This window comes from Ascidiella aspersa, chromosome 1 (genome assembly GCF_963924565.1).
Source record: "Ascidiella aspersa chromosome 1, kaAscAspe10.2, whole genome shotgun sequence".
Classification (NCBI taxonomy): Eukaryota; Metazoa; Chordata; class Ascidiacea; order Phlebobranchia; family Ascidiidae; genus Ascidiella; species Ascidiella aspersa.
In genome coordinates this window covers 37,365,298-37,509,476 of record NC_139447.1, presented here as the reverse complement: position 1 = coordinate 37,509,476, position 144,179 = coordinate 37,365,298, and the positions used below count along the sequence as shown (strand labels likewise).

Below are 144,179 nucleotides of genomic sequence, written 5' to 3'. Positions count from 1 at the left end.
TTTGCTTAGCGGTCACCAAAGCAAAAACCTAAAAAATAACCTACAAGTTTAAGTTTTATGTGCAGACGTAGGTAATAATAAATGGATTTAGGAACACTAAATCGTGTTTTGATCCTGTTGATTTTGAGGCAATTACAACCCGGAAACACAAGTAAGATGTTCGTTTAAAGTTTAAAGTAATAGTTTGCATTAATAGTGCAAAGCTTCTGTTTTTTATTTGATTTTCAGATTTTTCAGAATTTCGCCACAGAGTTACACTAGGGCGACAGATAGGCATTACTAAACAACTTATTATAATATATACATATCTATACTATATAGGAACGACAAAAATATCCTCATCAACCAACAGAAATGCATTTAAAGAGGGTGAAAGTGTGAGTCTTTATTGCAACACCAAGTACCAACAGGAACTGAACGCAACATTTACTTGGACCATACCACGTGCTAAATAGGTCAACTTTGTTCATGGAAAAAGTAACGAAATATGACGGTGGAAAATATGCTTGCCACACTACTGATGTGTTTGGAAAATACAAGACTGGAGTAGAAATTGATATTTTATGTAGGTAAGCTATTATGACTTTATGTGAGTGAACAGATAACTATAATGCTATTTAGTAAATACACCATACAAACAGGTTATATCGGTACTCGTCCGATACCCTGCTGCTATCGGTGCCGATTACACAAGTTTAATTTCTTTATTTCAGCAAAGGCTAGTGGTTTAACTCAGCGTTTTTACGTTAAAAGGTATATATATTTTTTTCTGGCATTTTAACAGTTAAGGGGGAAAAGTTTCCAAACGAAACTTAGACAAACGTAATATTTTAAATGTCTATTTTACAATTTGGCATTATTTGTTACATTTTGCACCTTTAGAAAATCCAATGTTTATTGACATTTTATATAAGTATATGCTTTTCAGATAATAACTGTTATCTATATTGCTATATTTGCTATACCACTAGGCGCTACTGACATCGTAACCACTTTCGTTTGTTCATTGATCTACTTGCTTCTTGTATGTAAAGCAACAACAGATTTCTTATCTAAATTCAACAAACTTACCGTTTTGGTAAATTTCAAATGTATTTAGATGGAGCTTTACAGAAGCCTGGAAGTAAAACAAATTGTACTTGGGGGGAAGTTACTTATAACCTGTGCTTTTTAAACTTCGATTCCAACCCTCCGACCCAAAACTATTCATTAACACAAAAAGGTGAAATTTCTAAAGTTCCTCTAATTAGTTTATACCGAGCATTAAAAAATATTTGGCTGTTTTGTAAAAAAAGAGGAACAATTAGTGATTTAAGCTTTTCAAACTGGCTGTCGTTGCGTGGTTTATTTCTACTTTACAATTTTACTTTTTAAAACGCTTTCACCAACTATACCTTTTTAAAAAACAGAGCAGGATGTGAGTTGCCCGTTGTGCCGATTTGATTCAACTGGAAACGAAAATGTGTCACAAAGATTTATATTTGCAATGAAGGTAAAAAATTGTGTAAGCCTATCGCGGATATTGCTTTGATGGACCCGAAGCAACCGGACAAGCAGTTCACGTGCAAGTGCAGAAAGCACCTATATAACACACAATATATATAGACAATCACAGATGGACAAATATGGTAAATTAATTATTTTTAGAATATTATACGTTGTAATTAGCCTTAGGGATGTCAGAAATTTGATATTTTATTCCGATAATTGATATTTTGAGCAAAACATTTCTATTGTGAGCAAAAACCGTCTGATGTGATGTCAAATGATGCTTTTACCGTGTTCAAATAAGAAAAATTAATCAAATTGAAAAGTACGATGCTAATGATTTTCAGGCTATTTGGCCGAAATTGGCTTTTGCACTTGCACGTGAACTGCTTGTCCTTTTTCTTTCGGGTCCATCGAAGCAATAAAGCCTATACCTATCGATTTTATCTATTTTGCTTTTTGGCCATAGTAATGACGTCATTTGGTACCGGTTTGCTTCGCGATTATTTTTGCTTAAAATATCGGCATCGGAATAAAACACTAAGTATATCATTATTTGCAAGAAAGTATAAGTTCCAAATCTTGTATTTGGAGTAAAGATAAAAGCTTAAAGCGGTTCTTTTTAGGGTGCCTCGTGGATATAATATAGACATCAGACAAACCAAAAACAGAAACCTTAAAACCCTTACAGCTAAGCAATTCCAGGTTAAGATTTTAAATATCTGCACTCTAATACAACTTCTAAATAAGTTTGACTCCCTGATCTATATTTAGCTCCCAGAATGAGTCGTTCCAATATGAATTGATTTTTAAAAAATTCGGTTTTATTAAACTTATGTAGATCTGCATTTAAAGTGCAAGTATCACATTTTCTCAATTCTAGTTAAATGTTTTATTTTAAAAACTACTACTAAATATTTTTAAAGTGTTTTACAATTAGAAAACATTGCGCTGGGAAACTTTAAACTCTAAAGTATGGTGTACATGAATTCTAGACTATCGTATATGTCATCAAGAATTCGATAATTTTAGAGAATAATATTAGTTAAACACTACATACACACTAACTGAGGAATTTGTTCTCATCCTTTGTCCCCGTGAATTGCTCAAAAAAAAAATAAAATCACCTTAGAACATTAAAAGAAACTAAACTACTAAGAAAAGTATAAGACTGCTAATCACCTTTCTCAATATTCTTTTTTTGAAAATTAGAATTTCAAAACGTAGGGAATATCCACTCGACAAGTTAAGTACATTTGTACTCAAGGACGATTATAATTATCATAATTATAGTTACAAGTAAGTAAATTAAAATTCGAATCGAAAATATCGTCAAAAGTGGAAAGGTTAAATGCAATACAAGCATCAAACTAAAGTATATTTACATTAATCGCTAAAACGTACACCCAAAATTGTGTGGATAAAAATTAATTTTACGAGCGATTATTCATTATAACGTATTTTTTTCAAGTTGTCTAACTACATCACGCAACTTTGTGAAGCTTTTTATTGGTATTAGGTCCTTCGGGTATAGTAATATGGAAACCTTAACCTTAACCTTGTGAAAAACATGGTTCCCAAACAACGGGCCTTACAAGTGGAAATTAGTTAATTCTTAGTACGAACCAAACTGATCGTCAGAGTTATACAATGTACAAAGTCCAAAAAAAGGGTTAAATCAGTGTTTCTTAAACAAGTGAATGGTTCACCCAGGATGAATAAAATTTTTGCAGGGGTGAATAAGGGCGAACCGTGAGAAATTAATGAAAACAACCTAAATCATTTTGTGCTGTTATATATAGACGAGATAGTTTTACCATATCATGAGACAAGGGTGAATGAAATCTGGAGATATATGCTAGGGGTGAACAAAACAAAAAAAACTTTGAGAAGCACTGGGTTAAATGCACCCGATCTAGTCCCACCTCGGAAGTTAGGCAACCTCGGGATTGGTTAGTTGGTTAGTACTTGGATGGGTGACCGCCTAGGAATACCAATAGTCGTAAGCGATATAAGAAAAAAAACAAAGTCTTAAATCACTGCCATTATGTGAGATTTACATTACTTTCGATACTCTAGCTTGACCACATTTAAAGTCCTAACCGAACTTATTGTCAGATACAGTTATACAATGTACAGGTACCAAACGCATAAATGTACAGGTACCAAACGCAGAGTCAAACCAAAGTCTTATCGATCAACCAAAGCCTTAAACCACTACCAATATGTGACATGTACATTAATTTCGAGCTTCCAGCTTGACCACGCACTCCCTTGGAGAGACAACAGCCGTCGCAGTTGGTTTATCAAGAGGTGGTGGGTTACTACCAACACTTCGCACTTTAAACTTCTGCAGAACCTTGACAAAGAACATAAAGACCTCGACCCTCGCCATGCTCTCTCCAAGGCAAAATCTTGAACCGATTCCGAAGGGAATGATCTTCTTGGAGTTTACAAACTTCCCGTTTTCGTCGATGTGCCGGTAAGGGTCGAACTTTTCGGGTTCTGGCCAATCGTGAGGGTCGAAATGAACACCTTGAAGGTTCCCGTAAACCTGAGCAAATCAAAATAACTGTTTATCCAAAAAAATCTCCTCGATTTTTTTATAAATGCGTGATGATATAGATTCGAAACTAAAACAGTTTACAGATACAACTAACACCTATAGAAAGCGAGTTATTTTTTAATCTTTATTCGAGTTAAGAAGATATTCTGGGCGATTAAAATGTTAAAAATACCTTGAAAGGCAGTTGATCCTTTTATAAGACGAAGCTAAAAAAGCCAGTTATTTTCATAAGATTTTTTGACATTGTTTTCCATATTACAAATTTCAGTTTGGTCATTTTTAAGGCGAATGACTGATAAAGCTTCTTTTAGTTTGAAGATGAACTGTTTATGTTTGAGTGGGTTCACACTATCAGCATGTTAAAGTTTATAAAGAGGACAGCGAAAACAACATATTTTTTACAAGGCACCAAATAGAAAGTTTTTATGGACCTTTTAAAAGTACTGGACCTTAATTTAACAAATCCAAATGTCCTATAGTTACCCCATTTGTGTTTAGCTTTGCAAATGGTTCGTTTAACAATTACTCACCGCTGTGTTCTTTGGAATAACATATCCGTAGAGTTCGACATCTTCAATGGTGAGATGTTGGGCAGCCAATGGAATAATTGTTCGGAACCTCATTCCCTCCAGAATAAAGGCGCAAGTGAAAGGCATTTCTGCACGTTTGGACATTGTAACGATCCCAGAAGAACCTGGAGCATTAACAAAAGTTTAAACAAACTTACAAAAATCGTTTTAAGCTCTCATAAGATAATGGTGTTATTTTTATGTAAAAAACTAGAAGTTTTCACGATCCCAGAACAGCTTGATACATGGACACAATAGTTTCCGAATTTTTACTAAAAAATATCAACATTTCGCTTTTTACAAACGTTTGGGCAATATGAGTCGAGTAAGACTACATAGAATTACCGAAGTCCTGAGTTCGACGTGCGCATGCGCAGTACCAAATTTGCTGGGTGAATTATATGACTGTCCCACCCTATGGAGTGGATTACTCAATATGCACCTTATTTTAGTAAAATCAATGGTGAAACACATGCTGTAGATTCGCAGCCGGACTCAAGACTCAACCAAGTCGCATATTTTGCCTGAGGCGGACTTTCATTTTTAGGCCTAAATCGAACTCTGGTTATTTGTAAACGACTCCGCAGCCCTGTACAGCAGATAAGCTAACCTACCTAAAACGTCGTTTATTTCTTTATCAATTTTCTTTTGGTGATCCGGGTGGTTGGTGTAGATCACAAAGAGCCAAGATAGGAGGCAACTGGTCGTATCCGTTCCAGCAATGAAAAAGTCCCGGCACATAACCGTCAACTGTTCTTCCTATGTAAGACATGAACGCGTTAAACAACTACAACGTATACAGGACAGGGGTCGCATTCTAAAAAGTTTTTGGTAAATAGAACTATATAAATCAATTAAATAACGTTGGCATTAGCTACGCAGTTGCAGCTCTTTAACGTGTAGGTAGAGTATCCTTGGTGGAGAATAATATAAAAAATTATAGATACTAAAAAAATGTTTTATGGGATCCAGAGCCGTCCCCCTCGTGTTTTTTTTCCAAATTGAGAAAACTATACAGAATTTCACGATGCGGCTGAGTAATACTATCCCAACACCTGGTATATACGATGTAAGTAGTGTTTTAAACTCTAAAATATAACTATAAGCAATATACAATATGCAAAAATGTCTTTAAAATAAATGGATTGTCAATAATTTACAGAATTTATTATAAAACGATACAATCTGACCTAATATTTTGATTTTTTGATTTTTTTGAGTCATTCTATGTAAATAAAACCTCTGGCTAACTTACATTAAAATCTTGTTCTTTCGGTCGATTTCCATGGTTCTGTTCGAACAGAAACGTATCAATGTAGTCCTCTACATTTTCTTTGTCAAATATTTTTTTATGTTCTGCTATCCTTCTTTCAATTTCATCTAAAATAGATAAATCATATCAGAATTAAAAATGAATGTTGCATATATGTAACAAACAACAGTTTATGTCGTTAAGATTTTGTTCACAGATTACAAAGTTACGTTGTAAGGCGGTGTCACCAAATTAAGGCAAAACATGAAGTTGCAATGAAGTTAACTTAAAAAAACCAAACAGTTCGTCTATGTTGTTAAAGTTTTATGTTAGAGTTTTTGGAATACAAAATCAATTACAAATATCTTATCGAAACAAAGCGCATATTGTTCAAGTTGCCCAAATTGTCATTTTCGGGTGCGGTGAGAAGCATGACGCCTTTGGGCTAAAAACGTTTAAACAAAGTGTGCTAAAAAATCCTAGATTCGCGCCTGTCCTTTGTAACATGGACTTTCATTGCATGAAACAAAATAGTTCTTCCCAAAAAACTTTACACAACAGTTAACAGTGGAATGCGTCAATTTTATTAGTCCAATATACCTACAGTCCTACATGGTTGTTCTATAAAACGGCGATGTTTCAATATGTCGCCAAGTTTCTACTGTCCGCTCTACATACTTTAAGCAGGTGTATTAAATAATACGTAACATTCAAATCGTGATGCATTTTGTCTACAAGTGGATGTATCTAAAACTAGTTCATACTTAGGATGTTCCTCATGTATCCTTCGAATTTTCTTTGAGCTGCAGCGAAGTAAGGAACATGAGATAAAAAGTTGCAAATAGACATGACGCTCAGCCTCGTTGCGATCTCTGGGTCGGCAATCCTGCGTCAATGTTCAAAAAAAATCTAACTAAATGCTGTAAAATGAATAACTTGGTTAACCAACTAAGCTAGGATATCCGGTGACCAGCCCTGATGAAGTAGTATTTACCAAGGATTATTACATACTTGGTTTGTTATGCTATGGCATACTATTGTTATGACGTGTTGCTTTCTCTTATTTTGAAGGTGAATTGATTTTTTTTTAATTTTAACAACTATGCTTTTTAGCGAACTTAAAATTCAAACACATATAATTACGCCTTACGTCTCATAAATATACCCGAAGTAATCGCAGACTAACCAAATTCATAAAAAACAAGCAAGTTTAGTAAGACGTGGTGGGAATACCAAAGCCCAACTGAATGTATGTTTTTTGTTTAGTTGATTAATTATTATAAATTTTGGGTAAATTTTGTAGTTAACATAATTATTGAAATTAACAAACAAAGTTTAGGAAATACATAAATGTTTAAAAATACTGCAAATTAATATAGTTCTATTGTGTTCCGTTTAATTCAAGTTTCTCGTAAAATTTGGGTTTTATGATTTTATTCAATTAACAAAACATATTTTTTACAAACGCAAAGACGTTAAAGATTCCGTAAGTATGACCTTCTTCAATTTGCTTCTTTAATTATAAACTCTCTTTTATGGCTGTGTTTAACAACGTTATTTAATTCAACAAAAAAACAATTTTTGTAAGTGCGAATACGTTTGAAATTCCATAAGTATAAAATAGGTTAAAATTATTTCGTTTATTATATGTTAGCAATTTGGAATATTTTTATCGTCAATCTAAATAACTTTTAATGTTGATGACAAACCTGTAAATCGACTTGGTTGTCAGAGTTTTGAACTTCGGCCAAATACTTCACGAACAGATCGCCTTCGTTGCCGATAAGAGTTTCCATTCTTTTGGTTGCAGCTCCATGTCTTAATAAAGTAACAGCCATTAACGCCTATATGGATTTTTATAAAAGTACGTACAACGAACGATTTCACTTCAGCACAGAAGTATATTCCGTGGAATGTATCTATCAAAACCCAGACAAGCCAATATTGTGTTTAAATTATAATCTAGAGGTCGGAAAATTATACCGCTACCGCTTGTAAGAACTAGCCACGAGGCCATTGCACATATTACTGTGGCTATGCTACGTTATCCATCTCCTACACTTTTGGCCTTTAAAGGAATTTTTGAAGCCTAAAATTGTCGTGCATAACCTAACTATATCACACAGCTTCGACAAATTAATATATCTCAATGGGTTTTATTAGGCTTCACATCGTTTCGTTTAACCCAGGAGTAGGCAACCAACGGCCCGCGGGCCCGCCGATGAAACTCATCCGGCCCGCCGCCTCTTTGACAAACTAGGCACGATTCCATTTCAAATACTTTTTAACTATTTTAACTAGGTGAGTGCGAAAACTTTTCGCGCTTCGCGCGAATGATCCTTCTACATTCGGTTTGTTTACGTTTTGACGCTGTCTTTTAAAATATAGATCAGCGTTTCTTTACCGTTGCGCCGTGGAAGGCTGCCAAGTGCGTCGCGAACAAAGGGAAAACGTATTCACAAATATTGGACATAGATTTTTTAGCATTTTTTTATTTTTTATTGTCGGCAATGTAGGCTAATGAAAACTTGCAAAAAATGGCGTTATACCAAAATAAAATCGCGCTCGCTGTGCCCGGACTTTAAAAGGTTGACAAACACTGAACTATAGATTAACTTCGTTTCCTCAAAGTAGTTTTATTACACTTCTCATTAGTAATATGGATGACGGTGTGTGGACTCGGACTTTAAACCAAACAAACGCATTTTATTCGCGCTTTGCGCCAATACTTTATTACTGCTTCCTTAAATGTAATTAAACACGTTTTTAGGCGCAAAAAGGTCCGAAGTCCGCCTGATTCACGGTAGTTTCAACATTTTAATAACATAATTCTTAGTTAACATTTTGTGCGGCCCGCAGAGACCTTTCTGAGGTTGGTTTGGCCCGCGACTACAAAAAGGTTGCCGACCCCTGGTTTAACCAAGTCATTTGTCCAAAATGCTTAAGTCAAGTCAAGTCAAGCCAAGTCATTGTAAAACTGCATTTAAGTCAAGTCAGGCACTTAAGTCATTACAACACTGTCATTATTACGTATTACTTATTATAGATTGATTTTCTATCAACTAAAATGTAAAGATGACAACAAGCTTACTCTCGTAAATACTTGAGGGCGAAATGTTTTTGCGCCTTAAAATCTTCGCCGTAGTTCTTAAAAATCAGTCCCTTCTGTTTTGTCAAACTACAGAACAGCTCAACCCATGGACGACCAGAGAATGTGTTTCCCTGCTTGACGAGTGCCTGCAATTAATTAATGAGGGTTATATTAACAGGTTAACAAGAACATTTAAATTAAAAAGCAAAAATATATAACTTATCGGCTTTTTGAACCGGAAAATTATTCGGGAAAATATAAATTTTTTTAAGTTTCGTACAACAAATAGTTATCGGTGATGAAGCCAGTTAAAGGACGCTGTGACGTAGCAAGCGGCCACTTGACTAATAAGCCGTTGTAAAATATTCACCCTTTAGCACCATCCATCGAACATTGATTGCTGCAAATAAGCTCCTTTGCACTCCTAGTGGTAATATGTAATCATTTTGTTCTCGGGATTAGTTAGTTAGGGATTTAATTAGTAGCAAAAACATCTCAACTACGCCATCTAGGGTACAACTGTTGGCTTAGGACCGTGTCTTTTGAAGACACACTTCTCTGTGAACTAAATTTCTTTTTCTCGACATGACGGAAAAACTACTGTTAGTAAATTTTGCTATAACCTAATAGTTTAAATAACTAAGTATGTTGACTTCAATAGAATATGCTTTATTTGTTTTACAGTTATGTACGTTTATATTTTTTCTTGAAACCACTCCTGTCTGCTTTGCGGAGTTTTGTTTGTAAAACCAAATATACGCGCATCGCGTCATCTAAAGGATCCTTTTGTATTTGTAAAATTAAATTTAATTGCCCGAATTTCTTACGAAGTAACATGAGTATCAAAATGGTTTGCTGAATTTGAAAATACTCATTTATTGCTAAAAGTGTTTCTTTAGCCCTAATATTATTTGTTTTGCATTTGACAAACCCGAAGAAAGGCGATTAATTAATGCAAAACTTTTCAATGAAAAAAAAATTAAAATCGCAAAATTATAGCAAATCAATCAACTTTAGAAAATTGTCAACCTGTGAAATGAGCTGGTACAATCTAGGCGTTTGTATACGATATTTTTACATATAAAACTTTTTCAGTGCGCTTATAATGGAGAATTTTAATTTAACAATTAGATTTATCAACCGTGACCGTATAGCAGGTCGTGCAGTATCTCCAAAATATGTTATGAGCAGCTGTAAGTATTCTCCATCGCGTACTATATGGACGTGTAGAACTATAGTGAAATAAGCACAACTATTTTGTGCATTGAAAAAAGGTAATGCGAAATAATAAATGATTGACCAAAATCCACTTTAATTAAACAAATGCACCTAACAGCAGTTTGTTTCCAAATACTTCTAAATAAAATGCTTTTGCAACAATCGGGCGGTTATACGTGTTTTTTTTTAGCAATTTTAAATAGTTACTTGATGTAAGTTTCATGATTCAATAATTTTTATTAGTACTTGTTTTTGGTTTATGAATAAAATTTCGTTGTTTTTTGATAACATTGCAATGTAGTATATACCTGTTAGAACATCAACAAAGTGCAGTTGTGTAAAAAATGGAAAATAGGCAATACTGAACATCTGCTCATTTGCGCCACTCAGCGGTTTGATGTTTTTAATCTTTAAAGATGAACGACCATTTAGCCCCACACTGATATTGTTGCAATATTAATTAACATATTGTTCCGTATAATTATCAAATTTTATTTGTTTGCTAAATATAAAAGTCCAGTTTGTAAAATGTTAGTCGCTTCCTGATTCGAATTTAGTTTAAAAAGTTTTTTAGAGGTAGTTACTTTCTTACAGCAGGTGGCCAATCTACTATACTTACATTTATTTGTGCATGATTTTTAAGTACCACTTAGGACAATTACAAATATTCAAATAACATTTTCACTTAAAAACAAAACAAAAAATTGTTCTTACCTTCGCCATAACACAGTGTCTTAACCAGGGTCCGTTCGAACCCTTGGGGTTCGACGCAGCTTTTTCAAGGGTTCGGCGAGAACGTCCTCTGAAACAATAATGCTGTTATTTCAAACTAAATTCGAATCTCTTTTATGCGCCAAGGTGTCATGTAACGTTATAAATTGAAAGTTTTGCCATTTCACCCCAGGGCTGCGGAGTCGGACTCGGGACCCGGGACTCGGGACTCGGGACTCGGGACTCGACGGAGTCGGTTTGTTTTGCCGGAGTCGGACTCGGGACTCGAGTAAGACCGCGTAAAACTACCTGAGTCCCGAGTCCGACGTGCGCATGCGCAGTATCAAGTTTTAAAACTGTTAAGGCGGCAAAATGTAAGTCATAAAGGTGTAGTAGCAAATGGAGAAATATTTCTAAACCATGTAATGCGGGTGGATCAATTATGACAACAATATGAGTGGATTGCAGAAAATCCAGCTTAATTTAGTTTCGTAAATGGGTAAAATACAGGCTGTAGAGTCAGAGCTGGACTCGGGACTCGACAAAATCTTACATTTGGCCGGAGTCGGACTGGGGACTCGGGTGTATTTTTTGGCCGGAGTCGGACTCGGGAGTCGGACTCGTTTTTTTTTAACCGACTCCGCAGCCCTGTTTTACCCTATACAAATGCAAGTTATAATTTAAATATGCCCAGTTTTAGCAGCTAAGAAATGAATACTGAGCGAAAATTTTGAGTTTGACGAAGTCTTGCAGAATAACATAGGGGTTCGACAGGTTACCAAAGGTTAAGAACCACTGCTATAACATTTCACGACACCGCAGTCGTTTGCTTTCAAGCAAAGTGCCGTTAACCTCACAAGATGAAAAGTGGTTGCCAAACTTGCCCGTAGCAAATCACGTATTCTGTTGATTGCTTGCGCAAAAGAATCGTTTATTAATTGACCGCTTAAAGAGTATTCTAATACGCCCATATGTAGGTTTAACATAATAACAAACTTTTAGGTGTTAATGTCAATAAACTTAAATGCAGGATAATGATAGCATAAGTGGGATAAGTATAACAGCATATCTCCACTAGAGTTAGACTTCACAGCTGAGCTTTAAACGCCTTTCAGTTGAAAAGCACTTTTAGCTTATAGATTTTCTAAAGCTTTATTAATTCTTGCAAATTTAATTATTTTTAAGCTGTCTATTCGAGTTCGTTTGCAGCTGTCGATATCTATTTTGCGAAACTTACCAATAAACCATAAGAAATATCCATGAGCCCTGTGGTTTACCGAAGCTCGGTTTTACCAAGTCTTTGACGTTACTCGTGCATAAACGACGTTAATTTTTAGAATCTTGTATTTGCAGTGAAGATAAAAGCTTAAAGAGGTTCTTTTTAGGGTGCCTCATGGATATAATATAGACATTAGACAAACCAAAAACAGAAACCTTAAAACCCTTACAGCTAAGCAATTCCAGGTTAAGATTTAAAATATCTGCTCTCTACAACTTTTAAGTAAGTTTGAATCACTGATCTATACTTAGCTCACAAAATGAGTCGTTCCAATATGAAATGTTTTTAAAAAATTTTGGTTTTATTAAACTTACGTAGATCTGCATTTAAAATGCAAGTATCACATTTTTCAATTCTAGTTGAATGTTTTATTTTAAAAAGTACTACTAAGTATTTTTTGAAGTGTTTTACAATTAGAAAACATTGCGCTGGGAAACTTTAAAGTATGGTGTATATTAATTCTAGACTATCGTGTATGTTATCAGGAATTCGATAACTTTGGAGAATAATATTAGTTAAACACTACATACTCACTAACTAAGGAATTTATTTTCATTCTTTGTCCCCGTGAACTGCTCAAAAAAAATAAAATCGCCTTAGACCATTAAAAGAAACTAAACCACTAAAAAAAAGTATAAGACTTTAACTATATTACTGCTAACCCAGCTAACAATTTGACGTCGCAGCGACGTAGATTTTTGGTTTAAGTTTGTTTGATAAGGCGTTGCAACCAACGTTATTTCTACGTAAAAGCGTCGACACTTTACGACCTAGATGCGACGTTGTGCAACTACGTTATTTATACGTTTATCATAAACGTTATTTTTACGTAGAAGTGTCTACTCCAGACGACGTAGATTAGACGTTGTAAATTACGATGTTCAGCGACGTTATTTTTACGTGAAAATGTGTGATCCGGACAAAGTTCATGCGACGTTCGAAACTACGTTGTAAAACTAGGTTATTAAAAGTTTTCACATTGTTATGTTTGCGTAATAGTTTGGACTCCATGCCCTACAAATTACGTTTGCAATGAAGTTACAAATTACGTTCGCAACTACGGTAGAATGCGCAAAAAAGAAACATAATAAAGATTTTTTGAACTTTTAAAACACTTATACTTGTTGTGACATATCTGACTGTAATTATTTACACTTGCAAATTCTTACTAAATCTTCTAAACAATTACCATCCAGGAAATTACAGAAATAATATAGTATTGAAGTAAAACAAACACGGCAGTATAAAAATATTGACAATAAAGAACTGTAAAAAAGACAAGAAAACTTAGAAAATTGGTCTGTGGACCTGCAAAACACACGAATTTTATAGTGTTACTTAAATTGCTCTATTACACTAACACAGTCTAAAAGACAAAATTTAAAAAGTTTTGCATTTCACAGACTATGTGTAAAACAATGCACATTGCACATTAAAACAGGAAAGTAACGTTAACAACAACAACGTATTGAAAAAATAAGAACAATGCAAATCCAGCGGTGTAAAACGAAAATCCAGCAGTTTAATCCGAATCTGAATGCGTGTGTGGATACATCGAGAGAGCTGTTGGCAAATAATATAAAAATTAGGGAATAGGGAAGTGACTGCTAGGGCTATAGGGTCGAACAGGGGAATATATACCTTATAAAAATGGCTCATGTGTTTGTCCAGCTAAGAAAAACCCATCCAACTTTCATCTGTTTAAGCTGCATTAACTGGGAAATGTGATTAATGACTACAAACATAACTTTTAACTTCATTTACCTTATGAAACAAAATCGAAATGAGCAAAGCCAAAAAAACTAATTGCAATGATGCACGTGCTTCTACATGGTACAATAAATGCCCAACTGGTTGCCTTAAACAAAAAATTTAAAATTACCTGATAGTTATTTCATGTTTTTGATTTTTTTATTATGTCAGCAAAGTGTTTTGTGATTAATTGTTCTCACTATTGGTAATATTATGATCCAGACGTTTGGAATCCTAACACAATTCAACCATAGTTTCAAAATTTAGATGTGCCATTTACTAATTTAGACAAGTACAGAAATTTTATATCACTGTTAATGTATTTTCTTGTGCAACCTGAATTTGTTTGGTAAAATTTAGTATCAAGAATTTTTATCTCATTTTTTTGCCAATATATCTCATTTTTTTGCCAAATAACATTTAATAATGAATATTAGTATTTTTTACATTTTTTAAACTTTGTTTTTATATTAAAAAATATAGACCATTCTTAGTACTAGTCAATGGTATAATCCCAATAATTCTGTCATATTATGTTTATTTTGCCTTTACTTATTGTGTGATAGCTATTTGTGCTGTGTAGCTTCTGGTCCACAGAATGCAGACTGGTCAGAAATATATAAAATTAAAATTCTGGACATTGTATAACTATCACTGGTAGGTTTTGAAAAAAATTGCTGCCCAAATAAAGAAATTTAAACGCAGCCAGGATACATTTTAAAGTCTTTGTTGTTAGCATCTAGGGCAATTGCAAGCATAAAACAAAACAGTAAGAGTCAAATAAATATAATAATTAACAAAAATCTTGAAAATATTAATCACTAATTTACCTGTAAATATTGATGAGCAGCCAAGTTCATGAGGAATATCTTTAACGTGTACCCTTCTTCAAATCCCACCTTGAACTTTTAATCAAGCCTTTAGTCAAGATCTTCAGTAATGAATTTTCAAGTGTTCATTTGGGGTTTTATGCATACCCAAGGTATTTACGCTGGCATGATACAAAGATCAAGATTTGCATTAAAATTGTCTAAAAAATTTGGGTGTTCACTCGCCGTAGAATGCAATTGGGCGCTGGTCTAGAATCCTACCACAATGATTAAATCAACGCACAATATTTGGGTTAGGGTGCGAGTTAGCGTTTGGGTGAGGGTGGGTGAAGTATTATTATATTTATGATTTAATACTTGACCCACCCTAATCCAAAATATTTTGTACATAGGATACATAATCCCGACGCATTCCTTAAAAGAGAGCATTTCTATTTAACGAAAATTAAAACTGGGAAAGTTAGTTTTGACGTCGGTAAACAACGTTTTTTATACGACACGTATGGCATTTTGATTCGATTGTACTTCAGCTCAGTCGAAAAAACTGTGTATGACACGCAAATTCGTCTAAAATTAGTTACCTTCAACGTAAGTAGGCTAATTGATGTTGTTTCTACCTCACGTTTAACGTTTTAATAGGGTTCCTTTGACGTTTGTATCAACGCTAAACAATATTAATGAAATGTTTTAATTTATGTATAAAATAGTCTAAAACGTTTAAAATTACATCCAAAACGGTCTTAAATAAGTTAGCTTTGACGTCAGAAATCACCGTTGATTGTACGTCACGTATGATTTCCTAAATTGGGTCCATTGTGGTTTCTCACGACAACGTATGAAATGAAATCAAGTTTACTTTGACGTGAGTAATTAACGTTGCATGTACGTCACCTATGACGTTCTAAATTGGTTACATTAAGGTTTGTAATAAGGTTGAGAAATGACGTTATTAAAACGTTAGAAATGATGTATAAAAAAGTCATAAAAAAATTATCCTTGTTACAAAAGGTAACGTTGTTGTTACCTCACGTTTTACGTTTTAATTATATAACATTGTAGTTAGTCAAAACGGTAAAATGACGTTATTATAATGCTTAAAAGGGCGTCCTGGTCTCCAAGAAATTAGCTTTGATGTCAGAATTTAATGTTGCTTGTACGTCACGTATCACGTTGTAAATTAGTTACATCAATGGTGGACACAAAGTTTAAAAATAATGTTAGCAAAACGTTCGCTATGACGTACAAAATAGCCTAAAAGAAGTTATTAGCCTCGAAGTAAGTAATTAACCTTGTTAGTACGTCACCTTTGACGTTATAATCAGGTTACATTGTGGTGCGCCACAATTTTTTTAAAGAATACCATTGAAAAAACGTTTAAACGACGTCAAAAGTGGCTGAAAAGACGTTAGTTTTGACGTCAGTAAACAACGTTTTTTGTACGTGATTTATGACGTTTTAAAATAAGTTGCATTTGGTTTGTTTCAACGTTACGAAAGAACGTTAATCAAACGTTTGAAGTTACGTTAAAATTTGTCTATAACAAGTTAATTGTGACGTCAGAAATGAACGTGAATTCTACGTCACGTATGACGTTCTAAGCTGGTTGCGTTATAGTTTTACGGAACGTTAAATATACAGCGTTAATTAAACGTGTAAAATACGTCTAAACCGGTCTAAAAATGTTAGATTTACCAAAATGATGTAAAACATGTTAAGATCGACGTCTGTAATCAACGTTGTTTGTACGTTACAAATGTCGTTGAAATTTGGTCGCATTGCGGTTTTTCTTAACGTTAATTTTGACGTTAGTGCTACGTTTTACATTACGTTTTGATAACACGGCCTCGACGTATTTCCTTAACGTTCGTTTGGACACATTCCCACAACGTTTACTTAGTTTAAAAAAAAAATCCGAACGTCGAAAAAACGTTTTGTGTTAGCTGGGAATCATCTATCTCAATATTATTTTTTTGAAAATAAAAATTTTAAAACGTAGAATTATTTTGGAATCTCCCAAATTAAGTAATCACTTGTAGGAAATACCATCGACAAATTAAAGAACATTTGTACTCAAGGATGATTAGAATTATCATAATTATAGTTACAAGTAAGTAAATTAAAATTCGAATCGAAAATATCGTCAAAAGTGGAAAGGTTAAATGCAATACAAGCATCAAACTAAACTATATTTACATTAATCGCTAAAACGTACACCTAAAAATGTGTGGATAAAAATCAATTTTACGAGCGATTATTCATTATAACGGATTTCTTTCAAGTTGTCTAACTACATCACCCAACTTTGTGAAGACTTTTTATTGGTATTAGGTCCTTCGGGTATAGTAATATGGAAACCTTAACCTTAACCTTGTGAAAAACATGGTTCCCAAACAACGGGCCCTACAAGTGGAAATTAGTTAATTCTTAGTACGAACCAAACTGATCGTCAGAGTTATACAATGTACAAAGTCCAAAAAAAGGGTTAAATCAGTGTTTCTTAAACAAGTGAATGGTTCACCCAGGATGAATAAAATTTTTGCAGGGGTGAATAAGGGCGAACCGTGAGAAATTAATGAAAACAACCTAAATCATTTTGTGCTGTTACATATAGACGAGATAGTTTTACCATATCGTGAGACAAGTGTGAATGAAATCTGGAGATATATGCTAGGGGTGAACAAAACAAAAAAAACTTTAAGAAGCACTGGGTTAAATGCACCCGATCTCGTCCCATCTCGGAAGTTAGGCATCCTCGGGATTGGTTAGTTGGTTAGTACTTGGATGGGTGACCGCCTAGGAATACCAATAGTCGTAGGCGATATAAGAAAAAAAACAAAGTCTTAAGTCACTGCCATTATGTGAGATTTACATTACTTTCGATACTCTAGCTTGACCACATTTAAAGTCCTAACCGTACTTATTGTCAGATACAGTTATACAATGTACAGGTACCAAACGCATAAATGTACAGGTACCAAACGCAGAGTCAAACCAAAGTCTTATCAATCAACCAAAGCCTTAAACCACTGCCAATATGTGACATGTACATTAATTTCGAGCTTCCAGCTTGACCACGCACTCCCTTGGAGAGACAACAGCCGTCGCAGTTGGTTTATCAAGAGGTGGTGGGTTACTACCAACACTTCGCACTTTAAACTTCTGCAGAACCTTGACAAAGAACATAAAGACCTCGACCCTCGCCATGCTCTCTCCAAGGCAAAATCTTGAACCGATTCCGAAGGGAATGATCTTCTTGGAGTTTACAAACTTCCCGTTTTCGTCGATGTGCCGGTAAGGGTCGAACTTTTCGGGTTCTGGCCAATCGTGAGGGTCGAAATGAACACCTTGAAGGTTCCCGTAAACCTGAGCAAATCAAAATAACTGTTTATCCAAAAAAATCCCCTCGATTTTTTTATAAATGCGTGATGATATAGATTCGAAACTAAAACAGTTTACAGATACAACTAACACCTATAGAAAGCGAGTTATTTTTTAATCTTTATTCGAGTTAAGAAGATATTCTGGGCGAATAAAATGTTAAAAATACCTTGAAAGGCACTTGATCCTTTTATAAGACGAAGCTAAAAAAGCCAGTTATTTTCATAAGATTTTTTGACATTGTTTTCCATATTACAAATTTCAGTTTGGTCATTTTTAAGGCGAATGACTGATAAAGCTTCTTTTAGTTTGAAGATGAACTGTTTATGTTTGAGTGGGTTCACACTATCAGCATGTTAAAGTTTATAAAGAGGACAGCGAAAACAACATATTTTTTACAAGGCACCAAATAGAAAGTTTTTATGGACCTTTTAAAAGTACTGGACCTTAATTTAACAAATCCAAATGTCCTATAGTTACCCCATTTGTGTCTAGCTTTGCAAATGGTTCGTTTAACAATTACTCACCGCTGTGTTCTTTGGAATAACATATCCGTAGAGTTCGACATCTTCAATGGTGAGATGTTGGGCAGCCAATGGAATAATTGTTCGGAACCTCATTCCCTCCAGAATAAAGGCGCAAGTGAAAGGCATTTCTGCACGTTTGGACATTGTAACGATCCCAGAAGAACCTGGAGCATTAACAAAAGTTTAAACAAACTTACAAAAATCGTTTTAAGCTCTCATAAGATAATGGTGTTATTTTTATGTAAAAAACTAGAAGTTTTCACGATCCCAGAACAGCTTGATACATGGACACAATAGTTTCCGAATTTTTACTAAAAAATATCAACATTTCGCTTTTTACAAACGTTTGGGCAATATGAGTCGTGTAAGACTACATAGAATTACCGAAGTCCTGAGTTCGACGTGCGCATGCGCAGTACCAAATTTGCTGGGTGAATTATATGACTGTCCCACCCTATGGAGTGGATTACTCAATATGCACCTTATTTTAGTAAAATCAATGGTGAAACACATGCTGTAGATTCGCAGCCGGACTCAAGACTCAACCAAGTCGCATATTTTGCCTGAGGCGGACTTTCATTTTTAGGCCTAAATCGAACTCTGGTTATTTGTAAACGACTCCGCAGCCCTGTACAGCAGATAAGCTAACCTACCTAAAACGTCGTTTATTTCTTTATCAATTTTCTTTTGGTGATCCGGGTGGTTGGTGTAGATCACAAAGAGCCAGGTAAGAAGGCAACTAGTCGTATCCGTTCCAGCAATGAAAAAGTCCCGGCACATAACCGTCAACTGTTCTTCCTATGTAAGACATGAACGCGTTAAACAACTACAACGTATACAGGACAGGGGTCGCATTCTAAAAAGTTTTTGGTAAATAGAACTATATAAATAAATTAAATAACGTTGGCATTAGCTACGCAGTTGCAGCTCTTTAACGTGTAGGTAGAGTATCCTTGGTGGAGAATAATATAAAAAAATATGGATACTAAAAAAATGTTTTATGGGATCCAGAGCCGTCCCCCTCGTGTTTTTTTTCCAAATTGAGAAAACTATACAGAATTTCACGATGCGGCTGAGTAATACTATGCCAACACCTGGTATATACGATGTAAGTAGTGTTTTAAACTCTAAAATATAACTATAAGCAATATAAAATATGCAAAAATGTCTTTAAAATAAATGGATTGTCAATAATTTACAGAATTTATTATAAAACGATACAATCTGACCTAATATTTTGATTTTTTGATTTTTTTGAGTCATTCTATATAAATAAACCCCCTGGCTAACTTACATTAAAATCTTGTTCTTTCGGTCGATTTCCATGGTTCTGTTCGAACAGAAACGTATCAATGTAGTCCACTACATTTTCTTTGTCAAATATTTTTTTATGTTCTGCTATCCTTCTTTTAATTTCATCTAAAATAGATAAATCATATCAGAATTAAAAATGAATGTTGCATATATGTAACAAACAACAGTTTATGTCGTTAAGATTTTGTTCACAGATTACAAAGTTACGTCGTAAGGCGGTGTGTTGCAATGAAGTTAACTTAAAAAACCAAACAGTTCGTCTATGTTGTTAAAGTTTTATGTTAGAGTTTTTGGAATACAAAATCAATTACAAATATCTTATCGAAACAAAACGCATATTGTTCAAGTTGCCCAAATTGTCATTTTCGGGTGCGGTGAGAAGCATGACGCCTTTGGGCTAAAAACGTTTAAACAAAGTGTGCTAAAAAATCCTAGATTCGCGCCTGTCCTTTGTAACATGGACTTTCATTGCATGAAACAAAATAGTTCTTCCCAAAAAACTTTACACAACAGTTAACAGTGGAATGCGTCAATTTTATTAGTCCAATATACCTACAGTCCTACATGGTTGTTCTATAAAACGGCGATGTTTCAATATGTCGCCAAGTTTCTACTGTCCGCTCTACATACTTTAAGCAAGTGTATTAAATAGTACGTAACATTCAAATCGTGATGCATTTTGTCTACAAGTGGATGTATCTGAAACTAGTTCATACTTAGGATGTTCCTCATGTATCCTTCGAATTTTCTTTGAGCTGCAGCGAAGTAAGGAACATGAGATAAAAAGTTGCAAATAGACATGACGCTCAGCCTCGTTGCGATCTCTGGGTCGGCAATCCTGCGTCAATGTTCAAAAAAAATCTAACTAAATGCTGTAAAATGAATAACTTGGTTAACCAACTAAGCTAGGATATCCGGTGACCAGCCCTGATGAAGTAGTATTTACCAAGGATTATTACATACTTGGTTTGTTATGCTATGGCATACTATTGTTATGACGTGTTGCTTTCTCTTATTTTGAAGGTGAATTGATTTTTTTTTAATTTTAACAACTATGCTTTTTTAGCGAACTTAAAATTCAAACACATATAATTACGCCTTACGTCTCATAAATATACCCGAAGTAATCGCAGACTAACCAAATCTGTCGATCAATGATGCAACCAAGGCAGACAAGAAAAAAACAACTAGCTGCAGTGAGGTTTGAACTCAAGACCTCGGGCATTGGAGTTTAGGTATATTCACAATAATTTAACTATTTCGTCTACTCATAGATTTTTGGTCATGATATGTTTTTTATACTAGTCAAACAAAGTATTACTTTTTTGTTTATTATACCAGAAAGATTACATTGTTTTTCATATAAAATTATAAAAATGAACTCGTTATATTAAGTATGCCAAGACTGGTTTACACTAGCCACAGCCAATTTACACAGAACGTATTGTCTACGCAAACGGCAAATTTCGTCGTGCCTAACTGAAAGCGTCAAGTTAAAATATTTCAGCTTTCCGAGACTGAAAGCGTTTTTTTACGCTTCAAGTGCCGATGATTATAAGTGTGAGCAAAGTTTTAGAAATTAAACTGGTAGACTAGCCCTGATAAAATGTCAAACTATATACTCACATTAATGGGCATATACAGTATTAAAATAGGCGCACACGAGATGCGTTTTGCGTTAACTAATAAACGTCAAAATATATATTTGGATATTTTTCTGAATATTTTTGCTTCGACGCTTTCGGTTAGGAGCGAGGAAATTTGACGTTAAAGCTGGCAACCCAGTATATGTGAATTGGCTGAAGCTAACGATTGGCGTCAGACAGTAACGCCAGGTTTGGCTCTCGTTTTTTACTCACAGCATAGCTATGGAATGCAGCAACTTGTTATTATCTGGGTCGTCGTAATCTTCTCGGGTTCCAAACACGGTTTGCGCGACGATGTTGGAGGTCACCAGATACAATTTGTGCTTCATAAAAAACAAGCAAGTTTAGTAAGACGTGGTGGGAATACCAAAGCCCAACTGTATGTATGTTTTTTGTTTAGTTGATTAATTATTATAAATTTTGGGTAAATTTTGTAGTTAACATAATTATTGAAATTAACAAACAAAGTTTAGGAAATACATAAATGTTTAAAAATACTGCAAATTAATATAGTTCTATTGTGTTCCGTTTAATTCAAGTTTCTCGTAAAATTTGGGTTTTATGATTTTATTCAATTAACAAAACATATTTTTTACAAATCAAAGACGTTAAAGATTCTGTAAGTATGACCTTCTTCAATTTGCTTCTTTAATTATAAACTCGCTTTTATGGTTGTGTTTAACAACGTTATTTAATTCAACAAAAAAACAATTTTAGTAAGTGCGAATACGTTTGAAATTCCATAAGTATAAAATAGGTTAAAATTATTTCGTTTATTATATGTTATCAATTTGGAATATTTTTATCGTCAATCTAAATAACTTTTAATGTTGAAGACAAACCTGTAAATCGACTTGGTTGTCAGAGTTTTGAACTTCGGCCAAATACTTCACGAACAGATCGCCTTCGTTGCCGATAAGAGTTTCCATTCTTTTGGTTGCAGCTCCATGTCTTAATAAAGTAACAGCCATTAACGCCTATATGGATTTTTATAAAAGTACGTACAACGAACGATTTCACTTCAGCACAGAAGTATATTCCGTGGAATGTATCTATCAAAACCCAGACAAGCCAATATTGTGTTTAAATTATAATCTAGAGGTCGGAAAATTATACCGCTACCGCTTGTACGAACTAGCCACGAGGCCATTGCACATAGTATTGTGGCTATTTAAACTAAATCTTTTTCCTACCTTATCCATCTCCTACACTTTTGGCCTTTTAAGGATTTTTGAAGCCTAAAATTGTCGTGCATAACCTAACTATATCACACAGCTTCGACAAATTAATATATCTCAATGGGTTTTATTAGGCTTCACATCGTTTCGTTTAACCCAGGAGTAGGCAACCAACGGCCCGCGGGCCGGATCCCGCCGATGAAACTCATCCGGCCCGCCGCCTCTTTGACAAACTAGGCACGATTCCATTTCAAATACTTTTTAACTATTTTAACTTCGTAGGTGCGAAAAATTTTCGCGCTTTGCGCGAATGATCCTTCTACATTCGGTTTGTTTACGTTTTGACGCTGTCTTTTAAAATATAGATCAGCGTTTCTTTACCGTTGCGCCGTGGAAGGCTGCCAAGTGCGTCGCGGACAAAGGGAAAACGTATTCACAAATATTGGACATAGATTTTTTAGCATTTTTTTATTTTTTATTGTCGGCAATGTAGGCTAATGAAAACTTGCAAAAAATGGCGTTATACCAAAATAAAATCGCGCTCGTTGTGCCCGGACTTTAAAAGGTTGACAAACACTGAACTATAGATTAACTTCGTTTCCTCAAAGTAGTTTTATTACACTTTTCATTAGTAATATGGATGACGGTGTGTGGACTCGGACTTTAAACCAAACAAACGCATTTTATTCGCGCTTTGCGCCAATACTTTATTACTGCTTCCTTAAATGTAATTAAACACGTTTTTAGGCGCAAAAAGATCCGAAGTCCGCCTGATTCACGGTAGTTTTAACATTTTAATAACATAATTCTTACTTAACATTTTGTGCGGCCCGCAGAGACCTTTCTGAGGTTGGTTTGGCCCGCGACTACAAAAAGGTTGCCGACCCCTGGTTTAACCAAGTCATTTGTCCAAAATACTTAAGTCAAGTCAAGTCAAGCCAAGTCATTGTAAAACTGCATTTAAGTCAAGTCAGGCACTTAAGTCATTACAACACTGTCATTATTACGTATTACTTATTATAGATTGATTTTCTATCAACTAAAATGTAAAGATGACAACAAGCTTACTCTCGTAAATACTTGAGGGCAAAATGTTTTTGCGCCTTAAAATCTTCGCCGTAGTTCTTAAAAATCAGTCCCTTCTGTTTTGTCAAACTACAGAACAGCTCAACCCATGGACGACCAGAGAATGTGTTTCCCTGCTTGACGAGTGCCTGCAATTAATTAATGAGGGTTACATTAACAAGTTAACAAGAACATTTAAATTAAAAAGCACAAATATATAACTTATCGGCTTTTTGAACCGGAAAATTATTCGGGAAATTCTTTTAAATTCATTTTATTTTTGGTAGCAATTGATTGTATTTATCGATAAAAAATACCAAAAGTTATCTGTGATTTCTAGAAAAAAACACATTAGGAAAAACATATCGTGACATTTTAGTCGAGTATTCACCAAACCGCTGTAAAGAAATTATTAGCTTTTTAAAAAATTAAAATGCTACTGATTGCGTTGAAAACTTGTAATTATGATTTGTTTCAGGCGGCCAAAAATATTACTATCCGTTATGGGTTTACATAATCAACGTCATCTTGAAGGTAACCTATAATTATTAGTGAAACGAGAAGTTGTGACATATAATAATATAGAACATGCATAATTCACTTTTCTATTCCTACGGAAAAGCGTGCTAAGAATAATTGATTATTAATAGCTCACCTGATTTACGCACTCAAAGTTGTTAAGAATGACACAACTATTTGTTCCCATTCGAACCGACATAACAGGTCCATACTTAAGACTCCACCTCTTGAAATCTATTCCAGGCTGATCCGATAGAAATGGGACAACTCCAACCAGAGGAAGTCCTTTAGGACCTGGTGGGAATTTGGGATGCGGAGTCCGACGCCAGTTTATGAAGAACAACACGCAGAAAATAAAAAGCAAATTCCAGGCGCTTAATGAGCATAACTGATCAGCAAAACTTTCAGCCAGTTCGTACAAGGCCATGTTCTTAGATAAATACAGCAAAGTTAAAGTTACCTATAGATTCGGAACTACTGGAATGCACTGCTCTATCCCGAGGCTGAAGTTAATGGTTAACAGCATTCATGTTGATAGGCTTAAACGAACTTGTGGAATGACCGAATGTTTGTGTTACACAAGATATATATTGCGCTGAGTCTGCACAAACTACTGGATACTGGAATCCACGGCTATATCCGGAGGATGCGGTTAATAGTTTAACGAGCGTCACGTTTAATCTATAAACTTGAAGCGTCGCCGCTCGTTTCTGCCAACTCTAACGATGTAACTCAAAATGAAGATAAAGCTATTAGATATTAGCACGAGACCATGACGCGCCCCTACCCATCCTCCAAGGGTATTTCTGCGCATATTAACTACGGAAATGCGAAATAGCCAAACGCTTGTTTCAGCTTTTGACTTTCAAACCCTGAAAGAAAATTTATTGATTTTTGTCTTATACCTATTTGTGTAACACGGTTCAGAAAAATCAACTATTTTTGGGCTTTTGGAAAGTACATTGCTTAAATGCCACCAGAAAATGTGCGGTCTTTATAAAACCAAACTTAACGTTGCTGGTTGCTGATCAGTAGCGCGATTGGAATGAAACGAACACCATCCACCTTTTATGGAGTTCCGAACTGTCACTATCTAACGGTGTTACGACGACTTTACCTAACTTGACTTAAGTGCACTTAGAGCAAGTGACCTATGACTTATGACTTCAACATAAGTCATTGGTTCTCCACCTCGGGTGCTGATTTTTGCTCAACCCTTTTGTAAAGATAGGAGTAGAATAAATCCAATTAAAACTTCCTACAATATGCTGAGTTGATGTAGGTTTTTCCAGTTCCGTTTATTGTGACATTCTAGTGATTTACCTACGGAAAAGTCTTGTAGGGGTGCCGCAATATGTTTATTATTTCTACAGGGTGCCGCAAGCCATATAGGGTTGAAAATCACTGACATAAGTCATTGAGTCAAAGTACTTGGGTTAAAATAAGTGGTTTTATTTAACATTTTTTTAGGTGATTTTGTCTTAATTTTTCACGTTAAACAATTACCTTGCTAAATATATTTTTTGTTTTTTTAGTTGACTTATTTCTCATATTCGCACAATGTTACCGTTATTTTGACGTTTTTTTTATGACTTGTGTTCCTCGGGATTGACTTGCTTTAATAAAGCATTGACTGGGACTTATTTTAAATTAACTTGTGTAAAACACTGCTATTTAAATGTAAGGTTTGATAGGATACTGCCACAGAGGACATCACTGACTTTTTTTTACATCGTTGACCTAATTACTATTTCAAATTGGTAGCTATTATCCAAATTGTTAGCTATTAAATTGTTCAGCTATATTGCTATTAGTTGATGAATCCTAGAAAATATTACATGAATTAGGTTTACAGCACTTGTATAGTCCATATATGATAATACCAAATATAAAACGCTACACAAAATTCATATCTTTGTTAATCTTATCAAAATGCGAACATAGCGATTATATATTGTTAAATTAAAAAACGGCCGTATTTTTATTGCGGTTGTACAGTCTTACGTAATACTTTTATTTCGATAAATTTACTCCCCAAATCCGTTATTTTACTGTACATAAATCCATCTGCTTTTAATGAATGTTTTGCTCATATTTTGTTTTAGTTGGAAAGCACCAAATGACTTAAACATGTTTTTGAAATGGCTTAAACATATCTTGGGGTCGATCAACTGCCAAAATTGGGTGATTTTCTCATTTGGTGATTTTCGTGTGCCTCGCGCCCCCCTAATGAAGCAATTCGGTATTTTTAAATGAAATATCACCGAAACAACATGAAGATAGTAGTGTAATGTTGATCGCACGAAGCGCGAAAAGTATTGAGTTTTATTTGGTTGAATTGGCTAAGCTGTAACTTAGAAGACCTTTTTGCATTGGGCACACAACAAAATGCTCGTGCTCGACACATTGTTTTTTACCGAGCTGATTTTAATACACTTGTTGTGAGGGCATTGACTCCACAGTTGTAAGGCTGCAAAGAAACCACGTAAAAATGTCAAGCGCAAAAATTAAACATGGCAAACATTGATTTATCGTGTTTCAAAAGATGTAACGGCACACAATACAACGGTATTATTGACAAAACAGTATAGATTCGCGCGAAACACTTCGAGTCCCCCTGTTGCTAGCCTGTTACCATATATAAATATGGCTAAAAATAGTTCGAACGAGGGATAACTTTTATCGTTTATATATATGTCAGCAAAATTGTAATTAAATAGGGCTGTTATACCTTTCGTGATATGTAAACAATCAATAGCAATCAGAATTTGTGCTAAAACGGCGTGAAAAGTATAAAACAAAAGATTGGCGCAGAAAATTTTTGGCTGTTTCAATGTTAAAGTTGCAAAAAAACAGAGTTTGTACAGTTGGTAGAAGTGGTGGCCAACCCAAAAATCACTGCAAAAACTTGAATAATGAAGTGGAGCTCGCGCCCCCCTAGGGGCCCCCCGGTTAAGAACCATTCTAGTGTGTAAATGTTAGAAAAGCAATTGTAGTCTATCCAGTCTTCCCTCCAGGTCCCATTAGTTTTGAAACGCAAAATCAGTATATGGTTAAATAATAATCTGAACAAGTTGTTTAAATCCGGGATGGACAAATAAAACCTACATGAAACAGAGTTCACGTTTAATCTATGTTAGATCCTTATCTCCGCGCAAAACGATAACAAACAAGCACTTCTTTTTTATTTAGTAAGTGAACTGGCGATATACATGGACCTTCCCATAAACCAATATTAAAGCAAGGAAAAATAAATGAAGAAAGCGAAAGAAAAAAAGAAAAAGGTTTCCCTCAGAAGAAATGTCAACCTTGCTGTTACGATCTTATGTGAATTTACAAATTATTAAAAATATAACCGAGAAAGCTTGCTTAGTCCGATAAACAATCCTGTTCGTATTATGTCGTGTTTAAAACCCTATACTTAAGTTCTAAAAAACTGTTTTTTCGGTCGTATACTTGTTTAAACAAAACAATTGGGGCCGATTTATAAAGATGTTGTAAAATAATTATCAGAAAGCTGTTTCTGATATACTGTATAACGTATAATGTATTATATTCAATATTCGCTTTAAAAACCTAACAGTGTTTTATAGAATTTATTTAAATGTAGAATTTTAGAAAAGCTAGTTTGTAAGGTTTAATTATTTGGGAAGGTTGCGTGTCTGTTTATATAGTCTACTAAAAAGAAGTTTGTATTTACGTTTATCACAAATGGCCAAACCATCTCTTGAGATATAGCCTATATACTTTCTGCTAACACAAATTAGATTTAGGATAGTACTTGAACCAAAGATGTACGGCCAAAAGTTCTTTTGAGGACCCTTAATTTTGCTTAGCGGTCACCAAAGCAAAAACTTAAAAAATAACCTACAAGTTAAATTTTTATGTGCAGACGTAGGTAATAATAAATGGATTTAGGAACACTAAATCGTATTTTGATCCTGTTGATTTTGAGGCAATTACAACCCGGAAACACAAGTAAGATGTTCGTTTAAAGTTTAAAGTAATAGTTTGCATTAGTAGTGTAAAGCTTCTGTTTTTTATTTGATTTTCAGATTGCAAAATTTCGCCAGAGAGTTACACTAGGGCGGCAGATAGGCATTACTAAACAACTTATTATAGTATGTACATATATATATTATATAGGAACGACAAAAATATCCTCATCAACCAACAGAAATGCATTTAAAGAGGGTGAAAGTGTGAGTCTTTATTGCAACACCAAGTACCAACAGGAATTGAACGCAACATTTACTTGGACCATTCCACGTCATCGAAATGACGTCATGCTAAATAGGTCAACTTTGTTCATGGAAAAAGTAACGAAATATGACGGTGGAAAATATACTTGCCACACTACGGATGTGTTTGGAAAATACAAGACTGGAGTAGAAATTGATATTTTATGTAAGTAAGCTATTATGACTTTATGTGAGTGAACAGATAACTATAATGCTATTTAGTAAATACACCATACAAACAGGTTATATCGGTACTCGTCCGATACCCTGCTGCTATCGGTGCCGATTACACAAGTTTAATTTCTTTATTTCAGCAAAGGCTAGTGGTCTAACTCAGCGTTTTTACCTTAAAAGGTATATATTTTTTTACTGGCATTTTAACAGTTAAGGGGAAAAAGTTTCCAAACGAAACTTAGACAAATGTAATATTTTAAATGTCTATTTTACAATTTGGCATTATTTTTTACATTTTGCACCACTTTAGAAAATCCAATGTTTATTGAGATTTTATATAAGTATATGCTTTTCAGATAATAACTGTTATCTACATTGCTATATTTGCTATACCACTAGGCGCTACTGATATCGTAACCACTTTCGTTTGTTCATTGATCTACTTGCTTCTTGTATGTAAAACAACAACAGATTTCTTATCTAAATTCAACAAACTTACCGTTTTGGTAAATTTCAAATGTATTTAGATGGAGCTTTACAGAAACCTGGAAGTAAAACAAATTGTACTTGGGGGGAAGTTACTTATAACCTGTGCTTTCTAAACTTCGATTCCAACCCTCCGACCCAAAACTATTCATTAACACAAAAAGGTGAAATTTCTAAAGTTCCTCTAATTAGTTTATACCGAGCATTAAAAAATATTTGGCTGTTTTGTAAAAAAAGAGGAACAATTAGTGATTTAAGCTTTTTAAACTGGCTGTCGTTGCGTGGTTTATTTCTACTTTACAATTTTACTTTTTAAAACGCTTTCACCAACTATACCTTTTTAAAAAACAGAGCAGGATGTGAGTTGCCCGTTGTGCCGATTTGATTCAACTGGAAACGAAAATGTATCACAGAGATTTATATTTGCAATGAAGGTAAAAAATTGTGTAAGCCTATATACGTAAAAGCAGAAATTTTATACATTACCGAATTGCCTTTTCTTTTTTTCCTTAGCAAACTCCTTTTAACATAGCCGCTTTCAAATTAAGGATTCTATCTTCTGGTTTTACTGACCTTGAAGTGACCTTCACGATCACTAATGAACTTCAAGGGGAAAACAATAATAAAACCACCATAATCATCATTATCGCTACTCTTATTGGTGTAATTGTGTTGCTTGCTGTAATTCTGGTTGTAAAATGCTGTTTGAAATGCCGAAACAAGTCCAATAACACAGGTAGGCTACGGCTGTAATGGTTTTGTACGAGCAAGTTAATTTTAAATAAATTATCATAGTAAAGGGGATTGTGATTTTACAACATATAACTCTCAACTTTTACAGAAGAGTTGCCGTTACGTTTGTCGGTTAGAAGCGACCAGGATATGACTCATGGTGATTGTGGTGACGATGACATTAAAAAGTGTCAAGATGCTGGTGATACGGATCATTGTAAAGACTTTGTTGGTCCGGACAGTATCAAAGTTTATGCAGTCACTGGTAGTTTAAAACATTTTAGTGTTACGAACAGTCTCAAAGAATCCGTTGCAACTAGCAACCTAAAACATTCTACTGATCGTACAAGTCCAAAAGATTGTGATGTTACTTGCAATCTGAATAATTCTACTTTGTCGTGCAGTCCCAGCATTATAAAATGTCCTAAGGATTCTGTTGATAACTGCAGTCCAAAATTTTCTACCCAATCAAGCAGTTTTAAAAAACCTCCTTTACTTGGAAGTCCTGAAAATGTTGACGTTACGGACTGTCTGGAAACATCAAGCTATATGGACAGTCAAGTTTCTGCTATTTCGTGCAAGACGAACGACTCTGAGGTTAAACATAGCCTTAAAAAGTCTTCCTACAGTAGAAATCCTGTTGTTTTAGGTAGGGCCAAAGTTTTTGCTATTTTAAGACCTGAAGATTGTGATGCGGGAAGTCCTAACTATGCAAACAGCAAAATCGGTAGGTCATGATTTTACTTCATGTGTTTATACTTTTGAAAAACTCTTTGAACAACTCTAAACTCCCAAGGTTTTAAGTCAATTTATGTGAAAACGTATTATTCACCATTGTCAAAAACACATGGCTGATTTTCGTAAACTTAAGCTTTTTTGATTGAAAACAAATAAAAAAACAACAACAACAAGTTAATATATTGGCCACGTGTCTTCATCCAGTTCAGGTCTAGTTTTAGTTTGAACAGTTTTATATATGCGCCCCCTAATGCATTACCAATGATTTTTTCTTCGTTAGGCGAACAACACAAGGCAACTTATAAGAATGTCGACTTAAAACGAATCAACTCTGCTAAAACGACAGTAGACGATTCAAATCAAACCAATTTACCGGACAAAGCAACTTATGAAAACGTTTGTTCAAATCAAAAATCGTTTTCAGATAAACGGGCTTACGAAAACATTGGTTGCAATCAGAACAGTACAATCAACCCAGCAACTTATGAAAATATCAGTCCAGATCTTAACAACTTATTAGACCACGACCTTTACGTAAAGATGGATGGCAATAAGAACAGCTCACCTGGTGAAGCAACTTACGAAAATACCGATTTAGATCAAAATAACTCATTAGACAAAGTACTTTACGAAAAAATCGGTTTGGAAGAAATAAATTTGTCCGAAAAACCGACTTATTCAAACGTTGGTTCAAATCAAACCAACTTATCAGAACTAACAACTTATGCAAATATTGGATCAAATCAAACCAACTTTCAAGAAAAGCCAACTTATTCAAACGTTGGTTCAAATCAAACCAACTTATCAGAACTAACAACTTATGCAAATATTGGATCAAATCAAACCAACTTTCAAGAAAAGCCAACTTATTCAAACGTTGGTTCAATTCAAATTAATTTACGAGAAAAGCCAACTTCTACAAACGTCGGTTCTAGTAGAAACAAGTTAACAGACAAACTGAGTTACGAAAACTGTGCGTATGGTGAGTAGCCTACTTATTTAGTTCAATCTAAACCAGTGGTCGGCAAACTTTTGCCGCGGTCCTTTTTAAATTGCACTTTCAAGCGTTTTCGAAGGCATACTTAAATTCATTACGACAATAGGGTAGGATTCAGGGTTTTTTTGCGGGGGGACCTGACATTTTGGACTGACGTCACAAAGTTACGATTTAACGTGACGTCATTGAACGATTAATGTTAAAACCGTCTGTTGTGCACAGATATGCATCTCAACCTTAGTCTAATCGAAATTGCGTTACAAATAACTTGACGAACGTTAAGTAAAAGAATACGTAACGCACAAGTCTATAACAGAATACATTCAAAATTGGTCGAAAATAATTACAGTATAATTTAACAAAAATTAGCACAGAAAGCCGTAGCATGTATAACGACTTGGGGATAAATAAAGGTCTTTAAAACGGAACAAACAAATTGTATTTACATAGTTAAACTTTTCATAATATATGGTTTTAGAGGGCTATGACCCGGTGGCCCTGTTGTGCAACTATGATGCAATATAAAATAATTATAATAAAAATTCTTAAAAGTATTTCATGTAGGTCTATCACGTGACTAAGAACTACAGGAAATGAAATGAAATAATAATAAATAGCTCGCGGTCCACAAAATTGCTAAAAACAGTTTACCGGCCACTGAAATAAACCAATGTGATAACTTCTTAAACCAACATGATATTATAAATTATATTTATTTGTTTTTATTTTAATACATATGTTATTATTTTTTTTTTTCAGAAACACCTATATCAATGTCTGATCGAACGTATGAAAGAGTTTTCTCTGAAGAACACCACTATGCCGAAATAAAATAGGACAATGTTAAACAGAAATACCGCCGGGTATTTAAGATATTTTGTATTACGTTTGTGGTTCTCAAACTGGGATCAGTAAAGAAGTTAAAAGTTTGCCGCTCAAAATCTTAGCAATGACAAAAATATAACAGCTCAAGCACATATTCGTAATTTAGTTTCAGTAACTTTAAAACGAATTTGGCAGCTTGTGTACAAATTTGAATGGTTAAGTAATCAATGCGCCGTGATTTTCAATTTTCTTTGTTTTATAATTTGGTGTGGCCTTTTATTAATAAAGAGGTCGATGCGTTTAAGACCCACTCTATTAGATTGTTACAATTTGTATTTGTAAACGAACTGCGTTTACTAGTTACTGCACTTTAGGACACTCAACATTTTATATTTTTGGGGACGAAAAAAAATGGCTATACGTTGCGGTTACAATGCACACTAAACGCACAAATACATGATATACTAGTTCAATATTTACGGATATAAAACTGTTTCAATATTTAGAAAAGATTACAAACCGAAATTAATGCGCCGGGATTTTTTAATTTTCTTTCTTTTATAAAAATTTGACGGGGCCCTTTATTAATTAAATAAAGTAATAAGCTCCGTTTGAGAATAACGTTCTTATGTAATTGCAAAGTTACTTTTTAAATGAACTGCTTAATATTTGTTGCAATTTAGAATACTTACAAAACCTCAATTTATATTTCGGTATGGCTAATTCAAGCAGGGCCGCGGAGTGGCTTAACAGTAACTTGAGTCTGACTCCCCAGTCCCAAGTCCGACTCCGACTTAACAGCACTGAATTCAACATATGGCTGTTTGCAATATACACGAAACGCAAAACAGTCCGATGTAATATTTAAATATTTAAAGATATAATACTGTATCAATATTTAAAAAAGATACCAAAGCGAAAGAAATGAATTCAAAAGAAATCATTTTATTTTAAATAAATCTGAGTTTTGCTGGTGGTTGGTTTTTACTGTTACTCTATTGTTTTAATGTGAACTAACCCCATTGCTTCAAGCTTCGTAATGTTTAAACGCCGTCAATCTGTTCAAAGACAGGAGAATGGATTTGCTAGACCTGTAAATTTAAACACATGTAAATTAAACCATTTGGTTTTCAGTTTCGTCTATGAGATTCTATGGCACAAGCCAGTATTCGTGTGTGTATAACTTGTGATGTATCAAGTTATTAGAGTTTAAATTTGTTTTCTTTAACGGGCACGTTATTTTACCGTCTTTTTGTATAAAATTAGTTGTGTCGTAGTATGAAAGAGATAATTTCAAAACAGACGCTATAACCCAATGCATTGTTTGTTTAATTTTTCTTGTGTTTTATTCACAGCAGCAATTAGTAGAAATAAAAGTGCTCATAAATTAGTTTTCGAGACAAACTGGTTATAATTGAAAATTTGCATTACAGAATTCAAAAGATAATTTATATTGTAAGTCATTTTTGCCGACTGTAGACGCTTTGTCCCTGTAAATAAAAGTGTATATTTAAAAGTCACAGTTGCCAATTTCTTATCTTCACCAACCTGAATCTAAATCATATACCACCAGCAATTAGGGATGTACGATGTTATCGGTTCAAAAATTTCTTTGAGAATATTACGTTAAAGATTCAATAAGCTTAGCAACGCAAAGCAACACAACATTACCATTTGTACTGTATATATTACCATGGTACTTTTAAATTTTAACTATTTAGCATATTTGACTGTAATATTGCTGTCATTAGGTATTTGCTCAAACAGTCACAGATTTTGCCTAAAATATCGAATATCAGTATCAGAAAAAAACATCAAGTATCAATAATCCCTACTATAGTAATACAAACCCATTGCTTCGATTTTAAAACAACCAAAAGGCTCAATTGCGACATGTGTAGAAATACTGGTTGAGTATAAAATAATGGCAGTGTGTATAAGCTCTACATCATAATGTTAACGGTAATTACCGAGTTATTCAGAAATTAGGCACCCTGACCGCATCTGTTTATGTGCACACATTACCCAACTAAAATAGACCCATCGTAAATTTCAAGCACATATCCATTTTAAATTATAGGCACATTTACCGTTTAAATTGTTTCTCGTTTAAGACATATTTCCTGTAACTAAGAGTGGACATAGTTTCCTGATACATTTCCACCTTAATTTCGGACATATCTACATTTACTTTACTAACTAATTGTTGACGCCATTTCTAATTTTAAACTTTAAAAGAAATCCAATTAAAAATATGGCAACGCTTATCGTTTAAAAGTTTGTAAAAACGTATTTCCGCTATAAAAAAAGCCGGCATTTTTCTTTTTTTTCGAAAAGCAAGCTTGTTTAGTCCGGAAAATATCTTACAGTGTGAGATTAATATTTCACTGTTCTTGGGGACTGGGGTGTATTCTTTTTATGCGTTATTGTTTTATGGTGCTACAAAGAGTATTTAGATACGCTTCATGTCAACAAACATGGGTCATAAAACTTAGTGTAGAATCAATGCGACTCAATTAAACAATTTACACAACGCTGCCTTTGCACAAAACTGTTATTTTTATTGAAACATTGTATTGTATTCGTTGGTTAACTGGATTAATTAATATCTGCTATCACCATGAAATTTACATAACTAAAATAATCATTTGTGATAATATAATTTAGGCTACATTGTAAAATGTTCAAACTAAAACAAACAGCTAAAATATTTCTGTTTACCCATGAAAACAAATAAAGTCTTTAACAAAACGTATCTTCTGACATTATTTGTAACAATAATACAGGCCTTATATGTGTCGAAAAGCCTTAGGGTTTTGTTTACTATACGACATACGCGCACATACATCATGACTGGCCGGAATCGCCTCTCTAACAACCAATGACTAACACGCGTCATCGCATCAGAGTGAATGCATGTCAACTAACCGGAGCGTTTGTTTTGAAACCAAGTGGGCCACAAATATTTGCGATGTAACAGCTAGCAAGTCAAGGAATGGGTTTGCTTTTGGAAAAAATCGGGCGGACAGATAGTTGATTGCAAGTTTGTAGATTTAGCTTTTTTCTTCCAAATGCAAAGCTATTTTTATTATACGTAAGCCGTAGTCGTTGGTCAAAAAGCAGCTTCGAAGGGCTAGATCTCAGCTATTAACACACATATGTCTGAATGTTTCATTGAATAAATGATATGGTACTGTGGATCCCCTTCAATGCGGTTGCTTGTACTACCAAATTGAGCAAGCATTGGCGTATGGTTGTTTCTCAGTTGGTAAAGCGACGGTACCGGAGGTCGTGAGTTCGAACCTCACTGCAGGCTAGTTGTTTTTCTAGTCTGCCCTGCTTGCATCATAGATCAACAGACTCGATCAGTCTGCGATGGCTTTCGGTGTACTATTTTTGAGATGTGCGACTTTTGTAAGTTGTTTGGTAAGCCCGCCTAATTCAAAGTCTGGAATTATAGATTAGGATACTTAATTGAAACAGCCAGGAGTCCGTCAAAATGACCAGGTTTAGAACAAAGTGTAAGTAAAACAAGCTTGTATAATTTTCATTTCATGAAGAAATTTGGACTGAACAATAACAAGGATAGCGCTCATGCACCGCGTAACATTTGTTTCAAGGTATACAGATGGCACTAATTTTGCTTATGAATATCTGACCTGTTAATATGGATGTATTTGCTGTAGGTACACCGAGGGACATCGCAGGCTCACCGAATCTGTCGATGATGCTTCACTGCAGGCTAGTTATTTGTTTGCCTGCCTTGCTTGCATCATTGATCGACAGAATCGGTAAGTCTGCGACAGCTCTCGGTGTACTGTGATACGTAAGCCGTAATATTTGTCAAAAAGCAGCTTCAGAAGAGCTATCACAGTTATTGAACACATATGCGTGTGTATCTTTCATTGAGTATTTGCGATAGGTTTAGATTACTTAGAGACCACCTTAAGGAGATACACACTAATCACAGAATGGATTTGGAAAACGACTTTTACATCGCGCCTCTGATGAGAAGTCGAGTACAGAAAATAACGTTATTAGAAAATGAAACAAGCGCGATAGAAGCTGCCAAAAACACCATCAAGCAATATAAGCAACGCGAGGTAAGATTGCTTTAGACCAGTAGTGATTTACAAGCGTTGTGCTTCGGGCACACCACTGTTTTAAAAGATTCTCAAGTGAGACGCAAAACATTTTAATATTTTGTTATTACGTTTAGGGCATTGCACTTTGTGTTATAGGCCTACATTGGCCGTTAGCCCAATAATATATGATTGAAATTTAATTATGATGAGGTGAAGGTTATCGGGAACTAATTGGTACCCTAAAAAATATGACGATGAGACAGGAGTCCATTAGAAAATTGATTTTTTTCTTGCCGTATATTAGGTGTGATTGTCAAGTTATGAAATTGTCATTTTGAAGAAAGTTTGCTACGATTGTATTTTGATTTTTGCGGCAAACTAAAATTTTAGGAACGACTGCTTGAATGATGTAATAGGCCTTTTATTAATTTATCTAATAAAGCAGACACCAACCAATCTTATATTTGAACAGTATCAATTGCTTTGTAAGTCGAAAACAAGATTTTGTTTATTATGAAAAGGTTTTAAATACCTAAACAGAGAACAATTGAGTATATGAAGCTTGAAATAAAGCTGTAAAAGTACTTTAGGTTTGGAAAATATTAAACTCTTGATTTGTTTTTTTAAAGCTTAAATTACTGTCTTACAAAGTCACTTTTGAACAGTCAAAATTTCACGTGTTCTTAAGCTTTATCCAGTATAGTATAGCTTACAAACAAGTAAATAAATGATATCATTGCAATAGGAGTAAATTCTAAAACGTTTTTACTTAACTTATCCACAGGATTGGGACGAACCATTTTACGTGTGCGATCTTCAAGTTGTTGTGGACCAATATAAGCGCTGGACGCGGGAACTCCCCAACGTGAAACCGTACTACGCCGTGAAGGCCTGTCCTTTAACTCCACTAATAAGCACCTTGGCAGCTCTAGGCTGTGGATTCGACTGCGCTAGCAAGGTATTGTAGGGTTCAATTGTAAATATAAACTTTAAAGAGTTTGGGGAATAATTACTAGAAGTTGTAGTTGTAACTTGTAGGTATAAAATGAGAAGCAAAGCTCGTAGAGAAAAAAGTGGCATGTTGCGAACTTTTCGAATAAATCTTAAGATAATTCCTGGAGGTTGTAAATAGATGCAAAATAAATATAAAAGTCCATACAGGAGTAGGAGTAGATATAAGACAATGGCCGATTACTAGAGGTGATCATAAGAGGTAGTATGGATTTTAAAGCCCATGGAGAAGTATAGGTAGCACATTTTAAACTTTTCAAATAAATCTTACTACAATAGGCGTAGATTGTAATTAGACGTAGAATGAATAGTAAAGCCCATATAAGTAGGAAGCATTTTGCAAACATTTTGGAATAATTAAGAGGTTGAAGCTAGACGTAAAATGAATATCTAAGCCCATACAAAAGTATTTCAACGTTAGATAGTTTAAGGTTGTGTAAGGGTGTTGAAATGCTATATTTTTACTCATATTGTGGGAGAACAGTGAATTATTACTAAGGATTTTGTGACCATTTTTTACTCATAGAAACTAAACAAATACAAACCGTTGTACAAATGTTAAATAGGTTACATAAATAACGTATTCTACGCAAAGTATGAAGTCATCAAAAAGTAAAACGAATTTCAATTTAACTAAAATCCAAGCCTTGTTGTTCTTCTGTAGAACGAAATAAACCACGTACTTTCCTGCGGTGTAGCTGCGGACAGGATCATTTACGCCAACCCGACAAAACTTGTGTCCCATCTTTGCCACGCGAGAAGGAATGACGTCAAGAAGATGACCTTTGACAACATGGAGGAGCTTTTGAAGGTTAAAAAGCATTTTCCCGAAGCAAAGTGAGTATTAGTTTTGAATAAAAATAGCAACAAATTCTTGACTTAACTTGCGTTTATTTGTGATTTAGAAAAGCCAGATAGCTGGGTGTCATGTAACTGAATTTGGGTATTTTTATATACTGTGTTTAGTAGCCTACAAAGTGTTTTGTGTGCGTTTTAAAATACTCGTTCGCGAAGTAAACTAAATTAAGAAATATAGTGCAGTATGTTTAAGTCATTTGCACGATCACCTACAACAGTTTTATGGGTGGAGACCTGAAATTTGATGACCGTTTAATTTAGTTGGGTCGCCAACTGCAGTAGTTCTACATAGTTAGATTTTTTGAGATTGCCTTGTGAGATTTCTTCAAAATTTGAGAACTATGTGAAAGCAACATGCAGACATGACTCATTTAAATTAAATTCTTACTTGTGCAATGATGCCTTTAAGTTTTCCTGCCGCACAATTCAGTGAAGAGAATTGGTTCGCCAAAGCTTTGCTGTTATGCATACGCTTAAAAATTGAATCGAACCGAAAAAATATTTCAGAAACACTTACCTGAATGTAGCATTAAGGCCCGTTTACACTACAGCTGCACTGAGCTGCGCTGGGCGTGAAATTTTTTTCACTACAGCTGCACCGAGCTGCGGTGGGCGTAAAAATCGCTCCAAACGTAACGTATTTCTATAGCTGCACGGGGCTTGAATTTAGCAAAGCGTGAAAATCGCTCCAAAGCGTATTTTTAAACTAGCTGCTGCACGGGGCTTGAGTTTAGCAAAGCATGAAACGCTCGCCACAATAGAATTTAAATGCAAATTACGCCCAGCGCAGCTCAGTGCACCTGTAGTGTAAACGGGCCTTAATACACGTAGCCTTTAGACCAACTAATTAAATTGGTTTACGTTCAGACTTGTAATCCGTTTATTCGTGGACGATGCAGCAGCAACATCGAACTTCTCCACCAAGTTCGGAGCCACAGTGGAACACAGCAAAGAACTGATTCTAAAAGCCAAGGAACTGAACCTAAACATTATTGGCATTGCGTGAGTTAACGATGGCAAATCTAACATGATTGTTAGAGTGGATTGCTTTACTTTTTGCTTATATATTTATTAGGATGGTACGATTGGTAAATTTTAATTTCCTTACGTTAAGTAGCATATTATAGCACGTTAATAGTGTGAGGATACACTAAATTTCACTAATTGCTTAGTTTGCGACCACCTCAATTAAAATTTTCAGTCTAGACCAAACATAACTTTCCTTGCTGTCTGATGCTACATGCATTTTCAGGTAACAAAAACACATTTGGAAATAAGGGCTGTTGATTCCCTTTAAAAAAGGCTGTATAAACGAACATGATGCAGCAAGCATTGGAGTATGCTTGTTTCTCGACTTGCTCCTCTGTGAGCCTGTGTAGCTCAGTTGGTAAAGTGACGGTCTCGTTATGACCGAGGTCGTGAGTTCAAACCTCACTTCAGGCTAGTTGTTATTCTAGATTATAATCCTTATCAGGCCGTCTAATTTCGGTCAACCTTTCCGAAGGTATTGTGTGTAAACCAGTATCTGTATGTTTATGTTGGAGCTTTGCATCTTGATATTTTTTTCTCAGGTATCATTGCGGGTCCGGCAACCCTGATGTCGAATCATACAGGAAATCCAACGCTCAAGCCAGGGAACTTTTCGACTTCGCTAAAACTTCTGGATTCAATTTCAACTACCTGGACATCGGAGGAGGATTCCCCGGGACAACTGAAGACAACGAGATTCTATCATTGGAAACGGTAAGTTTTAGATAATTTCAAAAATGAGTCAAACTTTATTAGCCGTGAGGGCGTTGTAAAATAAATACCACCGCCAATGTAAAGTACAATCTTCAAAGAATGAGCGCACATGTTCCGTAGACAAATACAAATTGGAATAATTCATCAATGGAAAAACGTTTGAACTTTAACTGCTTTTATTAGTTTTATGGTTAGATAGATAACCTTTGACCTATATATATTTTGCCCTAAATATCTAGCAAAACATGTTTGAACTTTAACCCATAATAACTGTAATTGTTTAAAATTAATTTTTACCTGTTTTATTTGTATTTTTTTGTTTTTTATTTGGAGTTTTAAAATGAAATATTTAGTACTGGGTTAAATAGAGTGCTGATAATATTATCTTATATACTGTATATATAACCTAACCTTATCTATCGGTAGTAGAGAAATAAATTACAAAGAAGAAGAGAAAGGTCTTAAGTTGTTAATATTAGTTCCAATAGAACCATTATTTATGTAAGTATAAGTAAAACGGATTTAAACGCAAAAAACTTACTGCAAATGCACATATTCTGATTTGAGCAATTCTTATAAAGATCAATGAAGCATTCACACGTATGTGTGTTAATAAATGAGATCTAGCCCTTCGAAGCTGCTTTTTGACCAACGATTATGGCTTACGTATAATTAGTACACCGAAAGCCATTGCAGGCTCACCGAATCTGTTGATCTATGATGCAAGTAGAGCACACTAGAAAAACAACTAGCCTGCAGTGAGGTTCGAACTCACGACCTCCGGTCAAGCCGGGACAATTTTGTTGTTTCTCGACTCGTTCCCTTCTGCGCCTGCATAGCTCAGTTGGTAGAGCGTCGGTCCCGGCTTGACCGGAGGTCGTGAGTTCGAACCTCACTACAGGCTAGTTGTTTTTCTAGTGTGCTCTACATGCATCATAAATCAACAGATTCGGTGAGCCTGCAATGGCTTTCGGTGTACTAATTATAAAGATTATATTATTTTGTTTTTCTTCAGATGGCCAAAGTTATTCGGGAATCACTCGAGGAGCACTTTCCGCCCTCTAGCGGCGTCAAAATTGTGTCTGAACCTGGAAGATATTTCGCCGGACAATCGCTCAACCTACTTACGTGTATTTATGGAAAGAAGAAAACAGAAAGTAACATACATTAGAACAAATAAAGATTTGGTTAAGGTGTTCACTTAATTCTGTTTGACCTGTCGAATTTTCTAGATAATTTCCATAGTTCTGCTAAAAGGAAACAAAACGTATAGTAACAGCGTTAAAATTACATTGCAGATGTATAAATCTGCAAATTACTTCCCACTCATAATAATGCTTCGTAGAAGTTAAACTTGGCCATTATTTCATTAAATTAGGCCTAATTTAAAAAAATGTTTTAAGCATCTGACACTTACCATCAATTGTGCTAAAACATAAACCACACGCTGTTATACAAATAAAGGCAATAATTTTGGTATAACCGAATAATTTTGATATCCTCTTGTACATTATGCTTCACAGAAGCACAAACATAACAAATAACTTTAACTTTTGTACAACTTAAAAATACAAATATTTGCAAGCAAAATGGTTTAGTGATTTGAAGCCAATATTGCATTTAATTTAAGGCGGAATGTCTTACTACATTGCCGATGGAGCCTTCAATAGTTTTGCCGAGGTGTTCTACAGAGATGAATCACCATACGACCATCCCATCCCCCTTATCGAAAACACAGACCGAAATGCGGATATTGCCAAGGTATTTACCAACCGGGGCATGCTTATTTTAACACTTGTGAATATATAGTCGCACGTTTGTCATAACAAGAAAAACAATGTGATATCTGGTAGAATATCACATTTTTTTATTTAATTTTGATAATCGAAAGTGTAAGTGCTACTTCATTCTTCAGACATTTAAAATAATGAAGCAATCGATAAATGCCACGTCAGAACACTCAAGTAATTACGAAACTACCAAAAAAATTTAACAACAGAAAATGCAGACATGTAATAAAATTAAAATTCGGTCATAACTAAAATTGCACTAGCAAAATGTTTTAACATACACAACAACACATGCTTCAGTAGAAAGAGAGTGGCCCAAATAATAGATAAAAGATTCATTCTTTTATTTGCAAACGTTTCGGCAATTTCTTTTGCCATCATCAGTGCAGTACCTATTATTTGGGCCACTCTCTTTCTACTAAAGATAATCAACAGATCCGTGTTTAGTGTTCCTAAACACATGCTTAGTTTATTAAAGTTGTTTAACTGTGTTTTGCAGGAAAATAATGTTGATCGTAAAGTCTTCCAAACCACTGTTTTCGGTCCCACTTGTGATGGCATCGATGTGATCACTAGGAGCGCTAGAGTTCCAGAAATGCAAGTGGGAGAATGGCTGCTTTGGAAAGGTGAAAATATCATTTCTTTTTTTAATAAATGATAAACGCATATATGTGTTCAACAACTGTGTGATCTAGCCCTTCTGAAGCTGCTTTTTGACCAACGATTACGGCTTATGTCATCATTTGTACACCGAAAGTAATGCCAAACTAACCAGTCGATCATGATCCAAGCAGAGCAGGCTAGATAAACAACTAGCCTTTGGTGAGGTTCGAACTCGATCTCCGGCCATACCGGGGCCCTTGTTATACCAACTAATTCGATAGTATGTTGTATTATGAAATGTTAGACGTTATAGTTGTCTAAAAAGAGGCTCGGTCCTGGTTGCTGTACACGTATGTGAATTAGGATTGTTAAAAAAACAGATTTTTTTGTTAAGTTTCTGTGGGGAATTTGTTGAGTTCCCCCTGGAATTGTTGAGTTGCGTCTAAAAAACCCAAAAACAAATCTGAGCACGTTTGGCTGAGTATTGACCGTTCTACGTCAAACTGAGAATTCAGATTTAGGCTATAATTGTTGAAAAAAAATTATGCTCCCCCTAAAAAAAACTTTCGTTCTTGTATAACTGTTATATGTTATAAGTCTGCAATGACTTTCGGTGTACTAATGATACGTAAGCCTTTATCGTTAGACAAAAAGCAACTTCAGAAGGACTATAGATCACAGTTGTTGAACACATATGTGTGTGCATCATTGAATAAATATGAAGGTGCTTGCACTAACAGAATGTGGCAAGCATTGGCGTGTGGTTGTTTCCCGACTCACTCCTCCCTCATAGGAAATTATGAGTAGGCCTATAGTTTATCTAACATAACCGTTTGATGGAAGACGTTTACAAAAATATTTTTTTTCCGGCAGATATGGGATGCTACTCAACCACACTGGCTATTGGATTTAATGGTTTCCAAACTTGCAAAGCAAAGTATTTCATTAGTAGAGAAAAATGGTATGCAATGTATATGGTTTAATTTATAATTTCATATTTTATTAATATTCATTTAAATGGTCTAGAAGTATCAGTGTACCCCATGTATCGCAGCAATTGCCTAAAACACTATTATTTCGTTACAGGGCTGAGCTACAAAATATGTGTGAATATCCTTCCTTGCTACCAGACGTAATCAACTAAAGTCGTTAAGTTAAATTGTTTTCCAAACGTGTTCCAAACTTTAACGTTTTACCTCATGACATCTTTTACAATATTTTACTGTTTTTTTTTAAGTTCCTGATTCGCCTCTTAACTGCATTAATACGATCACATTTTAACATCAGATGCAAAATAAATTGTAATAAAATGATAGTCTGAACTACTCATGCCAATCACTGACCACGTGTGTTTTTGCGATCTGATTTGATGTTTCCACTTTTTTGTTTGTTTTAGACCTAGAGCATTCATTAAATAGGTATATGCAAAATAAAGTCTTATCAGATTTCTACTAAATCACATTTTAATCAACGTAAGTCCTGTGTTGTTTAATTGACTTTTATTTATCATAATTGAATTCCGATTAAAAATGTCTTTAGTCTGTTAAACTTGAAACCATTTTAAACATGAATGTGATAACATATTTATGGATGTGGTAGCATATTGCTATGGTAATACACGCAAGGAATAGCATAAAAGGTATAGTGTCCATCAGGGGAGTACAACATTTATTTAGTCGCTAAATCTTACTGGGCTTCCTAGAGAACTTTACTGCCTTAAAGAAATAAATTTGATAGACAAAAAGTGAAACATTATTCCCTGGAGTGAAATTAAAGTCCATCATTAAATATTAATCACATAATTGAACAATTTTCCAAAAGCGCGAAATCCCCTAAAGTTTTATAGCTATCTATTAAGCGGTCTATTATTGAAATCTTAACAATTTTTTTTGTACTTATTTTGAAGTTGTCTCTCATTTTACATTTAATATCATGCAACATCGTTTAGTACATGTGTTGCAAGGGTTAAAACAATTGTGGCGCAAATACGATTCTAATCTGTCAAAATTAGACTGATAAAGTTATCTATGAGATTTTTCTATTTATTTAAGTGCGTTCCTTCTCGACACACGACTGTCGTCTTGATTTCATCTTATTTAACTAAATTATTGTGTAATAATCAGTTTGCGATACAAGTCACTTCGTTTAATAATGTAAAAGTTAGAGTCAAGTTTATTTGAAAACAAGATCTAATTGTAATAAGAATATCGTAGCCCACACAGAAGTAGGTATCATCTTGAACGTTTCGAATAACTCTTTATTCATTTTGAATGAATTATTACGTCTTACTACAACCTCCAACCATTATGCTCCAAAGATCTAATTGGTTATTAAATAGGTCACCGATGTAAAACCCCATCAAAACATTTTTATTGTTTGCTAAGATTTGACTGAACTCCCTAAAAACGTATTTATACTTTAGTTTACGTGTACATGGATCGCAAGGTGTTCACAAAACTTGGGTCGCCCTCAAAAAAGGTTCGTGAACCACCGTATCATTCAGTACAACTCATGCTTTATTATTCAGTCCATTACGCCTTTTTCATTGCGCACTGGGCACATTGTCTCAGAACAACAGGATACAGTTAATAATCCTGCGGGTGCCAATATCCAAGCGGTTTGCCAGCTAGACTTTGAACAGAGAGGAAATGTATTTTAACGGCACGCGTGTCGAAGTACTGCGTATTAGGCGACACATGACGCTTCAAATGATGCGGTCAACGCAGACGTAAACCAATACGCAGTGCAAAGTGGAAAGTACGCGTTCGTCACTGTTTTGAAGCGAAAATAGTGCAGTTTGGGTGAAACTCCAGCCTCGCTTTTTAATAATTCATGGAGGTTTTAGTTTTATTAAATCAAGCCGTTTTTGAGCAATTCCCAAGATGGCCTGTAAAAGTTCGTTTGTCAGGAATCCGTCGCAGACAATAACTGTAGAATAAAGATTCTTGCTGATTTGTTAGACTAATATTTAGTGTGGTTACGATACACTAGATAGAACAAGCCTCATTTCTTGCGATAAACAGATTAACTTATTGGTCCCAGTAATCACTTAGAGCAGTATTAACCAGTGATTCTAAATCTTTTTAATGTCCGTAACTTGGGAAGCACTTTTAGGATATGAATTACCCCTTTGTACATACCATAAAAGGATGTTGTACAATCAGTTGAAAACAAAACAACACACTGTTATACAGTAAAATCTAGCATTAAGAACAAAATCAGTGTGATAGTATTACCCATAAATTTGTTGAAGTAATAAGCTTTATAATTACGCTAACAGACCCCACTTATCACTTTTATCCCATCGATACTGTGGATTGCGTCGTTTCTATACAATACGTTTAAATGTTTAATAACTAAAATACTGATACTAATTTTTGTTATTCAGCTTTCAAAAATAGTTTTTATTGTATTCTCAAAATCCAATTTCTAAATGTTTAAAGCAGCCCTTTGCTATAATTACGCACACTTAAGGAACCACTAGTTTAAACGAACCTAATCCTTGAAAGCGTGTGTGAGTGTGTAAATGTACCGCGAATAACTTACCGAGTCGCGCTCAATTGACGTGCATAGCATAGAGCGAGTGACATAGGGGATGGATCGGTAACGATTTTGTGCTTCCGTTCGTGACTTGAATCACACACGCTTTGACAAATTGAATCCCGAACGCGTTGAGAGTAGGCCTTATTTTGGCAACGACGAGACAGCTGTTTGGTTCCAACCAAGAAGTGCTGCTTTTTGAAGTAGTGAATGGCCAGTTTAAAAGGGTCAGGACGTTTTTTGACGCACAGCTTTAAGGGTAACTTATTTAGTTTGGCAATGATTTAAACAAATTTCGAACCTACTGTCACTGACTTGAACCACCAATGTATTGCTCGAGGAATTCTTTGAGTTTAAAGACTAAAAAAAAAAGCTAAAAATTTTTTTTGCATTTTGAACCTGAGCGGTGTGAGAAGTGAGTGATCAGTTTTAAGTCCTAAGGACGTTTTCACAGATTTAAACGAATTTCTAGGTTACAGTCACTGAATTGTACTATCCGTGTATTGTACTTGGAATGCTATTAGTTTCAAACAGACCCAAACGCTTGTTCCGACCAAAAAGTGCTGCTTTTTTGAAGATAGTGGCCAGTTTAAAGTCCTAGGGCAGTTTCTTGTGCACAAATTGAAACCAAATTGGCAGCCACTGTGAGCGACTTGTACTGTATGTATTATACGTGGAATGCCATTAGTTTTTAAACTGGCTTAAAAATTTGTTCCAACTAAAAAGCGGTACTTTGAAGTACTGAGTGGACAGTTACTATTCCTAAGGGAGTTCTCTGGTGTGACAGGGATTTTATCTTATTCCTAATCTAGTCTACTTTGACTGACAAGTATCATCCGTGTATTGTTCGAGAAATTCCATTAGATTCTAGAAGTAAAAAAATTGGTTGCAATGTTAACCTGGTCAATGCTTTCAAATAGTAAGGGGTCAACTTAAATCCTCATTAAACGTTTTCGGTTCGGAAGAGGTTTAACCTTATTTCGAAGGTAGTGTGAGTAGTGTGACTGACTTGTACTATATATGTAATATGCGTGGAATGCTATTATGTGCTAGACAAGCCTAGAAATTTGCCTTAACGTTGACATTTAGTGCCGCTTTGAAGTAGTAAACGGTCAGTTTGAAGTCCTAAGGGATCTTTTCAGCGTGACAGAGATTTAACTTTATTTTGAAGCTAGCCTACTGTGACTGACTTGTAGCATCCGTGTGCGTGGAATCCCTTTCGCTTTAGACGTGATAAATTATTCGGTGGTACGTGCTTAGTTAGACAAGCCTTCAAGAACTTAGCGCTGTTTAAAATAATAAGCGGTCACTTCACAGTCCTGAGGGGGGTTTATTGGCGCGGCAGCGATTTAAACTATTTCAGTGCACAGTGGCTGAATTATATTAGCCGTATTTTGCGTGCATCTATTTATCTAGCTTTCAGACGTGATAAATTAGCTTGTAGTTGGTGCTCGGTTAGACAAGCTTAGATCGTGTTCGCAGTTTCCTCTCGTTTCTATTCAAAATAGAAACGACTAGAAAGTGCAGCAAATGGGGGTGGATATATTCCGACGTAGTTAATGTCACTGCACACGTTGTCCTGGTAAACAATGTATTAATAGTGGTGTAAGCAGCTCTGCTTATAAAACGGTGTGGATAGACCTTGGAAGTGTAGACAGGTTTCGGGGCTGTTACGAAAGGCCAGTGGACACTGGACAGCAGCATAAACACTATTTCTGTTTAATTTTCTTGATCATTGGTTTTGCATTTTTTTAGCTTAAAGTATAGGGTGTTTTAAGCGACAGCACGGAAGTTATTTTTAGGGGTAAACGCATTACAATTCGCCACTTTACCTCATGTACCATATTTTAAAGAACGAAGTGTAAGGAATTAATTAGGCTTAGTAACAGTTTCTGCTTCGGGAAAGTATATTGGGCGGTTGTAACGGTGAAATTTTTTGCTCTTATGTTTTGTTCGCTTACAAAAAGTTTATTAAAGACACTTGGTCCGCAAAAGATTCGCTGCTATACTTACGCTCCATATTTAGATCACCGCGAACAGGCTGAAAAACGCTATGGTAGAACATACTTAAACAATATTATGACAAACATATGAATGTTGATCGGTAATTTTCGTCTACTCTAGAGCTTTCACCAGCCTATCTGGCGTCGAACGCAATATTTCCCCGGGGGACTAAGCGACTTTCTCTCATAAAATATCTCCATTTTCGGTTTCAATACATCGTCAAATTATTACACTGGTATTGAGAATAACCTTAAAAAAAGGAAATACCAATAAGCAATTAAGTTGAACGTATATGTAAGTAACGAGTGTTAGAAAAGATTAGACATTAGATGCTTTTACTTGTACTAAAAACAAGTGGCTTTAAAACAGTTTAAGGTGTCGGATATTTTTAAGCAAACGAAGCGAGATATTCTAAATTGAGTTTAAGGCCACTTTGGAGTTTATTACGTTTTATGACAAAACTCCGGCTTAAGTAATCTTCAGACCGTTCATCTAGCATGAAATCAAATTCAGTCATTTTATGATCGATTTTAAGAGAAAAGCGGTTTATTGTAATAAACATTAAAAAAATAGTTTTATATTGATAACTCAACGTTTCATTCATTCGTTACAGAAAATTATATATGGATAGCAACTATTCTTGTTGTACTGAAACTTAAAGAAGCACATAGAAAACCTACTGCTTAGTTTACGTTTTCCGCACAAAATACATCGACAACGGAGTAAGTTTCTGCCACAAAAATGGCAAAGCAACTAAAGGCGCTGACCAAAGGTGGATTGGGTTTGGGCGACTACGCCGGCACAGCAATCAACTCTGGAATCGCGCTGGCCACAGCAGGCCTTGAACAGCTAACAACAGTGGCCGTCTACCGATGCCCATGCGTACCACTCACACTACTACCAAACTGCACCTTCGAAAAAAGCAGGACAAACTGTCAATCCCAGCTGCTCAACTACAGCTACGGCCTTGCGTTCATAATTGCCCCGGCGATCGGTCTCTTTATTTTCGGACTCGCTAGCAACCCAAGGACATGGAAAACCTTGACTGGGGTTTACGAGAAGAGCGATCACCTCAGGAGAAGTTGTGGGCAGATTGTATGGACCCTAGGGGTAGTAGGGGGTCGTGCGCTTATTGCCCCCCTTACCTGGTGTATTATTGCGATGCTGGACGGCAAGTACTACGCTTGTGCAGTGACGGCAGTGCCCTACGATATCGTCGGGACGACGCCAACCTATAAGGATTGCGAAGTGGTGAGAATAATATAAACTTAAATATGTCTAGAATGGAAAACAGACATTCAGGATAACTGATATAGTTTTTTGATAGGTGACGGGTTCCACTCTGGGCACATGACTTAAAAGCTTAATCGGTATTGAAACCAATAGCCTTTTTCATAAAAGGTGGACTTTTTATAAAGATAGAAAGATATTTATAAAAGTGAAAGATTGGTTTCCCAAGATCAACTAAGTAAAGCATAAACTCGCCATATTAAAACGGGTATGCTTTTAGGGCAATTTTTTCATATTAAGTTACATTTAAATAAAATTTGGCCATACAGAAGTAAGTAAATTTTTAAAACCTTTAAAATAGGTAAAATTTAGTTTTAACATTTATTTATTTAAAACGATTACGGAATGGAATCCACCACAATATATAGGGTTAAATTACATACCATTTCAGTTTAAAGTTACTTCTGTATAAGCTTAATTTCTACGCCTCTTTACCTACGTGCTTAAGACAACATGTTTTTTCTTGACGAAAAGCTTTATGTTGTATCACTGTAACACACTCTACCAGATGTATTAAGATTACCTGCACCATTAAGGTGACCTGTACCAGTTCGGTTGCCTATATACCCCTTAGGGTGGCCCGTATACCCTATAAGGTTAACTCTACACCAATTTTTTAAAAGCTTTATATCTATGCAGGTAGCGAAAACGAAAGCCCCCTACACGTCGGACCAATACGACACAAACCGTAGCTTCTCTCAGTTGGTGGGTTGGGTCACTCTGGGAGGAGGTGTGGTCATAGGGATGGTCATCTACACTTACACCCAGTGTATATTCCCGCTCACCTACTACCACGCAAAGTACTTCAACTTCTACCGCGCATCAGAGGAAGCGGAGTTTGACGATGAGATGAAAAAGAAGGTTTGACTTTTATTGTGGCCTAAGCATGTCAAATTAAAAGTTAATTAAAGCAAGTCAAACTTAAAGTTTAAACCAGAGGAAATGAGAGGTTTTGGCGCTTGTTTAATGGAATTTGCATTTCACTATGTGATAACATTAAACATTTTTTTCAATCGAAAAAAAAAACGGCCTTTTCAGAATGTACTGAAAATGCTTAACCTAACCGACACTACACTCACGACTCACGTGTTTCGCAAGCCGACGCAAACAGGCCTACTTACTATAGTTGGACAAGTTTTGTGGCATTCGGATACAAGCGCAATCTGATAAACAGCTTATTATATCGGGCATACAGATTTAGAGGATGTTTCAATAAAAAGTACTACAATCATCCTTTAAACGTCGGAGATATATAACTAATCATGCAATTCCTCTTAAAGTTAAAATAAATGTTGCCCTAATATCCTGCAAAAATAACGTTTAGCGTTTCAATTTCTTCTTTTTTCCCTATTTGAGCTGTGTGGATAGGATAGGAGTAGAGGTTTACATGTGACTTTTCACTTTTAATGCCATAACATTTTTTAGATTTATAAAAGAGTAAATCAACTCGCGTTGTACAAATCTTGAAGTTGTGGGCATTGGTTCCTAAATTTAAAGAGTAAAATTTAATGTAAAATTAAAAAAACAAACAATTAAAACAAAGTAAAACTCATAGGGTAAAGCGGGCGAAACGATGGTTGGGCTTCTGTGTATTGAAGTGTCCATGTGGCTCGTATACCAGCTATTGCACCGGACGCACGCTTAGCACTATATCCAATAGAAACAGGATATTGGCTGTCACGATGTGACACATCATTAAAACTAAATAATAAAGTTGTGCTGAGGGAACAAATTTATTAATTAATTGTTTCTTTACATTCTATTTAAATGAAACGAAATTCAGCGGTTTATTTTTTCGGTTATAAATACGAAAATGCATAAAACGTGTTGTTACTATACAATATTTCAATTTTGTTCAGCTATTCGGACACTAGTGCGATATTGGGTTTAGGTTGTTCTAACTAAACGACCGAAATTATCTTTTAATTTCACTTTTTCAAACATTTAGCTTTATCATGAAAGCAACAAAATGACCACAATTAAAGAAAATAATCTCTTTAGAAATTTGCCATTAGACGTTAAAGTCCTAATTATTAATATTGTGAAACAGTTTTCATATTGGGAGTTGCAATAAAAACATACAACAGCCCATTTCAGTAACATAACATTGTACGCGTCTAGACGAGAGTAATTCTTGTTTAAAATTCCCAATTTATCATATGCTTTTCGAAATAGCAAACAATGGGAGCGACCCTATTACTATACACTACAGTTTCTAGTGGCGTCATAAAATTAACTTCGCACGACTTAACGCCACCAGCATCATACTCTCTTCCCTTGTTTAGAAATGGTAATAATTAACTCAACATAAAAGTTCTTTATGTCTTTTTAAAATGTTTAATACCTAGAAACTCAACAAAAACAAGCGTTTTAAGGTAAAAACAAAATATGGTTCGTAAGATTCCAAAATATTTAGCTCGATTTCGCAACTTTTTGCAGTATTAAACCATCTTACCTTATTTATCTTCAGGCGCAGAAAGACGCTGAGAATAACGTTCTCAAGTTCATGGAGAAGCCGCGCCAGAAGTCAGAGTGGGACAAGATCTCGACTGTGTACGAGTTCCACAGGGACAAGCGCAACCTGGCTCTCTACTCCAACCTCGACGAGTGGGTGAAAAGAACGAAGAGCGAGGAGGAGCGGCTCCTCCTCCTGGAGGAAGAGGCGATGACGGAGGCGGAGGAGCTTGGGAAGAGTGATGAGGAAGATGGGATGGCTGGGGACTTGGGTAACAGGAGCCGCGCTGTGCTGGATGTCTGACATGTCTGACATAAGTGTGAAAAGGTTGCCGTATCCCAGTGTTTCTGGTAAAGATGTATCGATACACCACACAAAGTGCGCGCTGTGCTGGATGACTGACATGTACAGCCAATGTAGTTCTGGAAGGTTTTTGGTTATCCCAATGTATTTACTCATGGGTTGTCGCTACTTCACCAGGGCTGCTGAGTCGGTTAAAAATAAAGCCGAGTCCCGAGTCCGACTCCGCCCAAATATACCATCCACCACTTTATGTAACCAAATACAGTAGATATTCAGTAAACAAAAAAGTACGATTTCGACTCCGCAGTCCTGCTTAACACAACCCAATGTGCAATGTATTGCGGGAAGGGCTTTGGTTATCCCAATGTATTTATTTATGGGTTGTTTGTACAAGTATACATTGCACAAAGTCAAAGAGACGTGCTCATAACATTTATCAGTGTTTCCAGCAAAAGGTTTATCGTTTTACGTCAAAGAATCCTGGCCGTTTCATAACCCGGAATGTACAGCCAATGTAGTTCTGGTCTTTGGTTATTGCAATGTATTTACTTCTGGCTAGGTTGTCGCTATTGGCGATAGGGGAATTCCCTAAGTTGAAAATTCAGGACCCCCTTTTTGATTTTCTGGTTACGCCCCTGGTTGCCCCCCCTGGAAAATTTTCTGCGGGCGCCCCTGGTTGTCGCTACTTTGCACAATGTCAAAGAGACGCAGTCACATAAAGTGTGAAATGGTTGCCATATACCAGTGTTTTCAGTAAAGGCTTTATCTTTACATGTTACAAGTTCACTGCATAAAGCCTGAGAAGCCTGGCCGTTTCATAACCCGGTATGTCGCTTGACTTCGATGATTGGGGCTTTGGTTATCCCAATGTATTTAGTTATGGGTTATCGCTAACTGCTATCACGATGTCGAAATTGCGTAGAAAATTGGTTTCGTTGAGTTTTGTAAAGGGGTATTGATATACATTAAATGTCTATTGCAAAACAAGTAAAAGATGTTTGGACATTTAACAAATAAAGCTTGCTTAAACAAATCAAACAGATAGTACTCCGACTTGTTTGAAGCACGGTCATTATAGACCTGATACGTCATTATAGACAGTTTGGTGATTCCAAACCAGGCGATGATTTAAAGCTACAAATTGAAACGCAGTGCCAACAGGAAGCAAATTCATAACATACAACAGCATAATCGAAGTTTTTTGGATGTTTTAGTAACGTTAACTACATAAAGTCAAAGAAGCCTGGCCGTTTCATAATTTGACGTGTACAATCAATGTCACTCGACATGCCAAAGCATTTGGTTAATTTTACCACTTTAATATTGATGATCAAATGCTACAGATCGCATCCGGATGCACAAAGGTAGCAAATGCATTCTCAAAACAGCGTAAGCCGAAGAACTTTTACAAAGAGAGCTTGTTTCAATTTTATTCCTAGACTGTAAGTTTAACCTTTGTTTCACATGCCAATGCTGTGACTTATTTGTGAGAGATTACTCGTCTTTTACCAATCACACGTATGACACTAATTGCAATTAAGTCAATTAAAATGCCTTGTTTATAACACTAGTATAGCAACTGTTTTAACAAATTTATGCCGTAAGGATACCGGTTAGTATTTTAGAAGCCTTATTGTTCCAAACACATTAACATTCAATAAACACCGGTACCCATGTTGATAAATTTAAGTGTTTAGTGATGATACAAAGCTAGAAATCCAAGACAATAACTTCCGTTCCATCTGAAATTATATTTTCACTGCCAGTGAACGACGTTTACTGACTATATGTAACAATTGTTTGTATGCATTTTGTTATAAAAAATATTTATTGACCAGCTTTTTCAGTCTACAACAGGGGTTCTTAAACTGGGGTCCATGGACCCCCTGGGGGTCCATGAAGTAGTTTTATGGGGTCCATGAAGGCCTAGTTAAAAAAAATAGTGTATACTTCAAGTAATTATTTTTTAAAAGAAAACACTTTAATTAAAAATTAAACGGTTTTGGACTGAATGTATAGTTAGACTCCATTTAACTTTCACATTTTTCGGGCCGAAATAACAGAGTCATGAAGACTATTTTTTTTAGTGGCGCCAATTTATGACGTCATTTTGGAGCATTTCTTGTCTACCGGGGTCCATGCAAAGCAAAAATATTTTAGGGGTCCGCGGTAAAAAATGTTTAAGAACCCCTGGTCTACAAGTTTGGGTAAATTACGAAAACACAAGAACTGTCAGAGCTATCCAAAAATTTCACGCTTACTACTATAAAGAACATCACGCCATCCCCAAGAGTAGAAAACCTTTTTCATACTTTGTGTAATCGGTTGGTGATTGATATGGATTGCGGAAAATTCGATAATTTATTGATAATGACGGTTCAGATCACAGACGCACACATGTGTTAGAATATTAGAATAGTATATACTGCAGTTGTATTGTATAAATTATACATCTTTTTATACACTCTTTATATGCTGACAAAGTACTTAGCAATGCATTGTGTCTAAAGTATTCAACTTTACCAATACGACTTTAGAATGGCAGGATCACAGTAAATAACACGAGTATAAAGGGTTCGGTTTGTGTGTATCAATACTCACCTTCTAATGAGAGAATTCAATGTTATTAGGTATGCGTGGTGCTACTTGAGCCTTAGCTGCGTGTGCTTTGCCTGGTGGCATGGAATTCACTCAAACGAGAACATATGCGGGAATGTGTAATAAATAATGCATCGGCGAAAGTGCCAGTGTGTCACTTGGTGGTGTGTGGTTGTTACCAAAGATCGATAAAAAGCAAGGTGCTTGTGCACGTCATAAACAGTTTACGTCATAAGCACGTTATTACGTCATACACATTTGTGCACGTCATAACATTTGTGTTTAGGTAATAATGCAATGCGTTTGAATTCTCCTTATCAGAGTCAAGATTTAACGTTGCGTTTAGAGACATAGCCGTACTTTGTTTCAATAATTTTTTTTCCCTTAATACCATTATATTATCTGCTGTTTATTTTAGTAAAATATATAATTGTTAAATTGGTGTCATATCCCAAACAACTGTCATAACACTCCAAATAGAAATTATACGTTGATGAGGCAACTGATAATGTAAAAAAAAATAGATATTTGTAACATAGTTTATTGTGAAGTGAAGCGTTTTTGTTTTTTTGCGTAAAGCCCTTAGCATACTTCATGTGAAAGTCTTAAATATTTTATTTCACGTTTTTAATTTTGTGGTAAGTGTCAATTTTTTCGCCGTGAAAAAACAGCAACGCCAAGAAGTCAGTGCAAATTTGAACACATATCCAACAACGGCCGGATACCATGAACATACAAACGGACCTAAACACCATATCGGAAAATCGGAATTCAATACACACAACTCTCTGTTACACGCTATAAGTTTGCGTTGGTCGGTGTTTCCGAACGACAAATTATACTCAAATGTAAAATCCGTTTTCGGGCACAGTTTTTGAATGTCGTTTCATTGAAAGCAGTTACTACCATCGTCTGAAACATAAAATACTGAAACAAAGCTATAAATCCAACTTCCTAGCAGTAAGGCATTTTAGGAGGCGTTTTTTTCCAAAAACATAAGACGATTTACCAAGTGTTATCGCACAACAATTATATACCTAGTTCGACTTTTCACTTCTTTAAAAATAAAGTTTTCATAACGAAACCAATTTAAGTCTATTGACAAATGCTTATTTTCGGATTTTTAGGTAACGATTAAAATTTTTGTTCTGAAAGTGCAAAAGGTGAGTTACCTTGTGTTTAAAAATGAAAATTAATTCCTAACTTAAAAAAAACTTTGTAATGAAATTCAGGAATGTTCTAGCTTTTTGTTTATTGTCTGCAATAATAAAACTAATGCAGAAGGTTAGTTCTCATTTCCAATTAGGTAATGTAAAACCAACATTAAGTTTAAGCAGTAACATTTAAAGTAGAGCAAATTAAAGTAAAGTAGAATATTGAAGCTAACTTTACGTCGCAATGATGTTTTATAAATGGGTTGAATGATATAATTAAACAAATACTTTTTACAAGTAGTAAATCGTAATCTTTAGGACTTTGTATTAGGCTGGTTTACCAACAAAATCATTGCTTTCTACAGATTTTGCAAAATGAACTACATTCAAGCCAACCTTATCAGGAGTTATTAAATTACTCGAATGAATGAATGTAAAATGAATATGAATCGAGATAAGTCTATCTTCAGTAAAAGCCCTGGTTTAAGTTCCCGTTTCCTAAAACGACAGAAGGCCTCATAATACGAGAATCGGAGTTGCTTCCGGATCTTGCTTGGTTCATCTCCATATTCTCTTTCATCTTTGAAAAATACTTTTTACGCTGTTTGTTCAAACGACAGTTGCTCACAAGAGTTCCGATCAGAGCACAGACTACAAAGAATAAGACAAAATAGTTATCACGAGTAAAAACCTAATCATCTATTAACATACAGTGTTGAAAGCAAGCCGGCGTTCCACTAAAACGGAACGGCGTTTCGGTAAACACATTTTGAGGTACGTCATACCGGTACAAAAATGTTCTTTATTTTACCAGGCCATCCCACCATTTCCTTCAATATAATAAAAATAGAATTTCAGGTGCACATTTTTGCACTACATTGAGCGATACTCTCAGTTGTCCTTTGGCTACTTGTTTAAAAGGTCCCGATGTGACGCAATTTTGTGACGTCATGTATTTTAAAATGTTTTTGTGCTGCATGAAAAAAAAATTATCGCCTAGGTAAGAAATTTATTCTACTTTCACCTCTGTTTACATGCCTGTGTCAAGTTGCATTTAGGCCTTTTCTGGAATCGTGAAGGTCAAATACGACAACCAATGTGTCAATCTCAGATCGACCTTTCTGGTTGTGCAAAATTTTGAGTTCAAATCATATCAAGCGGTGAATTTTCTATAGCTTTGTTTCTTGTAAACATTGGCTGATTATAACCAAGGGTGTGAGATACTTGACACTGTATAGGCCAAAACTTACTGTAGCGCTATTTCGTTACCGCCGGTATATGCTTATTATTTTTGTTTACCATTGTAAGGTAAAATTGCTGTGTTGGATTGCAAATCATGGTTGAAATTATTATATTAATTTGGTATAATTGTCCGATAAAGCCCCATAGTATCGGAAAAATGCCGATACTACAACTTGGCATCCGGTATCGGTTCCGATCCGATATTATCGGACGAGTACCGATACTACCACTTGGTATCGAGTATCTGCTCCGATATGATATTTTGATTTTCCATCAAACAATGCACTACAAAATAGAAAACACTGAATACAGCCACCTCCCTTATATCAAATAAGCCTATGCAACTTCCACCTAAATCATAATTTGTGTTTTGCACACTTTTGCTCACACTTAGTTTCCACTAAAGTAGTAAAGTTGCTTGAAATTTTACTATTTTTTGATATATATACCGCTTTAAGTGGCCACAAACTGTTTTGGTGCTCGTTCGAATGGTGTTTTGTAGTGATGCAGGCACAAAAGGTTATAACTTTGTAGTTTTTTAGACAGATCTATACTGGCCAGGTACACTTTGAACGGATCTGTAATGTAGCTTCAAAAATTTTTATTAAGATGATGTCGATTTACTCCTTTCAGGTTCTGGCATTCATCTATTTGGTTTTGACATTCGATTTCAAGATCTACTGATCTTTTATTTCAAGATCTACAGTTCACAAATTTTAAAACTTAGAAAAATCTATCCTTACCGAGAACGATGTTGTAAACTAAAAATTACTGATATCTTGTAGTTCAATTTTACAAACATTTTGGAAAGAATCAAAACATTGCTAAACCGAAATCAGTTAGATTTGTCGGCTAGACTAATTTTAAAATTTGTAAAACTGTTCTTACCGAGAACGATGCAAACGGCTGAAACTATTAGGGTTATAAGTTGAAAAATCCATAGCTGCTCTTCCAGTTCTATAAATATAACACAAAATGATCAGGTGTGGGCTACAAAACAGATGTTTTTCTAACAATTATCAGATAACGTAATATTGCACCATCTTAAATCGTGAACAGTAGTAATGCAGCGAAATTTAATTCTACGTCGCATACAATGTGTCGGGCAAATAGGGTCAACCTATATAAAATTTGAAAAACGACGAAAAAAGCCATTTGTAAAATAGCTACGATTTACGTCTCTTTAAGAACGTCTTGCAAGGATAAGAAACGTTGTCTGCTGATTTATGTTGGAATATTTAAGGATGAGATAAAAGTCTAAATTTACCTTCTAGCTGCGGTAAAATTGTGTCATCGTCTACGGGTTTGGGGGTTTCGGCTGTCGTTGTTTTTACTGTTGTTGTTGTTGTTGTACTTTTTGTAGTAGGTTCTGTTGTTGTCACAGTTGTTGTTGCTGCTACTGTAGTTATATAAGGTTCGATAAATACGTTCATCATTGCAATGTTGGAGGTAGGACTGGATTGGTGATCGTCATCGTATGCTCGTAATGCAAACCAGATGCTAGAACAACAAGGTGGTGTCATTTTATAACATTAATATATTTAAACACCGGGAGTCTTCACAAAGGCCAAACAAAATCCATTGATATTTGATTAACTATAAGGAAATAGTTATTGTCAGATAAACTTAGCTTGAGGTGAGGTTCGAACTCACGACCTCGGCTATACCGGGACCATAGAAGTTTAACTAAGAAACCCAAACCACCCAGCAGAATAATTGGAGGTAGTATATAGTAAGGCCTAGAATGAATATCAAAACCCATACAGCAGTACGCATCATATTGTAATTATATTTTAAATTAATCTTACAATATTGGCTGGAGATTACAGTTAGACGGATATTGCAGTATATAAACTTACTAAATATGTCTATTCGAACCGTTTAGAACAGTGGTTCTTAAACTGGGGTCGCGAAAATTATCTGTATTAATTATGACTAAACTTTATGGTGATGATTGAATTGACAACATCGAGTTATCACACATTAGTTTTTTCTGTCGTTTAGAATATTCCTGTTGATTTTAAGGTTAGTATTTTCGTTTTGTGAGGAAATGATTCCACAAAAACTTTATGCTAACGCATTAATCACGTGATTAAGTTACCCGCTCTGATCGGCCATTCTAGAAAAACATGGTGTGTGCCGCACGGACGCATGCGATTAAAAACGATAGCCTATTTGTTAATACCAAAATTTGTACTGTTTAATAAATAGCTCGAATATTCACAGAGAAAGTGCTAATACTGTTAATTGTTTGAAAATACTGTTCATTGTTACGTCAAACACTACCAGGTTTATGACTTTTTAATCATTTTGTTTTCGCTTTTGTAGAGTTTTTGCGTGTTTCAGATTTAACATTTTTTTGAAAAATTATGTTTTCGGCTTGTTTTCCCATTATGTGTCACATAAAAATCAGTTTCCTAAGTTTACAAAACAATTGGACAAGATTTAGGGGCTCCGCAGACACTCCAAAATTACAACACTAAAATTGCTAAAATCTGGGACTTCCCCTAACACGATATTGTACGTTTTTTCTTTAAAAACACAGAAACCTTGTAATTTGTATATTAAACAATGGCAAGAAAGCATCACTAATCCATTTTCCAGTTTTATGTAACTTAAAATGTATTCTTAAAGCCCCCAAAATCCATACTCACCCCATTTTTAAAGATTTTTGAGTGTCTTTAAGGATCTGGAATTGGCAAAACTGAAACCGCGGTAAATTTGTCAGAAATTCCGCGTTTTAAAATATGGCAACCCTAGGTTGGGCTGGGTTATAAACAGTTAGGCTGGGTTAAAAACATCCTTTGCATTAATGTAACTTACCTAGAAATAAGTTGCTGTTCTGCTTAACGTTTTTTGATTTTGAAACAAGGTGGGGCGCGAGTTTGGTTAAAATTGTAAAGAGGGGCGTGTCTAAAAAAGTTTAAGAACCACTGGTTTAGAAAAATGCTATCAACACTTCTATTTGAGCTTTAGTGGCATTTCACCAAAATTTTGCAGATATTTATATGATAAACGAAAAAGCAATAAATTGTATAATAATTTATTTCATAATCAATTCACCTGATAGCGTCCTGGTCAGGAACTTTAACCAATGAAACCACTAGGTTTTCCTCGATTCCAGCTTCTGTAGGATTGTGAATATCTCCTTCAATCAACATGTCTTTGGTCACAAGGATGCCGGATTCAAAGTAATCTGACAACTGCTTCGCTCCATCGTAGCTGTAACGGATCTGGTAGACTTCGGCTGCCGATACAATATTAATAAATATAGTAAGGCAAGGTTTAAATAGAATGAAAACAATATGCTACACAAAAGTTAAAGAAGATAAATAAACATTTTTGCCGGAGCTATCACAACAAAAATTGTTGCTTAAAAAGTTTTACAAACCTTCAAGTTTTTAGGAGTGGGTCATTATCACTTTTATCTTTTTTCAAAGTTATCAGGTTTATTTTATGCCATTCACGTAGGTTTAGTTGTTTATAGGCCATAAGCCAAATTGTGTGAAAATTGCAAAGTATTTTACCTGTCCCAACATCGTAATCGTCTCCTGGAGCGGAAAATGTGAGTCTGACTCCTCTTGAAAGATCAGTGACGTCAAGTTGCTTGGCAACGAGATCAATCACTTTTCCTGGAGGAAGGACATCCACAGAAGGATCAACCACAGCTCTGAGTAGGAAAAATATTAGGAGAAAAAATAACATTATAGCATCAAGTTAGAAAAAACAATTTTGTTTCATTGTCTTTAAACTAAAATAATCGACCATAGCTCTGGGTGGATATATTCGCAGAAAAAAATCAATTGAGACATAAAGTTACTGAAAAGCAGAGTTTTTAAACAGCCCTAAACTAGAAGAATCAACCATAGATCTGAGTGGAAATATCAACAGAAATCTCCATAAAGGCATATCGTTAGGTTTTTGTGCAACAAAAACTGCTTAGATCGAAATGTTTCAAAAATAGAAAAGGACTATGCAATTTTTTCTAATACACTTCTTACGAAACGCACACTGCATCTACAAGATCAAATGTGGTTGACAAAAGAGATTGAAAGAAGTAAAAAGAAAATGAAAAAAGTTTACACTATATGTAAAATTAGTTTAACGCTTAGATTGTCTATTAATAGAGCACAGTTAAATTAAAAAATATACATGTTTAGCACAGCTCAGGTTGACAAACTCTGTTGAGATCTAAATGTCTTAAATAGATGAAGAATCAACCCCATGTCTTTATATGTGGGCGTTCCATGAAAAGGAAAACAAACAGCAACAACATCACAAGCCTAAAAGAAAAGGTTAGCAAGAACCGAAATACAAATAAACACAGAATTTTACTCTGTGAAATATATAATAATTGCATAACCATATCAATAGAGGACAGTAAGATATAATTAAACCGTCATAGGACATATGTAGGTTAAAGGACATGACGAAAAAGCCAAAAAGGATAAAAAAATCTGTTCCCAAATTACCGATAGATCCAACCTGTTTCGATACCAAATCACTACTATGCTGAAAAAAGCAGATATTTTGTTTAGGAATTTGGTTAAAATTTGCTTTAGATGTGAAAGTTGTAAACATTATACAGTTAAAAAATCAGTCTCAATCGTCTCACCCCTCATATGAGAATCCTCCTGGTGAAACGACCCTCGTGAAAGGATCAAGGTCTGATGTGCTCACCCCATTCTCACCACTGTTAAGACCAGGTAAAGTAGGTCCCTTTGGGTTCACTTCAAGTGTACCTGTGGAAATATTTATAAAGATTTTTCTGTAAACGTAGATGTGGTTTATCTGTATTGATTTAAATTGATATAAATATATGTATATTTTTATGTAAATATCTCTAGGCTACTATGTTTTTCTGTAAAATAAGTATACTTTAAACACATGGAGGGTTTGTTCCGCAAATGAGAGTGAAATGCATTTTAACATAGACAAGAAGTTTCTTCGAAAAATGTTTTACGTTTACTAAGTGGTAAAAGTTTTAATGAGTATTTATGTGGCTATTTTCAGTAAACGTTTTTACCATCAACACGCATCCGTAAAGCCAGAGAACTTAAGTTTTTATAAATGTCAGTGTGTGCTGTCAGTTATTACTCCTTCAAATAATGAAATAACTCACCATTGCTGTTTATGTAGCCAGGATTATAAGCTGCAGATGATTTCTTATGTTTGTGATTCGATAACACGGTTTGGTTACCGATACCTGTGACTTTGACCTAAGGCGAGAATACCAAATGTAGTTGAATAAGTAAGTGTGAAAATTGGATAATAAAGGCAGGAACTTGTAGTTAGACATACAATGAATATCAAATCCCATACAGAAGTACGTGTCATATTGTAATTATCTTTTAAATTAGCACTTTGCGAACGTTTGAATAAATCTTTAGATAATGATTTGAAGTTATAGTTAGACGTAGAATGAATATCAAAGCCTATAATCTAAAGAAGTAATGTAGGTTGCAGGTTAGTAGTTGGAGATGACGATTTATACAAAAAGTTCAATATTAAAACTTTAATATAACGTTTTCCTATTCATTCTATTTGTTTTACAATTCGTTAGCAAAAAGTATGTTTGAAACACGTTAACGCCTGAAAACGTTTAAAAGAATTTGGAAAATGCCAACCACATACAATAAATCTTTACACTACGATGTAACAGACCAATAGTCATATATATATTTATTTCTATCTGAGTATCTTAAAAAGCCGCCAATTTTAATCACGTCGAGGTAAGCCAAACAGCATTAGCATCACTGTAATATGTATGAAAACATACAATGAATAGAACAAAAGTAAGTTTTATTCTTCTCACCTGAACAGCGTATCTTCCAGTTTGAAAGAATGTTGTGAAGTATCGGGAATAGACTCCGTCGTCTTTTCTCACGTCAGGTGCTACGTTAAAACGATAGAAATTAACGAGTTAAAAAAATGAATATATTCGGATTGTTTACGGTACCGGCGTTATGTGATGACGTATAAGTTAAAACGTCATGAAACAAACACAACCTTTCAACTTTTTAAACATGTTCGCTCCTCTTTAGTTTAAAATTTTTGACTAAATGTCGTGTTCATTGATGCTTGCAAACACGATAAACGTACAACATATACATATGTTGGTTGAGCACCTAGTTGTTTCGTAATCTAACGTACTTTATTTTTCTGTATTTTGAAAACTCTAATAGATTTCTATTAATCTCTTGTTAAACTTACCTGCGCCTGTATCGAAAAGTTTCAGTTCGGTTTTAGTTCCATTCGGCAAAGTTATTGTCGCAACCACATCAGCTCCTAGTACAGGTGTATGGCCCTGTGTTACCTGCGTTGTACAAAACTTCGGTAATATGTATATAACACTTCGTGTGATTTTTTTACCACCTTTCCTTTTACCACCAGCTGTGGTGAGACTAGCCTGATTTGAGGAGTTCTCTTTTTAACTTAGCGCACAAAATATGGAAAAAACGTGCGTTTCGAATGACAGACAGTACCCGACTAACACAACAACCCCATTAATATTTAGACAAAGAATTTAAAAAAAAATAAGGTACAATCATTCTTTTAACATTCCAATTTAAAAAAATTAATAAATGTGAGCAGATTGTCGCAGAAAAAGAAATCTAATGCTTAGGGTAAAATATTTATAATTAAATTGATACTTGAAACCCTTGGAATTTCTTTACTAACACTATAAGGATTGCAGATAATTCAAATTGAGAAATAACTGATTTAAATTTCAACGTTGCTTGATATTTGTCTTTTTCAAAACTAAAATCAGTACCTGAAAACAAGCGGCACTGTTGACCAATTGTATTTCGACTGACGAGGTTTTGCACAACCGTACTTCATCAGGTATATGATAAAAAATCAATAAATACAATTTGTTAACAGTGACACTTTTTTCAGTTAGTGATTTGGAATACAGATAAATAAATTTATCTGGTGCGTGAGTAGCAAAGGTGCTGCACGTTTGTACAGTGACGCACATTTGAGCGGAAGTTCACCAATGTGGACACATTAATCACCAAGTAGGTCGCTATGTACACGCAACCCAAGTTCGGTGAAGTGATTTACAGCATCAGCAAGCAAGGAAACGTCTTTCGGGGTGTCAAAGTGAAACATATGGGACTTTTGAAGTTAAATAAAGTAGGGATTTACGAGTTTGAACAACACCGGGGAGAGATGTTTTGACTCGCTTAGATCAGTTTCGCTGCAACACGCAGGCAACCAGTAACCTTTTAAAATGCAAGTCAAAAACTTATGTGACTAAAATAACATACGGTTTTAAATTTTTTTTTTAATTTTTGTTTTTTTTGGTTCTTTCAAAACACATAACTTAAGCTGGACATAAAATAAATTCAAAGACTAATCAAATGCTTTTGAAAAAAGCATAGGGTTTTAAACTTTTTAAATGCCATAATCATTTCGAAACAAAGTCAAGTTTAGAAAATAAATCAAGTTTAGAAAATAAAAGTTTACGGTCATTTTAATCTTTTTAAATATAGCATAGCGCTTTTTGAAAGAACAATTATACAACAAATAGAAATCTATAATTACACCAATCTTAACCGTGAAAAAACACATTCGGTCATTACATACCTTTCCATAAACAACGATGGGCTCCAGATTTTTCGCGTCAATTTTCGACATTTCGGATTCAACAACAATCGGTTTGACGTCACGATATGACGCCATTGACGTCACTATGACGTCAACTTTTTGAGAATAAGTGTGAGTGGCGTAAATCTGGAATTGCCAACTGCCGACCTGAAAAAGTTAAAGCAAAAAATAAAAGTCACTGCGTTAGTTCATTTATGTAAGTTGGATATGGAAAAATATTACAAAGACATTAGTATTTGGTTATTATTCTAATTGCTAGCAAAGGTGTATACCTTTGCAATTCCCTCTATTGTAAACGTCATCAACCTTAAATTTGAGTCGACATGAGCCATTATATCGCAATGTTCACTTGCTTCTGAGCAATACATCGATCCGTCAGGTTCAGACAACGTAATGTAAGGAGGATCGCCTTGTGACCAAGTGAAGGTAAACACAGTGTTGTTGCCAATCGTTGAATCGATATAAACGGTGTTTACTGCTGTTGTGGAGTTTGTGGCAGCAAGTAAATTGATATCTTTGGTTTCAATGAAGGTGGATGGAAGAACAAAGGAAATGCTGTACAACTGCAAAACAAACGCTATTTTGAAGCGCTGATTTTGTGAAAGTACACTTTACAGTAATACAACATCTATATGTATGTATCCGTAGTCAAAAAGTATTCCCAGGTTAAAATTTCCCTAATTAAAAAAATTATAGAATACAATTATAACGCTATTTGTATTTAAATTCACCTGAAAAACCTCATTGTAGACATCCCCATCTCCTGTATTTGCCAAATTTTTGAAGCTTTCTATAAGAGATATGAGATCAAGATCTTCATTGTAGAACCAATCTCCGCCGCTGTCTTCACTTAAATTCTGTAGAGCCTGATTAGCCCCGATGTTGCTTTGACCGCCAAAGAATATCGTTCCAACAATTATTTCCTACACATTACAACAAAAACAATGAGCAATCGTATCAACTCGTTGGCCAATAGTTTCAAGAGTTTATATTGTCATGCATTGTTTAGAAACCTTAGCAAGTACTTCGTCCGCTGTATCAGCAACCATTGGATAACCAGGTCCTTCTTGTCCATCAGATAACACAATCAAATTACCGCCAGCCACCGTCCCACCCTGCTCCAGCACCTAATTGCACAGTAAAGTCTTTAAACAAACCAATATAATAAAGAGATACGCTATAAGATCAAAAATAACACAGAAATTTAGTCAGTTGTTCTTACCAATAGGAACTGGTTAATAACACATATTTACCTATAACTATGAGAGAGGGAAAATGTCATTTATTTTTGGCTGACCAAATTAACGTTGCTAGCTTTAAATTTACCTGTATTCCGTTTCTAATTCCGCACCCAATACAAGTTCCACCACCAGAAACCATGCCACTGATGATATTTACGAGTGTATCCCGGTTGTTATCAATTAAAACCAGGTTAATGTGGGTTTGCGCACCGCTGTTAAACTCCACGATTCCAACTTTTGTTCCGTCGGGAAGAAACTGGGTAACGAATAAACTCGCAGCAGTTTTCATTTCGTCGAGTCTCGTAGGAATCTAAACGTGTAAATTACAGCAATAAATTTCAACAGTAAATTAATGACGAAATATGTTTTTGAGCTATGTTCGGAAACATCGGTAAAAATTAAGGCGTAGCACTTACTCCAGAACCCATGCTTCCTGAAGTGTCAAGGACAAGAACAAAGTTGGTATATTCCACAGCTCTAACCACGTTTATGTTTGTGGCTGGAGGTTGTAGGTTAGGACTTGGTTGGTTCGCTCCACCAGCGAAGTCAGGAGACTTCATAATGACAGCCCAAGTGCTCTTGCGCTCGCAAAGTCGGTTGTGTTCGTTCGGTGCTTCACTGTTGTGGCCGTTGTCGTCTGATGAGTCGTCGCAGAAGTGGATTACCTGCAGAAGTACTCATGTGTTTTACCACTGGGTCATTCAATACACATGAACATATGTGCCAATCTACACTTTCTAAAAGTTTTGAACGATTATGCTCTCATAATTCGAACGCAATGCCGTATATTATAAAAATTATAGCTGGACTGTATCTTTTTGAGAAGAATATTGCGGGTACTCACTAGCCTTTGAAAACACATTGGCCCAATTGAGTTGCTTTAATACGCTTCAATATGAAATGGTTGGACATGAAAGATGTTTTTTTTAATTTTTTATCTAAACCAGAGCTGTGGACCCGGGACTTGACGGAGTTAGGTTGTTTGGCTAGAGTCGGGCTCGGGACTCGGGACTCGAGTAAGACTGCTTGAGTCCTTTATCCGATGTGCGCTTACGCAGTAGCCAGTTCGGATCTGATAAGGCGGCACATTGTAAATCGTCGAAAGCTGGAATAGCACAAGGTGGAATATTTTCCACTACCAGTACTAACGTTGGTGGGTGAGTTACATTGCACTTTCATAGGTTTATTGATTATCTCCCTCTATATTGGTTATTGAGAAGGGTGGGATACATGGCTATTGTTTATAAAGTCAAAGCACGGCCTATGGACTTGGGACTCGACGGAGTCTGTAAAATTTTAAATGAAGTCGGACTTGGGTTATTTTAAGCCTTGATCTAAACTTGAACTTACATCATCAAGGAAATGGTGCGATATGAGTGAAGAGCTGACAGTTTGGTGGTTGTGGGGATAAAACACACAAGCACTTTCTGGTAAGCCCGTTATTTGCTTGTTGCATTGCTTTGCTACTCCATTTTCAACAACAAGCGCCTCCCCGGTTAAACCAATTGGACACCTTGAAAAAAAAAGCCGGTATATTCCATTTATAGGAATGTCAAATGATGTAGGATTTTACCACATTCGAAATACTATAAGAAACAGAAACTTGGCTTATTTAAAATTACAAAAAAACAAAACACCTCGTCGCTTGTATAGCTTGGTTGCTGTCATAGTAAAACGGTTCTTCTTCTGATGTTTCATCGTAAACTCCCCAACGAAGATGTGCCCACTCGTGGACAAATACCTTGCCTATAACAAAGAGAAACTCGAGTTAAATATCTCTACTTACGTCATGCAACGAAAAAAAAATATATATATAGCAAACAAAATATAGTTAAGTTGAAAAGTATAGAGTTATACAGTAAAGTTGTTATAACAGTTATACTTTAAATGACGTATTTGTTTATCATGAACAACAGTTTAAACAGTTCACCCACCAATGTATTTGTGTTTAATTTCTCACCTCTGGGTCCAAAGTCGTTTATAAAACTGTCATCTTTGAGATATTGTGGAGTAAGATGAATGTAACTTCCAGGATCGCCACACTCACCATACTGTTCCGTGTAAGGGGTTTCACCGTATTGATCACTGGCCTTAGCTATTATCACATCGGCCTGCAGTGAATGTTTTGTAAGTACTGTAAATTAATTTGTCAAACGACACATTTTTTAAACATTTTTTCATTCACGCAAACGTTTCAGTTTACACCAAAAAACTTTAAGCATAGCCATGCTTTATTTGCTACAGTGAACATAAAACTAAACTACGGATTTAAAAAAAATTATAGTAGAAAAACAAATATCCCTTTTTTGGAAAAACTTAAAAAACCCTTGTGTTACGTTGTCGTAAACTTGTCCTCGTGGATATCCGTAGTTTCCGCTGTTCCATGTTTTAGGCACGAGTATTGTGACGTCACCAAAGTACGCCCTCTTGTGAGTGGCCACCCACAGTACGTCACTTGCGTTATGTACCATAGTCTGCATTACAAGGTATCTTAAAGGTTTATTGTTTATCACCCAAGTCCTTATACGTAGCACTATTTCGGAGGCGCTGTACACAGAACACCAGATAGGTGTTTCGAAGATTATCCGAAACAGTATAGATAATTCTGTATTGAAGTGTTTTTGATGAATAAAAAAAAACGTTTCCGCAATCTCATGTGCAATCATTAGTGTAAAAATCAAGCTTTATATTTCAAAATTTGTTTGCAACAATTTAATACTGAACATAAGCAAGCAAAGACGAATATTTTAATAAATCTTTTAATTTGCATAATAGTTGAACACTCTCAGACTATCTAATTCTTTCAACACAAAATTATCAATACAGTAATGGCCACTTTCACAAAATTACAAGCATATAAATTGCCTTTTTTAGGTTTGTATAGACTAGTTTTGGCAATTACAGAAGATTTAACAAAAAAATTATAAAGACTTTATTTAGAAAAACTATGCTAATAACCTTTTTTGGTAAACTCAATTTTGCACTTATGATCTATACCAACCATACCTTTATGGATTGAATAAGTTCCAGATCTTCTGGGACTTCCGGATTAATAGCGATCACTAATCCGGTGTAAGCGTTGTCGACCAAAGTAACTTCATCAAATAATGCCAAGCATGTTGAAACGTACATTAACAATAGTACAATGCACTTGATTTTGCCCTTCATTTTTAATTGCTTTGAAAATCTATCAAAGTACTCAGATATGCTAATTTATATACGCATGTAATAAAAATGCAAAATTAAGCTGTGTTTTGTTATACTCTCTTGCGTAGCGTTTTTGATTCTATTTTTTATATGGCGAATATCTCACTTATAGCAAAACATTCAGCAAAGTGTTGGAATCGTGGAAACGGCGACATCTTAGCTAGAAAAATATCCCCACGCAGTTGCCTGTCAACTTCTGCAGCATTATGTAGCGACTTGCTGCCTTTAATAAAGTTTCAGTTTGCAGAACAAAAATAGATAATGTCAGCACAAAATTCACTTTTGTTTTCATACTAAATGTTTGGCTGCTATGCTTTAAAGCCGTGTTACTTTTTCACGGCAAAGCTTTGGCGGCCCAACGTTCCTCCCTGTATTTTTTTAAGCAAACAAAAGGTGATTTACGATCTTTAATAATATTTGACTAAGCTTGCTCGTTATATTGCTTCCCTTATAATATGTACTTTGCCGAGATATATTAGCCAAGAGTACGCGATTGTATATTGGCCAAAGAGTACGCGTTCGTTCTAGAATTGTTTTTTTTGTTTTTTGACAAAGAAGTGTACATAAGTGGGAAATTTGCAAGGTGAATCTCACATAACTTAATGGAATAACACAATAATGAATACATATAAACTATAGTCTAATTTCTTTACCTAACTTAGAAGATAAATGATTCACATACATTTTACGCACTTCCTATCCTTATGACAAAACCTTATGGTTATTTTATTAATAAGTAAGTAGTATTATTGTAGCAATCACATCAGCTCTAAGAACAGGGGTATGGCCTTGTGTTACCTATGTTGTACAATGTTGTGGTTTAATATATAAAAAAAAGTTTTGCGAAAGTAAACATGTAGGCCTACGCATATTATGCGTTTAAAACAAACATATACCCGGATGTCTGACTGGATGCATACAAATTCAGCTTAACTCGGTTAACATTAGAATACTCGTTAGACAAAAATAAATCGGCATTACTATCAAGGCAGAATGAATATGGGTAAAAACTATTTTTTTTTAAGCCCTAACTTTATGCTTCAAGCCAGTGGTTCTTAAACTGGGTTCCATGGACCCCTTGGGGGTACGTGGACTAGTTTTTGGGGGTCCATGAAGGCCTAACTTAAATATAAATGTATATTTAAGCAATCTATTTTTCAAAAAAAGGCTATAGTTAAAAATGAATGTTTTCGCACTGAATATACTTAGACTTTATTTCATTTCACATTTTTTTGGACCGGAAAAAGTTCCTGAAGTCTGTTTGTATTATGACGTAAATTTATGACGTCATCTCTAAATATGTCTTGCCTACACTGATCGATGCGAGGCGGGAAAAAAATGTAGGGGTCCGCGGTAAAAAAAGTTTAAGAACCCCTGCTTTAAGCCAAAAGTGTTAAAGCGTCATTTATAAGTCGGCACTTTTTAGTTTCCGGTTCCATCAATGAGTAGTTCCATGAGAAACGAACCGTGCAGTGCGCTGAAAAACTGTTGTTGTTGTTGTTGTTATATTTTGAGCTGCTCTTATGCTATATCCTGGCCAGTTTATAGGAAGCAGACTACAAAGTAGACCTTTGCGGGGTTCCGCTTTCGTGTTTTATTATTAAAGCAAATTTAGTTTACCTTGGTGATGAAGAATTCATGCCAGTTCCGTTCGGGTATAACCCTCTTTGTCTTTGCCAGGGCCCTCAGGAAATGCTGCTACTTACTCGGGACATATAGAGCAAAATGTGCTGTAATGAAGCAACAGAGTTTATTTGGGTGATAGAATTGTTAACAAAGTGAGACTACATTGCCATGGTGAAATGTACGTTAAGCGTTTGCTTTCAATTCTGGTTGTTTATATAGTCATAAGTTGAATTTAAAAAAGCGACTCCGTAGAAAACACTATCGTTTTTTTTTCAGCACTGAAATTTAGATTGCATATTAAATCTTCTGCACAATATTATCTAGTATTTTTAAAGTTTTCCCTTTATTGAATTTATTTTCGGGTTATATGATCGCTGTATTCTTATTTTCTTTTGCTTAAGAGGGTTTCGCAAAGACAAGTGTGAGCAAGTTTAATAGGAGGGAAAACAAAAAATAGACAACGTCTCATTTAAATGATTGTTTAATGAATGTATAGTTTGTAGTTTGACCTAGCGTATATATCAAAGCCCATAAAGAAGTAGGAAGCATTTCATGAAGTTTTAAATAAACCTGAAGATACTGGCTGGAGCCTGGAAGTTGTAGTTGGAAAAGTAAGATTATACCAAAGTCCATATAGAAATGAGTTGCATTTCATCAACGTTTCCAATAATTCTTGTTTACCTTTCTGAAAAAAATTTATTCGTTAAATTTCAACAATTAATCAAATTCGTTAAATGTTTAAAAATATAGAATTTTTGAAAATGTTTGCAGAATGATAAGTGTTTGTTAGATTTGAATTTTCTGGACTAGAATTGTCCACTGGGGGCGCACACGGTTTAACGTTCTGCAAAACAAATTTTCGGGAAAAATTGCGCCTTAATTAACTTTACCGCTGTCAAAATCGAGTTGATATTGAAGTGCTGTCTGCACAAATATAATAGTTAAAAATCACTATCATTATGGCAACAGTAAACAGAATGTAGCAAGCATGGTTGTTTATTGACTCGCCCCTTTAGCCTGTGTAGGTCAACTGGTAGAGCGACGGTCCCGGTATGACCAGAGGTCGTACGTTCGAACCTCACTGAGGCTATAGTTGTTTTTTAGGCTGCCTTGCTTATATCATTGATCGACAGATTCGGTGAGTCTGCGATGGCTTTCGGTGTACTCATGATAAGTAAGCCGCAATCGTTGGTCAAAAAGCAGCTTTAGGAGGGCTAGATTAGGCTACAGTTGTTAAACACACATGTGTGAATCGTTCATTGTATTATGGAAGAAGTGAGGTATTGTTTGCCAAATGAATAACGTACTCTTGATAAATTAAACCAAAAGTTTGTGTAAAAACTTTGGCTGTACATTCAAGTTGGTCAGAATTAGGTTAGTCGATTTAAAGCACAATGGGGAAAGGTTCCAATGGCTTGAATACGCTATTAGCTGGGGTGTTGATAATGCATGGCGCAAATGTTTTTTCATAAAGAAGACCCATTTTTACACAGGCGTTTTTTTCGCGCTTGTAATTAATTAGCTATGGGAATGCATCTTGATAAATGCACATGGCGAGGAAACGATACAATTTGAATGAAGAGCCCGTTTCCGTTCTTACAACTCCTATTCGTCCCAGACGCCTCTCGTATTACCAACTCGACTTTTCCGTTTTGCAAGGCACGTTAATCCACTATGCTTGTACAGTTGTATAGAATATACAGTACTGATAACATATGTATAGGTAAGTGGCCTTTTTCTGGTCGCAAAAATTTACTGTTGTTTACAGACAGTTTAGACTTTAATATGTTTGGAAGTTGTGTAGCGTCTACTGATTTCACAGGTACAGATTAGTGGCCCTTTAAAGATCACAAAGCTATTACTATTATTTTAATAGACAGTTTAGATGTTAATATATTCTGTAGTTGTGTAGATAACCTAGGTATAGGTTAGTGGCCTGTTTATCTGCTTACAGGACAATTAGTGTGGTTTAAATATAACGTTTACATGTTGATATGAGACACTATCTTTGACATCTTGATAGCTGAAAAGTTTTGGGTAATTAAATGTAAGGTATCACGTCAATTTTTGTGTTTCATTTAAGGTGGAGGACACGTTAAAATTGAAATAATGGTTTAAAGAATCCATGGAACTTTTCCAAGGGTAACGATACTAAACACTAATGGATGTAATGTTTCAATTAGAACTTTCGTCATTGTCGCTCGTTAGGGACTAATGCGGTTTATTTTTAGGTAGTTTCTTCGAAAATGCTGTGACAGGGCAAAAATCAAATCACGCTATAGTTCGATGTAAGTTTACAGAAAACACTGCTAGATGTTCGTCAGAATGTGTCTCGTGGGAGTTGCGCGTAGTAGTAGGCTGCTACGATCCTTAGTAGTCTATTAGGCGAGCCAGCTGCAGTTTAACCAAACTTATAACTTTGTATATGTCTAAATTAGACGTGAAATAACATGTTGGTTGAAAGGGGATTTTCGGCCGCACGAAAGAGTTGTCAGAAAAGGCAGTGAAGCATGAGATGGCTTAGAAGAACAAACAGCAATTCCATGTAATGAGTAATCAAACCTGATATTATAATACAGATTTTTACAGCGTTGCTATCATTGCAACTTTTGTTCATGGCGAATAACAAACTTACTGAGGCGATGTTGAACTGTGCTGCGTGTCATTTCACACAGGAAACTAACAGCATTTTGAACAAACAATTGTTATGTAAAATATGCTGTGACTCATTAGCATGTAAGAGTTCGACTTACAAACGTGGAAACAGGAAGCTTATTCACTTTTGTTATCAGAATATTGGTTTCCCATTTAAATATATGTTATGCAGAAACGCTGTAAGTGTAGTAAAACGGTAAACCTTTACAAACGATGTTATTTGTCTGTTTTCATTTGTATCAACTTAATTTGAAAGTTGCATTTATACATGTTCAAAACCATAAACTGACCATTGAAGAGTGACTTTGTCGAAAACAGACAACGTCAGTCAAAATATCACTGCTTGTACTCAAACTGTTATTTCGTAACGATACCACGTGGAATAAAACAAAGAACGCTATAGAGTTAAAGTTAGATATAGGGTTACAGAAAACACTTCTAGAGATGTCCATAGGGAATGTTTTGTGGTTTAGGCGGCCGAAAATAGACAACGTCAACCAAAATTAAATTGTATGCACTCTAACCGTTATTTCTATGCGTTTTTTGCAGCTTATAAAACGCCTTGACTTGCACCAGACCCTAGAATACAGGAAACAGCATAACAATGGCGAAACAGCTGAGCGCGCTGACAAAGCTGGCCAGCGACTACGGGGGGACGGCTGCAACGGCCGGGGTAGCGTTGGCCACGACAGGCATAGAACAGCTAACAACCCTGGCCGTCTACCGTTGTCCCTGTGTCTCTGTGGCTCAGCTGAGCTGTAATGCAACCAGGGGATGCTCACAACTTCTCAACCTCGGATATGGATTAAGCTTCATGATAGCCCCAGCTATAGCTTTGTTCTTTTTCGGGATGTCGTCCAGTCCAAAGTTATGGAAGATGATGACTGGTTGTAATTACAAGGCAGGGCTGAGGAAGCGCATGTTCGCTTACACGATTATGGAGGTGTCTGCCTTCTCCCTGGTCGCCCCTATAACTTGGATAGCGATCGCGTTGCTCGACGGAAGGTTCCTGGCTTGCGCACTCACAACGCTACCTTACGATGTCGATAGGACAGGGGCATCATTTGCATCTTGCGAAGCGGTAAGTTGCTAAAGTTTTGTCATATCATTTTGAGCATAATGGATGAAGGTTGTAGTTAAATGAAGAACGATTATTAAATTTCATAGAGATCACCATATATCCTCGTTGAAATACAAACAAATCAAGGCTCTAGTTTGTTCTATAACTTTGTATTTTATTTATAAAGGAATTTGATATTTGCCCTTGTAGACAAATTATGAAAAGATAAAACTGGGATTATAAGAAATAAATCAAGTTGGCGATTTTAGAAAAACCTTTAAACTTAAAACAACATAATTTTCTTGCGATGTCTGTAGTTTTATGAAAGAACCTTTGCTTGCTGAAACAATTTTAAATATCTATAATAAGCTAGGCCCAATGATAACGATTTAATTTAGCGCATGGTGGTAAGTTTTTTTTATAGTCCTGTCTTTAAAATGCGGAGTTGGGCAATTTGTTTGGTATTGCTTTACAGATTACCACAATCACGTATTGAGCTTTTAAATATTTATTTTTCGTTTAAATGTGTTGTTACACAGCGTCGTAAAATGAACAATAGCTTAATTATGGTTATTGTTATCTCAAAACCCCACACAATCTTCGCAAATCGATAAAACAAATTTACCTTTTTGATTATGATTCCATGATCAAGGATTGCATATTGCAAGTGTGTTAAATTATTTGCAGAGCGGTGAGTAGGCGGCTTGCCCATTTGCAGCATGGTTATGAGTCGCATCCGGCCTTGATTTGTGTGCCTGGCTCACACTAAACCTTCGTCAGGGTGAATAAAGTCCGATATGTGTGCTTATTAAATATATCGAGGCTTGTTAGCAGGCGGGGATGTAGAAGTTTTATTTTTTGTTAGGGGGAGGGCCATGACATTTTGTTTCAGAGATGACGTCACAAGTTGCATCTAAACGCGACGTCATAAAAGCGACCTTAAGAAAACCACACAATTCGTTTATTTTGTTAAAGTTTGAGGTTGGAGAAGTGTTACTTATAGTATAAAAGCTACATTAATAAGAATTATTGATTCGCCCAAAGCAAAAAAACCCTTTATTTCGGTAAACTTGCCAAAATTTTTATTTTCGAGGGGTTAATTGGGCGCACGACGCATTGAGGCTTAAACGAATTTATCAAAATGGCAAGTTATCCAAGAAACACAACAATGATTTGCATATATAAACTGTTGCTACCAGGCATGGTAATATAAATCAAAAACAGCTCCTCTGGTGATTTGCATAAAACGCGCAACACAGATTTGCATAATTGTTTTGCTAATTTTAGACGTATCGCGATAACGTAACTTCATGATGTCATCCCTATACATTTTTATGAATCCCACGATGAAAAAATATTCTACATTTATTCATATGTATTACGCTGAGGCATAGCTTTTTTGCCTTGGCGTGTGGTTGCTTAACAATATCGCACCAAAATAATCACAATTCCCGTTATGTTGCGCCGCGGGTATTTTCGCTCGTTAAATTTTCGCCGACAAAGGAAGTTTCCATGACAAAACAAAACGTTATGAGACTTTGTTTGTTTAAGGCCGTATTTGGCAGGCATGAATTTCGTTGAAGCACATTAAGCAAATTCTCTGAAATTCCCCATCAAGAAAAAATTATCGTGCGATTGCTTTATTTTTAACGTGATACATGATCGTCATTATTTTTGCCTATTTTGGATAACGTGATGTTTATCATAATTCGTGAAATATTGTTTTTTGAAAATAAATAGAAACCTTTCATTGGTTAAAAATGGTTAAAAAGATAAATGCCAATTTTAACCACCCCCTTAGATTTTCTACTGTGTAGCAAAGTTGGGAAAGCGATGGCCCCGTTTTGGCGCAGGTCGTGAGTTCGAACCTCGCCACAGCAGAGTTGTTTTTCTAACCTTCTCTGCAGATTCGGTGAATCTCACGAAAGCTTCCGTTGTACAACATTAAACAATTTAGCTTTAGGGTAAAACTAGCCTTCGACGGTTATTTACGCCTTTTTCGTTATGACTGAAGTTGTGAGTTCGAACCTCACTGCAGGCTAGTTTTGTGAACAGGATGCAACGGCTTAATGGAGTATGGCTGTTTCTCACATTGCTCTCCTCTGAGCCTGTGTTGCTCAGTTGGTAAAACGTTGGCGGTCCCGGTATGACCGAGGACGTGAGTTCAAACTTCACCGCAGGTTTATATTCTTTTCTTGCCCTCCTTGCTTGTATCATATCAGCTAATTCTGTTAATCTTCCGAAGGCTTCTGGTGCAACCTAAAACTGTCCCAAACAAGGTGTTTCCATTTATTCACAGGTTGCCATCGCCAAGATAGTTTACACGTCGGATGCTTATCAAGACAACCGCAGTTTCTCGCAGTTGATTGGCTGGTTGGCAATCGCAGTGGTGCTTATTTTCGGGTTCGCAGCTTTCAGCTACACTCAATGCACCTCTCCACTCACTTACTACCACGCAAAGTACTACAAGTTCTACCGCGCATCTGAAGAAGACGAGTTCGACGACGAAATGAAGCAAAAGGTTTGAAACACGAGTAGATAGCTGTAAAGAACTAAAACGATGACGTCAGACTGTTGTTTTTTGTCCCCCAATTAGGGCACCTAGGGGTGCGAACTCCTAAGCCTCTTATACGCACCTACAAACCATTCTACCCCATGTCTGGAAATTTGAAGGTTCTACGATGTCTACTTTTTCTATAAAGCTTCGCACAAAAATCGGTCTGAATCATGTCAAGCAAACCATAGCAAACCATAGCAACCAAAAAAGAACAACGGCAAAAACAAGATATGTCTCGAAATTAAATTTTCGGGCCATATATTTATAACTTAACGGCGTTACATTAAAATGAGGACCTTGAGTTTCCAAATAAACGCCATAATATTGAATATAATCATTTCGCTGCTACAAACGATTTTGAAATAGGCCCACCTTAAACACAAAAGATAAAAGAGGTATTTCGAAATCGTCTGTAACCGTGAAATATCGATTATATCCAATACTATGGCGATTTATTTTGAAACTTTACTTTTCGAAGATTTTTTGATGTTGTTTGTGTGTTTTATCGCTTTTCATGCATTTTTACACTAATCAAAATGACGATTTTAACGAATATCATTGCTTAAATGTGGATTTTTGTGGATGCAGGCGCAGAAGGACGCGGAGCAAAACGTGCGCAAGTTCATGGAGGAGCGGAGGTATGTAGCGAGCTTCTTTATTTGTTAATTAACCAGTTCGTTTTTTGTGTGCTTTCAAAAAGTTTGATTAGAAACGTCCTGGCGTATTTCCTTTCCCTTGCATCAAGTTTGTTAGCCAGCTAATCCCTAACGCAGTGGTTCTCAACCTTTTATGGCTAGTGGCATACCCCAGAAATAATAAACATATTGCGGCACCCCTACAAGATTTTTCCATAGGTAAAAAAAAAGTTGTAAGAATTGAGCAAAAATCAGATTTTTAAAGATTCTCAAATATCTCTCGGCACCCTTGAGAATTAGAAATGACACCCCAGGGTGACGCGGCACCCCGGTTGGGAACCACTTCCTTAACACATTCGCTTTTTCTGCGACGTTAGTTGTTTTCAAATTTTACTGCAACAACAATGCACGCCTTACTGGCGAGACGTGTTTCTAACGCGCTGCAAGCTTATTTTATTGAAAGCGAGCTATGCTGAATTATTTGAATGTGCAATAAATGTATAAGCGGCCTGACCAGAGGCGCCCGCAGAAAAATTTTCAGGGAGGCATAGGTACTGAAGTTTATAATGAATTACAAAGCAAAAAAGGTCGAGTAGATCGACATCCTCTTAATTTTAGTGAAGATGATACAAGCTCGTTTTGAAACGTCTTAATCACGATAATGTCGATCTACTCGACCTTTTTGACTTTGCAATTTATTATTAACTTCAGTACCTATGCTATTAAAATGTACATAAGATTTCATATCAGTAGAAATTTATATACAAATCAATAAAATCTATAACCTTAATAAGTAATAAATATTACACTTCGAAACAATAATATTAATCGCATTTTGGAATTCCAGGGGGACAAGTGCCCTCATTGCCCCACCCGTGGAGGTGCCCATGGACCTGACAGTATGACCTTTGCAATGCATCGTTTGTTTAGTTTCGATTTAGTGTATTTCAGAGAGCACGGTGGCCATGTTCTTTGTGGGAATATACATTGGCGACCACAACTGAGATATGAACACGAAATTATCCCTTCTAAGTTAAATTGTATACATACTGTCAGGTTGCATAGAAAGTATGTATTCATTTGGTTTGCTAGCGCAGTTTCTTGCTTGCAAGTATTTTTAGGCTACCCCGATCAGTTATGATTTGTTGAAACGTTTGTTACCAAAATTATGCCAGCGTTATTGCTTGTTATATTGATATTTGATTAGATGTGATGCAGAGAAAAATCGCTTAAAGCTTTAAATTATTAGTTACGCAAGACTGCTTTACTTATTGTTGCAAATGTCTCACCTGTTGAAATATACAGGAGCAAGGAAGAGTGGGACAAGATCTCGACCGTGTACGAGTTCCACAGAGACAAGCACAACCTGGCGCTCTACTCCAACCTCCACCAGTGGATCCTAGAGGAGCAGGCGAGGATCAAGGAAGAAGAGGCTCACCACGAAGAAGACGAGGAGGGAAAAGATAAAGAGGAAGGAATACTGGAGGAAGCTTTACATGACACCACTGCTGTTTAAGGGAAGCGATAGAGCCTTGCCTTTCGTTATTATGCAAAGTCCACTGTTTAGTTACAGCAAACCTAGAAGCAAAACGTGAAACTAAATTACATTTTATACACAGCTGCAAAACGCTAAACCACTGCTGTCACCTGATTGTCGTTAAATCACTAACAATAAAATAACTTAACAAATACATAAAATGCTTAAGGCCTAAACTCAAGCCCCGTGCAGCTAAAAAACTTACGCTTTGGAGCGATTTTCAAACTTTGCGCGCCATCGAAGCGTGAAAGTGATTTTGCTTTGTTCAATTTTACGTCCAGCTCAGCTGTAGTGTAAATAATTTCACGCCCAGCTAAGTTTAGCGCAGCTGTGTGCAAACGGCGCTTTATTTTTGTTACAAGGCCTATGTTAGTAGGATGGGGATGTTCGATGATATTGGATCGGAGCAACAGAGCCTTACCTTACGTTTCATGCAGAATTCACTGTATAGTTTCAACTGTTTAAACCTAGAAGCATAACGTGAAATTACATTTCATACACAATTGTGAAACGATAATGTGCCTTCCCCTAAAGGCAGTAGGCCAGTTCATTAAACGCGCATTCTTGAAAACAAAATGTTGCCACTGATACCGTGAGCAAATTTGTTTTACCTTTTTCAAACGCAAAACATAATGGGAGATTTAGCAATGCTTAGATATAAAAGAGTTAACCTCTGAATTTACTTTTTTGAAACAGTAAAATGCTATATGGATTATTAGACACGTTCGAATACGTTTTTTCTGTCTCTATTAAAGATGTACTGACTTACAACAACGGCACACATAGTTATATGGGTAAATTATATTTTTAAGATTTGTACTTACCAATTCTATAAAACCGATCTACAAAAAAATGATTTTGCACATCAATATGAATGTTGTCTGGTTCCTTCATAAGTAACTGCTTTGCACACATATTTGACCTGTGTTCGTCTTGCCACGCTTTTTAATCCATTTTACTTTTATTCTTCCCATGGAATTATCCTTCAGTTTCCGAAGGCACCTGGTGTAAAAACATATAATTTACCTTTGTTTATTAAACGCTTTTCGTTTGTATTTCTTTGGGCCTTGTGTTTCTATCACTCGCAAATAAATTTGAATTACTGTGTTTCTTTTTTGCCTATGCTGTTACTACAATCCAAGCGAATGTTCTTCCATTTAATGGAATTGTTAATAAGTTTATTGTGCTGTATTTGTTATCTTAAAATTAAAATTCCAGTCAATGCTACAAGAAATGTACAAATGTATTCACAAAAATGAGTATTTTTGCCATTTATATAAGCGGTTTAACGTAGTAAATTTATCAAAATGTCGAATCCGAAACATTTAATTTCAACAAAATATTTCTCTATTTTTAAACGGTTTAGCGTCATGCCATCACTTTATTTCTTGAAGGTTAGACAGGTTAACCAAAGCGCCTAAACCAGGAATGTCCACCTGCGGCCCGCCTGAAATTTTTGTGCGGCCCGCTAGTCATTTTCACTCCCTAGTAGTATTTTAAACGTTCAATATTAGCCTATTAAAATGTACCAGTCAGCTTTTAGGGGCGCACTAATAGCATAGTATGGGTAAAAATATATATATATACCTCTAAAGGCCCGTTATAACTCTAAAGGCCAATACTTAATCTTGAAACTTGATAGATTTCAAGTGTCAATGCGGCCCACTTTAATAAAATGTTGGACATCCCTGGCCTAAACAGTTGTCCTACTTTTAAAATATTAACGTTCTAAATCGGAAATTGAAATGAAACTAGTCTTGTCCGGCTTAAGTCATGAGTTAAATCATTCTTAACGGTTTCAGAAAAAAGAAACATCAATTATGAATTTATATAGTATCTTTGAGCTTACAAAAACCATTTGGAAAAGCTGCCCGAAAACGGTTGAAACAATGTTTCGCTTTTTCGTCCTGTTAAGAATTTCGAAATACTTCTAATGTACAAAACCATTTGTATATTAAAAGTATTTCGGAAAATGTGCAAAAACATTGAGTTACCCCTGCGTATTTGGCTACAAAATGTTGTTGGTATTAATACTGCGATTTCCAAATAATTCAGCTATGGATATTATTGCTTTATAGCTATTACTGTGTCTTCCAAGTTTACCATCACAGTCCAAACTTTCCCATTTGTTTCTTTAAACGCTTCCTTAATCTAGCGCCAACACACTTCCGAAACGTTTCTTGCCCATGATGTATGTTTGAAACATTACTATAAGGGGATGTGATTTGTTTATGTCTGGGTTAGTTGACAGCAGTTGTAAAGCCAAGTATTCTAAATAGTAAAAAGTTTTTGAAATGCCTGTTGAGTAAAATACCTTTAAAGAGATTGATATATGTGTTCTGATTAGCATGAATACAAAAATTACATGTTACTTCTCTCAACCACTACTGCGTTTATAATTGGACAAAACGTGACATGACATAATGTGAGTTTGCGTATACTTTTCCAGTGCACGACTTTGAGCTTTTAACCTTGTGCTGGCAGCCCAACTTTGCCTTGGCAGTAACTAGCACATTGCATCATCATATAATGTGTATTGTGTAGGTTCTCTTGAGTTTATAGGTAGAATGAAGTAAGACGTTAAATGAGTTTGCTCAACAAAGGATTCTTATACTTTGAAATACTTATATATCAAGATATTCAACGATTAAATATGCGCAAGTGTTTATTTGTGCTAAAGTTCTTCTGAATAAGTACAAGCCAACAATAAAAAGGCACACTTTGCTAACATTAGTACAACTGGTACTATATGAAAAGCTTAGCGTAGTTACAGTGCAATGCAGTTACGGAAGCCATTTTTCCACAGATACACATAGACTTGATATTCATAGTAAGCCTTAAGACTTGCACAAGATGCTGGAATACAGGAAACAGCAGCACGATGGCGAAACAGCTGAGCGCAATGACAAAGATGGCCAACGACTACAGGGGAACGGTTTATATAACCACTGTAGCGTTGGCCACGACAGGCATAGAACAACTCACAATCCTGGCCGTCTACCGTTGTCCCTGCGTATCTGTTGCTCAGCTGAGCTGTAATGCAACCAGGGGATGCTCACAACTTCTAAACCTCGGATATGGACTGAGCTTTATCCTAGCACCTGCAGTTGTCTTGTATTTGCTCTGCATTGCTTCGAGTCCAAAGTTATGGAAAATGATGACCGGATGTGGCGTAATGAACAGAAAAAAGCTTCCAGAGAGACGAATGTACGTCTTCACGATCATGGAGGTTGTTGGATCCTCTTCAATCTCCCCGTTCACGTGGATAGCGATCGCTTTGCTGGACGGAAGGTTCCTGGCCTGCGCACTCACAACGCTACCTTACGATGTCGACAGGACAGGGGCATCATTTGTATCTTGCGAAGCGGTGAGTTAATATTTACAATTATATATATAATAATATGTCATATATATAATTTTCATGGATCGAGCTAGCCGTATGGCGTATTTCAAAAATATTTGACCCTGGAACTTATTCCGAGTCTTTAACAACTTCATTTAGATTTGACACTTGATTTGATACTTTTTACCAATATATATAGATACAGGTATAGCTATCTTTTACAATTTAGGTAGGTAAACATACTTTGTTTTATAACTTATGGTGCTTTTTACATCGTTGTAAGGAATATTGTCATTATGTCTTACCATACACTTAGCTCGTTTAGTAACTTTCAGCTTTTCAAACTAATTCGTATTTCGATAAACCATATCTGAATTAAGTTTTCCAACTCTCGGCGTTATGTATATTTAGTCCATCATACGAAGACAAAGGCTTTGTACAAAAAATGTCTGCTAGCATCCGGCATTTAGGGTCGATGACGTCATTAATTCGTGACGTAACCGGCTATCGGGATTTTCAACAGGAACCAATTCAGTTCGCTCGCGATGTTGTCGGCACAAAATGTTAACGCCAGAGTTACCACAAACTAAATGTTTGTGGTAGCGAAAATTTCTAATGAACTACAATTTTGTAAAACTGTAGAAATTCAAGTTTCGACAAAATATACTTGACATTTTTTTAGGCTACATTTATCTTAGCAAATAACAATTTACAGGTATTAATAGTGTTTAATTTCACCGTTGATGAGCAACTTACCTTATTCTAAAGATCACTCTATCCATTCGCAGGTTGCAACCGCCAAGATCGTTTACACATCAAACGCCTACCAGGACAACCGTAGCTTCTCACAGCTGATTGGTTGGTTGGTGACCACTGTCTTTGTGCTCTTGGCGTACATCGCGTTCAGCTACACAAGGTGCACGTCTCCGCTCACCTACTACCACACAAAGTACTACAAGTTCTACAGCGCTTCAGAGGAAGACCAATTCCATGTCGAAATGAAACAAAAGGTTCGGAAACTTTTGATTTTTAAAAATATTTTTTTAAATTAAATTGGAATTACAATTATAGCTCTGCAGATGTCGTAGATTAGATAAAAATGGGAAATACCAAATTGGGGAAAAGTAAAATTGAATTATAACTCAACGTATGTAAATAGCAAGGATTCTTATAATATGACAAACAAATGTAAATTATGTATATAATTTAACATTGTGGTGAATGGAACTCAGATTGGAACAACTAGACAGTTCCAGTTTTTAATTTAATGAATCGGAGAAAAATGCGGCAAATTCCAATTCTAATCTGTTTCGTTAATTGATAGTGCTCTTATTTTATACTTACTTGTCCAAACAGCATTTTTGGATGTCCACTGGAGAAAAATTAATCAATACACTTTGGTCAACACGACTTATGGATTTTACAGTCTGAAAAGCACAGGCAATTCTAAAATGAAAAAAATTGACAAACATTTATACACTATTCACATTCTTATGAGACTAATTTCTATTTAAAATGAAATGATTCTGGTATCATTAACTGAAGATGATATAAGTTCGTATTGAAACTTCTTAATCAAGATGTTGTTGATCTCCTCGACCTTTTTGGCTTTGGAATTCATTATCAATCGAATTTTAATCTTATTTTCAAACGCTAAACTGCATCTAGTTAGTCAAGTCTGAAAGCAGACAATTGGTTGCAAGGAGATCAGTTAGTTTCCTCGTCAGGCGCAGCAATAACTTAAGTGCAATGTGGTAAATCGGTGACTTAAGCTACGACACTGGTTATCGGAACAGTAGTTTGGCAGAAAACCGGCCGTTTTTATCGACCTTCTTTCAAGAGCCTAAAATTACTTGGTCAAGTCATTATTTTTTAACAAATATAATCGCTTAAATATGGATTTTGTGGATTCAGGCGCAGAAGGACGCGGAGCAAAACGTGCGGAAGTTCATGGAGGAACGAAGGAGCAAGGAAGAGTGGGACAAGATCTCAACCGTGTACGAGTTCCACAGAGACAAGCACAACCTGGCGCTCTACTCCAACCTCCACCAGTGGATCCTAGAGGAGCAGGCGAGGATCAAGGAAGAGGAGGCTCACCACGAAGAAGAGGAGGAAGGAAAAGATAAAGAAGAGGAGGAAGGAAAAGATAAAGAAGAGGAGGGAAAAGATAAAGAGCAAGATATCCATGAGGAAGCTATACATGACACCACTGCTGTCTAAAGAGAAGTGGGAGGAGAATACAGTTTCAGAGGATATTTTTCAATATCACGCAATTTCATGGTTAACTTAAAAATTGCGACGTTGGCTTCCCCAAATCGTCGCACATATGTGTTTGCCACTGTACCTCCAGGTTTGGAGCTTCAGAATGTTTTTTGCTACCGTACCTTAAGGTAGAGATCAAGAAAGAAAGGAATTATGAATAAAGAGCTTATTGGTTTTAAGTTGTACCTGCTTCTGTATGTTCTTTGATATTCTTACTATGATTCAATCCTTGAGTCAAGGTCACGATAAACAAAATGATCATAACAAACAGCCTATAGTTAACTTAACTTAATATTACTTATTTCACCCATATTAAATTAGCATGACTACTTTTCTTAAGTAGTTTAGCCTTAAGATCTTTGACTAATATGTTCAGTTTGTTCCTGTTGTTCATGTAACTATTTTGAGTTTGAAAAACTTGGAAGCTTACACGTATTCAATATTTGTGTGTCTTTCGTCAATTATCAAATAACAAATTGTTAATAATTCATTAATTACTAAGTGACTAAAAATACCAAAAATACCCGAACCTCATTGGCTATTTTAAAAATAGGTAGGCTTTGCTCGCTTTAATTTATGATTTACATTAACGCTAGATGTGGACAGAGGGAATATTATTTGCAAGTTTGGGATCATACAAGCACTTACGATTCATATGTGTTTGTTGAAACCAATTAAAATTATGATATGTGCAATAAACGCTAAATTCCTAACTTACAAAATGAAGTGGTCTGGCCTTTAGCCCAAACTGTGGTTATTTGATTGCTGCTACTTTATTCTCGTCCTATTTACCATTCCGTTTGTGTTTTCGTAAATCGTGCCGGTGGTATAAAATGCTTTTGACTATGATTGATTGCGAAAACATGAATATTACGTTATTTTAACATTATTCAACAAACCATTAAACGATTATTACATAATAGTTCAATCTTTGTTAATGCCCGCATTCCTATTAAATCTGGAAATCAGGTGGCACTGTTAAGCGATAAATTGTGTGTTGCAACTAGATCTATGTTTTTCGAAGTTTATCTAGATTTCTGGTTGTCGTTTTGTTCCTTGAAAACAAAGAAAATTTAGAATTTTTGACAAATAAATGTTTTACTGTAGCCCTGTATCTGGAACAGGGGTGTCCAACTCAAACATGTCGGCGTGCCAATTCTTATCTTACAACTTCTTCCCGTGCCAAACTTTAGAAACTATTTTTTTTTTCTAATATTAAAAGCGCTTTTATACAAAAAATAAAACAGTATAATGTGATAAGCTCAGAAGTAATTGTTTGTTGTCGTAATTGCTGGGATTGTTTTGTATTGCGAATAAACAATGACAATTGGCTGTAGAACAAAGTTAGCTTTTTTGACAATTGTATTTTTAGGGGGCTTGCGGGCCATTTTTTATTAGGTCACGTGCCAAATTTGGCACGCGTGCCGCGTGTTGGACACCCCTGATCTAGAACAATTAAAATATTGACATGTAAAAAAGTGACAATTTATAATTTTTTGCTGGCAACTCTGATCTGGTCAAAGTGAAAAAATATAATTTTTTCGGTGTTAATTTTGAAAAATTTGGCAGAATTTTGGCAGAAGACAATGAAACACCTATTTATAAACATACCTAGACTTAGTGATCTGACCCCGCCGTACAGACTAACTATAATGGACCATTAAAATTCATGTTGTAAACATGCTGCAATTGTTTTACTAAACTTCAGTAACGATTAGTATCGTCTAATGGTCAAATCCCGTCCCACGTCGCACGCGCTTTGCATTTCGCTCAATGCAACTAATGGCCGACCTCGGAATAAAATACTTTAATCCGCGCGAATTACCCTATGCCATTTGCGGCAAACGAACGCCGACGCACTTTTATTGACTTTTCAACCAATCAATCGACTCGCAAGAAACCGTTACTGCCACCACTTGACGTGTGTCAAGCTTACTTATGCAATCAGAAGGCTACAGTTTACTAGGCTACCTTGGAGCCAGATGATTCACTTTTGCCTGAAGCTTAGAGTTTGGTGGCTACAATAGAAAAAAGGACGAATGTGAAAATCTGGCAAAGAGATCGTGTTTTAGTTTTAAGTAAAACATTATACGGGGTGGAATAAACAACCTTCCAAATGAAATTTAATCAATCAGAAGGCTAGAGTTTACTTGGCTGCCTTAGCACCAGAGGGTCCAGTTTTGTTTAAGCTTATAATAAGGCAGCTACAATAAAAAAACAACGGCGGAATTTGGGAAGTGGAAAAAGAAAACGTATTATACTTTCAAGGATTTTAATGCGGTGGAAAATTTGTGACCTAATAGAGAAACAAATCACAAAAAAAGGAAACGTATATGTTAAAGTCACGCAAAAAAATGCACCAGAGAGTACAGTTTTGTTTAAAGCTTATATATTTTGACGGACTGTTAAAAAGTGGGCAAAATATCGCGTCGTAGTTTAAATAAAGATTTTTAACATGGTTGAAAAGTTGTTACCTAATAGTCGAGAAGACGAATTTCAAAACAAAAAGTAAAATCTGAAATAACTTTAAAAATTTTGGGCTATTTCAATAACGTTTATTAATAGTTAATTTGATTGTCAACATTTAACTTTTGCCTAACTTAGCGCTCTCTCAAATATTTTATTGTTGTCGTTTGCGAAACGGATTGAAATGTTTTCAGATTTCTTTAATAGAGGCGAATTTTTTTTTTACTGGAAAATTATGAAATATTTCAAGAATTTTTGAAAAAGCATTGTGAGAAATGGTCACTGGCGGCGGCCACTACAAAGGCCAGTCAAAAGTTAACCCCTAACCTCACTGACCTTACTGGCATCGACCGGCGCCTTCCTGCCCAAAACATACGCTTTCGCTAATTGATTCGCTGCTCATTGACGACGCTCGTCAACCTTATTCAGGTTAATCACTAGCGATGGAGGCGCCGCTCTGCTTCGTAGAGCCAACTCAGCTGCTGTTCACCATGCTGCTGTTGTTCGAGGCTTAATGTAAGGTTGTGCCTTCTGGCATACTTTTTTACTTATGGTTAGGAGGTTAGGTTTGCAGAAAAAGACGTAGCAGCAGTAAATAATACCGATGGCATGATTAGCCGCCTCCGCGATGTCTTCGCAAAACCAGCTCAGCTTCTGCTTTTTCTGTCGGCTGAATGAACTGCAGCCTCATGGAAAACAGATTTTTTGTTCGTGGTTTGAAAAAGTAGCTATAGAAGTTGTGCTAGAAGTAAACAGTAACAAATGTGAATAAAGAGGCAGGATAAGTAGTAGTCGTTGGGACTGGCTTCGTAAAGTAAGCTCAGCTGCTGTTGACTATGCGGATGCTGCCGCTGTTGTTTAAAGCTTGATGTTCGCTAGTGCTTTGTGGCATGTCTATTTACTTATGGTTAGGAGGTAAGTTTGCAGAAAAAGAAGCAGCAGTAAATGAATAGCGGTGGAAAGATTGGCCGACTTCGTAAGGTCTTCGGAAAACCAGCTCAGCTTCTGTTTTACCTGAATGCTGGATGTACTGCAATCTCATAGAAAACATATTTTTTGTTCGTGGCTAACAAGTATAGCTAGAAGTGGCGATGGTAGTAAACAGTAGCAAAACTAAATTAAGAGGCGGGATTAGTAGCATCATTGGGGCCGCGTTGTTTCGTAGTGACAGCTCGACTGCTGTTAACCACGCTGCTGCTTTTTTTGAAGACGGAATGTACAGCAGTGTGCTAGAAATCGGATTTTTTTTTGGTTACAAGAATTGCCAGATGCAGAATTATAGTTGGCGTTAGGGCGTGGTTCGTAGGGTCCATTTAGATTCTTTTTTGTCTACTGTTGCTGCTATTTAAAGGCTCAGTGTACAGAAGTGCCTTCTGGCATTTAGGTTGCCTTCTGTTTGGGTAACAGTCATAGTGGAACTTTAAATGGCAGAAAAAGTATACTTACTATTATAGCAATAGTAAATAATGTCGGTAGCAAGGTCAGTGGTTGGCTTTTCGAGTTACGACCGTCAAGTTTTCTGCTTGAAGGCTGGAAGTAGGGAAGAGTGATAGCGGGTTTAGTTATTGGGCTGGCCGCGGTCGAGGTAGCTTATGCCAAAAAAATAGCTAAAGGTAATTTTACCAGAATTTTTAAATCAGCAATTTTACGCGAATTTAAAAAAATCAGCAATTTTACGCTAATTTAAAAAAAAAGTAAATCAGTAAATTTTGGCTGGCCTTTGCCGAACAAAGTTGTAGGTAAGACAGGGAAACTACAACTTGCTTAAATACCGGGGTTGTTTAAAAAGTATAAAATAAGGCTAACGCGACATGCCGTAAAATGCAAAGTGATTTATTACGATTTTATTTATTTCAATTCCAACACCAAATCCTAATAAAATCGAATCTTACCTCAAAGTTGTCATTTTAACACTCGCATTGAACACTTTAAATGAAATATTTTCCCTAATTTTAAATATTTGCAAATAAGGCAAATGCAAAAAAAGAAAAAAATATTGTTCTATTGTTCAGCTTGTTAAATAAAATGGATTTTTGCGTCGTTGCCCATCCCTAGAAAAACTCTTACAATTAACACTCCAGGTAGAAATTGCAAATTTAATAAAGTTTTCAATTTGCTTGCAAACCGTTATTTGACTGTTGACCTGGCAAGCACGGTTGTGCGCAAGCTCGTCAACAGTGAAATCCAATTTGTCATTGTTTTTTCTGCGCCCAATGAACGTTTCTTTTTTGTATCTACGAAAATTCATATTTTTGTTTTATTTTTAAAGCTTTGTTTTTGGTAAAAGTATTTCCAAGTAAGCTATTTTGATTTGAGCGCTATTTAAAATTTTGAGCGTATTTTAAATTGCTGAAAAGAAACAACACATAAATCAAGTTCGATTAAAACCATGTTTTTACATTGAAAAGAGTCTGCAATTAAATCAGTACTTCAGGTTGCGAATCGTTCGATATAAATTACACATTTAACAGAGTTTTCAATTTGGTTGCGAACCGATATTCGACTGTTGACCTGACGAAGCACGGTTGTGCAACTGTAAAATACAATTTGTCATCAGTGCCAGTTTTTCATTAAATAAAGTCTGCAATTAAACCAGCACTTCAGTTATCGGATTAAGAACCGTTGGTCAATTGCTTCGCGCAGCACGTCAAGTTGTCAATTACATTTGCTGGCCCCGATACAGCAACGCTGTCACAAAGACAAAGAAAGCTTTGCAACCTGTCAGCGATGCTAGGCGCGGCTGCATAATTTATGGCGCTTTTCTTGGCTCGATTGGTCGGTTTGAACCTTAGAGGTAAGACAGGGTAATGCCAGGGTCGGGGTTAGCGCTGTTGCAATTCGAATTTCTTCGCTTAATTAGAAGACAAGCCGCAAGAGTAAATGTTTTCTCGGAAAAGCAGGCGACAAAGTGGACAAAGGTGAGAATTACATAATAAGAAGATTTAAGTTGTGGAATGCGAAACTGTAACAACTCCTAGGGTGCTGAAACAGCCGAACCTCAGAACAGTCGTTGAATATTTTACGCGAAATTGCGTGTGGTAGATCAGCAAACAACATCTTGCTTGTTTATATATGACCGACTAAGTCACCAGAACCGATTGACGGTTATTTAGGAGCTTGGCCTTTAACTAGGTTAGTAAGTTTCCAACAGAAATAAATTTATTTGAATATCGGTATACTAAGGTATTTTTTCCGGCTATATTTTTTATTAAATGTACCATTTTAATAAAAAATCATTGCTTTAAGAACAATCTTAAACTTGAGAAATTTATTTATTTTAAGGGGTAGAATTTGCAAAAAAGTAAAGAAACGGTATTCTTATTTGCTCTTCTTTTTATGTGATCTGTGCTATTATTTTTAAATTGTTGGCTACCGGCTTCATTTAATTACTTTAATGTATGGTCACGGTTTTATTGACGTCATCCAATTACTAAAAAGTATAGTAATTTTTTATTGACTTCAGACGCGTAGAGTTTTCGCAAAACCCAGCTTTTTATTTAACTGATGGACGAACACGGCATGGCATTTCTTTATTTTTGCAGTACAACAACTAAAACGCTTTTTTTCTATCAGAAAGTAGTAGGTCTATTTGCGAAAATAGGTTGAAAACTCACTTTATAGCAAGCGTAGCTGTTACCACCTATCAAATATGTTAGAAATAGTTAATTTTAGTCGACAGAATTGTCAGTGGCGGCTGTGTTTGCAGTTTGTGTTTATATCTTAACAATTACGCTTTCTTGCAGCTAACGAACACTCAACAACAGTGGTTCACCGCTATAAAATTTTTAACACTTTTTGTAGTCAGCTAGGGTTAATTTGTATTAAACCAACACTCTACAACAATGAACTGATGCTGCCTCACATCTCATGGCAGCTTGGAAGCTCCTAGGACCTGGGATATCCCTTGGAACAGCGTCCACAATCCTCCTGGCGTTCGCGATGGCCAGCGAGCGTTGGTACGTACTTGACGCGACTTTATACGAACGCTTCTGCCCACAGCAAGAAGTCTTTGAAGGGCTGAGTCCATGGCAGGTTCACGCCTATGGTGGAGTAAAGGCTAGGTGGGGAAACGAAGCCCTGAAACCCGCGCCACTGAAAATTAGAACTAGATCGGGTGTTGACAGAGGTTTAAAGCGCTCCGGAAGAGATTTGAGTGGTTCTTTTGGCGGAGAAAGGACTTCAAGGCACTCCCAAGAGGATTTGAGTGGTACTGTTGGTAAGCAGAATACCGTTAGGCAATTTGAAGCAGATTCGAGAGGTGTTTTGGGCAGGGGTGGGAGTCATAAGAAATCCGGAAGAGACTTGAATGGTTACTTTGGTTTGAAAAGGACCTCAAGGCACTCTAAAGAAGATTCGAGTGGTTTTCTGGGTGAAAGTGGGACTTCCATTCTTCCCCAGGAAGGTTTGAGTGATGCTGTTACCTTAAGGCAATTTGGATCGTTTTCGAGAGATGTTTATGGTAGGGTAGGGAGTTATAAGAAATCCGAAAGATACTTGAGTGGTTCTCCAGATGGAAGAAGAACTCCAAGGCGACTTGGGGCGAATCTAAGAGGTGCTTCTAAAAGAGACAGGTCGTCCATACGACTCAGAAGAGATTTGAGTCATTCTATTGGTGGAATTGGGTCTTCTAGGAGATCTGGAGCTGGTCTTACTCCTCTTGGATATCGAGAGGAATTTGTCGATCTTCCCGAAGCCGAGAAGATTCTGCGATGGAGGGAACTGGTGCGTGATCTCGCCACAAACCTCCGATCCTTTGGAGGAAGAGACATCACAGCGCAGAGGAGGAGTTTAAAGGATGAAGGAGAGAACAAAGCGGTGAGGTTTGCTTCTTGTGTTTTACCACGATGGTTAACAATGTATAGGTGTAGCACAAGTCAATTTATATATATAAGTTATTTACTTGTCATTACAGCACTCACTGAGGTAGGGCCAGAATTAAACTGCGCATCGACAGAATGTTAACATTTTTAGATCTTTGTATGGTGTTAGTGTAACTGTCAATAAAATGCCAATGTATAAACGGGTGTAACTGATGTGTCCTTCATATCACTGATGATGGCATTAGAAATTGACGAAACGTTTGAAAATAAAGCATGTCGCTTTTAACGTCTATTTGGGCCGTCATTTTCACCATTAAATGCCAATGTAGTTTTAATACTTCACTGTCCCCAAAACCGCGGTTGAAAAATGGCAGGACACTACCCGAAGTGATCCGGTCAAAGACAACCGTCAGGTAAAAAAAGTACCGTCAGTTATTACTTCAGGTAACTCTTCTTTTGTAGTCGCCCCTTCTCTAGTAACTGATCGTAACTCGTTAGGACACGTTACATTTCAAAAGTAATTTCGATTTGAGTTGTTCGTTTTACTACCGTAAGTAATCTCTTTTATGTTGAGAACCACTAATGTACCACAAAATGATCTCGCAGAAATCGAACATGAGTACGAGCAACGCTGGAGTCCAGATGACTTCTTGTGAACATCGTCAGTTCACTACAGCCACCGGTTTGTGGAGAACTTGCTACTTGCCAGAGGCTGGATCCCTGCTGGCTAAACTCATCGATTGCGGTAAGTAACTAAAAGAACATTAAAGTTGAAGGGTGCGGCTTGAGGATTCGATGAATTTCAGGCAGGAGTGGATCTAAGGGGCTCTCGTGGTTATGACCCCCCTAAAAAATTGCAATTGTAATTTCGCTCATTTTGCCTACAAAATGGAATTTTTTAGCCTTTAAATTTGTTTACGCTCGAATCAAGTTTATGTTTCTACTTTGTCTCTTGTCCGTTTTGTTTCAATTAGTTTATCCAAGGCCGCCGAGTGCCTGATCGCTCCTTCGAGGACGTTGGGCAATTTTAAATGCACAAAGGCTTTTTTTACGCTACAATCGAGGTTTTTCCAAGTTTGCTCATACCTTAATTTAACCCAACGCAAATGTAGTCAAGGTCGCAATACAACGAAAACAAAAGCCAAGCATATTACAATAGTGACTTAAATGTAAGTGACTTATCACAACACTGTTTCTTGTGTGGTCGGCTCATATGATGAGATAAGGCAATCATATGTTTGGGATGGTTTAGGGGTGTCCAGTACTTTGGTATTTATTCTGTTACCGATGCCTGAACGACTGTTTCTTGTGTGTCTATCGTTAGCACAATAATTACAGACATGCTTTAAATGTCTCAACCTAATTTAAACGAGCACAATAAATAAAAAGTTTTTAAGCCAGTGGTCCCTAAACGCCGGTCAATGGTTGTGTCTTTCCGGGCCGCACAAAAAGTATAAATTATTTATATAATTTCGGTTGCATTGATTGGAGTTATTCTTTTGATTGGATTAGATTTACGTAGTTTTTTACGCATTTATCATCTAAAACCAGTAAAGTAAATTTTGAGCACATACTTGAAAATATTTATTGTACTGACGCACCAGAAGACCTTACATAACCCAATATATAACAATTATTAGAATGGTTGGGTTTAAGCTGAAAATCAATGTTTATATATCAACGTTAGCTGAATAGCCCGCTGATCCACATGCATTTGCGATTACTTTTTGCACATTGTACATATAGTGCTTGTTCAAAGATAGTATTTTGTCCATCTGGTTATGTGCACGTTTTTCACGCCGAATTAAAACTGATTTTAGGTCCATAAAATTGGCTCAGTAGCTGATTTTCCACATTAATATGAATCTGCGGTAATGCCAATCTCATCATGTGCCGTTAATATTCATGTTCACAATCAGTGTCGGATTATAGAGGTTATTAACTGCAGCGCAAACCCTATCACGGTTGTGGCCCGCTAATACTCCGGGGAAAAGCGTTTCGCTGGTTTATAAAAGTGATTGTGAATTGGGGACCAAAACCAATAATAAATATTCATCCAAAGCCAAGTGTACTTAGTAACAGGTAAAAATACGCTCAATTGTTGACTAAATCAGTATTGGAAGACCAAACGTAAAAGTGAGTGTTGTTGTAGCTTTTTAAAACTTGTTTAGGCAATCTGTTTTTGTATTACTAAAACGAAAAGGTACAATATGCGCGGATCTGTGATGTGGCTTGATATTGAATTTTAAAGTCGAGTAGTTAATGTCATTAACTGAGGATGATACAAATAGACCTCGGCAATACACGTCTTTATCAAAATGATGTCGATTTACCAGCCCTTTTTGGCTTTTAGATTCGTTATCAAGCTACATAAAACGATATCTGTTTTTCACTTCATTTTAAAATATTACGTTAAACAAGCCTTTCCTAATTTAACCTTAAGTTACCAAGATGCAAAAATATAGCAACTGCAGGATGCACAAAATTTAACTTTATAAGAAAAAAGCCGGATGTAGAAATAAGTATCGGAAGGTCCCTAGTAGTGCTTCAACCCTTTTGGTGTGTTGCGGTGTAAAACTATTTTTTCACTTCAGCTTTTTTGTCAAAGGCTCCGTTTAAAATTTAGTAATATTAATAAAACATGTAAAATTTGACCGGAAACTACATTTTTAGCCAAATGGATTGTTTGGCAAAAAAGCTTTCATTAACTAAATTGTAACAGCGACTTAACTTATTGTTGTCTGAGAAATTTGTTTCAAGATAGAAAACCACGCATTTTGATTGTATGCAATATTTCTGGGAGACTTTCTTTCCTTACATTTAAAACTTTTGTAAACCTATGTTACGATCGAAAAAAGTTGGATATAGAAACAAAACAACAGTTTCGGTAAGTCCCGTGTTGTATTAGCTGAATAACACGGCCCGTGTTCCAGTAATCCAGCTTTCACGCTCAGACAAGCTAATGGAACTTGGCGTTTGCGTCATCAATACCACAACAGCAAGCTCAAACTTGTCAGCGGATGGTGGTACATGGCGTATATTTAGCTGCTACCTGACAGTTAAGACGCAAGACACGTGTTTCAATGAATTATTGACGCAACGCTGCCGAATCCAGCGAAGATATTGACGCCACTTTTTCTAAATCTGGATAAATCTGGATTTTTGCTGCGGGAGAAATCACACTGAATTAGCACAGAGACGGGTGTTCTGACGTACGATAACATGTCCGGTACTTAGTGTTTTATTCTGGCACCGTGCCCCGATAATGTCTACTCAAAGTCTGGTTTCATATCTAATTGATTTTTGATTTTTTTAGGTAATATTTCCGAAAATAGATATATTGCGAGGCTCAATTTTCATGTCAATCATTGTAATGAGTATATCGGTCAAGATATTACCCTATACAATCTTCTTATCTTTTTTTAAATTTTTAACCAAGATTTTAATCTGTCCTTCACGGAAAACTAGCCCACAGACCCCAGTTCAAGAACCCCTGTATTAAACCAACCTGAAACGAAAAACGTTGGACGTCTACGACAAATAATACATTTTGAACATGACTGAATGACAGCAAGATCCAAAAGTCATTTAATGTTTTTTTTTTGAAATGCTAATTGCTGGCAAGAAAATGTAAGCTAGACCTTGCAAAACTATGGTGTCGTGACACTTCATGGGTCGTCTAACTATAGCGGTCGGGGGTCGGTCTACAGGGATTTACATCTATGCAGTGTCCATTTAAAGCCATTTTAAAAAAGTGACATACACAATACCATAAAAAATTTATTTTTAACATAACTGTATTTAGGGGTTATAGTAGCTTGTCTTTAATTATTGTATTCACGACACGCGACTTTCGTCTCGACACACCATTTGTGCCGTAACACGCGTGTAATCGAGTTTAAGTGCGAGTTGTCGGTTTGCAAATTGCTTCTTTCAACGTGATTTGGGGAATCCCATGGGTTCTAGGACTCCAGAGATTTGACATTAAATTATCGTAAAAAATTTGCCGCAAATCCGTTTAGAAGGAAGACTATGGGATTAGTTGCAAATATATTAGGTGAGGCGATTTACTTGGGATTGTGTAGACTGTAGTTTAAACTTGTTGTTATCAGCTATCATAGATACCTGTCAACTTTTGACTGGGGCCGCATGAGAAACAGAATATGGAGTGGCGAGCCGGACCATAAAGAGGGACTGAAATGAAGTTGTAATTAATTTTCAAATAAATAGCATTGTTTTGACAAGCTGGTAATAAAAGGGAAACTGAGTTGCCTCACTTGTAATTAATTAAAAAAAAATCGAAATTCACGGTAAACAAAAAGTAATTTCACTGAGGCAAGGTTACCAAAAATACCCGCGGGCCAAAATAAATTAATTTGGGATCCGGATCCGGCTCTCGGGCCATAGTTTGCCAAGGACTGCTGCAGATTGCTTTTGACAACAAAAGCTTTAAAAAACATTTTTCCGCATTTTTAGGAATTTAAAGAAAAAGTTACCAAAAAAACGATACAAGTTTGTATCGAAACGTCTCATTAAATGATGTCGATCTACTCGATCTTTTTGCCTTAAAAATTTATTATCAAGCTACCTCCAAACCAGTTGTGATATTTACTTCTGCGCTAAATGCCAATTTTTGTATTGATAGGCAACCTCACCAGATGCATGCCAGTTCTGTATGGAGTGGTGGACATCACTGCTTTGCCAAGATCACTTTTCCCAAACGAAACCAGCAAGATCTACCAAGATGAAGCCACATTGCTAAGTACGTGACTTCTCACAGTGTTCAAATGTTAATATTTCGTCTAATCTAAAATGAACAGGAAATTTGAATGTCTTAAAAGGTATCAGGGAACAAAACAAAGTTTTGTGCCTTGAGGAGTGTAAGTGGAAATCCAAAAAGTGCTTGAAATCACTGATTACTTTTTCAAAGTTAGTAATTTAAAGCAACAGAATATCATTTACAACTAAAAACGTGCTGATGCACGGCCAAAAATGTAATATTTGACAAACGAATTACGGTCAAAACTGTATGGAATTAGCGAAATAAATATAGTCGCCTTATTTTGCTTTTAATAGCCAGTTTATTTAATACAAGATGTATCTTTTTAATTAGGTTTACAAAATCGAAAAAATACTTTTTCCCACAAAATAGTTTTGTTCTTTCTAATTTTCTATTACGAAGTAAATATAGTCGCCTTATTTTTGCTTTTTTTTCAATTTATCTTTTTTTCTCATTTATCCTCAAAATGTTATCAGATGTTCGCCGCACAGTGGCGTCCTTTCTCTTCCTGGCCCTAGTGACGCAATTGTCCGGTGTTTTAGTGACGTCATGGGGTTGGTTCTGCAACGATGGTTTCGAGCAATATGCGGGAGGCCTAGTGATGCTCATGTCAGGTGAGTTAAGCGCACTTAAATCACTGTTTTCTAATGACTTAACTTGTACTTGAAAACAATTGGAGGTTAAAATAAGGTGCTTTATTAAAATACATTTTGGTAACATGAGGTTACTTACATCATTTTTTCTCGGTGTTTGCTATGCAAATTTTGGTCAAAATAGAAGGCGTTCACCAATTTTATAAGTTTGTTGTTTGTTTTAGATACAATGTTGTGACTATAACTGGAACTTTAAAATTTGTTGAAAAAGATTTGACTTGGAAGTCATTTCGAAATGACACGTTTACAAAACTGCAAACTTTAAATATTCTGCTTGTTTAGTTCTTTCGGTACTTCTCTCGTACGGTCGCGCTCCGGATTAGGCAACCGCTTTAAGTCGGGTATTCCCCCGTGTTGAGCTTCCGCAGTAAATATTTTCGAAAAGCGCTGATTTGAAAGTTTGTGTTTTTACTTTGTGGGTTTTTCAGCTGAAAATTTGAACTTTGGGTCGCGATGTTAAATAACATCTTACAGCTCACGCCATATAAGTGCTTCACTTAACTCAAAAAGCTTATTGCTACGGTTTTGAGAGAGGGTTCTCCCTAAGGTAAAACTGCTCTTCGCGCTTCAATAACTTGCCTATTTCAGGCAAACTGTAGGCAGCACGCCGTAATAAGTATGTATCATCTTGTATTATAATCGGTGTGCCATTGTAAATCCATTGGTAGGACTAGTAATCACCTGAGCAAATTTAAGTAGAAGCAGACAAATGCTGTACAAAACTCAAATATCTACACCTGCCTTTACTCATGTAAAGATCAGGTTTGCTGGCGCGTCTAAAAATCCTTCAGCTATTATCCCAACCAAGCCTTCTCCATTATTTACTTATAAAATGCAAACACAAATTCAATGTTAACTATTATTTTAAATATTTCGGTTTATATATTTCCAAAATTTGTGTACTAAGGAGAAGTGTGCGGCAAAACGTTTTGTTATTTAGAAAATTAACTAATCGCAACTGGAAACTGACATGAAGACAAGCATTCCAGACCTTCCCTTTCCACTATTATGATAGTAGCTAAATTCTTTGCGAAACATTGAAGGCGAGCGTCAGGTTATAAAAGTTCTTTATTCATTGTACATTGAGAATTCGTTTAATGACCACGCCGAACACAACACTATCCCTGTAATTTACATTTTAATGATGCTTACCTGGAAAATAGTCCTCTATTCCATGTGCCAGGTATATTCCAGTTGTCCTGTTTATGCACACACATCATCCAGTGTCGTATTGAGATGACGCGAGCGCCCGAAGACATCTACTTCCTTCCAAGCCTTGTCCTGCATTCTTATGGAGCTGCTGTCCGCGCTGCTTGGTCAGCATTCGTCCTTTCTGTTCTCGCTAGCTTCCTCTGTGTTATGGCTCCTTTACACCCGGCACAGAACTTCAACACGCCACCGCGCGGCAAGCAGGTTCCTGCGCCGACGAGGTTAGTGGGCGGTAGACAGTATAAGGCTAGAGCTCTTATTCCACTAGGTATAACGCTGATTTTGGCATCTATAGATTGCGGAGGTTGTTATAGGACACTATAAAATCACAAGAACCCCCATTGTGCACCATAAAAAAGGGTAACTACTAAAAAATAAAAAAAACTTACAAACTAGGGTTACCGCTCTAATTAGGTGTGTTAGGCCAAGCTTGCGGAGCATAGTTATTTCCCAGGAGAGTTCGAAAACTTTTACGAAGTTAAAAACAAACTTAATACTTTTCCCATTTGGAGCAAAATCGTTTGGCATTTCTTGTGACCTTTTGAGTTTGACTTAATAGTTAAAATTCCACATGTTGAAGAAAAGTGAAAATTAAACATTAAATTATGTAATCGGCGTTAAATGTATAGGTATAAAATATGATTTTTGTAGTTAAGTAAAACACAACTTGCGCAACTAAGGTTCTAATAAGAATATCAAAGCCCGCACAGGAGTAGGTAGCATTTTTAACGTTTGGAATATATTTTTTATTTATTTTAACAAAGTGAGAAGGCACTGATTCTAAAATGCAACCTACTTCTGTATGGGCTTGTATATTAATTTTACGTCTAATTACAACCTCCAAATTTGATGCACTAATGTTCGAATGTTTATAGCTTAGTTAATACTTCATACTTGAACGACAATCTTACCATATGACTTGTATCCAGTTCTCCAGCAATAGATCAACCAACCTCATCCACTCCAGCCTCCCGACATCAGTCCCCGATGCAGACACATCCAAGTAACTTGGTAAGGGTGACACCCATGCGCTCGGTCAATCAGGCCTCCCCTGGGGCTGAGGGGAAGGTGGCCATCGAGCCCTGGGACGCTGATTCACGATTTGAACAAATGGTACAAAAAATCGCGAAAGCTAGGACCACGCCCGACGAAAGTGATCAAGAAAAAGGTGAAAATGATTGGACAATTCAAATGGATCCTTTGCTAAGGAAACAACAGTCTGTTGAGCTTTGCAGAAGCGCGACTTTATCAGCGCAACAAAACCGTGCAAATTATTACGCCAGGACACGTTCTTTACCTCGTCAAATCGCATTTACAGGCGAGACGAGACCACAAACAGACAATCGTCGCTCTAGCACCATCGCGCGGTGCGGTAAAGCAGAGTGGCGTGACCGCGTGGTGGCGCCACCGCACCGAATCCCAAGGCTCACTCAGGAGGTTGGAGATCAACAGAAAGTGATGGAGATCTTCCGGAGCGCTGGGATACGACAAGCGGATGAAGAGGATTCAGATCAAGAGGATGTTCCGGCTCTAAGGAGGATAGTGCTTAATGGAAGGGAGTCGGTGAAGACGAATTTTAGGTTGCCATGCGAACAGTCTGCGTCCAAAGTCGGAACTGACATCTCGTGATAAGAGGTGCTTAGATATTGGTTCGAAAGATTAAAAATTGGGTCGAGGGTAAACCAGCAAATATTTTGCTTCCAGCAACGTGCTGCAAAACACGACGTCAGAAGGCGAGTTATACAACCTGTAATCAGTGTATCAAACTTTAATTTTCCAACCGTCCACGTCTTTCTTTAAATAAGGTATTGTAAGTTCGCAGAACGGATGTTTTTGAACTGAAATCCCGTGACAAAGGTGCTCGAATATAGATTCAAAATAAGAGAATTAGGGCGACGAGATCTCCAAGACTTATTGTGAAAAACGTGATACAAAATTATAGCTTTTCCAGGCTTTGACTTAAGATTTTTTTTAATTTTCGCTGTGGAAAAATTTATTCAACCACACCAGTGTGAAGGGTACACTTTGTTTGATAAATTTCGAAAAAGCGCGAACTCAGCAGCTTTTCGTGGGCATTGGTATTTTAGTTCATTTAGGTGTTAAATCATTAAAACAGTGTGAAAAATTTTACAATAAGGTGAAGATTCACTATTTCAAATCCCAGATTTCTCAATTCTTCCATTTAAATTGCAGCGTGTACTCTTACGTTGCCGAGTCCGTGCACACTTTAGCTTGTTATGGCTGTTTTGCGTTTCAATTTGTCTCTATTCAAGGTGGTTTGGTGCTACACTGTTATGATTTACATTTTCGCTATTGGTTTTGCCAATAAAATAATTTACCTTTCCTTTTTGCAATTAGTGTGGGACACATATTAGGAAGGTAGCAGATAAAAAAATAACGTAGGTTACATGCCAACAGGGCTACGGAGTCCGGTAGGACTATACTGGAGTCCCGAATCCGACGAGTGTTCGCGCAATAGCAAGTTCGAAAACCGTCAAGGCCGAAACTGTAAATCGTTAAGGTGGAATTTTTTCCATTCGCACTTTATATACCGACCCTTAGCTGTAAACCCAACTTATTTGGGTACATATATGGCTGGAATACATGCTGCAGAGTTGGTGTTGGGCTCTAGACTAGAGGAGCCGGTTAATTGACTGGAGTTAGCCACAACTTTATTTTTTTCGACCGAAGTCGGGCTGGTTTTCATCATCCAACTTTGAAGCTTCAATGGATTAAACAAGCGATTTCTTTATAAGCGTTATGGGAAGATTTGTGGCCGTTGGCCAGTAATGTACAGAGAGCTCTTTACCCCACCACTGCTGTCGCCGGCAAATAGTTTAAACAATGCTACTTCTTCAAAGGCAGGCAAATTGTATTTGGAACATCTGTATTTCCTAAAGTCCAACACGCACCAACAATGCATAATAGTCAAAGATATAGGCAAATCGTGCCACCACCGAACGTAATATAAAGGAATGTTTCAACATAACAAGCGCTTTTGGAGCGGATTACTAAATGAAAAACCAATGGAGAGTCGAATGCTATTTAGCGGAAAACGTTTGCACTGTGTCAAATTAGTATTCAGGGAAATATAAAACATCAATTTTCTAGTTTTTTTTGTTTCTAAAGAGTTTTACTAATAAACTATATTAACCCATGTTGATAATTGACTATTGTTTCTAGGCAACTTGTTAGAACTTCCTTAAATGAGTTCGTGACTGAACTATGCAAGTTAACACAAGTAAGCAAAAGGTAAACTTCACCCAACGGAATACCTGATTCCGTACTGCATTACAAAACAAAGTACAAATTGAACTTAAGGATGTTGCACAATGAGTACGTTTAAAGCGAAAACATTAGCGCGCATGTAACATTTTTCTATAACTTTTAAGCTTGCAGTTTTTTTCTGTATCTAATTTTGAAATTCGCTCAGGAATCGGAAAAAGCAACTGAATTCTTTCACGCGAAGAAATTGCATAATGTCATTTATCAGGTTGCCGGAATTTATGTAGCAGAGTTTGTATGTTTCTCATTAAGTAGGAATCAAAGAGTAATAAACCACAAGTCCACCCAAATAAATATACAGTTTAAATATTCCGGGATTTAACTAAACTCTTGAAGATGGGTTCGTATCTTCATATTGAAAAGTATTCCCTCCACCAAACTTTTATTCAAAATGGCCTAAAAAAGTTCTTAGATCCCAAGGTGCCAAAAATATTTTTTCTTCTTTAGAAAGAGTCGTAAGATAAGGTGGTGCCTCATTAAATATTCACTCTCATAGACAAAGTTTTTCCACAACCAACAAGGCGTTTCTTCGATATAATGCTCGGACGTAAACATAACAAATTGAAAACAAAACTGTCCCTACAAAACTGTCCCTAGACCCAAAAGTAAGCCTAAAAGCTTCCATCTTCTTTCGATGAGTCGTAAGTTGAGGCATTTATCCCCGCAAACCAGAAGGCGTTTTATCGATAATTCTTGGACGTAAACATTGCAAAATAAAATTCGCCCCAAAATCACTTCTCCTTGAATATGTGCCAAAAACCTCGACTCTTTGATCCTCTTCATTGTTCCTCCTCATAAAGAGCCTTACTTGTTCCTCCCGAGAGTCCGCTGCTTCTCCGCGTGCTCCACCGTCTTCTCATCGACGAAGAGTCCCTTCCTTCTCCTCACAGAGTTCATGTACTTTGTGGCTTGGTTAGCGAAGTCGGCCTTCTCGCCGAAATGCTGGATTTCTTCTTCGGTCGTAGGAACCCAGAATGGATCGCTTGGAACAACCTAAGGACGAGGTTTTGCACAAATTATGTGTTAGGTCGTTTTTAATCTCAAACGCCAGGCGATGATTAGCAAATTGAGTAGTAAAAATAATATTTTTTAGTTTTACATCTTTTTCTATATATGCAGGATTTAGACCACAATTTTGGTCGTAATTTCTTTTAAAATGTTGGTCTAAAAAAATTTTAAACGTTGGCTCAAAAATATTTAAAACTGTGCCCAAAAATATTTAAAATTGTAATCTAAATTAAAAAATCGTAATCATAGTTTAGGTATACTTAAAATCGCGATTTAAGTACAGTGACACCAGGTTGATAATAAATTACTGTGCACTGAAAAAGACTTCAGTATCGGAATAAGATTCAATATTTACCTTTTCGATCGACCGGAACGAGCACTCGTGTTTAATATAGGAAAAATTTAATATAGGAAAAAAAAAAGAAATAGCAATATGCGATATTTTCCATACTAATTATATCGGGCCTCTGAATAATAAATATTGGATAAGAAAGACACAAGTTACTATGCATGTTCCAATAAACTCAATTAGCAATGTCTCCATTTCACGGTCTAGTTTAGTTTTTTTTTCTACAATTTCTCACTAACAGGCTTTTTTGGAGTTGCAAAATACAAACAAAACACAAAAAAATAGAAATGAAACAAATATGGATCATGTCTACAAGTTTTCGAAAATTGAGTCTTTACTTTGCACGGTATTAACACCAACTCACCTCCCAATGACTGAATACAAGTTGAGGAGATGCGAGTCCACTTGTTCGCTTCCGTATTTCATCCGCGAACCCGAAGCTCTCAGCCACGGGGAGTGTGGCGACGATGTTGAAAGAGCTGGTGCCGTCGCGTAGATCTTCCCGAAGCACTCTACCCTCCCTGCGCCCCAACACCGCGTACACTTTGCCTGCGACAAGTAAAAATGTCGTGTGCTTGAACTGTGGGAAGTGTTGTAAACAAGTCATTTCAAAATGACTTAAGCCAACGTCAAATCATTTTTTAAATAACTTGCGCCCATTCTTTTCGAGTCAAGTCCCAATCATGTCATCATTACAGCAAGTCAATTCCTAGCCAAGTCTCTAAGCGACTATACAAGCGATAACTCTACTAAAAACAAAAAAACGCAACATTATTTTATGCTGACAAATTAGGATATATATTATACACCCTTATTTAACAAAACAAAAAAAGTTAACACTTGAAACTTAAAAGTTTAAAAAGGAGATCACACCGCCACACTTGTTGAAATCTGTTATACAATAAAACATGTAAAGGTGTTGTAAATCATAGAATTTAGTAAAACAATGCATAATGTTGAAAAGCTAAGCTAACATGAAATAAAATTTTGCTAGTCGGATGTTGCAAAAATATCAGGTATTGGAATCGTAATAAAACACGAAGAATCAGGCATTTCTGGTATAAAAAGCACCATTGATTACAAGAGGTGGTGATTTTTAAGCCAGCGTAACATACCCAGCACTTCAGCAGTCGCCTGTATGTCGCACGTGTACATCGCAGCCATAAGTCGTTGTGGTCTGGCTTGGAACGCTCTTCTACAAGCTTCCTTGGAGGCCGATATAAGCTGGCCTGACATAGGGCCGTGCCAGTGGCGGTCTGGCCTGAAATAAGTAGTAAGAAAACGTGACTGGCGATTAAACATAAGCAAAATGGAGTTGGTTATAACCCGGGTTTTTGTTTGATGACATGATCATGTGATAGGAGAAGTGATAGGAGCTGATATTATTACAAAGATTTTGCGATAACTATGACCAAAAGTGTTGTTAAAAATGTTCGCATTATTGATTAGCAAGGATGGAAATGTCTTCAGATTTACTTGCCTAAGTAAATTAAGGCGGACGCCAGTTAAGCTAATATATGTAATACTTTTCTCCATATATATATATATAAGTGTTGGTGAAACTAGATTTGATTTTGATTTATTCATTAGATAATAACAGAGTTTTTCTTTTACACATTTTAGTTCATAAGTGCAAGTTTAATAAACTTATTAATTTCGAAACAAGCACCATATCCAAAATAAAACCATGCTTTAAACTATAGAAAAGCTGGGTATAGGCTGCGTACTGTGCAGTGTTGGTAGAATTTCATCTTCAAAAGAGGTGTACTACAGACAAAATTAAAAAAAAACTTACTAACTAACAAACTAGCAAACTAACAACCTTGATTTCGAGGCAAAGACATCATTATTAATCTCATCCGCTATTGTTTCTTCACTAAACGTTACAGTCGGACCATCTTTTTGTGAAGAAGTGTACGACTCGCTCGCGCCCGTCTGCGGTTCTACATCTGCCGTCTCGTCGCCGCACGAGTTCGCCAGAGAGCCATTGGTGACCGTATTTGGCTTCGGTCGGCTGAATGTCCATTCTTCCACTACAAAACAGACTCCATGAAGTGGTTCTTCACAGAGAGGCCCAGATAAAGTGGCCAGCTGGAAACCGCTGACAACACTGTGGTCAAACTCCCTGCGTTTTTAAAGTTTTTTTTTAGGTTTTAAAGGAGTTAAAATTAACAAAGAGACAAGGCTTTGAGTAAATATCGGCAAATTTATAACAAAAAAAAATAAAATAAAGCGATTTGAGAAATATCGCAAGCTCAACTTGAGGGCTTAAAGAAAACACTTTAAATAAAAATTAAACGGTTCAAATTTGCAAATTAAAAAAAAATTGTATAAAATTCACATCTTAAAAAAAATAAAAGTATGTAAACGATTGCTAAAATAATATATGTTTTACGAATAAATAGATCGCGTAATGGAATGTTTAATTTATCAGAATTTTAGAGATTTAACAAAAGAAATTTAATAGATACAACAGTTGCAATGAAGCAATTGTTTTTTCGTACAAGAAATAAACTTCAAACATATTCACCTGAAAGTCCCGCTAACTTCACTCGCCCCTTCATCAACACACGTCCAAATTGAGGGTCTGTGGTAATCGGGGGTTCGATTGAGCAGCAAGTTGGGGCCGATACCTCTTGGACCCATTGACCACATCTGGTCAGTAGCTTCCGACCACTTCCGGCGTCCATCGGCCTCAAATGCGCGCCCGAGGTCGACTTTGAGCTTCCTGAGAGCGAGCAGTGTGGCTTGCTTTACTTTAAGCTGGGAAATGATGTTTTGGACGAGACTGGATTGATCGCTGTCTTCATTGGAACCTTCGATGGATGGGGTTTGGTCGTTCGTTTGAGGCTAAAATGAACACACAAGATGTAGTTAAATTTTGGAAGAACGTACTTAAGTTTTTAGGACCGTAATGCTAAGTATAGAGATAGCGTGTATCTAAAGTAGGATTATATATAACGGGCTTAGGTTGAAAAACAATCAGTTAACGGTATCAGCCAAAAATGTTGATATCGTTCGATCTCGTCTTAAGTATAAGGTCGAATTTCTGAGTTTGGAGAATCAGAGTGCTAGCCCCGAATTAGACAAATATTGTTGGAATGCAGTAGCAAACTTACCGGGCCGGTAATGCTTAGCTATATGGTTCGATTTCGAGTTGGGGCGATTTGACTACAACGAGTAAAGGTTGCTAAGAGTTATCGTTAAAATGCAGAAATGAAAATTAAAAACGGTAGGAGGAGATCGTTCGTCTTACAATAATTAAAATCTTAAAACAGTTAAAATCAGGTAAAGATTTCACAGCAAAGAATCTTCAAAACAGAGGATCCCACGATCAAACTAATATATATTAATACAATACTGACGAATGCGTTCAACGAAAATAGATTCAGTTTATAAATAAATAAAAAAGTACCAAGTACAAATTTAAGCTTTGATGTCAGTCAATGGCTGTTTTAGGCAGTACTGTACTACCTGTGCTGGCCTGTTTGACGAAAGTTTTTAAAACAGCAACTTCAGTTATCATAAACCCACCTCTTCATTGTCCTCCCCTCCTCCCGTGCTGCTCCCTGTGCTCTCCAACCTCCTCCTCCGCTGAAGAAACGCTTCCTTAATCTCCAACTCCATCTGACACAAAACCTGGATCAGCTCACCGTTCTGCTCCAGTAACTTCGTGACGTCAGGAGGTAGCGGAACCGCTCTGATAAAGAAAATTAAGAAACAAGTGTTTAAATATTAAACAAATTTAAATACACCATTTTGTATAAGAGTAATAGACCGTAAAGTCGGTTCTTTAAAAAGAGTTTTTTTTTCTGTGAGTTTAAGGTGAATTTGGCTTTTATTTGCTATTTTTTTTTCCACGAAAAAAACCTGAACGAAACTTAATAGTAAATTTCGCTTCTAGTCATTTTTAAATTAATTAACTGATACAGGTTTTGTAAAAGCATCTTTAAATATTGTACAACAGTGTAAAGTACCTCAATATTTTCAAATGACTATATTTTAGGCAAAATGCCTTAACTTGAGACTCTTGCGTATTCTCGTAATCTTGTCAAATGAGTTTATTTGGATTTAGGAGGAAATTGAATATTTTTTAAAAATAATAATTTATGTTGGTTTAAAATTGTTCTGTTGACCCCATCCAACTGTTTGCTTGCTTTCCTTTTTTGTTTTTTTTAATTTTTTTCGCACTTTCGGAAAAGTCATGTGCAATCGAAAAAAATAAATTAAAACCAAATATAATTTTTCTTGACTGAATCACTATCCACCCACTAGCCATAAACAAACGAAAAAAACATAAACCACAAAACCCCTTTTGTGTAGTATATATATAAGAGAAAATTTACCTGACAACAAGAGTACAGTTCTTGTCGGACGTTTGCACCACAACAGCGCCGTCTCGCGGTTGCGTTCCTCCGTTCTTTTTAACCGCTAGTTGGTCGGCATCAAAGTCGCCACCACTCTCTGAACAAAAACAGCAACATCGATCAATGCAAATAAGCGGAAAGTTCACAGACTGTGATATTATTTTCGCGATGTTTTGCTCTGTACGTGCTACTCAACGATATTCTAGTTCACAAAGACGAAGAACACACAAAAGTAACGGTCATTTGCTGCTTGATAATTTATCTATTGCAATTTGTTTGTTTTTTTTCGTTTTTTTTATGAATAAAAAAAAAAAACAACAACTGTTCGAATTTTGCAAATCTTATATTTTTACGTAAATTTAAATAGCTTTTGTCGTTCAAGGCTGAAGTTTATTAATTAGAATATCTAAACCAGGGGTGACGAACACGTGGACCTCGGGCCAGAAGTGGCCCGTGAAAGAATTTTGTGTGGCACGCGAAGCATTTGGGCGAGACCACGGCAGTCTTGAGGTTTCTTTGACCCGCTTCTATTCTTTGCGATGCGCGTATATTATGCAGGAATAGTAGAAACTGTTGTGTAAATCCATACAGTAACCATCAATTCAGGATTCAACTGTTTATTCATTGTTGGGTTATAAAATATACTAATAATAATTAAATTTAACACCGTTGGCCTGGTGCTGCTAGTTGATGTGCAATTGTGTAAGCATCGCGTGGGTTTTGATTTGTTTCGTTTGATGAACAATTGTTTATGGTTTTATAGTATAAGTAAAAAGTTGTGTGACCCGCTTGCTCAGCGGTAACTGACAAAGTGGCCCGCGACAGCAAATAGGTTCGCCAACAGCGAACCTAAGTAAGTTCACAACTGAGGGTGAGCATTTAACACTCTTAATAATAGAGTTAGCTCCACCACGCCACATATCAATAGATAAAAAACACTCTTCTTATAGCTGTTGTCGTTTAAGGTCGTAATTTAGTACTTGGAATGTAATATCTAAACAAAGTAAGTTCAGAACTGAGGGTGAACATTTAACTCTCTTGTCAACTTTCTCTAAATTAGTATTTGACAGTAGATCACGGCCCCACGGCTAACAGATAGAAAGGTTTAGGCTGGTTAACACTAGACGCGTCCTTTTTAACACGTCAAACGTGTTAAAAAAACGCTTACGGTTGCGGAAAAGTTGAAATATTTCAACTTTGACGCTTTCGGTTAGAAGCGAGAAAATTTGCCGTTAACGCTGGCTACGCGTTATGCGTGAACCAGCCTTTTGACTTTTCGTGCGACACATTGGCTATGACTCTGTATGAATAAAACAGATAAAGAAATCTCAATTATACAAACACTCGTTCCACAAAATACTGAACACCATAAATTATAACAATCGCCTTCATTCGTGAACTCATTTAAAACAATGTGACGTCATAATCAACAAACAGACCGGGTTTGTGTGAAATCAGTAATGAAATACAAGAAAATCTTATGAAAAAGTTGATTTTTGTAAAAAATTTTTTACAAATATTTGGTCCATAATTACGTAATAAAGGCAGGAATGGATATCTCTTCCTTTTATGACTGTTTTGTTTAGTGTTTAGTGTTTATACAGAAAAAAGATAAATCATCTTAATTTTGTTCTACAACTATTATATATAAAGCTTGGGTATAGTAATGCGTAGCGTTGAGGGGTTACCTAGAAAAATCAAGTGACCAACGCACAGCAAGCATGTTCAATTGTTTGGTTTATGAATACGTTTTTTAGGTTTAGAAAAATTCCAAGGAAATGCTGGAATGAATGTATAAGCCACACTAAGATTGAGCCATTTTAGATTTGTAATAAAAAAAAGCTTACCTTTCTCCCACTTTCGCATCATGTTTTTTTCTTGCGTCCCAATCAACTCATTCATTACGTCAACTTTGGGCCGGGGAATCACCGTTTCGCGGAACGGAACGATCGGCGCCGACGAGTTGACCTGGATCTTGGCGAACCTGACAGAAACGAAATATCGGTAACGTTACTGGAATAAAATGTCGGACACCAGGGGTTCTTAAAGATTTTTAACGCGTCAAGCAAAAACAATTTGACAAAGGTTGTGTAACGTATGACAGTGGAAATAAATCTAGTAGGAATCGAAAAAAAATACGCTGTTTATATAAAAGACAAGATGCAGAAGCAAGCATTAAACAGAAGTTAGGTTAATTAGCGATTTGAAGATCATCATTAATCAATAATAGGCCAGAAAGAAATAGGCCGGCTTGGTAGAAATTTGGTTTTCCTGTTTTTTTATTAATGGTGTGAACAGATAAACAGATAAATACAATGACAACTTTTATAAATGCACAGGCAAATAAGACGTAGGTTTTGACGAAAAGACTATGGGCTTTGCTATTCTTACCTACGTCTATTTCAAACACTTTTAGCAACCCACCTTTCCCTAAGGTCGTCCAGGCACCTCTGCAGGTGAACTTCCCCGGCAGCAACCAGCACATGTTCGCCTGTATCTTGCACCAACACTTGCACGCAAGGGTCAGCTTGGTTGAGCAACTTCAATCCGTCCATGAGAGCTCCCATCTCGCCTGAGATAATACAAAGGTCGATTGGTAAGGCTTGTATATAGCCCGTATGCGTAATTTTATAATATTTTCAGGTTGGATTTGAACTCTGTTTGACGGAAATAAAATATAGTAGGTTTGATATTGTTGAAAGATTTTTTGGGGGGCTCATATTGCAAAGTGTAATCGCAATATGGGCCCCAAAAAATTATATTGTATTAAAAGTTGTTCACACCTATAAAAATTACCAACTAACACCTATAAGAATGTATTGCGTTCGAATCTTAATGATAATTAATTAAACTACAACGATCCTATGACAACAGACGAGCACGTTTTTTTACATCAATCGCAAAACAGGTCTAATTTACAATACCTATGCCATATTTTTGAAACTATAGTAGCAAAAATACCGAACTATCCTAAATTTTCAGAAATGTTAAAAACAACTTACTTAGCAGCTGAGGTTCTACAGCAACCCTTATAATTGGTGCAGTGTCGAGTGATAATGCGTTGAAAGGTGGGCAGTATATGGAGCTGCATAAAGTGGCCGAGTTAAGCACGTAATCCTCCAATCCGCTTATTCCTGGAATAACGTCAAAAATCATTAGAGTCACAAAAAAATTTATACTTTTTAGGCTCAGGTCCGTTTAAGAGTCAGGGTAGTAATCAGACAAATAAAAAAGTTTTTTGTTTAATGTGATTAGTTTTCAAATGGATCAGCGTATACTATATAGCCTTGTTATTACTCCTAATGAAATCAAGCCATTTATAATATTCGGAGATATTCTACAGATACAGATAAAAAAGAACATTTTCATAACTTAACATAAAATTAAAAAACAAATAATAATTTTAATTTTTGGAAACCTAACCACATTTTTGGCAATAAATTGAACTTTAAAAATTTCCGGTTTTGCAAATAAATTTGGGGCGGCTTATTTTGTAAGAATGACCCAAAACGGACTTGGTAATTTGAGAAGATTTTTTATGACACATAACGATGTGAATTGTTAAGCAGAAAGAGGTAACCTAGTTTATGAAAACGAATCCAATTGGCATCAAGTTTCATTAAATCAATTGCTTTGTGCTTCTAGTTCTAATCTAATCAAGTTCTACATACAATTTTGTCCAGCGGAAAATCTACACTGTGCCTTAATATTGGTAAAACGACCCAAGTTACACATATTAATTTTACAACATGTTGTTCACCGCTACAAATCAGTGTTCAACGTAAAGTATTATAGCACACACCAAGTATAGTTCCGGCGGGTGCTTCATCCACACTTTCCAGCTCTCTTCCCATCCACAGATAAATATTCCCAAGTACAGCTTCAGAAACGTGTTGGCTCGACGCTACAAGGGAATGGGGGTCGGTCTGAACACAAAAACATTAAGGTAACATTGTGCAGTTTCTCCCAATAGCGGAGTCAGAGTAATTACAAACTTTATTTAAACTAATTTTTTAGCAAATCGAAAAGATTAGATGTTAATTTTTGGAACATAAAACAGAGCGTTCAGCAAGATTTCATATAGTCACAAGGCTCACAAATAGTCAAAAGACTAACATTTTATAAACAAGTATTGGTGAACAAAATATTTCTTGCAGATTTGTCTTACGCATCAACACAACATTCACCTGATCAGCAAGAGCTGGGTCGTGTTTTGGCCCAAGAACATAGAGCTTCTGACCAGGTCGAGCAGTCCCGCTGAACACTCGGGCGAAAGCAACGAAATGCTGCGCCTTTTTGGCCGGGACTGCCCCCTCGGATGGGTCCGCGTCCCCGCCGGGCACAGGGGGTACCGGGGGCGGTCGGGGAACCACCTGGGACCCGGATTCGCCCCCTTTTTCGGCGTGGCGTTGACGGGCTGCCTCTCTTCTTGCTTGTAGCTCTTCGATGGTTAAGGGCCTGAGAAGGTATTCAATGCTGGTTATTGAATCTGTGCCGGTGTAAACGTAAAGACTAGTTTATCAATTCAATGTTGATGTAAGTGATCCTTTTCGATGGTTAAAGACCTGATAAGGTGTTTAATGCTGGTTATTGAACCTGTGCCGGTGTTAAACGTTAAGACTGCCTTATTAATTCGATGTTGGTGTCCAAGTAGTGATCCTTTAGTAACGTTTAATTTGTTTTACATATTTTTTTTAGCACTATGTGGGTTAGAGACCTGAGATGGTGACCAATACCGGTTATTCAGTCCGTGTTGGTGCAATCCGTTTCTATAGTGCTATAACTGCTATAATGTTGTTTGTTATGGTGATCAGTAAAAATTCAGCAGAAAGGGATCATATAATTTACACAACGTCTGTAAATATTTTTCAGATGTTAGATTAAGTTGTCAATTTAATGTTGGTGGCCAAAGTAGTGATCGTGAGGAAAAGTTGAATTAGATATATTTTTTCTTGGCTATTTGATCAGCAGTTATCTGTTTAATGGTAGTTTAAATATATTGTTCTTATTTGCATAAAATATGTATTATAATTACTTACTTACGGGCAAATTACAGAGTTTTTTAGCATTAGATAAATTTACTTGCCTACAGACAATATTTAAAGTATTTATTCATTCCTTTACAGTATTTTGTGTTAAACGGAGAATCATGTGCTTCATATCAATACCTTTGAACTTAATTTACGTGCCTTAGGCAGTTATTTGTTAAACAAAAATAAATAACTTCAGTTTAATTGAGTTTTAAAACATCACGTTGCACCTTTGTTTATTTTCTGGCAGTGATTTTGCGTCGACTGCAACCATCTTGGAAACAAGGATGATAGCAATGTCAGAAGATGGATCGCAGTTGAGGAAGTCTGAATAAGGCAAATAAAAAAACTTGGATTTTATGTTAAACATAGAATGAATATTATATTGTTTGTTTTCCCAAAAATTTATATAATTATAAAATTATTGATGCAAGCAGGGCAGGCTAGAAAAACAACTAGCCTGCAGTGAGGTTCAAACTCCCGACCTCCGGTCATAGCTTAGTTGTAGTACGAATTAGGTTTGAATTAGCTGAGATCGAGGAATTTAAACAGTTAGAAAATAAATACCTGGATTTTAATTAAATGAGCTAGGGATGTTCAAAGTAGAATCCCAAGGTATTCTAGAATAATAGGTTTCGAATCTAGAATAACGAATCCAGAATAGCGAATCCTAGTATATTTTTATTAAATTATCTAACCTTGGTTTTGTTTGGGGATGGGATTAATCTTAATCTACCCCACAGGGCCTACAATCACAGCAATAAATCACCCAAACAATTTGCTAACATGTGTACATTATAATAAAAAATCTCCCATATGTTTAACATTCTGAACAACTGTCATTTGAAGCAGTTCTGTAAACTGTAATATGTCAACTCTCCAAGTTGTTGCCAAAACTTATATTTTTGCCAATAGTGAGTACAATGAAACACTGCACACAGAAGTCTTAAGCAATTTTGTCCTGTTTTTTAAAGCATTGTTGGGTTTTAGTGCTTCTTTTTTGACTAACATGATCTGTTATGCAGTCAAATAATGTACTGCAAAGAATACAAAGTTACTATTGACATAACGAATTCTTGACAGTTACGCTGTGCATAACTGCATAATCTAGCTGAATATTAGCCTAAAGTTGACCTTAAGTAACCCTAAAGCGCATTTTGTGCACGGCCAGCATGTTTTACAACGTAATATTGCTTCTTAACGCATTTAGGGAAATTGCGAACTTCACATCAGACATTACACGTTGATCGCTCGCCCAATAACGCTTGATTGACACTTAATTATTAGACGAACGTTATCGCGAAACGCAGTAATTGGTCGCCCGAAATAACGCTGACACTGCACTACGATGTTACATTTAAAGCAAGCACTATAAATTGGTCACCGCGGCGACAGGCCAACTTACCACACGCGTTTGTACAATTAGGCGCAACAATCAGCGGTAAAACGATAAATTATATCGGTTCCAATTACCCGAAATAAACGGCAGAATTGGATTTGATAGTCTACTTTGAACATCCCTATAAATGACTAATCAAGAACGTTTTTTAATTTATAAACATTTTTAAATTAAAAAATATAATGTTAATTCATTGTAAATTCAACATGATTTTAATTACTGCTTACTAGTTTAATTGTGTAAACGTTTTAAAATGTTCACACAACAAACGCTTTATTTCTATTTTGTGTCAACTCTATTCATACTTTTTAGACAAGGGCTTTCGTCTAATTAGATTTAGAAGAATAATTGAAAAAAAAACGAAAATTTAATAAATATAACAAAATCTACACTCAAGTTGAAATTATTAATTTTACAACTTACTATGTTTGAGTATCTGTGAGTTTTCAGGTAGCGAGCCAAAGCTCCTGGTCGCTCCACACATGAGTCCTTCAACTCTCTCCTCTGGCAGATCTGCGGGGGAGGGAAGGTTCTCACATACACTTGCTATAAGGCGGTTATTGGATGGTCAAGGAATAATAAACATGTCTTAGGTGTTCAAACAGGCTACTGTGGTTTGAAATCAACTGTTTGTTGGCCTTGATTTTAAAATATCTCTTCAGTTGATTGGAAAAATAAGAGACAGTGAATTTTAGCTTTCTTTGTTCTATAGATCCCAGAGAGCAATATGACACTATTAAGAAAATCAGAATTTTATTTACCGTTATTTGAAAAAAATAACTTTGGAGAATTAAAAAAAAATGCACAACAAACTTTTGCTCTCTTAAAAAAATCAGAAAATTTTATCATGGCTGTAGTTTAGAGAATAAGACAACTAAATAATAAACGTTTTTTTAACTGCAACCTCACAATTCAAGGTTAGTATTCGGTAGAAATAAAAACCAACTAAGCATTAATATGAACGAATTGCAACATCACAATTTTATCCATCCCCGCCAAACTATTTGTTTAAGCCAGCACTCTATAGGTGAAGCATTAAGGACTTTTGATTGTAACTGATTTAGTACTTATTAAAGTTATTTTGCATTTGAAGTCATAAATTTCACCTTTCCAAATAAGATTAAGTACACACCCTAATTTGAGCAGAAGCTTACCGAACACAATTTGCATATTACATTATCGACAGCAAATTATTTCCCTTTTGTCAAACTGCCTAATACTGGTCGGTAAATAATGTCCGGCATTTCGTACCAGGTTTTTGATTTAGGTATTACAACTTTCAGTGAAAGGATACCTTGCAAAATCGACTGTTTGGTGGCCTTTATTTAAATTTTTCGGGCCAGATTTTGATTTTAACAACTTTAAATGTAAGGATACAAAGCACTGCATTGGCCAGTGGTAGCCACTGCGAGCAAACAACATGGAGGTAGGTCTTAGGCTCGGTCTTTGCTATTCTTGTGTCTCTAGAAGAAACCTGGATACCAAGTGATTTGGTGATCTTCGCGCATTTCTCCTGGTCACTGCAACAAAAATATAAAAATAAAAATATCAGATCGGAACCTCAGCTTCCGCACCGTGATCTAACTTACGGGTAATAATATTTTGTTGAACATTACTTTATCTTAAAGTGAATAGAAAAAATCGCTCTGGTGGTGTAAACAAATTTATAAACCGACATCACTTAAAGTGATATAATGCCGCAATGGTTAAATTAAAAAATCAACTGTAACATACATAACACACAATTCTGTGATCAATGCCCTCTGGAGTATTACACTGGCCAGCCATAACGGTGTCAATATGCGATAATAAAAACGACCAAGATTGTTTTTACTAAGTTTTGTTAAAGGTTCGTTTTAGTGGCCACACAAAACATAGGTGACCATTAAGTGCCGCATACAAAGACGACTGCTAAGTAAGGATGTCATACCCCATACCAAGTTGTAGTATTGCTATTGGTGCTCGTTCGATACATACTAATGTTGTATGGCTGCCGTTCCGATAACAAATTAATACAGAAATTTCAGTCATTTTTTGCATTAAACGTATAACTTTTTATCTTGAAACATAGATTTATTAAAAATAGTATGTTAAACGATTCCAATTCCCCCAAACACTTTCAAATTACTGTATATTCATATTTCACAAGAGTTGTCTTACCGTCTGACGAGTACTGTGTCGTAGAGTGACCAGAGGTTCTCGAGCACAAACTGAACGAAAAGTGGTTTCTTTGCTTTCGCCTAAACAAGCAAATTAAAATATTTAAAAACATAACATGTTTATTAAAACTCCTAGCATTTTTTGTTAAAAATCGTAGCAATTTTTACTAAAACTCTTAGCAATTTTGTTAAACTTTTATTAAATACCATAAATATAAATTTTGTACTTTGTAACAAAGTAAATTTAAGTTTTTAGCTACCGAATCCATGTCTTTTTCAGATACAATAAATGCTTCGCCTTTGAACAGGTAATTTAGTCAGAATCTATGTATTTTTCGGATAGAATAAATGTTTCGCCTTTGAATAGATAATTTAGTCAGAATCTATTTATTAAACAGTGCTTTGAAATTACCTGAGCTCCCTTGAGTATCTTTTTTGCTTTTGTGTTCACATAGAAGTCACCCCACAAGGTTTTGCATAAAGCAGTTTCATTTATACCGAGCTTGTCTGAAAAGAGCTTCGCAAAATGCTGGATTCTAAATTAGGTAAAAAGAAAAAAAATCTAACATTTTTAAAGTGGTGGTTGGATTGCCATTCTATTTATATTCCTGATATTAATTAGTTAAAGAAATCATTGTGTTAGTTTAGAAGTAGGCTACTTGTCAAAATGTATGACAAAACAATGAGAAGCTGAAACACTTATGGAAGTAAAGAATCTTCTGCATACACTAAAAGGCAAAAGAAAATTTTTTTGCTTTCGTATCAGATGATTTTAAGACTATTTATAAAAACAGGTAAAACATAAAATTTACAGAAAGTTGCATTTTGCCTTTAAAACATATTATCAGAATACTCTCAATAAAAATGTCTGTGTATAACCAGTTGTGTATACTTACTGAAACCCCCAACCATCGGCTGCACTGGCAAACACAACATTTCCTTTTTCTGGAGCAAAATACAAGTCTGAGTCATCCATATCATCAAGACCACTGCTCCAGTCATACACAACCTTTATCAACATAACTGATATTTATGCAACTTTTTAGGCATCAGATGCTCTTAGTATGGTAAAGACCACTACAAATCACTGAAAATTGAAAACTATGAAATGGTTTGTCTGGTTGTGAGGGTTTCAGTCGAGGAAACTTCCCTTAAATGGTCGAAAAGTTTTTAAAATGCTTGCTTTACTAAAAACAAAAACACATTTAACTTTTCTTCGTTCCAACCTATATTACCGGATATATTAAAATAAGGCAAATCAAAACTATGTTTTATTAAAAAGTGGGGGGCCTTGTGTTTAACCACCCTTTAATGGGGACACACACTATGAAAGGTTTAGAAACATTTAAAGGTAAATTATACAATGGTGGACATTACCACATGCACTACGAAATCTAAAACAAATAGTGTGAATTTTGAAAGACTTTCTAACCTTTCCATCTTTTAACTTGGTTTCTGTGGATGCATCAGACTGTGCCGTCTTCTCAAGTACTTCCGCCGAAAATAAGCTTCCCATAACAGCATTAACCTTGCAAAAAACAATTTAAACATTTTTACACACAGCATTATGAAATGCTAACAATACAATCAAGTATGTAAATAGAAACATTGGAGCATAATGGTTGGAGGTTGAGTAAGACGTAATAAGAATATCAAATCCCATACAGAAGTAGGTATCATTTTGGACGTTTCGAAGATGTTGAAAATGAATAAAGACTTATTCGAAACGTCCAAAATGATACCTACATCTGTATGGGCTTTGATATTCTTATTACGTAAATAGAAAAAAATACGTATAATGTGTTTTACTGGGGTAATATTGTTTGAAACTTGACTTATCAATGAATATATATTCTGTAATACCCTGGCAGAATAATTTTATACAGTTATTTTTTTAATTAATTAGATTAATTAGATAGATCACTTTTATATTGTTTTCTAATGCGTGATTCAAGGCTTTGTGAAATTATACATCACCAATATAATAAATTTAAAAAACACACTCATGGCTAACAATAAAAATAATACTGTGCGTATACAAAACACAGTAGTAATTTAAACCTAAAAATTACAATTTTATTTTACGCAAATGTGTAGATTTTTCATCTTAACTGCACCATAGGAATTGAAAAACACACGACTGACGCTATCCTTAAAAGTTTTTAAACATTTTACACATTGTACCTGTTCCAGAAGCTGCTGTAGGTGTATGTGTGCTTCTAGGGGAGTGTACTTAAGTTCTGTGATCAACCTGTCCAGCTTGTTCAACACCAAGATCGGAGTCAGCTTTTCCAACCAAGCTTGCTGCAGAACTGCTTTGGTCTAAAACAGAGGATAAAGCCTCACTCATTATAAAGACTTGCTCTAGTCAGATGCCAATTTTTGGTTTTCACAGGAGAGTTATTTTTGTTAAATATAACATCACTAAATGCTCACTGAAAAAAATGAGTGAATATGTGAAGTAGCATACATAGAACTCTGATATTTAATATTTTACTGCCTGAGAATGCAAAAAAATGTATCTTAAGATTATATAACATTAATTAAGGGTAGCAAGTTTCTGCCAGGGGTGACCCAACCACCATAAGAACCCCAAACTCGGCTTTCATGGATGTAGCCCTACCATTTGCTCTATTATTTTATTGTTTTCTATTCAAACAAAAATAAAAATGTGATTTGAATGACATGTACACAAAAAAATGTAGACTTCAACCTTAAAAGTTTAATAAAATAAAATAAGCAGCATAGCAAAAAACAGTTGATTTGCAACTTCATAAAATAAATATTGAAATACATTAACAATGATCAAAATGCTATTGATTAAAGATTTAATAAACAATTATGGTAAATTATATGAGGTACCATTGTAAAGTGAGTGTATCATATTCACCTGTGGACAAACCCCTTCCACTACATCCACAACTATGACAGCACCATCACAAATCCTCACGGCTGTGGAAACCTCACTACTGAAGTCAACATGACCAGGAGAGTCAATCAGGTTTATCAGGAATTGTTCACCAATATCTATCAAGAGCAACATCTTTTTTAAACAGGGCCTTTATTTTTTAGAGTTAGTAAATGCTAAAGTTCACTTTTAATTTTTTGCCGATATTTAACCCACTGTGAATTGAAATTAATAAAATATGGAAAGGCTTTTGTAAAATAAAGGCAAATTACTGACACACAGTGCTCTATATGATTTTATCAATAAAAAATGAACTAGGTAAAAATATTATAAAGTATTCCAGATACAACACTATTTTTAGTTTAACTGTATAAGCATAGTGGACATTAAAAACTTTGATGAAATGAGGACAGTTTTGTTAGGATTTGAGAGTCTTACATTTAAATGGGGAACTGAACTGACTAAAATAAAAAGAATAAATAAACACGACTTGACTCACCCACACTTAAACCCGAAAACCCACACACTAACTTAAATTATGTGCTTTGATTTAATAATTGTTTGAACCCTGTGGTAGGATTTTAGACCGGCACCTAGATACCTGGTGTGTGAATTTTCCAATTTGCTTAAAAGAGTTTATTTATTAAAAATAACAACAGTGAAACAAACTTACCTTCCTTAGTAAAGTTAAGTGCAATTGCGCTGGACTTCATTGTTATACCTCTCATCTGTTCATCTTCGCGGCTGTCCATATAACGAAGCTAAAAATACAAGTTAGTTTACCTTTTAAGTTTTCAAGTGGTGTAAGTACGTCATATTTTCTGTAACAATGTCAAAATTTACACTATGTTCAATTTTAGAAAAACAATCCATTCATCGTTTGATTTTTTAAGTAAGTTTTAATGTTAACAAACATTAAAGGTATTTAATTTTAGAAAATTAACTTGCATATATTTTACTAAATATAACAAATACAGAAAATTGTTTGTTTTTTTCATAGTTAAAACTTGACATTAAAATATAAAAGTAATACAGACCTTCCCAGCCATTCTATTTGATATAATTCCATTACTGGCAATTAATGAATCTGCCAAAGTAGTTTTTCCTGAAAAAAATAACACTTGTTTATAGTTGATATATATTACAAGTGGCGAAAACACTACTATTTTGGTTAGGGTAGGGTTAGCATTCTTGTTGGTCAAGTATTATTATTATATTTATTTCTTCTCTGCAAATTCAATTCTGACAACTTGTTACTGTAAAAAAGTGGTAGGATTTTAGACCAGCGCTTAAAAGAACTGTTTTAAAAAAAAAATATCCACATTTTACACAAAATACATACATACCATGATCAACATGTGCCAAAATGCAAATGTTTCTTAGATTTTTCGTGTTTCGTTGTAAAGTCTTGATTTTTTCAAGACTGGTTGTCCGCATTTTGCTTGTTCAACTGTCAAACGGTTATAATGTAACTAGCTTAACTTCGTAATTCAACGCAATGTGCACAAAAACGAGAACTGACTTTAGCAAATGTCCCACTTTTGCATTTAAAAGCACACGCGAGTTTTTTTTAGATCAGCTGTATTTCAATTTGTTGCGCAACGTTACGCATGAGTACTTTACAAGAAATATTCCCCTAAAACACGACTAAAACAAAGAAATAATTTAAAGCCAAGAGATTATTATATTTTTAAAAAAGAGAGATTATAATAATTTGATGTTCAGGCGGATACTGCGGCTATTAGATGTCAACATTTTTCTGAAATAAAACGAATTTTAAATAATGAATAAGCAAAAGTTTAACTTTCTTGTCAGAATGATTTTGCTGTTGTTATAACTGCATTTTCAACACACATACTCAAAAATAGAAGTTTCATATCGTTATGTTTATTTTGTGATAAACCAGCGTCATAAAAAAGTAGTATAACCGTAGAATACTAATTACAATAATTAGTATTCTGTGGTATTAGAAAGTCAAGTTATCCTAAATTGAAAAAAAATTAAAACATTTTGCAAATGTGCCAAGTTTCATTAGGCTTGTAAATTGTTAAATACTATTTCTTAAGTCATGTAAAAGTGAAACGCTTTTGACAGGTTCAATTGCGGTTCATTTTTTTAAATACTAGGTTTTGTCCCGGTTCAGCTCCCTGAATTCTTACAAAAACTGTTCGGGTGCGATGTTGTTACTGATAGGAATGTATGCCGAGTTTTGTGTAAACATTAAATGGTAACTTTCGACTTAATGATTGTGTGCACCGGTAGCATTGCTTTTTATAAGCCTATTTCACAAGGATGAAAATACCCGGCTAAGAAAAGTTGTTTTTTTCGGTGCCAACCGTCACACTTAACTAAGTTTCAATGAGTCGTGATAACATAAAGTTTGTTTCGCTATGAAAGCTCACAAGGAGTGGCCGTTCCGCCTGTGAACATGCAAAGGTGACAAGAACAGCATCATTCCCCGCTGTGTCCCACAAGACCCACATACGTTAGTCCAACATAATAGTACGTACCTACCGTGCGCCCTTGTAATTTGCAGCAGCAGTAATGAATATTGTTTATTAGTGCAAAAGATTTCAATTCGATTTTTGTCAGCATAAGAATTTGTGCAAATTAACGTTTTTCATAGATTTAGGGAGTACAGAGTGGTGGTCTTATTATAGTTCACGGCATTGAAACCGCCCAGAACAGTCGCTATACACTTGAGCGTAATAGGAAAAAAAATTGAGCGTAATAGAAAATCTGCAAAAGCTATATGATTTTACTATTTGGCGATGGGACATCTTAATTGTTTTATATTTATTTTTCATGTACCCTATCGGAAAACGTTAAATTAACCAACCATACGTTTCTACGCCTTAGTGGCGTCGCCTAAACCGGTCACAATATAGCCCAGGACAATGGTAAAAGTAAAATCAAAATCAATTAAAAATGCACTTATATCGTTTACAAATTTAGAAAAGGATAGTCAGCTTTTTAAATTGTAGTTCAGTTAAAATTTTATTACTTTCGTGGTCCATTTACGTTGCAAAAAATTCTGTGGCCCAATAGTATTATGATAAAAAACCTGTAAAATAGGTTTAGAACAAAACACAGCAGCACAACATATTTCAAAACAGATTATTCATTCAACCGTGCATTAGTGAGATACTTGTGACTGAATAATATATTTACATTTCTTTTTAATTCATCCCCAAGCCATTATTCCTGTAAAATTAAATATAGTGACACAAATAAAACTAAATCTAGCTTTTTTAAATTCGTCTGTTGCCCACCAGTCAGCCATGGCCCACTGGTTGAGAACCGCTTCATTAGAGCAATATACGGTCTACGCGAGCGGACAGAATTAACCAGCCAGGTCTAGTTTATGGCATTAGAATCAGCTCGAACTTCTTTTTGCTTTATATAGTTTATGTGTATTCCTGATTTTGCCGATAGTTTTGAACAGTATTTGCTGTCTTTTTCGTTTTTGATTTGCAATTATCCCATTTCCTATTTGTTAATTTTCTGCTATGATTTTTATCTTGTATTTCAACTGTTTACACAACATTTTTCTAAACTAACCAGCGTCTTGTTTTTCTTTGGCATTTTTATCGCTGTTTGTCTTTTTGAAGTGACAAAAACATCAATTAAGCAATTTTATGAGTTTTGCACAAATTTGACTGGGATATATCAGGTTGGCTTCCAGAGTGACAGCAATTGTTTCATGGCAAATTAGACTTTTAAAGCCAAAATCAATTAAAACCCTGGATGTAGACGAATCCTCTTAATAGCAAAATGGTAGCTTTACGTTTTAGCGTATATTTTACATACATCAAGCTTTTAAAAGCATGGGTGTTTATAAAAAAGCACTGTGGCGTGTCCAGGCAAAAGTATTTCGAGGGGCACTTTAACAACATTACGAGTGCCAGGTGCGGAATTTAAGTCGCCAAAGTTCCGGGGTAAATAATTGACAGCAAATCGTAGCAGGGAGCAATATACAGCATAAGCAACAGCAGCAGCATCTGCAAAGTGTTTTGCGATCAAATGCCCACCGCTCTCCGTCTAACTTGATATTTATACGACCTCGATCGGGCGATGGATTTTTGTGATGACTCACAGGGCAAGCGAAAAGCATTAGTGTGTATATAGCTATAGGTGCAGCAATCACACTAGGTACATGTTTAAGCTCTGCGCTAATATTTGCGCGAGATTGCGAGTGCCGTGGTGTACTAGGAACCGCAGAACGCTGCCTGTCTATTAGGCATGACTCCTGTGTTTGGGGCTAGGTTGAATAGGGAGGCACCAACTTAACCCAAGCCAGGTAGTTTTGAAGTATTTTTTTGCATTTATCTTTGTAAATGATCGTGTTAGTCTAAATCTAAACAGCGTAATCAGGTGGCACTATATAATGGCAAATTGCATTGAATTCACATCCAGCTTTCGCGCAACCGTGCTTCATCAGGTCAAAGTGTAGCCTTTGTCTTTATTATAGTGCTATCTGATTATCCTTTGTATGCACTTGAGTATTTACGACAAGTTGAAATTTTGAATCAAGTTTTTCGAGTCCCAAAATTCCCGTATAAAATGATTGAACTAAGAAATAAGGTTAAAGTATTAGTATCGTCTATTTCTCCTGGCTTATAGGGACTTATATTTCTAGGCGCCTGCGTATATACAAAGTGTCGCCCTTTTAACCGACGTGAATAGGCAAAATCACTAACGCGTTAAAAACACATATGAAACCTATAGGTTGCTATGTTAATATTATTGTGATCTTATCCAGCTCTACGACATCGTGTGTCTTATAAAGTCGTTAGTTGGTCGAGCATTTTATAGTATTCATAAATACCGTTTCTCGGCTTAGTTAAATTTTAACTTAGAAACGACAAGAATAGTAAAGCGACCTTGTTAGACGCGCAGGGTTCTACTATGTACGTTTTTTACTCACTCTACTATGTATGTGTTTTAGAGTATAATGGTCGAAGGTTATAGTTAGACGCAGTAAGAATATCATCCATACTGACATAGCATTTTGTGAACGTTTCGAATAACTATTTATTTATTTTTAACATGTTTTGACATCATTCTAACTTGATAAGAAATTTTCTTCAAATAAAATAATTTGCCGAAACGTTAAATGGTGATAAAAAACAATTCTGGTTTCACATCAAATTGCAAAGATCCCATTAAATGCAGAACTTAACGCGATATTTATCATTCTATTTGATATAGGCAATCTTAACAATATATCTTATGGGCTAAAAATATATTAATAGCCCTAATTGAGTTTTGTCCTTGCAACACTGTTACTAAAATAAAGAGCTTTTATGTAAAGTTGGGCAAAGGGTAAATGACGTAGTTTGACCAGCTTGCAAATTCCCATTGAACGAACAACGCCCATACCACCCTTTGTCGATTTAACCTACGCTTTCCAATGTTTACCCGTTCACATTTTTGAGTCAGCACGGGCTTTGAGTTACAAAGAAGGCTTTTATGACTTGCCCTGCAACAGCCCACCTACGCCAAAAAGCTAACAACGAGCCTTTCTGTGTGTTTAGGCCAGTCGAAGGTTTCAAGCAATATTGTATGGACTGCAGAGTCGAAAATAGCGAATAAACTCTGGCAATTAAAATGCAAAAATATTTTTGTTATGTTATTGGCGCATAAATGCAGATCTAGAGATAGCTTTCGGGACTCGACGGAGTCGGTTAAATTTGCTGGAGTGGGAATTAGGACTCGAGTAAGATCATGTAAAACTACCAAGAGTCCCGAGCCCGACGTGCGCAAGTGCAGTACTTCGAAACTGATAAGCAGCAAGCTCTAAGTTGTAAAGGTTTAATTGCATATGATGTAAAACTCTCAAACCATCTATTATAGTTAAGGCAGTTTTCCCAATTGTGCGTCGAAATTGCTTTGCAAGTTTTTGCAGACGTTTCCGAGAGAACTTCGGCCAACAGTAATCGCAAGAAGCTTGTAGCCCCAAGGCTCAATGTTTTCCTGATAAGCGAGATTACACATACGAGAATAGACAAGAAGCAGGCGCCTTGTTGATTGAACGAAAAGCCGCGAAACCGATAAATAGCTTAATGCAGTAAAGACAGCGCAACGGCATATCTATATGACATGAGACCTGCATTACAACATTGCGATAATAACTTTTGCGCTGAAGCAGCTGTTCCCAAACTTTAAACTGGATGTCACATTTTGATTTCTCGAAATTATAGCCCATAATTTTGCAACAGGGACAGTGATAAAAACATGGTAAAATAAATATACAAATAGTTAAATTATTACTAATTGTTGTACGCAAACTGCCAAGTAAAATACATTTAAAAGATGTATCGCAGACGGCTTAAAACTTTATCACTGCGCCCAGTTTCAGAACCACTTGTATTTACTTTATTTAGGTTGCTAATATATATTTTAGCTGCTGAACTTTATTTTGTTGTTCATTTGTTATAATGCAATAAAATCTGCGCAAAGCCATAGCTTGCTGTTGCGCAAAATCAACTCGACTCTTCTAGAATCTTCACCCTAAAAGAGTTCATTTTTCCGACGTAACCACTCATCATGAACGGGACTTCTGATCTTGAGAAGAAAGGAGAACGAGAAGAAAAGAGGAAAGATTCGTCCGTCTTCAGTTCCATCCCTGAGGAGGAACTGAGGTACGGGTGGTTCGGATTCACTCCTGGGTTCCTCCAGGTTGGGAACAATGCGAAGGGATTCCTCGTGGTTTACTGCTTCTTCGTCATTGTACAAGGTGAGGTTTACAAAGCGATTTTTTTGTTGTTTTCTACACAAATGTACAGCAAAAATGTTATTGCAACAAATAAAGCAGGGATTTCAAAGTTTTCAGTCTGCCACTGGTTGATATTTTCTTACAGCATTTTGCAACCCTACGATGGTACATTGGAAAATCGAGCATTTCGAGCATTTTCGAGAAGTAGTGTTAACTTGTTGTTTTATATACACAAACGTACAACTAAAACTTTATTTAAACCAGGTCACAATTTTTAAGTCAGGCCACGTCTTTTTTTCGCCCACATGATACAGTAATAGATAGAACATTTCTAGTTGTGTGTTTCGAAGCAAAATTGTCAAAGAATAATTAAAACTCTATTATGTATTAATTCAGGTTTACAATTTTGAAAAAATAAGTGAAATTTATACTTATAGCATTAAGTGTAAATCTTTCAATACCCTACTCGCTACTTGCGGAATCCACAGGTTAAGACTGCTCGTTTGAAAGTAGTTTTCAAACTTGAATAGTTTAAAGTTTTTTGCTAGGCAAACACAACGTTCACATCAGCGTTTAAAGTTTTAATGATCCTTAACATCCGTAAATGTGCTGAGCTTAAGACAAACCTTATATACCGGTACCGCACTGCCCAAAGCACATATATCTTTTTGGTAGACTTACAGTCAATCACTTCTAAAACAAGGTTTTGTATTGCCGTATAAGAAGGTGGTGAAATTCTTTCAGCAGACTGTAAAATGAACAAAGTTGGCCAAAGAGAATAACCCGTTAAAATTACACACTGTTTGTTACCCCGTTGTAGTAAATAAATGAATCGTTATACGTGCGTAGCAAACAGTTCATTGTATACCAGCGACATATGGGTAATTCCAAGCAATTAGGCAGAAGACTTCGCCAATTAAAGCTTTATTGTGGCCAGTTGAAAATTGCGTGGGACTTCCGTAACAACGCGTCGATCTCATTTCCTTTGAAACCTCATAGGACGCTGCAACTCAGCTGATTGTGAATCTCATTAATATCAACGACTAACTCCTTTGCTGGTCGCCATACGTACATGTAGATTTTTGTTTAATCTAAAACCACCTGTTTATAAGAACTTCATACTTCTGAAAACTATAAGTTTCAACGCCGATACAGAGATGGCTTTCATTTTTGGAGCATATCAAATAAATTCAATTCATGTTAAATGAGATTTAATCTAAATTTAAAAAAATAATATGAACGACTTGCTCCTTTGCTAATGACCATAAATTCCCCTTTTGTTATTCTGTCTACCTCTGAAAACTATACGTTTTAAAGCTCATAGCGGAGTAGGTTTAATTTTGCGAGCGTATCGAAAAAATCAAAATTCATTTTGAATGAGAATATTTAGAAATGTTCTGTGTATACCTCTGTACGTGCTTTGATATATTCTATGTCTAACTACAACCTCCAGCCATTATCTTAAGACTGATTCGAAAAGTTTACAACATGCTGCCTACTTCTGTATGTGGGCTTTGATAATCATTCTTCGTCTTGTTACAACCTCCAACCATTATCTTAAGATTTATTCGAACCGTTCAAAATGCTACCTACTTCTGTATAAATTTAATATTTGTTCTACGTCTAATTAAACCTTCCAACCATGATTTTAAGATTTATCCGAAACGTACCTCTGTATGTGCTTTAATAGCACCTACGTCAAACTTCAAACTCCAGCCATTGCGCTCCAAGGTACACTGTGGCAAAACACCTCTATAAACTTGAATCTAATAAAGTTTGTTGTTGTGTAATAAACAGCAATCCCAATGCAACATTGCATGTGTTATATTTGTAACATAGGTGTTTTTAAGTTGTTTGAAATTTTAAGTCCTAATAATGCGGGTTTCCATAAAAATCAGGTTTGTCTGCATTTACTTTTCCCTTCTTTTCAGCCACAAAGCTTTAAGTGCACCAAAGATGTCTTTGCTCGTCTCCAAACAAACCTTAAATCTTAGTAGGCAAATATTGACGCGCAGTTTACAGGAAAACGGGTTTGTTACCGTTGTGTAAACGTTAATTTACAGCGCTTTGAAAGTGGGGTTTTCTATAGGCCACAACAAAAAAAAGTTTTTAACATCTGAATGCAGCCTGACCTGAAGTAACCGTTGCTAACCCACAACGGAACTATGATTCGTTATAAATGTAGAATTTTTTTACAACAGACATTTTTAAAAGTAATATTTTTATTGGGCTTTAATGTTTCGTCACGAAATCACGCTGCATGGTTTTACAGAATATAAATCCACTGTAGTACAAATTTGTGTAGAAAAACTTATGTATAAACATATGTGTAATGTTATCAATTCTTTATTTGAGCTTATAGGATTTTGGCAAGGTATTTCGACTGGCTGAGATAATTTTTTGAAGAGCAATTAATTTTAGGATAATAATAATCCAGTTTATATTATTATGTAACTTATGCATCTGTTATAAGAGAGTATTTTTTCAAAATAGATGTCCTTTTTTTCTGGTTTGAATAATATTAAAAGGATTTTTGGGGGATTAAAGTTGTGCATAGCACGATAACAACGATATAGCCTAACAAATAGCTGACTTTTGTCGAACAGCGTTACAGATTAACTTGCAGAACGCGGTCCTCAATGTTGATTTTTGCGGCTTATGATTTATGAGTGACTATTAGGTCGTTATACGCTCTTACGTAAGCAGGCCGCTTCTCAAATATTTAACGTCGACGTTTGCTATAGGTCCAAGCTATGCAACCTGCAAAGTTTAACCAGTCGAATAAAGGGCAACGTGACTTACATAACACCAGGTAAACCCTTTGACTAAATCCGAATGCCACCTAGTCAATAATATTTTGTTCGCTGGCAAATATAATGGCGGCAGTCACGCGTGCTTTGATGTTGTTTTTCAAGGTCATGGCCCCTCCTAAACATCTCTTTCACTTACTTTTACCCCCTTGCCTAAACAATGGTTCGCATTCTTTTTGGCGTGGTTTACCATATAGTGACCTATGTAGCCTAGTACTGTGACTTCGTTTTCAAAAGAAACAATTTTTTTTACTGATTACTTTGGTGTATAGTGCCCCCCAAAAAAATTTGAAAACCTCGCTCCAAACACGTTTGATTTATTCTGGCAAAGATAGAATATAACATTCAGCTGATGCAATAACCTTACACTTGAGTTATTTTTCTTCAATTTTTCATAAGAATAAAACATATACTCAAGTAACCACCTGGAAGTTAGTCAAGTATTAGTAGTATCAAGCCAATGGTTGCATAACTTTTATTTCCTTGCCAATATTTTTTACATTACGGTTCCTGGCCCACCATTAGCCGTAAACATTTTTGTTTGCCTTTTTAGCCAATCGTCCATATTAGATAAATCAGGATGGATTATATAAATATATCGAAATTTCCTGTTTGCACATTACACCACTTGACAAAACCTATACCCTTCAGCAGCGGAAATAAAATTAAACCTGTGTTATTCGTCTTAAACTCTGGAAAAGACCGAAAAATATTAAGTGTAAAAAACACTGTCCTAGTGCATTTGTTCTTTTTTTTGCGTTCAAACTATTGTTTTCAGGCTATAAACTGTATTTAGATGTATTTAGAAGAGAATATACCTGCTCAATCGAGCTCAAGTTATTCTGTGACATCATCATGATATGAGTTACTCAACGCTTTTACAATTCCATTTAAAAAAGTCCGAGTAGACCCAAATCATCTCGATTTCGATATTTTTTTTGCCATTCATTATCAAGCTACATTACAGATCCGTCTGGAAATGGAAAGGACGCCATGGAAGGCTGCTAGGTGCGCCGCGAGCAAAAGGAAAAACCATGTCGAAATAAGTCCAAAATTAATCGGAATAAGACTTTAATGGAAAAAATAACGAAGTCCCTTTAAAGATATGCAACTATAAAACCCATATAATAAAAAACACAGGCAATTTAAGAGAAATAGTGGTACACCTAAAAAATTTCCTCGTTCGCAAGGTGCGCCGACACGTTTTCATACGTCTCTAGGTGCGCCGCCAAGTAAAAAAGGATAAGAAACACTGGTCTGTAGGGTACACTTGTAGTGTCTTGTTTATATGAGTGGTATGACCCGAGACAAAAATCCTGGATCCGGCTCAGATGCAGTTTTTACTGGCCTTGAAAATATGTTTACCTTGTGCTGATAAAAGCACAAAGTGATCGCCTGTTTCCCGTTGTCCTGCGTCATGCCATGCAGGTCAATGTACGTTGATTTGACATTATATAAACCCAGTGTGTACACCACATACAGTCATGCATTTCAGTGTAAATATCAGGATATTAGATTCATATCCGATGAGGAGTACCAAAATAGTAAATCTAGCAAACTGTCACGGGATGCCCACTATGTATGTTGAATTGCGGCAAATAAAATGACTCAATCCTCTATAATTATTAAAGGCGATCCTTAACTATATGTATGACAATTAAATAGAATTAAGGTGATGCCTTAACTAAGTATGACAATTAAATAGGTATTACGTAAGCCTTTAGATGTCGAAAATGTTAGAGTTATTAGAGTTATAACTATACGTGAAACAAAAATCCTCCAACCACTACTTGCTAAAATCTACATGTTTAGTTTTAAAACTTTATCTCAATAAAGAATTAATTCCTTATAGGACGAATTTCGTACAGGTTTATAATAATCTACTTCGTTTGTCAATTTTCGTACACCTATAAAACGTATTGTACTGCACCTAATTAATGAATTGTTAAAAAAACAAAAAAACAGCTAAAACCACCTTTTTGTTATTTCACCCAAGCGCTCTTGTCAACGGCTTTGTAAACGTCAGCATTTCAACATTGTTGTTTTTGTTCTAACGGGTGACTTCATCTATGTTTAAATAGGCATTAAACTAGAATTTTTTGACGAGTTTTATTGTCTTCATAACGTAAAAACTACTAAATAATTTTGTTCAAAATACGTCTTACTTATAGCTCCAATCATTATGCTCCAAAGTTTACACGCGACACATTCCGTTGCGGTTTCTAAAGTTTCCTAAATAGCCATTTTTTAGGACCTGTAAAAGCAAAGCGTTTTGTGCTCAATGCAACTTACAACGAAAATTGCAAATATTCGAACGTTTCGAACAAGATGGAAGTACTAGATGCGCCAACACCGTTTTTTTAGCTTTATAAACGGGCTTACTATTCACATTTCGCACATGTTTTCAAATTTACCGGATTGGCCAGTTTTCAAAGAGAAGTCACCCTTTTTGTTATTTCACCCAGGCGCTCTTGTCAACGGCTTCGTAAACGTCAGCATCTCAACGTTGGAACGTCGCTTCGGTCTCCAGAGCTCAGAGACCGGGCTAATATCAACAGGTTACGACATCGCCTTCTGCATCCTGACCATGTTCTTCACCTACCAGTTCAGCAGGTCGCACCGGCCTCGTTTAGTTGGTATTGGCTGCTTCGTTATGGGCCTCGGTGCCTTGATATTCAGCCTTCCACACTTCACAACGCCAATCTACGAATACGCACAAGATTTCTCCGGTAAGTTTAAGACAGGGGTTCTCAAACTGGGACCCAAAGACCCCTTTTGGGTAGGTGGTTTAGTTTCAGGGTGCTTATAAATGCCTATCCGAAATCCTGGTGTTAAATTTTAAAAACATAATGATTTAAAAATAAAAAAATGTTATTTGGCGCCTTCTACTTAAATTTATTTATACTGCATTCTATATTTTTACATTTGCTGTACCGAAAACAGCAGGTTTCTTAAGTCGTATGACGTCAATTTCTGACGTCATTTGAAAAATAAAGGCCAAGGTCCACGTGAAGCATAATATATATTTGTGTTGTAGTGACTTAAGTCAATGACTTGCACTTAAGTCACTGTTTTCAAATAAGTTGAAAATTGTTTTATTTATTTACATTTTTGCACTTGATAAAATAACCTCTGTATGTTGGACGTTTAGTTTAGTTATTGCTCATCATCGGACGCGTTCAAGTTTACTACGAGTACGTACAGATTTTGATCCAATAGTGCCTAATTGCAATCCTGGTGTATAGTTTGAAGTAAAAATGCAACTTGGCGCCTTCGCCGTAAATGTATTTATTTCTTATGACGTCAAAACTTATGTGCTCAGCGGTAAAAAGGTCTCCTGGTTTAAGATACAGTGTTATAGTCAGTAAATGTTTTCAAATGAGTTCAAAATTGATTCATTTATCTCCATTTTTGCACGTAATAACTTGATGTTTAACTGCTATTTTTTTGTTTAGTTTGTTGTTCATAAATCGAACGATTTTTTAGTAAGGGGAAAATAAGTAAGGGAGTCAAAAACAAACACAAGGATTGTTGGACAAACTATAGGGACAACTGTTTCGCCAGCTTTCCATATAATTACTGAAAAAAAAAAAAAAAAAAAAACAAGTTTAAAACTCAGCAAAAACCAAATTAACATTGGTTTTTGGTAATGTATTCTCGGCCTCAATTTTTCTGCTATTAATTTGCAACTGGCAACGACTATTACCTACAATAGGGTGTATCTTAAAAAAAATAAGATATTCTCTTTGTCAGTAATTTAATCAGCTGCCTAAAAGATACTCGAATTTGAGTGCGCTTTATTTCCGTACTCTGAATTTGTATCACCACATTCTGTATAATTACACAGGGGCTGGGACTTTACAAATCATTAGGCCTCCGGAGGGTTTCATGCAGTTAAACAACGCCATAGTAAAGTCAGGCCTAAACAGTAATATTACAATTTTATCAGCCATTTAGAAAACATTTGATTGTATCCATTGTAGGTAAGCCATTTGGTATATTATTTCGATTTTTACAGATGAGTATTAATGAGAAAAAAGGTCAGGACAAAGGCGATTTGCATAGGTTTCCGAAACGTTGGTTAAAAATTACAATTTCTAGAGGAGCTGTTTTTTGATTAATATTACAATGCCTGGCAGCAACAGTTTATTTATTTTCAGACGAGTGTTCGGCCAACGCTACCGATTGTACTGGGACGGTGGCTCCAGGTCTCCACGATTACCTCTACGTGTTTATACTGGGTCAGCTTCTGCATGGGGCAGGATGCACCCCCCTGTACACCCTGGGGCTGTCGTTTATAGAGGACACCGTGCCTAAAGAGTCGGCAGCTGTATATCTGGGTAAGCCTTGATTCTAACCTGGTTTTTGTATTGAAATCTTGTGATTTAGTGCTATACTTGTTACATGTTTTACTTTAAAATATTTTGGGAGACATACGCTAAAAACAGGAACTGTATCTTTTTACTATTTTTAATATATAAGTTTTACCGTTATAGAGACATATCTAAAAGTATCGGGTAATACTTATAAGAACCTAAACTTCAGTATTAAAACGTTGTGTCTATATGCGCAGCGTTGACATACTTAAGTGGCATATATGACTGGAGAGCAAAAACATCCGTAAAGTCCATTGATGTATTTTGCTGCTAAACAGTCTTCCAATCAAACCTAAAACAAATGTTAAAATGTGATGGTGAATTTTAAACCTATATGCATTTTTTGTTGTTACCTCAAGTGCAAGATGTTATACCGGTTTACCTATTGTTCAGGTATCGGCAACGCGGCCTCCATCTTTGGTCCAGTGCTCGGTTATGGACTGGGGGGAATAGTTCTCGGTTATTGGGTCGACTTCGACGTTGTGGATCCCGACACGTGAGAATGTTATACGTTTAGTTCACACAATGTCAAATACATACAAGTGGGTGTACAGCAACTGTGATCTAGTCCTTCCAAAGTCGTTAAAAACAAACGATAACGGCTTTCGTATTATCATAAGCTTTTGAAAGACTAACACAATTTGTCGCTCAAGATGCAATCAAGGCAGGGTCGAAAAACAACTACTGTGATGAGGTTCGAACTCACGACCTCCGGTCATACCGGGACCGTTCTTCTACCAACTGAGCTTCATAGGCTTAGAGGGAGCAAGTCTAGAAATAACCATGACATCATTACTTTAGTTCACACATTCGATTTTACGTCTTCACGTTTACCGATTTTTTGTCATAATATGTTCGGCTGTATTGTCAAAACACAATAGACTCTTACAGAAAAGAACAGTGAAAAAACGTATGAAGTTATAATACTAAGAGTCTACTCTATAGACTCTAGACAAATAATATCTTTGTCACAATAGAGTTATGAACACTGTACAGGTACAATAAATAGGTCAACCCACTCTTAGAAATTTCATATACTTTCTGTTGCTGATTAAACTAACAACAAATTATCTTTGAACTAACAATTTCTTTATACGAGTACTACCTTTCGTATTGTCTAAAGATTTAGATGAAAAAAAAATGCATTGCACCACCTACTAATTGCACATTCATTTTTAAAACAAAATGTGCTCGATTAGGCTATGTAGACAACGCACTTTAGCGCTACACCATACATCCATATTCTATGCTGTTCAAGCAAAATCGGAGTTTATTTACGTATTATCAAACCAATCTCTATGCTGTACTACTTTTTATCGAAACCCCTTTACTTATTTCCGAAACCAACTTGCACTTTAAACCTTTAACAATGACTGAAACCTCCTTGCTTCTTTTCAGGATCGACATCGATTCGTCTGATCCACGCTGGGTTGGAGCTTGGTGGTTGGGAGTGATTGCATCGATGGCCTGTGCCTTCATTATAACAGTTCCTCTGCTCGGCTTTCCAAAGGACTTTCCTGGTATGTTGTCCACTTTGCAGAATACATCTGAAGTCCGACTTCCGAACCCGTCTCGACCCGAAAATTGAACCCGAGTCCGATTCAGCTTGTATTCCACTCATAGGGCTGTCATATAACTCACGCACCCACAATAAGGGGTTGGAACATATCCCACCGCATGCTATTCCACCTTGGCAATTTACAGTTTAAGCACGTCGGACTCGGAACTCGGGTAGTTGTACGTAGTCTTACTCGGTGCCGAGTCCTAAATCCACCTTTGCCGCAGCCCCTATTCAAAACCTTACTGTTCTTTTTTAGTTTGGTTGGACGATAAGGTGTTTCTCTGAACAGTTATCTTTAGATTTTGCATCTATGCGCCGATGACATAAACAAAATATAATTTTGGCCTTTTTTGTAACAAAATATGATTTTGTGCCTTTTTTTGTATGTTTGCTATACAAAAAAACACAAACAAAATCAAGAAAAGCAATGGCTTTTCGGTGTACAACATCAAGCCCCTTTCATCTTTTAACGCAGGGGCCGACCGCTATCGTATGATGCGCGAATCGGAAACTTACGGTGGTGGGGATGAAGGTGAGGCGGACCAGTTTAAGTCCTTCAAGAAATTCCCCCTGGCCTTGTGGACCCTGTTGAAGAACCCCACCTACACCTTTACCTGCTTGGCTGGCGCTACTGAGGCCATGGTTATCAGTGGCTTTACTACATTCCTGCCTAAGATTATTGAGAATGAGTTTCAGCAGACGGCAGGAATAGCGGCGATTATGGCAGGTAAATTGCAATAGGTTTATAATGGCAGAATTTTGCGACCAATTTTCTTGCAAAGATTGTGAGTTTAATCAATCTCATTTCAAAAATCTATAGTCCATTCGTGTCAAAGTTTTGCAATATGACTTTAGCACATGTCAAGCCTATTTAGTTGTCTCGTTAAGCCTTCTGTTTAAAGCTTTTATTCCTAAAAACTCAAGTCATTTTAAATATATCACATCCAAACAAGGTGTTGCTAAAAAGTCCTAGTCAGGTAATTACAAAAGTACATTAAGTCATAATGAATTCCTTTTTTCAAGCCTTTGTAAAGATCATGCCATAGGTAGTCAAGTCTATTATAAGTCTATACCATAAAAGTGCTGTGAACTTTAACACACAGAAAATATTTGTGGTTTCATTACCCCGCTAATACTTGGCCATTTATTCAAACTAAAACTGAAGCCTTACATTTTGACATAGCCCTATTTATATCCGTTATTTATAGATGTTTTTTTTTCAAACAAGGATGGATTTGACATTTTCACATTTTAATTATGTAAAACGCAAACACATTAACCTAGAAATGACTTTTTGTGTGTGTCAGGCATAATAAAGAGTACTTATAAAATGCTGACAAGGGTAGCCATTAGAACTATATTTGCCACAAACAACAGTTTTACCGTAAGTCGTTGCGATATTTCGTATTTTATTTGTTTTACGAGATCGTTAAATACAGTTGGATACTGAAAAGTAAATAGTTTTTTATAGGCTCTTAAATGCAACTACATATGCCTTTCCATAAAGACTGTTTAGGTATGTAGAAGCAGTTTGCACGCCATCTGTATGACTTTTACTTTTATTTAAACGTAGTTACTTCGATCATGACTTGTCGTACTGTTCGTTACAAATGACTTTAAAGTTAAGTAGTTTACAAATGACTTGACTGGGACTTTAGTCATTTTTACAACTTGTTACGGCTGTTACAACCAAAATATCGTTATGACTTAACATAAACTTCAAAAAATGTCTTAACATAAACTTCAGTTGTTTGCAATGACTTTAAACGGAATTTAGTTGGTATACAAATGACTTGACTAGGACTATAGTCATTTTTACAACTTGTGAGGGCCGTTATAACCAAAACATCGTTTAAAACTTACTTTTATTCGTCAGGTGTGATCAGTATTCCGGGCGGCATCGTGGGTCACGTGATTGCTGGTTTGTTGGTGAAAAAGTTCAACATGAAAACTTCGAGCATTCTCAAGTTCAGCGCGGTGTGTTGTGTTATCGTGTGCGCCGGCTCGCCAGCCTTGCTCCTATATTGTCCGAACGAAGATGTTGCAGGCATCACTTACCCATACAGGTTAGAGCAGTTTTTTTTTTCAATTTTAACGAGTCCCCTTTTGTTATTTTTCTATATCTTGCGCCTTCTCAGTCATTAATTACGGACCAAAAATATTCGAGATATTTCGATTATTATATACTTAACTTACTCCTAAAAAAATGAAGCACTCAGCACATACAGGTTAGAGCAGGGTTTTCATTTAAATCGAAAACCCTTTTGTAATTGTTCTATATCTTGCGCCTTCTCAGATATTAATTACGGACCGGAAAAAAATCGAGATTTTCGATTACTACACTAAACTTGCTCTTTAATCGCGCGAAACTTTAAATCAGGAAAAATGAAACATTCAGCACCCAACAAGTTGTGCATTTATCATGCTCTTTATTTCTTTTATCGAGCTGTTAACAAACAAGTTAAGCGAGCTATTGACTCCACAGTTGTAAGGCTGCTCAGACACCACGAGTGTCGCGCGAAGCACAGAATTATAGTTTATCTTGTTTCATAAAAGATTTACAAATTAGCTACTCGAAACATCCGGGTTAAAACTTAGGTTTTTATTTTATCTACTTTTTTATCACTAGCATCCACAAATAGGCCCTTCCACCATTGCTCATCATACGATCCGTAAAATAAACCCAAGAACTGAAATCTTTCAGACCCTATTATTTTTAAAAATCTTGTTCGTGTTTTAACTTAAAACATTAAATCGTAATGATCTGCTTTAAATCGGTCCCGGTTTTAACCAGGGTCGTGAGTTCGAATCTCACAGGAGGCTAGATTTTTCTCGAATTGCCTTGCTTGCACGAAAGTCATGAGACCAACCGATGTCGAAAAACTTTTTCAAAGGCATCTGCTGCGTCGACATTGTCTACATGTTAAGATCTTTTAAACCAGGGCTGCGGATTCGGTTAAAAATAACCCGAGTCCGACTCTAGATTCCGAACTCGGCCAAACAAATAAACCAGAGTCCAAATCCCGATCCCCGATTCCGACTCCAGCTAAGTATACGATTTTCATCTACAGCTTGTATTTCACCCACTTACGCAACTAAATTAAGGTGAATATTTTGCCTTCCACTCATATTGGTGTCATAATTCATCCACCCGCAATACATGGTTTAAAAATATTTTACCGGTTGCTATTACACTTTTACAACTTACATTTTACCGCCAGTTTGCAAAATTTGGTACTGCGCATGCGCAAGTCGGACTCGCGACTCGGTAGTTTTACGCGGTCTTACTCGAGTCCCGAGTTAGATTTCAGTAAACAAACCGAATCCGTTGAGTCCCGAGTCTTAAGCCCTGAGCCCGTCTCCGCAGCCGTGTTTTAAGCCCAATTGACGTCTTCGGATCTTAAATGCCCATGATCTGTTTAAGATCAATTTTACCTTACTGAAAGCGTGTTGTTTGTTTTCCAGCGACCAAACCACTATTAACGAGTCGTTGCTTTCCAACTGCAACGGGGATTGCGTTTGTCAGGAGGAGTTCTACATTCCAGTTTGTGGAATGGACAACGTGAACTACTTCACAGCTTGTCACGCTGGATGCCTCAACTCGACCGTTATCAATTCAACTAAGGTAAAACGTAAAACCATAATTATTTGACCTTAAACCTAACTCTAATAGATGCTACTGGTTTAAACAGTGAAGATTCTTCGCCATTTCAATTGTTTCAAAGTACCAAAAATGCAAATATATGAGTTTCGCGTTAAACAATTAAATGCTATCTTAAAGCAATAGCTCGTATTTGCAACTACAAACTAAAGCAAGCAAATGTTTTAGGTCTACAAATTAAAAAAACATGTAATTTCTGGGAAATCTTATCCACCAAATAAAGAAAAATGTTAAGTTTCATTTATGTCTCAGTCATCTTATTCCACACAACATTTTTAGGTCATGCCTTGCGTAAAACATAGACATATAACAATTATTATCATTGTTGTAAAAAAGATTGTTCCAAAGCATTTAATTAATAAAACCTAACACACACGCTTAACACAAAAAAAATAATAATATAGCAAACTTTGTATATGGCCATATTTGTCTAGTTATAAATAGAGAATTCAGGTGGCACCGTATATAGACAAATTGTATTGAGTATAAAATATAATAAAAAAAAAAAAAATAAAAAAATAAAAAAAAAAAATGCATCTAAGACAATTCGTTTAAAATCAGTGATACATATATTTTGTTATGTTAAACAACCTAATAACATTGGGATCTAAGCACACCATTTATCTGTAGTACTACTCTGACTGTTCGTGCATCGCCAACATTACAAGCGAAGGATGGCAAGCTGTAGAAGGAAAGTGTCCATCTTCATGCAACACACTGGGAGCGTTCCTCGGCATCTTCTTCCTAGTTGTCATGTTCACATTTATGTCAAGTACGCCAGCGCTGGTCGTCACTTTTAGGTAAGAAGCCTATAATTTACGTATCGCAATAGATCAGTGTTACAATGCCTTAAGTCACTGTGTTGTTGCAATGCCTCAAGTCACAAATGACTTGACTTGGACTTAAGTAAATGAGTGAAATGACTGGACTTTGACTAGTTTTGTTATTTTTTTGTCAAAGACTTGACTTGGACTTGAGTTGAATGAGTGAAATGACTATACCGGGACTAGTTTTATTATTTTTTGACAAAGACTTGACTTAGACTTAAGTTGAATGAGTGAAATGACTGGACTGGGAATATAGTCTTGATATTTTTAAGCCTTGACTTTTATGTTAATTTACAAAATGCTTGAATCGGTTTTAAGCTATCTCAAAATGACTTTTTTTAACACTGTAATACATTTAGCCGTGATGATATAAAATTATGAATGTGTGATAAAAAAATAATTTTGTGATAAACAAAAATGTAATAAAGAAAAGAGAAATGGTTCCTTTAGAGTTTAGAAAAAAAGTGACTGTTTTAAGATTGTAAAAATTAGACGTTTTGTTTGCTATTTTAACCATTGTTTTACGCAAAATAATTGGCATTATATCAAGACGGACGAAGTTTTAAAGATGAAACAATTTCAACTGAATTTGTTCCTAAAATGTCATTTTTTACATTTTTCAGGGTCGTACCAGCCAACCTGCGTTCATTCGCCATCGGAGTCCAGTGGGTCTTCATTCGCGCATTGGGGAGTATCCCTGGTCCGATCTTGTTCGGTTCCATCATCGACTTCACCTGCATCCTGTGGCAAACCCGAACCTGTAGTGATGACCCAGGCTCTTGTTGGATCTACAACAGCAAAACCATGGCAGATAACGTTATTTATATCTGTAAGTTAATCACTGGAGGTTTTTAAATGATTAAACATCGACCCGTATAAGTTTCACTATAAACCAGGGGTTCTTAAACTGGGGTCCATGGACCCCTTAGGGGTCCGTGAACCACTTTTAGGGGGTCCGTGAAGGCCTAATTGAAATATTACATATTATTTAAGAAGTAATCAATTTATCAAAGAAAAGAGCATATTTAAAAGTAAAACAGTTCTGCACTAAATGTATGTGGACTCTTTCACTTTCCAATTTTTGGACCGAAATCAGCAAATTTATGAAGCCTATTTGTACTGTGACCTAAATTTAGGACGTCGTTTTTGAAACCGTTTTGCCTAAATTGGTCCACGCGAGACAAAAACAAAAGTTAGGGGTCCGCGTTAGGAAAAAGTTTAAGAAACCCTGCTATAAACGATTGCTCACTTTAGTTGACTTGAAATACATGCACTTAGGTCAATGGTTTTGCTAACTTGAAGAACATAAGAACATATTCAATTGTAATTTGAGTCCTAAAAAAACTTAGAAAAGATCTATAACAGCAAAACCATGGCAGATAACGTTATTTATATCTGCAAGTTGCCGGTTACAAGTGGTTCCGACGCCTCAGTTACTTTATATTACTGTTTAACATTTATTTGAAAGTATTAGATGCGACATTACTTGGCTTGCATTCGCTTTTTTAAAACTTAGACATGTAAACTAAGCGTTAAACGAATAGTATTAAAACTAAAAGTGCTTTTGCTGAATACAAATTTCTACAAGGATAGTTAAAAATGCTAAATGTTGTTCATCAGTTTGAAAAGGAGCAAATTCATTAGCCGATCACGTCATGCATATTTGTCAGAAAACAATTATCCTGAAAACACCTGTTGTTTGCGAGCAATTTGCTGTAGGCCTAGGTTTTGAAATGTCTAAACGTCGCCTTGTATAAAAAAGATAGCCTACAGTACTTGGCATATATTTGATTTACTTGCTTTGTTTACTATCATCATTTTTTTGTATATGGTTACTTAAAACAACAAATATAGGTTACTCAAAAGGTAAATATAATTGAAATAAGCTATTGTTGCCAGGCATAATATATAACGGAGTGTTGCTCTTCCAGCAGAATATATAATGCGAGTTTTTAATCGCACGAATTGTTACTTGTTGATTTATAAGGAATCTGTTTTACATGTAACGTCAGTATCCTGATGAAGACGTTCTGTATAGCACGTCGAAACGTCGATCTATTATGTAAATATAATTGAAAAACTAAGACAGAACTATTTTTTTCAAGTGTTGAACTAATTGACTGGTACAAGTTTGACTTCTAATTGTTTTTTGAGTTAACCGGCGGTCTCCTACATGTTGTTTTGCAGCTGTTGCTTGTAAGATCGGCTCTACAATCCTATTCCTTCTCGCAAACTTCTTCTACAAGCCTCCATTGGATTCGAAAGCCCAAGAGACCGAGCTAACCCAACAAACCGAGGCGGTCAACAGAGCCTTTGAAGCCGGCGATGACGATGACGTTAAAGCCGATAAAAGCGATCAAGGCGACCAAAGCGACGCGAGCGATAAAAGCGATCAGAGTGCAGATGAACCAGTGACCGTACTGTGAGTTTTGGTCGCATTTCTGAGGCGTTTTTACCGAAGAATTGTCCCAGCAGAGGCTGTAATTGCAGAGCGTCGCATTTTACCGAGTAATATAATGTTTTTCACTCAAAAATTAACAATGTTTGCATACTGTATTATAAATACGATGTTGTACAGGATTTGAAAAGTCAGTATTTTCGTTCTTTATAGTTCAACATATTTTTGGCAGGTTTTGGAACTTTTTGACACTTTTCTGATCTGTATTATGCATTGAAGTTTATTCAACTTTTTATACTAATTTGTAATTAAACGTATTTTTTCGAAAAGTTTTAATTTGTTAAGTTTTCTTTCTGATGAACGCGTTACTGTAACTTTGATCATTTTTTTCTAGTGTATTTCGGTTTGTCATTTAGGATATTGGTTCAGCTGAGACGTTCTTTTATATTTGTCAGATAAAAAATATTATACATCTATGCACTGAGTTCCATATTTCTTCAAGTTTATTTTATTTTTTTTTTAATTTTTGTTTATCATTGGAAGATGAATCGCCACATTTGTAATCCGTACAAGTCGACCTCATGCAATTAAGCTTGAAGATTTACCAGTTTACATCATTCGTTATCAAACAACAGTTTATAGCCTCGTAGTAAACCACGTTTTAGTTAAATTTTCTAAATCAAAAAGACTTTCTTTTATTGGAAACCCCATGAAATAACTTCTTCCAGCTTTAAACTTTAAACAACAAAAAGCAGTGATCCATTTTTACAGTTGTTTAACGTTCATTTGATTAAAAAATAAGTCATTTCTATTTTGTCTATACATTAGTTGAACAAGTTGTTTCACCAACGTTATAACATAAAAGGGGGGTTATAATTGAATTTAATAAAAAATGCTTTACAGGGTAATTACTTTAAAATGGTTAAGAACCGCTGTTCTACATTCTTGTTAGCACATTTTGTTTCACAAATCAATTTGCTATCTTGTCCTAAATCTAATGACGGCCATTTCTTTTGATGAAACTTATAATTAATGTTCTTTTTGTTGCAGTCAGAAGCACTTTGATGTTTAACCTTTATTTGTGGGCGCTGTAATTATTCCCAAGTGTAAAACCAAGCCTATAAGATCAACATTTACACCCTTAAGTTAAACATGGACCATTTTAGCTTTTTAAAACGCCTGAAATCGCGCTTGAATAAAGTGAAGCCTCGTGTTACCCACATGCCCTTATGAAAAGAGCTGTGTTTTCTCGTGTAGATTTAAGTGCAATTATAGGTGTATTTTACTCTTTCTGTGCCAGTTTTCTTTGTGCGTATGACCTTTAATATTCAAAACGTGCCTCGCTTTTGGCAAATTGGAAAGCAAATATACAACAACAAGACTGCGTAATGGGAGTTATATTTACTACAGCCTCAAACTTCTATAAAACTTCGCCGAACCAATTTTACATTGTACGTTTTAAAAGCTTTGTAAAGTCAAATTTAAAAATTAACAAGCAACACACTAACAAATCGTCAGTTTAACAAGGAAATGTAGGTTAAGTTGCCATAAATTGATTTTAAAAAACAATGAAGAAAAATTAGAAAATTTTATCGGCTTGAAGGTGATTTCTTATTTGGTTTAAATGAATAACCATTTCCATCAACACACAAATTTTTTGCTGCTAATACCCTTAACGCCTCATATTTTGTTTAATAAGTGACAGGTTGTGTTTATGAGGAATCAGGTGGCACTGTATTAAGACAAATTGTATTTGATTCTCGACAAGCTTTCGCACAACCATGCTTCATCAGGTCAAAGAATCATTCTTATCGCCTTTTACTTGTGCCTGTGCTTTTACGTGCATTTTTATTGTTTTCATTTCTACTTTGACCTGATGAGGCACGGTTGTGCGAAAGCTTGTCGAGAATCAAATACAATTTGTCTTTATACAGTGCCACCTGATTCCTCTAATTAGAATTAGACAAATACGGCCATTTTCAAAGGTTGTGTTTAGTAAATGCGCTTCGTAAAACGCTGATGAGTGGTGCTGTAAGAATAATCTGATTCGTGAATCGGGTTAAAAACTTGCTTTACCATCAATATCGCTTCAATGGTATACAGAAGCCATAAACAATTACAATGTATATTCTATGAAACATGAACACACATATGTGTGTTTACAACTGAAATCTAGCCCTTCTGAAGCTGCTTTTTGACCAACGATTACGGCTTACATATCATTAGTATACCGAAAGCCATTGCAGACTCTACACTGAATCTGTCGATCAAAGATACAAGCAGGGCAGGCTAGAAAAACAACAAGCCTGCAGTGAGGTTCGAAATCACGACCTCCGGTCAAGCCGGGACCGTCGCTCTACCAACTGAGCTACACAGGCTCAGAGGGGAGCGAGTCGAGAAACAACC

General features: G+C 35.9%; 10 protein-coding genes across 10 annotated transcripts; 6 read left to right on the top strand and 4 right to left on the bottom strand.

The window, feature by feature from the left end:
- Positions 1-3,727: 3,727 nt before the first annotated feature.
- Positions 3,728-10,907, bottom strand: LOC146170365 (cytochrome P450 2U1-like). The gene is made up of 8 exons (XM_083388459.1): positions 10,899-10,907; positions 8,967-9,112; positions 7,585-7,693; positions 6,611-6,761; positions 5,879-6,003; positions 5,238-5,382; positions 4,585-4,748; positions 3,728-4,042 (listed from the first exon to the last, which is right to left on the bottom strand). The coding sequence occupies exons 1-8, from the start codon at positions 10,905-10,907 to the stop codon at positions 3,728-3,730; spliced, it is 1,164 nt and encodes a 387-aa protein (XP_083244585.1).
- Positions 10,908-17,798: 6,891 nt separating this feature from the next.
- LOC146170364 (cytochrome P450 2B1-like) lies at positions 17,799-24,810 on the bottom strand. The gene is made up of 9 exons (XM_083388446.1): positions 24,520-24,810; positions 23,868-24,013; positions 22,464-22,572; positions 21,835-21,944; positions 20,692-20,813; positions 19,956-20,080; positions 19,315-19,459; positions 18,662-18,825; positions 17,799-18,119 (listed from the first exon to the last, which is right to left on the bottom strand). The coding sequence occupies exons 1-9, from the start codon at positions 24,808-24,810 to the stop codon at positions 17,805-17,807; spliced, it is 1,527 nt and encodes a 508-aa protein (XP_083244572.1). The 3' UTR covers positions 17,799-17,804.
- Positions 24,811-36,547: 11,737 nt separating this feature from the next.
- LOC146170363 (ornithine decarboxylase-like) lies at positions 36,548-43,802 on the top strand. Its single transcript, XM_083388436.1, has 9 exons — positions 36,548-36,679; positions 37,446-37,619; positions 38,337-38,509; positions 39,398-39,532; positions 40,102-40,273; positions 41,289-41,430; positions 41,904-42,034; positions 42,563-42,689; positions 43,753-43,802. The coding sequence occupies exons 1-9, from the start codon at positions 36,548-36,550 to the stop codon at positions 43,800-43,802; spliced, it is 1,236 nt and encodes a 411-aa protein (XP_083244562.1).
- Positions 43,803-48,848: 5,046 nt separating this feature from the next.
- Positions 48,849-52,258, top strand: LOC146170362 (calcium homeostasis modulator protein 6-like). The gene is made up of 3 exons (XM_083388427.1): positions 48,849-49,461; positions 50,140-50,361; positions 51,971-52,258. The coding sequence occupies exons 1-3, from the start codon at positions 48,952-48,954 to the stop codon at positions 52,256-52,258; spliced, it is 1,020 nt and encodes a 339-aa protein (XP_083244553.1). The 5' UTR covers positions 48,849-48,951.
- Positions 52,259-56,476: 4,218 nt separating this feature from the next.
- On the bottom strand, positions 56,477-69,275 carry LOC146170361 (calcium-activated chloride channel regulator 1-like). The gene is made up of 20 exons (XM_083388415.1): positions 69,114-69,275; positions 68,444-68,581; positions 68,068-68,218; positions 67,745-67,853; positions 67,458-67,620; positions 66,524-66,772; positions 66,193-66,417; positions 65,880-65,993; positions 65,598-65,789; positions 65,139-65,429; positions 64,846-65,013; positions 63,466-63,568; positions 63,068-63,147; positions 62,375-62,471; positions 61,868-61,994; positions 60,780-60,922; positions 60,316-60,499; positions 58,520-58,752; positions 58,141-58,209; positions 56,477-56,661 (listed from the first exon to the last, which is right to left on the bottom strand). Exons 1-20 carry the CDS (start codon positions 69,273-69,275, stop codon positions 56,477-56,479), a joined length of 3,183 nt encoding a protein of 1,060 aa, XP_083244541.1.
- A 4,881-nt stretch (positions 69,276-74,156) lies between these two features.
- LOC146170360 (calcium homeostasis modulator protein 6-like) lies at positions 74,157-79,932 on the top strand. The gene is made up of 4 exons (XM_083389380.1): positions 74,157-74,676; positions 76,955-77,176; positions 77,801-77,850; positions 79,153-79,932. Exons 1-4 carry the CDS (start codon positions 74,200-74,202, stop codon positions 79,361-79,363), a joined length of 960 nt encoding a protein of 319 aa, XP_083245506.1. The 5' UTR covers positions 74,157-74,199; the 3' UTR covers positions 79,364-79,932.
- A 2,333-nt stretch (positions 79,933-82,265) lies between these two features.
- LOC146170359 (calcium homeostasis modulator protein 6-like) lies at positions 82,266-84,947 on the top strand. Its single transcript, XM_083388404.1, has 3 exons — positions 82,266-82,751; positions 83,516-83,737; positions 84,642-84,947. Exons 1-3 carry the CDS (start codon positions 82,266-82,268, stop codon positions 84,945-84,947), a joined length of 1,014 nt encoding a protein of 337 aa, XP_083244530.1.
- A 6,375-nt stretch (positions 84,948-91,322) lies between these two features.
- LOC146170358 (uncharacterized) lies at positions 91,323-100,546 on the top strand. The gene is made up of 6 exons (XM_083388396.1): positions 91,323-92,270; positions 92,882-93,020; positions 96,921-97,037; positions 97,532-97,669; positions 98,892-99,138; positions 99,847-100,546. The coding sequence occupies exons 1-6, from the start codon at positions 91,323-91,325 to the stop codon at positions 100,544-100,546; spliced, it is 2,289 nt and encodes a 762-aa protein (XP_083244522.1).
- A 2,450-nt stretch (positions 100,547-102,996) lies between these two features.
- Positions 102,997-120,859, bottom strand: LOC146170357 (elongation factor-like GTPase 1). Its single transcript, XM_083398005.1, has 24 exons — positions 120,769-120,859; positions 120,460-120,527; positions 120,096-120,183; positions 119,405-119,541; positions 118,699-118,836; positions 117,947-118,042; positions 117,411-117,523; positions 116,927-117,050; positions 116,516-116,595; positions 115,733-115,875; positions 114,779-114,901; positions 113,187-113,283; positions 112,114-112,384; positions 111,729-111,852; positions 110,929-111,060; positions 110,351-110,498; positions 109,774-109,910; positions 107,906-108,023; positions 107,090-107,259; positions 106,090-106,375; positions 105,382-105,684; positions 104,675-104,820; positions 103,924-104,108; positions 102,997-103,195 (listed from the first exon to the last, which is right to left on the bottom strand). The coding sequence occupies exons 1-24, from the start codon at positions 120,857-120,859 to the stop codon at positions 103,007-103,009; spliced, it is 3,507 nt and encodes a 1,168-aa protein (XP_083254131.1). The 3' UTR covers positions 102,997-103,006.
- A 4,954-nt stretch (positions 120,860-125,813) lies between these two features.
- On the top strand, positions 125,814-143,151 carry LOC146170356 (solute carrier organic anion transporter family member 4C1-like). Its single transcript, XM_083388853.1, has 11 exons — positions 125,814-126,161; positions 131,416-131,679; positions 133,111-133,290; positions 133,720-133,822; positions 134,725-134,846; positions 135,363-135,614; positions 136,764-136,953; positions 138,353-138,512; positions 139,179-139,348; positions 139,999-140,204; positions 141,563-143,151. The coding sequence occupies exons 1-11, from the start codon at positions 125,972-125,974 to the stop codon at positions 141,799-141,801; spliced, it is 2,076 nt and encodes a 691-aa protein (XP_083244979.1). The 5' UTR covers positions 125,814-125,971; the 3' UTR covers positions 141,802-143,151.
- Positions 143,152-144,179: the final 1,028 nt, after the last annotated feature.

Excerpts from the sequence above, each read along its gene's own strand:
- LOC146170365 (XM_083388459.1), bottom strand. Across the intron at positions 7,694-8,966 it reads GCCCTCAAGTATTTACGAGA|ACATGGAGCTGCAACCAAAA; the intron begins GTAAGCTTGTTG and ends TACTTTATTAAG. Across the intron at positions 4,749-5,237 it reads AGAAATAAACGACGTTTTAG|GTTCTTCTGGGATCGTTACA; the intron begins GTAGGTTAGCTT and ends TTAATGCTCCAG.
- LOC146170364 (XM_083388446.1), bottom strand. The coding sequence starts at position 24,810 with ATGGCCTTGTACGAACTGGCTGAAAGTTTTGCTGATCAGTTATGCTCA. Across the intron at positions 22,573-23,867 it reads GCCCTCAAGTATTTACGAGA|ACATGGAGCTGCAACCAAAA; the intron begins GTAAGCTTGTTG and ends TACTTTATTAAG. Across the intron at positions 20,814-21,834 it reads CTGCATTCCATAGCTATGCT|GATTGCCGACCCAGAGATCG; the intron begins GTGAGTAAAAAA and ends ACATTGACGCAG.
- LOC146170363 (XM_083388436.1), top strand. The coding sequence starts at position 36,548 with ATGGATTTGGAAAACGACTTTTACATCGCGCCTCTGATGAGAAGTCGA. Across the intron at positions 37,620-38,336 it reads GATTCGACTGCGCTAGCAAG|AACGAAATAAACCACGTACT; the intron begins GTATTGTAGGGT and ends GTTCTTCTGTAG. Across the intron at positions 40,274-41,288 it reads AGATTCTATCATTGGAAACG|ATGGCCAAAGTTATTCGGGA; the intron begins GTAAGTTTTAGA and ends GTTTTTCTTCAG.
- LOC146170362 (XM_083388427.1), top strand. The coding sequence starts at position 48,952 with ATGGCAAAGCAACTAAAGGCGCTGACCAAAGGTGGATTGGGTTTGGGC. Across the intron at positions 49,462-50,139 it reads CCTATAAGGATTGCGAAGTG|GTAGCGAAAACGAAAGCCCC; the intron begins GTGAGAATAATA and ends ATATCTATGCAG. Across the intron at positions 50,362-51,970 it reads ACGATGAGATGAAAAAGAAG|GCGCAGAAAGACGCTGAGAA; the intron begins GTTTGACTTTTA and ends ATTTATCTTCAG.
- LOC146170361 (XM_083388415.1), bottom strand. The coding sequence starts at position 69,275 with ATGAAGGGCAAAATCAAGTGCATTGTACTATTGTTAATGTACGTTTCA. Across the intron at positions 66,773-67,457 it reads CGCACCATTTCCTTGATGAT|GTAATCCACTTCTGCGACGA; the intron begins GTAAGTTCAAGT and ends GTACTTCTGCAG. Across the intron at positions 65,430-65,597 it reads TCTACAATGAGGTTTTTCAG|TTGTACAGCATTTCCTTTGT; the intron begins GTGAATTTAAAT and ends TTTGTTTTGCAG.
- LOC146170360 (XM_083389380.1), top strand. The coding sequence starts at position 74,200 with ATGGCGAAACAGCTGAGCGCGCTGACAAAGCTGGCCAGCGACTACGGG. Across the intron at positions 77,177-77,800 it reads ACGACGAAATGAAGCAAAAG|GCGCAGAAGGACGCGGAGCA; the intron begins GTTTGAAACACG and ends TTGTGGATGCAG. Across the intron at positions 77,851-79,152 it reads AAGTTCATGGAGGAGCGGAG|GAGCAAGGAAGAGTGGGACA; the intron begins GTATGTAGCGAG and ends TGAAATATACAG.
- LOC146170359 (XM_083388404.1), top strand. The coding sequence starts at position 82,266 with ATGGCGAAACAGCTGAGCGCAATGACAAAGATGGCCAACGACTACAGG. Across the intron at positions 82,752-83,515 it reads CATTTGTATCTTGCGAAGCG|GTTGCAACCGCCAAGATCGT; the intron begins GTGAGTTAATAT and ends ATCCATTCGCAG. Across the intron at positions 83,738-84,641 it reads ATGTCGAAATGAAACAAAAG|GCGCAGAAGGACGCGGAGCA; the intron begins GTTCGGAAACTT and ends TTGTGGATTCAG.
- LOC146170358 (XM_083388396.1), top strand. The coding sequence starts at position 91,323 with ATGGCAGCTTGGAAGCTCCTAGGACCTGGGATATCCCTTGGAACAGCG. Across the intron at positions 92,271-92,881 it reads ATGAAGGAGAGAACAAAGCG|AAATCGAACATGAGTACGAG; the intron begins GTGAGGTTTGCT and ends ATGATCTCGCAG. Across the intron at positions 97,038-97,531 it reads AGATGAAGCCACATTGCTAA|ATGTTCGCCGCACAGTGGCG; the intron begins GTACGTGACTTC and ends AAATGTTATCAG.
- LOC146170357 (XM_083398005.1), bottom strand. The coding sequence starts at position 120,859 with ATGCGGACAACCAGTCTTGAAAAAATCAAGACTTTACAACGAAACACG. Across the intron at positions 111,853-112,113 it reads ACCCAGCTCTTGCTGATCAG|ACCGACCCCCATTCCCTTGT; the intron begins GTGAATGTTGTG and ends TTTTGTGTTCAG. Across the intron at positions 110,499-110,928 it reads TGTAGAACCTCAGCTGCTAA|GCGAGATGGGAGCTCTCATG; the intron begins GTAAGTTGTTTT and ends GTATTATCTCAG.
- LOC146170356 (XM_083388853.1), top strand. The coding sequence starts at position 125,972 with ATGAACGGGACTTCTGATCTTGAGAAGAAAGGAGAACGAGAAGAAAAG. Across the intron at positions 133,291-133,719 it reads GTCGGCAGCTGTATATCTGG|GTATCGGCAACGCGGCCTCC; the intron begins GTAAGCCTTGAT and ends CCTATTGTTCAG. Across the intron at positions 134,847-135,362 it reads CTTTCCAAAGGACTTTCCTG|GGGCCGACCGCTATCGTATG; the intron begins GTATGTTGTCCA and ends CTTTTAACGCAG.